The sequence below is a fragment of the Dasypus novemcinctus genome, chromosome 2, assembly GCF_030445035.2.
Source record: "Dasypus novemcinctus isolate mDasNov1 chromosome 2, mDasNov1.1.hap2, whole genome shotgun sequence".
Taxonomy (NCBI): domain Eukaryota; kingdom Metazoa; phylum Chordata; class Mammalia; order Cingulata; family Dasypodidae; genus Dasypus; species Dasypus novemcinctus.
In genome coordinates, this window is record NC_080674.1 from 57,549,002 (window position 1) to 57,693,180 (window position 144,179).

The following is a 144,179-nucleotide window of genomic DNA, read 5'->3' on the forward strand; positions in this document are numbered from 1 at the left end:
ACAAGCCACCCATCTGTTTCCTGGGTGAATTCCACGCTAGCTTTAAACTTTGGGTAAGGGCAATTAGTTCTGCTTTCTGGACTGAAGTTCCAGGGGGAAGAACTTTGGCCTTGATAGTTTCAAATTGAGAAATCATTGCATAGCCTGCCTTTTTAATTCCTCTTTTAATAAAACTGCTTTTATCTGTGAACCATTTAATGTTTGGGCTCACAAGAGTCTCATCCTTTAGATCTGGCCTGCTTGAGTAGTTTTGGTAAAGAATCTCAAGGCAGGAGTGGAGAAGGGGTTCTTTAGGATCTGACTTTGGGCCCTCTACTGGTAGTAAGATGCTGGGTTGAGAGTTTCACACACACTTATCTGCACCTCGGGGGTTTTTGTAATTGAGCCTGGTATTAATTAACAGACTACCTGTAAGTTATTGGTGGCCCTGGGCTCAAGCACGTCCTTCACATGGTATGGGGTGAAGATTGGAGAGGTTGCCTCCAAGTTAATTTGAAGGCTCTTTCAAATAAAAGGGCTGTTGACTCCACTGCTCTCAGGCAAGGTGGCCATTCCTTTATCTTACAGATATGTTCATTAACTACTCAGTAAATGAAGTTGATCGGGATTTTAACATGTTCAATGTCCTTTTGCTTATGATTTACTAGAAGTATTACCATAATCATCAGACATATATCTAGAATAGGATATGGGTACAGTATTTAATACAAATTAATGTACTGCCCAATGTATGTTTCTCCTTGAGCTGCAATCAATAGCTTTAAGTTTCAGGTTTGCAATACCATACAGGTTATTTCTCCATGGGAGCAAGCTATGGTGCCAATTGTGTTTAAGTTCTATTCACAGTACTCTGGTATTCATTGCTCTACTTCATATGTTTTTTACAGAAGCTGCAGCACCGTTGACTCCACAGAGAAACTAGGAAAGTAGATTCCAGTATTTTGCCAGTCTGGTACATAGCGCTCTTTGGCACTATGAAACAGTGCCAGTTTGGAGATGATATCCATTGTACATTTGGCTATACTGAGCCATTGTTTGCTGCTGCAGGAATTTGAAACTGCAGAGTAGTTCCCATCCACTTCAGGGGCACAATCAGAGATGTAGCAGATACTTTTATTGTTTTAGGGATCAGTGACCAACCTAGCTAATAACTCATATGGAGAAGTACCCTGCAGTGTATTGGATGCCTGGTTTGAATGCATAAGAGAGTTTGACAATGCTGAAGTCTATTTCTTGATTTTCAAATATCTGTTAAACATTTTTAATGCAATGTGTTATATATTAAATGAAATTTTAGTACTTTGCTTTTTACTTCTACACTTTTACCATGAAGACATAAATTACACAGGAATTTTACTTTAGCAGTAGAGGAAAAACTACTTTTTCTATTTTTAAAATGAAAACCGAAGATTTCCAATGGAATCAAGGTAACTTTTCATTACTGCTATTTGAATATGTGCATTGAGGTGACTTTCAGACAGGTTTTATTGCTATGAACTTACTTTTTGCCATTAATATTAATTTAAATTTTTAATTGATAATGGCTTTTTAAAACTAGCCATTCAAATGCTTTAATTTGGAAGATGCTCTTACAAATTTTTTATACTTAAACACAACTACATAGACTGGTTAATTTACCTTAGGTTACAATTACTTTATACATTTTTACTCTATGGATTTTACTTTATGCATTTAGGAGAGGGCAGATCTACATTTCTTTAACTTAATTTGATTAAACATGAACTTACAGCCTTTATCATTTTAAAGATTTAATACATATAATGTTGATTTAACTTGGTATTTTATAAACCAAAGAGATAACACCCAAGCTAACAAGCTGAAACTGTTATTGTTTATTCAAAGAATGTTATTTTTTTTTCCTCTTTTCTTTACAGGGGCCTAAAACCTCTTGTCTATGATAAAATTCTAAAACTGTGAATAACCTTAAAGCATACTGATATCTAGGCTCTGGAATATATCATAATTATTTAATTTGCTTTAATTATAATTTAGTAAGGATCTTTTCATAGCTTTCAAGGACTTTTCCTTTACTCACTGAAATTTGGTAATAGGATTAGTACTTGCCCTTTTAAAAGGCTGTTAAGGCAGCGGACTTGGCCCAGTGGTTAGGGCATCTGTCTACCACATGGGAGGTTCACGGTTCAAACCCCGGGCCTCCTTGACCCATGTGGAGCTGGCCCATATGCAGTGCTGATGCGCTCAAGAAGTGCCCTGCCATGCAGGGGCATCCCCCGCGTAGGGGAGCCCCACTCGCAAGGAGTGCGCCCCATAAGGAGAGCCGCCCAGTGCGAAAGAAAGTGTAGCCTGCCCAGGAATGGCACCACACACACAGAGAGCTGACACAACAAGATGACGCAACGAAAGGAAACACAGATTCCCATGCCGCTGACAGCAACAGAAGCAGACAAAGAAGAACATGCAGCAAATAGACACAGAGAACAGACAACAGGAGTGGGGGGGGGGGAGGGGAGAGAAATAAATAAATAAATCTTTAAAAAAAAAAAAAGGCTGTTAAAAGGTTTAAAATGGGGAACTACAGAGAAAACCAACTTTATTCCCCAGCCTAGAAGACAGTTTTAATCTGCCAAACCTGACCCTTCCCTCAGAGCTCTTGCAAAGAGAAGGCCCTGCGGGGGCTGGGCAGGTTAAAAAGCTCAGAAAAAAATTTTTTTTTGCCTTTTCCAATAGTTTCTATATTCAGATTTCTATATGACCTTTTCATACTGTTTAGCCTAATTTGGGTCCTATGAATATTTATTACATATATAATTGCATATTTAATTTTTTAACAATTTGAATAGAGTTTTTTAAAAGAACTATTTGTTTATTTGATATTATTATCCTGATATATGAAGATTTATGCTAAGCAAATAGGCAGACATGAATAGTTTGACACGGAAACACAATTACTTAAAACTTTTCCTGTTTTTTTTTTTCAAAACAAGTTCAACTGTAAAATAACACTTGAAAGATTTCCCTGAATGCTTTCCTTTGCTGGATTCTCCAGACTAGGGGTTCACAGTTTCCCCGCTTTGTGGCTTTCTTAATTAATGGTTTATAACCAAAATATTTTCAATGCTATGATACAATTTTCCTTTGCTTCAGAACCATAAGCAGAGGCAAGGGGTGGGGTAAGACTTGCAGTAACCATAAACAAAGGCAAACTCAGTTTATAATTATCATCACCATAGTTGAAGTCTAGGGGCTAGGTGAACTTAGTTATAAAATAACCATAATTAAAGGTAAGTTTAAGTTATAATTACCATTACTATAGTAAGCACTAGATAGACTTGAAGTAGCCATAAACAAAAGTAAATTAGTTTAAGATTACCATTACACTAGCTGAAATCTAGGCTACATCTACTCTGGCTGTAATAATTTCAGTTATTAATTTTTTTTACTGTTTTATATATAAAGGTACTTACACAATGATTTCAATTCTTAGTTTCTAGAAACTTAAAATCAATTTGGGCATCTTTATTTATTTAAAAATTTTTAAAGATTTATTTTTAAATTTATTTCTCTCCCCTTCCCCCCGCCCCCAGTTGTCTGCTTTCTGGGTCCATTCGCTGGGTGTTCTTCTGTGACCTCTTCTATCCTTATCAGCAGCACCGGGAATCTGTGTTTCTTTTTGTTGCATCATCTTGTTGTATCAGCTCTCCGTGTGTGCAACGCCATTCTTGGGCAGGCTGCACTTCGTTTTGCACTGGATGGCTCTCCTTACGGGGCGCACTCCTTGTGTGTGGGACTCTTGTACGCAGGGGACACCCCTGTGTGGCATTGCCCTCCTTGCACACACCAGCACTGCACATGGGCCAGCTCCACACGGGTCAAGGAGGCCCAGGGTTTGAACCGCGGACCTCCCATGTGGTAGGTGGATGCCCTTGCCATTGGGCCAAGTCCGCGTCCCTTTATTTATTAACTATGCAATTAAAACAATGTTATTAGTAACAACTTCGTGTAGTTTTTCTGCTTTTCTAGCAATTAAATAAATTGCACTTGTGATTTATGCATTAAATCCATTAGCAAGACAGTATTGGCATTTAAAGATAAATTTTTAGGTTACATTTCATCATTATCCAACTTGTAACAGGTGAATCCCAAATCTGATTTCCTAGGTACAAGCAAACTGACAAAGTTAAACACAGATTTCAAAGTTGAGCACAAGGTTAAGCACCGATTAAAACAGAAGAATTTTTATATCTTTAGCATTTCTAGAAGTTCTTTGACTTTAATTAATGGCACATGAGGTTTCTTTATTTTTTATCACCATTCACACCTTGAATAGGCACGAATGAGTTTAAACTGAGAAGTTTGAGGTTTATTTCCTTATTTCTTTAAGGAGACAGGAAATGAGGTTTCTAGGTTTCAGATCTATCTGTTCCTTTTTTTTCCCACCGGTTTAACTTGAGTTCAGGGTTACACAGAGGCTGCTCTGTGGCCATATGCACCAGCAGCAGGCAGAACTTCCCAATTCCTGAGAAGAGACTCCCATGGGGAGCCTGCTGGCATGCCAGAAGCTGTGCTTATCATTCTAGGAAGAATGAAGAGACACTATTTTAGTCAACTGGCCTGACATCCCAGAATTCCAGCCTAACCAAAGTTCACCATTTCACACAATTTAATACCACTATCTAGAGGTATGAAAACATACACTGGCATTGAATAAATGGACAAACACTAATGAGCCATCGCACACAGACAGAAACACAAAGCCCATCAATTTTACTCATAATTTTCATTTCTCTTGTATGGCCATTTTTGAGTTTTCTACTTTTTACTTTTATTTTTAGGAGTTTTCTTTGTTTAACTTTTGGTAAGTGCCCTCATCAGCTATGGGGGGAAGGGGGGCTTATCTTTCTTTAATCATACCAGGGGTAACTGAATTACAGCTTGTTAATTATTGCAACCTTAGGGAGGGGGACCTTCTAACAGGACACTTTGCCTACCCTTGCTGTTTACAAAATAAGCTCATTTGCAATCCAGCACCAAAACAAAGACCTACTTCTGGCCAAACCTTTCCACTGCTCAACTCATATTCAGAACAAGCTTCATTACAAAAACCAATCCATTTTCCTGTAACCAAGATCTTCCAAAACCAGACCAGTTTCTCAGGATGCATCCCAGTGGAAAGCTCTGGGATATTGATACCTCATTTCCTATGGTGGTGGAAAGAGAGAGAAAGAGAGATATCAGCCAAAATAAAGGCATAAGAGGCAGCAGGCCTTTTTTCTTAAAGGGAGGTAGGGAGCGGGACTTGAATCCATCAACACTCTCCCACTGTAACCAAACCTTCACTATCTTAGTGAAGGCAAACCAGATGCCAACCTGCAGTCAGTTAAAACCAAACATCAGGCTTTTTTTTCCTTTTCAGACCTGGGGAAGACGGCTTCCTCCAAAACTTTTGGGGGTACTAGGATCTTCCTGGGAGCTGATCAGGCCCCCCTTCTAACGTTCACAGTTAGACTTTTCTTGCACTATGCCCCCAGGGGGGTCTTAACTGTCTGGTGTGTGGAGCTTCTTTTTCATTCTCAGGATTTTCTTTTAGACACAACAGTGTGTCCAGTTTTTTCCTGAGAGGACTCTAGTGAAGCCCACAACCTCTTTCTGGACTAAAAGGGGTCCAGAGCCACCCTGAGCTGGGGATTCACCTGGGCCCTCCTGGCTTCCTTGGAGGAGTCTGAAAAGGACAATGAAATGCTGCCATCTCTGATCTTCATTGCAATCTCAGATGAGCCCCCAGGAAATGTAGTGGAAGCAGAGAGGATCCAATGATCACGTACTGAAGGCTAGGACTCAGGAATCTCTGAGAAGGAAGATTTATTATGACTGGCCAGGCCTGGTGGACTCCTGTCCAAAAAGTCAAGCCCTGCATCTGTCTTGTAGGTTGCTTTTATACAGAGTATGGGGGGTGGAGTTAGGAAGCATTTGGCACGGTGAAGGGTTAGGTTTCAGTTTCAGTTTTCCGAGCTTGGGGCTTTCTGGGAACTAGGCAGGCTGGAATGGTTGGTGTGGTTGTAAGAGGCAGGGCTGCAGTTCTTATTGTTTGCATGCACACATGGTTTATGCTGGAATCTTAAGTTTAGTGAGCTTACACACACAGCCCACCCACACAGCCCATATCAATAATATGCACTACTTCGGAAAGAGTCCCAATCTGAAATATGACCAAAGAGTGAAGTTCTATTGCAGATATCAATGAGAGGAAGGGGCTGGGATAAGGAAGGTCTTTTCCAGGACCACCTATTCCAAGGTGTGAAGCCCCTCTTCATCATGAAATGGTAATGAGATAGATTGTGAATGAGCCTCCAATAATATGTGAATGTTTGATAACTATTTTTTTTTCATTCCTAGAATCAAATGTTGGTTTTTATAAATATAGACAGGGTCTTGTGTATCTTGTTTCCTGTTGCATCCTCAGCCTTTAGCCCAGTGGCTAAAGGCTTCCTATTTGTTTAATGGATGAATGTCTATGCCTTTGTAAGTGTTCTGCCTGTAAGGTGAAGCAAAGAACAACACAGAAAGACCCAAGGTTATTTTCCTATTTTAGTTTTCTTTCCCTCTTATCCTCTGATTATATTTTCTCACTCCAGTCCTACTTTTCTCTCAGTCTTTGATTCACCAACTTTTCTCCTCAAAGTGACTGCTTTCCTTCACCTATTCATTTTACACTTCTAGAAGTTTGAAGTCATCCTTTGTAGTTCAAACGAATGCTGAAGTGAAAAGAGCTTCCGCCCTGGATGATAGAGGAAAATGGAATAGAATAAATTGTTTCTTTTTCCATTTATTTTCCACAAAAGGGATCCTGCTTTAAAGGGAAAACTTTTTTAGAGATAGGACAAGTAAATTTGATTCTCATTCTGGCCAGTTATGGTGTTGACATGAAAAGAGTAAAAACATCACAATTGTTACACTTATCCTATTGGTTGTTTTAAATAGCTCCTTTACCAGAAGCCAAAGGTTTTCCACAATTGCTTTTTTATTTTTGTTTTTTTAAAGATTTACTTATTTATTTTCCCCCCCTCCCTCCATTGTCTTCTCTCTGTGTCCATTCACTGAGTGTTCCTCTGAATCTGCTTGTATTATCATTAGGCAGCTCCGGGAACCAATCCTGGGACTTTCCAGACTGGAAGAGAGGTGACCATTTTCTTGTGCTACCCTCGGCTCCCTGGTTTGCTGAGTCTCTTATTGTCTCTCCTCTGTGTCTCTTTTTGTTGCGTCATCTTGCTATGTCAGCACTCTGCATTGGCTAGCACTCCTGCATTGGGCAGCACCCTGCATGGGCCAGCATACCATGTGGGCCAGCTCGGCATGCAGGCTAGCGGACCTTCACCAGGAGGCCCCGGGTATCAAACCCTGGACCTCCTATATGGTAGACAGGAGTCCAATTGCTTGAGCTACATCTGCTTCCCTGCTTTTTCTAAAAGATAGATTTATTTATTTATTTATTTATTTATTTATTTATTTATTTATTCCTCCTGCCCTTGTTGTTTGCACTTGCTGTCTGCTCTCAGCTCTCTGCTGCTCAGCTTGCCTTCACCAGGAAGCCCCAGGAATAGAACCTGGGGCTCCCCATATCGTAGATGGGAGCCCAACTGCTTGAGCCATATCCATTTCCCTCAACTAGACTCTTTAAACAGCCTCACGATTGGTTTTGTATGTCATGGGTGAAAGAGAACATCAGTCATCTTATACGACAAAGTTACTTCTCAGATTGAAAGTGACATAAACCTAATCCAAACTAGTAAACCAATAAAGGGAATATATTTGCTTGTATAGGTATTATTTAGAAGTCCAGAGATGGTCATTGTTTCAGGTAGGACTAAGTCCAAGTACTAAAAGAATATGTTAGTGCTCTGATTATGGTTGCTCCTAAGAGCTATGTAGTAGGCAATGTGGCAACTCAGTTTTAGTAACCTCAGTAGAAAGAGAATGTCTTAGTAGAAAGAGCATCTGTAGAAAGTTGCCAGAGAAGAATCTGATTGGTCAAGCTTGAGTCATGTGTCCCTAAATCAACACTGTGGCCACCAAGCTAGTATATTCCAATATACTGTCTGTTCTAGGATACCTGTACACATCAGGGCCTAAGGAAGGCATCTTGGGGAGGGGTCAGCCACACTCAAACTACTTTGAATGAGTTCCTTCAGAAAGCAGATTAATGGTTGCCAGGGGCTGGGGGAGAAGGGGTAAAAGGGGAATGGAAAGTGACTGCTTAACAGGTAAAGGGGTTCTTTTTGGGCTGGTGAAACCATCTGGAATTAGATAGTGATGATTGCTGCACAACATTGTGAATGTACACTGAATTGTTCACTGTAAAAATAAATAAAATGGTCAATTTTTTGTTGTACAAATTTTACCTCAGTAAAAATAATAAATAACTAACCAGTAGTCTTCAAATCTGTCCATGTCTTCAAAAACAAAGAAAAGTCTGAGAAACTGTAACAGCCAAAAGACACCTAAGAAGACATTGACAGTTAAATGTAATGTGGTATCCTGGATGGGATCCTAGGAGAAAAAAATGACATTAGTAAAATCTGAGGAAATCTGAATTAACTATATCCTTTGTTTAATAATAATGCATCAAAATTGGGTCATTAATTGTAATAAATATGCCATACTAATTAAGATGTAATAATATAGGAAACTGAGTATGGAACTTTGGTTAACATCTTTGTACCTGTTTTTTAATTCTAAATACATTCCAAAGGAAAAGTTTATTCTAAAAATGTTGTATAGTGAGTAAAAAGTTAGAATATAATTTTAACTTTGAAGATCTGTCATCCTTAATCATGATAAGTTTTAATAAGTTTGATCAATAAATTTGATGTTCACTGACAAATTTTTTAATTTAATTTAATTTAATTTTTTAAATTAAAGTTAATAGATCACAAGGAATGTTACATTAAAAAACATAAAAAAATAAAAAACATAAGAGGTTCCTATATAACCCACTCCCCACCCCCACCACATCATTTTTGTGAATTGTATTTTTTTGAAGATACATACATCTCACAAAAAAAGTTACATTAAAAAATATAAGGTTCCTGTATACCCTCCACCCCCCCACCACACTCCTCCCACACCGACAACCTCCCTCATCATTGTGGCACACTCATCACACTTTTTGGGGCACGGCTGCACTACACTGGACATAAATTTTTAAAACATAAAAGCAGCATATACTTACGGAAAGCTTATCAGATACGGAAGAGTATAAACAAATTAAATGTTAAATATTAATATATTCCTTTCAAGTATTTTTTATTTTTGTTTTTTTCATTGTCATTGGCCTTTATTTCTTGAGATAAAGTACAAGCACAAAAGGTTGATTGACATATTTCCCTTCCCATTGATCAGACCCTGTCTTTTCAAAGTTTAGTTTTAAATTTGAGAAATAGCCATAAAGCATTAAACATCCACAGAATTCCCATAATAAGGTCTGGCTCAGGAAACTGGAACTTAATGGGAAAAAAACAAAAACAAAAAACACACAGGTAAAAAAAATATATATATATATATATGTATATAAGTCTTCACATCTTTTTTGTTTTGTTTTAATGTATCTGTGTCTCCACCCTTTCAATTTTTTTTTTTCTTTCTAAGCTGTAGGAAAATCCTAAGGGATAGTTCAAAGATTTCCCAATCTGTAGAAAGTAGGAAAAGGATTCTGATTCCCTTTGGTGAAAGGAATATATTATTATCCCTTTTTACAGATAAAGCAATTGAAGGCAGACACAGGTAATTTTTCACTAGGGGTCAAAAAGCAAGAGGTTAAAAAAAAGGTCTCCTGCCTTCTATTACATTACCTTAAATATGTTACATCTTTTTATCATTGTGTATGGCTTAATATCCGTTTTTTATTTTATGCATTATAAAATTCCCCATATTTAAAAACATTTTTATAAACATAATTTTTTGTGCATGTTCCATTCCAATATTAACTCATTTAATTTCTTAACTTAAAACATTTTATATTAGCCTTTAGGATCTCTTTATTTGAACACAATAAGGATTGATACTATTTTTGAGCCCTTTTCCTGCCTTTCACTAGAAGGGTTTCTAATTCTATTAAGGTTAGCTCAGTTTAATTCATGATTATGGGCTTAAATTTACAAAGCATTTTTTTCCTTTTTGACAAGTTTTAAAATTGTGTGTAGAAATAAATGCTGGAGAATTGACCACTTATTAAACCAAATAGATATTAGGATTATAATCTAATAATTTTTAATACTTTTTTAAATTTAGCAATGTACCTTTACCATCTTTTTAGGCCAATGATTGGAAATCTGCATTATTTGTAATAGCTACATAGTATCTCTGTTAGTTAGGCTTCTCTAGGAAAACACAACCAACATTATATATATATATAGATAGATAGATGTAGATATAGATATAGATATATATGATGTAAATATTATGAGATTTTTTATGGGAGTTGACTCATGTGACTGTGTGGTTGAACAAATCCAAATTCACTGGGCAGGCCATAAGCTGGGAACTCTGTTAAAGGTTTTTGTTTTTGTTTTTGTTTTGTTTTGTTTTGTTTTGTTTTTGAAATCCACATGTCCAATAAGGTGTTGTGTTTTTTTTTGTCTTTATTTTTTTACTGTTACATTCAAAAAATATGAGGTCCCCATATACCTTCCACCCCCCATAATTAGAAGCTGGCTGGCTGAAGTAGAGATGAAAATTCTCCCTTCTGACTGCTGAAATCATCGCTTCTCATTTTAAGGCCTTCAACTGATAGTATGAAACTTCTCTCAAGGGTGAAGGCAATCTACTCAGTTGATTGTAGTAGTAATCAGTCATGACGCAATCGATTTACTGATGATTTAAATCTACAAAATATCCTCACAATCAGGTCATTGCTTGCTTGTCCAAACTATTGGACACCAAAACCTGCCCTAGTTGACAGATGAACTTAACTGTCACCGTATCCCATAGTAGAGTGTTGCCATGATTTATTTAAATCATGGGATTTATTTAATCCCATATCAATGGACATTTAGGGAAGCGAATCTGGCTCCTGCCTACCACATGGGAGGTCCATGGTTTGGTTCCAGTGCCTCCTAAAGAAGACACAGAAGAACACACAGTGAATGGACACAGAGAGTAGTGACAGGGTGGGGTGGGGTGGGGAAGGTATGTGGGGACAGAAATAAATAAATCTTAAAACCCCAAAAACAAAGCAGGGAGCAGAGGTTCCCAGTGCCTCCTAAAGAAAATGAGCAAGACAGCAAGCTGATGTGATGGCAGGCACAGTAAGCTGATACAACAACCTGATGCAACAATAGACACAAGAAGAAAGAACATAATGAGAGACCCAACAAAGCAGGAAACAGAGGTGGCTTAAGTGATTAGGTGCCTCCCTCCCACATTGGAGATCCTGGGTTCAGTTCCCAGTACCTCCTAAAGATAGCACACAGCAAGTACAAACAATGAGGGAGAAATAAATAAAATAAATCTTTAAAAAAAAATGGACCTTTAGATTTTCAAATTTTTGCCTAATTAGAGCTAACACTGCGATGAGCATTCTTATATGTAAATCTTGTACATAATTTTTTATTTTCTTAGGATATGTTCTAGAAATAGAACATTGAGACAATGGGTTTGAGGATTTTTAATGTATGAATGTGTATATGTGTGCATATTTGTTTTCACTTTGCTGTCTAGAAAGGTCATACCAAACATCCTTTCTCCCAGAAGTGTCTGAAAACACCTCTGACACTAATATCTTTAAAAAGAAAAATATATATAAATTATATATAAAAATTCTTATCCCATTTAAACTCATTTATTTTGTACCCCTTTGGATACTACTGAGGTTGAATATCTTTTCATGGGTTCATTTCCCATTTGTATTTGTGTAGTATGGGTGAATTTTTGGTTTAAGCCATTTGCATGTTTGGCAGGGATAGGGTATTGATCTTTTCCTTACTGATTTATAAGCTTTTGAGAAAGTCTTTCAAATCCTGACAAAATCCAAAGTATTGAAAAAATTGCATATCATCAAAATAGATCCATTGACTGACATGGACTTCAAAAAAGCAGAAAACATGAGACTCAATTACAAAATGAAAACATCTGCAATTCAATTCTGTCTTTGAGACATACTCAAATAATACTACCACTTAATTATATGTCAAAAAGCAAAAACAATTAAACCTTTTTCAAAGCCTTTTAGTCATCTCACCCTCCTCCATATGCACATCTTTTTATTTTTTTCAGCAATTAGCTGTTTGGTGAACAATAAAGGTTTCTGGCTTTTCCTTTATTTTACTTCATGCTAGTATCCTTTAGAAAAATTATTAAAGCAAAATTTGCCTCAGTTATTTATCTCTATAAAAAGTCCAACAAAAGGAAATATGCTTGTTAAATCATAGCATGAGTCGTTTTAATTAGACTAACGAGATGATTTCTGGTAGAAGGGAATTTATTAAATATTGGAATAGATAATAGTAATTTGAGGATTTAAAGTGGAAAGTTTTTTTGTGTGTATTTTTTTTTAATGTGGTGGTGGTGGGGTTTGTTGTCTAGCATGCCTTTTCTTCTTCTGATAATAGAATGCCACTTCCTGAGAGACATTATTTCAGTAATAATAATAATAATAATAATAATAAATAAAAAACTAACAAGAAAATTCTTCACCTCTCTTTGTAATAGTTATCTGTTTAGTGAATTTTCTGAACTAATTTTGTAAAGTTTAACGTTATCTTGTAGGAAAGTGGACTTGGCCCAGTGGATAGGCGTCCATCTACCACATGGGAGGTCCGCTGTTCAAACCCTGGGCCTCCTTGACCCATGTGGAGCTGGCCCACGCACAGTGCTGATGAGCGCAAGAGTGCCCTGCCACGCAGGGGTGTCCCCCACATAGGGGAGCCCCACGCTCAAGGAGTGGCCCCGTAAGGAGAGCCGCCCAGGGTGAAAGAAAGTTCAGCCTGCCCAGGAATGGTGCCACACACATGGAGAACTGACATAACAAGATGATGCAACAAAAAGTGACACAGATTCCCGTGCCCCTAACAACAACAGAAGCAGACAAAAGAACATGCAGTGAATGAACACAGAGAACAGACAACTGGGGTGGGGATGGGGGGAAGGGGAGAGAAATAAATAAAAATAAATCTAAAATAATAATAATAAAGTTATTTTGTAGAGATTCTTGTAGTAAGAGCCTCCTAAAGTCTGTTTTGTCAGCTCAGTTGTCAGCTAGTGATTCAACAGAACATTCTTTAAACAAACAAACCCCCAAAACCAAACAGCAAAATTCCCAGTCCTTGAAGGTGAGCTTTCCTTGTATGTTGGGGCACACATTTAACCTTCCTCCAGGCAGTTTATATCCTTAGTTTTCACCTCTTTCTTTCACAGACCTGAAGGTCAGCCAGAAGTGAAAGCTTAGGACCTTATCAGGTCGTATCTGAGCTTTCCGCCAGGCCTGGGCATATACGTGACCTGGTAGATTCCCTGGAATTTGGAGGAGCTCTTCAAAGCCCTTAATCTCCAAAGAATCTCATCTTCTAGTCTTTCCTCCCAACATTGTTTGGTTTGCCAGTTTATTTGCCCCAACATTTATCCCTGCCCCATGCAGCAGTGACTAACACAATTGCGTTTAACTGTTTTTGACAAATACTTTGCATCTAGTCCCTTAGTTCTGGGAGAGTTTTAAAGTAGACAAACTAAAGGCAGGCACCTTGAGTGGTTTCTCTAAGGAGCCAAAGACAGGTCAAAATAAATGAACACAATTCTTTGAGAATAAGGTCTGTTTTCTCCCTCCAGTACTAGAGATCTACATTGGAATGCTTGTCTTCAAGGCCATTGCTGAGCAGGGTGTGGGGCCTGTGCTATGACTAGTTAAAATACCAAAGAGCTATCTTACTGAGATTCAGCTGTTTTTGCTTGATTAAGCATTCTTTTGGTTGCTGTAAACATTTGATTAGTCCCCAGAGTTCTGATAAGGTTGATTCTGACAGTTTTTTCCCCCAAGCTGCTTCTTTTTCTTCTTGTCAGTTTTTCTCTTTTAGCTGTAGAACCTGTTTTCAAGTAAAATTGCATTTAATACCAGATTTATAATGTAAATAAAAATGGACTTGCCAAAGGTCTGTTTTTTTTTCCGATTGCTCTCTGAAACTAAGGCTCAAGAGAATTGATGAAATTTTCATTAAGAATATTAGGTATTCAATAAAAATATCGAGAATACAATGACTATAACTAAACTCCAGTTTAAGTATCCCAATTAAAATAGATTCTATGATTTGATATCAAAAGAGATCCTTTCGACACACAGGGAATTTATTTTAGAGGTTTCCTGTAGAAGGAGAAACCTATGGATAATGAGAGAATGCCAAAAGAGCACTGAGTCTAATTGGAAACAAAACAAAGCAAAACAAACTTGGATTCTAGTCTTGGCTTTACCATTTCTGAACTGTTGGACACTGATACTAGTGACTCTTCTGAAAATGGAGCTACTACTAAGCTTGTCTACTTCACAAGGATGATTGTATTAGTCAGTCAAAGGGGTGCTGATACAAAATACAGAAATCGGTTGGTTTTTATAAAGAGTATTTATTTGGTATAGAAGTTTACAGTTACCAGGCCATAAAGCATAAGTTACTTCATGCACCAATATCTATTGCTATGTGTTGGAGCAAGATAGCTGCCAATGTCTGAGAGGGTTCAGGCTTCCTCTCTTCCCAGCGCTTGCTTCTCTTTCCTTACAACCAAGCTCCCAGGGTTCTTGGTGCTTACTTCCCAGGGGTCCAGCTCAAGACTCCCACTTGCTTCTCTGTGGTTCAGTTTCTTTGTGAGTCCCTACCCACCAAAGGGGTGGGGGCTCAACATCCTACTGATGTTGTCCAATCAAAACCTTAATCATTATTTAATCAAGTAAAAGTAAAACCTCTGAATCATCAATGTCCAGAGGGACAGATCAGTTTACAAACATAACCAGTAATCTCTGTTTGGAATTCATCAATAATATCAAATTGCTACGATGATGTAAGAAGTAGTTGATTTAATACATGTAAAAGCCCATGTGAAGCATTCTATTACTTATAGTCCCTTATGGTAAAGTGTATATGTGGGTGGCAGGAATAGGGTGGGAAGTTGGGGGAGGAGGGAATGTCCTGGAAACATTTCTCTTCAAGATGTTTTCACCTTCACTAACCATTCCTTCACCCAGATAGTATTTATGGAGTGCTTACTCTGCTCAGCTCTGCCAGGTGTTGGGGGTACAGCAGTGAAAAAAACTGGTATGGGCTTTCCCCTTATGAAATCCATAGAATAGGATCCATTAAGTGGATAGCCATAAAATTGTGATACATGCCAGGAAGAAAGAGAGTGAAATAGTTCTGATTCTACTAAGAAGAAAGTCTCTGTAAGTGTGGTTTTCCCTAAGCAGATATTTTCACCTCAACTCAAATTGTCTGTGGACCCCCAGAGTGCCATAGCAGGACCTCAATGGGCAGTGAACAGAGAACAAGAGAGACCCTCTACACTCTGGCAGCAGCACCAGAGACTTCATGCTCTGCTGATGCTTGAGAACAGGAACTGAGTGGGTTTTGGACGCTTCAGTCATCCAGCCAGTTATTTATCGAGGACCTACAATAGGTTTGGCATCAGTTTAGGGGTAGGGGATGAACACAACAGCATCCCTGAGGGTCTTATCATCATTGAGAAGGGTACACAAAGGAGAACAAACAGATAAAACAATGATAAAATGGGGCATAAATCTACATAAAGTACAGAGAAGTAGGTTCTTAACTTTACCTGATTGAATGTTATTTGAACACTAGAGTTAAGAAATTAGAATTTGCAAATTAGAGAGTGAGGAGGGGTAAGGCAATCAAGTTAAAGGGAACAATATTTGCACAACAGGTTGAAAGCAAGAGAAGTTTAGAACACAGTGAATGACTAAAACAAAGCCTAAAGGAGGACATGTCATTCATTTAACAAATATTACTGAAAAATTTACTATGTGCCTGATACTGTAATAATTGCTATTAATAAATATGAACAGGACTTGGTCACAACTTTCAAGTATTTTGCGCCCAGTGTCAGACAGGTCAGGAAATTGGTGATTAGAGTCCAAAGTAATAAGTGTAGGAGAAATGATAAGGAAGGTTCTGGACATCTTTTCTGGATCAAGATAGAGGATGTGGGAAGTGGAAGTGGCTCAAGCAATTGGGCTCCTGTCTCCCATATGGGAGGGCCAGGGTTTGATTCCCAGGGCCTCTGGTTAAGGCAAGCTGACCCATGTGGAGAGCTAGCCCATGCAGAGTGCTGTTCCGTGCAGGAGTGCTGGCCCATGTGGCAAGCTGGCCTGAGTAGAGAGCTGGTGCAGCAAGATGACACAAGAAAAAAAAGAGACACTGAGGAGAGACAATAAGAGATGCAGCAGACCAGGGAGCTGAGAAAGTGCAAGAGATTGAGCACCTCTCTCTCACTCCGGAAGGTCCCAGGATAGGTTCCCTATGCCACTTAAAGAGAAGACAAGCAAACACAGAATGCACAGTGAATGGATACAGAGAGCAGACATCATCGATGATGGGGGGGGAGGGGAGGGATAAATAAGTCTTTAAAAAAAGATAGAAAAGATGAAATAAGTAGATAATCTTAGAGGTCAGCACAGGGTTGCAAAATGGGAAAACAGGAGAGGGACAATGGATTCAGTTTTGAAGGATTTAATAAGGCTTCCTGTATGAATATTTTCTTCTGCTTCTCAATTGTCATATTAGGCAAATTAAATTTAAACATAAGTTATTATAAAGTAGCATATTCTAATAGTACAGTAGTGTATAAAGTAAAGCCCGGGTTTGAGGAACATTAAATTTATTTTTTAGGCATTGTCTATTCCTACACACACATAACACTTTTTTTTTTTTTTTTAACTCAGTGGTGATCATGCTATACATATAGTTCTATTGCCTGCCTCCCCCCCCACCCCACCGCCGGTTGTTTGTAGTTGCTCTCTGCTCTGTGTGTCCATTTGCTGTGGGCTCTCTGTGTCTGTTCATCTTCTCTTTAGGAGGCAATGGGGAACCAAATCTGGGACCTCCCATGTAGAAGAGAGGTGCACTCCATCACCTGAGTCACCTCGGCTCCCTGGTTTATTTTGTCTCTCATTGTCTTTCCTCCTTGTGTCTCTTTTGTCATATCATCTTGTTGCATCAGCTCACAGCGCCTGTCCATTGCACCAGCCCATCTTCTCCAGGACTTACTAGGAACCGAACCCAGGACCTCCCATGTGGTAGGCAGAAGCCCAATTATTTGAGCCACATCTGCTTCCCCACAGTATTCCATTATATGGATGTAACTTAATTTTTTTAACCAGTCCTTAGTTGGTGGACATTAAGATTTTCCATTTTTCACTATTACAAATAAGGTGGAAAAGAACACTTTGTACATTCTCGGTTTACATAACTTTGGGGCAAGTTACTTAATCTCTTTGTGGCTAATATCTATAAAGTTGTTGAGAGAAGTAAACTAATTAATTTAAAATTTCTAGTGTAGAGGTTGGCTAAAAGATGTTCTCTTCCTTCAAACCACTGTTTTATAAAATGTTCATAAATTCAATTAAAATAATGAATTAAGTGATAAATCCTTTATTGTATTACAAATATTTAGATTTCGCTCAATAAATAAGATAAAATAATGGGAAATAATGTTACTGGTTGGAAGCAGGTCCTTCTATTTTTAAATGAGCTTTTTTTTAATTTTTAAAAAAAGTAACATATGCCCACAACAAAACAGTTCAGAAAATATGGGCAAGTGTAACGAATAAAAGAAAGATCCTTTATCACTTTGCATTGTTAACATTTTTGGGTCTATTCTATTAGATATTGTCCTTTGATATATACTTTTATCCGACAATAAAGGGTATATTATATAGTTGTGTTTTTTTTAGAGATACCTTTTTAACCTACCCTTTACTTTTCTTGATGGTATGCTGTGAATGTCTTTTCTTGTGACCAACTTTTCAGGAAGAGGTACATCATCATTTTTAATGGCTTTATATTCCATTCTATGACTATACTGTAATTTACGTACTCAATCTCTTTAATTATAGGCATTTAGTTTGTTTCCAACCTTTTTGCAGTTATAAACAATTTATAAATGAATATTTTTGTTAAAGTAAATTCCAAGATGTAGACTAGACAAAAGCTCTTATTTTAAATACTTAATTTTTAAAATGATAGTCAAATTGTCTTTCAGAAAGGTTATCTAAATTTTCACTCCTGATATGGTTAATGCAAATGCCTATTCCTTATACTTCCACCTAAGTTAGGTTTTATTCTTTTTAATCGTTGCTAGCTGAAAGGTGCTAATTGTTAGTTTTAATAATTCATTTTTTCTGGTTTCTGAGGCAGAGCATCTTTTCTAATAATTACTGAATACACACACCCACACATATACGGGAGAGAGACTAGCATGCTCATGCTCTTTAACTTTTTAAAAAAAGAGTTGGTATGATTATGTTTTCCTTAGCGGTCTATAAGAACTTTTGATATATTTATCATGTAAATCAAACTATTAGATAATAATGATAGTAGCTGAACAATCAAATATCAATCTTTGTCATATATATAACAATTGTTTCTTGATTTCCCTACTTTCTAACTTTTGCTACAAGGCTACAAGGTTTTGCTACAAGGGCATCACAAATAGAATTTGCGTTGTTACAAGTCTACAAAGATTTTCTCTTATTACGTCTTAAAAATAGAAGCAAAAGCAAAACCCCTTTGAACAAATAAATTACTTCTATGCACACAATGTGGTGTGGTGGAAATCACGCGAATTGTCTTGAGTATGGTACCGTGACTCCCAACTTCCACGTTGCGAAACCTTAAGCACGTTACTTAACCGGAACGAATTTCCTCATCTGCAAAATGAAAATAACACCAATCTCAAGAGGCTGACACTAGGATTAAAGTGCCTAGCACTGACAAGGCATCTAGCAATTGCTAATTCCCTTCTCTTTGCACCCCGGTGAAGACTGACATAAAAGGCTGGGAGGTGTAATTTTTGGTGAGTTTACATTAAAACATTCTTTCGGGGAGCTTTTAGAAGCAGTCCATTAAACTACACTCCATAATGCACAAAAAAGGACCATAAAATTTGTGTAGGGAGTCGTTGTGGCTTGGGGGGAAAGCGAAGAGCCAAATAAATTTTATTTTCTGGATTCTGCCTCGTTAAGACACCCGCTCCCTCTCGCCCTTCCGTCAGAACACTCGTGGTTACTTTCTTCTTTCTGGAATGCTAACTTCACAAGTTTCAAATTGAGCTTTTAGTTAAAAAGCGAAAAGGCTTTATAATTAGAGAAACAACAATGAATAACCATAAAGGTCGTTAAAAATATCATATGGGCTACTATGTGGGGTCCTGTTGCGATAATCCACCTGTTGTAGACTTAATAGAAAAACGCTCGTCAGCATCTGCCACCAGCCTCCCATAAATATAATTTTTGTCCGACACGGTCTCGTATCTGCAAATGATGGTATATCTACTGCTTCAAGGCGTCCAGTCTGCCCTACGCCAGCACTGCCGGCACTCGAGCCACACGGCCGCGCAGGGCTGCGTACGGGCGAGCATGTGATACCCAATTCCAGGCCCGGCGCGGGACCCGGCGAGTGGCGCGCGTCTCAGCCTCTTCCTCGGCTCGAAGATCGAAGGAGCCACGACGCGCGCCTTTCACGCGAACCTGCACAGCCGCAGCCAGGCGCAGGCGGCCGCATCTCGTCCTCCGCACCGCCCCACCATTCCAGGCGGCGGGGGGAGGGGCTCCTCAGGGAGCGGCGGGGAATTCCCCCTTCCACCGAACGTTCCCGATTGTTCACCGTCTTCACGTCAGCAGCAGGGGGTAATCCCCGTCTCCAGCTGCTCCTGACGTCACCTCGCGGAGCCACCGCCCCCCGCGCGCCCTTTGCCTATGGGACCAACTGGAGGCCCCGCCCCCAAGTAGCCACGCCTTCTTCCCCTCCCCCTAGCCGTCCGACGTAGAGGGCGGAGCTTCTTTGGCCCGGGCGTGAGCGGTTGCTTGGGCCAGAAGGTTCTCTTGTGAAGGCGCTCCTCCTGCTGCCCCGCCCAGTAGGTTCGTTCGCACCGCTTCTTCCCCACCCTTTCTCCCTCCTCCTACTCGTCCCGCCTTTCTCCCCTCCTCCCCAACCCCTCTAGTTCCTTCTCCGCCTCGCCACCTTCTACGATCTCGCGAGACTTGGCCCAGAACATTGCGGATCGGGTCGGCGCCATTTTGGGACTGAGGCTGGTTGTGGGGGAGGGAAAAGCGGCAAAAGGGGATTATTCAAAGTACCGAAACCCTTCTCCCGGGATCGAGAACAGCGGCACCCCCAGGCCAGGGGCACCTCTGGTGGGGCAGAAGGTAACACCGTCTTCAGTGCTCCGCGCCGGAGTCCGGGGGAGGAAGGGGGTACCCGTGTCGGCGTTGGGTTTTGAGGGGTCGGGAGCGGCGTTGGCGGCGCGAGGTGAGTCTGCCAGTGGACGCGGCGGGAGGGGGGGAGCGGGCCGGCAAGGAGAGAGAGAGAGGAGGGAGGCGCGGGGAGCCCCCTCCCCCCAAGCTATTGATTCGGCCTCAGTGGGGCGGAGGTGGCGGTTGTTGAGAGGGTGGTGGGTGGCTTATTCCTGGCGGCTGGGGGTGGGGGGGGGGTGTTGTTTGGCGGACGCCAAGGAACGGGTTCCGCACCCTCGGTTCTCGGTTTTCCTTCCGCCGGCCTCTTGCATACGCCTCCCTCTTGCAGTACTACCTCTCTCCGAGGGCTGAGAGCCGAGGCCGACTTGTGGCCTTCGCTTGTTTCCTCAGCAGCGCGCTTGCTCTCCCAGCCTCTCCCAGGTCCGTGGCACTTGCTGTGGATGGGGGCGAGTGTTACCTTGTCTGCCTGAGTCTGCTGGGAGGAGGACCTGTTCCTTTTGGGGAGCACTATTTCCGCGGTTTTCGAGAAGGGCTCTATTCCTTCCACCCCCTCAGTGTTGGGAAAGACCTGTTTTCTTAATTCAAGGAAATCAGAACCTGCACGTTTATCCCTTTGCTGCCCTCAGAAGCGGGGAAGTATCACCCAAACACGCGAATTTAAAAACGTTTCGCTCCACTTCTCTTGTAGCTTTCTACCTTAAGTGGGGAAAATATGCCCCTTTCGGACATTGCAATTCGGAGGGGGTGTCTTTCTCTTTATAATTCTCATTCCCTAAATTTACATTTACTAGTTAGTGGTTGGTGGTAGCACACCTCTCTATCCATTTTTCTTTGGTACATTGAATAGACACTAGAGAAAGTCTTTTATTAAAATGGGGTTCCAATTTCATAGTTTTGCTTATATAATCTGCAAATATATTCCACCCCTTTCCAGGTTCAAATCAATACTTGTCCTCCGTAACACCTTCACCCACCTTTTTTCGCCTCTAATCTGAAGTCCTTTTATTTCAGCAGACTTACTGGCTGCTAGCTGGGGCAAAACCTTTTTCAGGCCCCAGTGGTGAATTTCTCTCCAGAGATTGACTCTTTAGGGTGGGGATTGGTTTTTAACTCTGAATCAAAATCGGTGTGTAATTAAAATTTTGTTTATAACTTTTACAGGTGATCGAATTACTCACATAGGAGGATCATCTTCTAGGTTTTGTTAAAGGCCCTGGATAGTTGAAGTGGCCATTTTGGAATTACAATGGTTTTGGATAATTTTGCCCCAGAAGTTTGTTAAAATTGGCAAAGATCGTCTCTGAAGTGAATCGATAATAGTGAACAATTCAACAAGCTACTTAAAAAGAGACTCAGGCATTTCTTCTGTATTTTGGTTCAAACGGATTATATAACTGGTTAAAGTATTTCAGCTGGTGGAATTTTTCCTACCTCCCCTCCCACCCCCCCATTGGTGTTCTTCACCCAAAACTGTAAGATATGTTTGATCTGTGTATTGAGTAGTTTCAGATTACTGTTTAAATATTGCTGGTTTCATGGCAGTTTTTTTTACATATATTAAAAGTTTTAGGAATTTTTGACCTCAACCCTTTTCATATCACAATGGGACAGCTTTTCTAAATGAAGACATTGAAAGAGTACAGAGTTTTTTTCCTTTTATCTTTTATTTACGTGGAAATTTAAGATGTTGCAGTTCCCCAGCAGCATGGTAGTATTGAGATAGCTATGTGTCTCCCTGTATGTGCTGATGTTTAGGAATGCTTTTCAGATGTGAAATTTTCTTTTTGTTTTTGCTTTTTGACTCATAAATTGGATATTTCATCTGGAGTGGATAAGTACAACGGTGACAAGTACATGGAATAATAAAGAAGACAGGCTTCAGAAGACTTTAATCTTAAATTCAAGGAACTTGGCTGAGTCTGGAGATAGCCATATGAAAACTTTAAAACAGAAGTATGGGTAGCTGACTTGAAGTAACTCTATGTCAAATAGTCTTAGGTTAAGCATCTTCAGAGAACTTGGATATTATTTCAGAGGATACAAAATAAAAAAACAAACTGGAAAACATAAAGATTACAGGAAAAAAACTGACACCTTCCTGTGCAGTCCTGTTGGAATTTGTAAGTACTATTTGGTGAGCAAATCAAATGTTCATCTGTAAACTGTGATGAGAGTCAAGTTTTATCCTGTTGCTCTTGGAAGCCTTTCTGTTTCCTCGACTGTCTGAAAACAGCTGTTAACCATTATCTGAGTAAATTAAAATGAAGAAAATATAGTATTTCACATTCAAGCAGTTCTAAATTATACATTTTTGTGCTCTTAAAGTAAAAAATTAAATTTACATGATCAGTATGCATCTTAGCCTTTATGGATTAATAGATTGGTAGAAAGGTATTAAAATCAAATACTTTTCATGTGTCTTGATAGCCAGGTTTACGTTTTAATTGTGAGAGATTATTGTAGTTAATAGTTAAAATAGTTTACGATAACTTACAGTTCTTGATTTTTAATCTTTCATGAAGTAGCATGTTCTAATAGAAATCCTTTTTTGGCTAATGGGAAAATTTCTTTTAATGATATTTGTGTTTTTCAGCGTTTAATGGTGTTTTTAGTTACAGTTAACGCATTTAGTTTTTCATTGACTTAGAGGCATTCAGTGAATACTTTTGAGTTTTAAAAAAGTCATTAAAATGTATTTTTTAAGTAAAATAATAGCACATTAATGTAACCTAACTTAGTTTAATTCATTTAATTACCTTTCTGAGGTAAAAGAATAAAGTTTTTGGATACCACTATTGCCTAATAACTTGTCAGTTCTCATTTTGAAACAACTTTTTTTTTACTAAACTGTTGAATCCTGTTAGCTCACAGATGAAAAGAGGTAGTTGAGTCCAAAAGAATGTAGGTATTCTGTTCATATATATAATTCATTTTATAATCTAAAATTGAGATTGAGAGTTAAATAATTCTCTGTCTGAATAGATTATCTGTTTTCCCTGTAAAAGCTGTGTATAGTACTTCTGAGTTTCTTCTTTGATTTATGTAAAAATGTTACTAGGACATTCTCCTTCCCCATCACTTGGGAGAGCCTGTATTTTATGCATTTTTCAATTTAATGGCTTCTCAAGTTATTTGGTTAAAAAGATGCACCTTAAATGGGACTAAGAAATTGAACTGGAAATGAATGACTTTTATTGGTAGAAGAGAAACATGTAACATTATTTATGATTGTTCTTTAAATTGCTTCTGTTGGTTGTATCCCAGGCAGTTGTATGGATAAAGATTATTCTAGAGACCAAGGTGTATAATTAATTTTAATCCTTGAGTAGTTTAACGTTTGTGAACTTTGCTTACAGCAGTTGTTCAAGGACAGACTTCAACGGTTTGATAAATGTTTTCAATAATTTTACTTTCTGGGGACTGAAATATATAGCACCACTAGTGAGTAATTGGAGCATTGCTGGACTGCTTTTTTTTTTTCAATTAAATACCTTCTTTTCCTCCTCTTTAACTCTCCTGCCATTTTTTTTTCTTTTAATGTCCTGTACCCAAAATACAGGTTTAAAAAGTAATAATCATAATGGCTGACATTCATAGTGTGAGGATTGTGTCATGTGCTTTGTCGTGTACTTTACATGGTTTATTTTATTCAGTTCTTAAAATAACCCCATGAAGAAAGTACTGTTATGGTTACAATGGTATAGATAAGAAAATGACTTAAGGAGGCTGAACCTGGAAAAAGTTACTTGGTTAGGTTTGGATGCTTGATCAACTCTCTAAGCATCCTGACTCCAGAGTCCATGCTCTTAACCACTATTGTCATACTTACACCGCATTCTTTAAGATTTTACTTGACTAAACTCAAAAGTATTTTAGCATTATTCGTCCTGTTTTTGTTTTTCTTTTAATACACTGCTTTCCTTTGATTAATGTTGATTACCCAATACTAGTGTAGCTTGGAGGAAAGCTAAAAGATAAATTACTGTTTTACCATCTGTTTCTTTAAAGTGATAACTCTGGTTGGCTAAAAACTAAATGTGGCGTCGGATTATATTTGGATCTCATTCACCTGTAGCTTCTTTGAACTGTTATGGAGATAAATGCATATTAGTTTTGTTTAACTTTTTTTCTTGGTTTTAGAACTGAGAGTACCTCATGAATTTTTATACTTAGTACTGCTGACACTTTAAAATTGAAGAAAGGAGCAATAAGGGCAAAACACACATGAGCAGAAAAAATAAATAAAACTTGACAAGTACTAGAAAAGGAATAAGGATGGGAACCTATAATCTGATAGTAAAATAAGCAAGTGAAGACAGGACCTAAACCATGGTCATATTATTTAATTGTCTTTGACTCACCAACTTTTCTCTTTCACTTTTTATTAAAATATTGAGATAACTGCTTAGAACCAGGTAAGATAGTGATTTAGAAAAAGGGGTTTGGAAAAGAAACTTTTGGTTTAGGTTATGGACTATCTAAAACAGGACCTGTGTGACCTAGTATATTCACCTAAGCTATTTTGATCTTAGTTTTTTCATTAAACTGATTGTGAAAAATGTGTATGAAGGTTCCTTGTTAATTGTGAGGTGTAAAAGAAATGTAAAGTTTCTAATGCTAATATTTAAAGTTCTAATGCTAATATTTAAAAATTCCATTTAGCACATTTTTCATGTTAAATTAATATTTTTTATCATTTTCTCTCAAATTATTTCTTCTTTTTCGTTTCTGTTGATATTACCTCTAGCCCAGTCATGTTAACCTTGAAATTGTAGCTTTGATTTCTTATATTTATGAGACACAGCTCTGACTCACCCATTTTCAGTTATATTTACTGTCATGTTAACCTTGAAATTGTAGCTTTGATTTCTTATATTTAGGAGACACAGCTCTGACTCACCCATTTTCAGTTATATTTACTATCCTAGCTTGTTCTTCTAAGGCAATAAACTACTATGCTCCTCTCTGCCTACAGTCTTATTCTCCCCTCTGCATAGTTTTACCTGTGGCCAGAGAAATCTACCTAAAGATACAACTCTTGATTTTGTTACTTCAGCAGCTCTTAGGGCAGTGCATTTGGCGTATTTAGAGAACAACAGGTTGGAAACAGACATATTTTTCCCCTCCTTTAAAAAGACATGAACATGAATTCTTTTAGGGTACCAGATAGGGTGTGGGAGACAGTGGTTTCTACGAATTCGTTGAAATGGGTAGTTATATTCTGCAGAATAGGTTAATTGCTTTCAACAGGACCCTCATTAGAAATAAAAATGTTAATAATTGCTAAATCCTTTGTGATTGGGTTCCTTTTCTCTCTTCAATTTTACCTTTTTTATCCCTGCTATTGTCAACTTCCCCAACCAATTGAATAGCTACAGGCTTTTGCCCCAGATCCCTCAAATTGCTAGTTTTTAATTTCTTTTTATACAAGATATCCCACTCATTTTCTTGTTCTTGAATCTTTTTGTTCACGGCTTGGTGCAGTATTTCTAACTTAGATTTTCAGGTTATACTTTTTTAAACCATATTTTAAAAATTATTTTCCATGCTTTTTCCTTTTTTGCTTTTTTAAAAGCAAGAGTAAGAGTTTTAAAACCCTATTTAAATAGGTTGTTTCCTTTGACACTCAGAACTTGAATATACTATTAAAAAATTCTTAAACTGAAAAACTGTCAGGAATAATTATTTTTACTATATATGTATGCTAATTACAAAATAAATTGGTTTGCCTTTTTACTGAATATAATGTATATCCTTTCATTGAGTAAAAAAAATTTAAGGCAAATATTTATTATGCATAGTTTCTTTGGGTGAAGAATTTGAGAGCTGCCTAACTGAGTGGCTCTGGCTTCCTTGGGGTTGTTGAAAAAATTTTAATCAAAATGTTGGCCAGAGTGGCATTTATCTGAAGGCTTGATTGGGATTGGAAGATCTGCTTCCAAGATGGCACACTCATAGGGCTGGCAGGTTGATGTTGATCAGTGAGGACTCATTTCCTCACTAAATGGGCCTCTCCATAGGGCTGCTTGAGTATTTTTACCACATGGAGGCTGCAGTCTCCCAGAGCAAATTATCTGAGAAAGAGAGTAAGGTGGAAGTGCACCACCTTTTATGACTTAGTCTCAGAAGTAAATTCTGCTATATTCTATTCCTTAGAAGCAAATCACTAAGTCTAGTCCACAATTGGGGTGGAAGGTGGAGGTGGGAAATTGGGCTTTGCCCGTTATCATTTGTGGGCATTAAAAAGCCACAATAGGAGATGATCTTTCACAATCAGTAATTGTTCATGTAATTAGCCGAGTTCTTTCTGCTACAGATAAGAAGTAAAGTATAGTATAAATTTTAATTTTTTAAAAAATTTTTTGTCTTTTTTTAATATTCAAAAAATATGAGGTCCTCAGATACCCCCCCACCCCCCTCACCCCACTCCTCCCCTCATAGCAACCATCTCCCTCCATCAGCATGAGACATTCATTGCATTTGGTGAATACATCTCTCAGCACCGCTGCACATCATGGTCAATGGTCCACATAATAGCCCACACTCTCCCACGTTCCACCCAGGGTGTAAATTTTTAGAGACTTAGAAGATTTAAACCTAATTTTAGCACACTGAGACGTGGAAGTAAAGATATTTTTATTCTCATTTCCTCCCAACTAGTGTAATGAGTGAATTTTTTTTCTCTTCTATCTGCTTGTCTTCCTCAGGAGGCACACACAGGACCCTCCTGTGTGGAAAGCAAGTGCCCAACTGCTTGAGCCACTTCTGTTCCCGGCTTGCAGCCATTCCTTGTGGCTCCATGCCTTTAGAAGGTACCAGGAACTGAACCTGGGACTTCCTATGTGGTAGGCAGGTGCCCAATTGCTTGAGCCACATCTGCTCCCCTAATGAATGAATTTTAATAGTACTTACCAATCTTTACCATGTTCCAGTGTTATCATTTAATCCTCAGAGTCTGAGACTATCCTCTTGTCCATGTTTTACAGATGAAAAAATGAAGGTACAGAGTTTTAAGTGGGTTGCCAAGGTTACACAACCTGTAATTGGTGTTTCTTAACCCCCCATACAGTTTTATCTAGAGCCTACACTCTTAACCATTATGGCACATGGTTACAGTTTTTAATGTGATAATGTGTGTCTCCAATACCAAATGTGGATTGACCTAACAACGGAATTTATTGGCTTCACGTCTCAGAGGTAGAAAGCTTGCTTCCTCCTAGGGTTGGTATCTTCTTTCTGGCCTGCTTTCTTTGGGGTTCCTTGGCTTTTCTGTCACATGGCAGTGCACTTGGCAGTGTCTTTTCCTTTCTCTTTCTGTTTCTTCCATTGAATTTCAGCTGCTGCCTGCTCCTTGTGGCTTCTCCTTGTTCAATTTCTTTTGCGTATGAGGACTTCAGCCACATTGGGTTAAGGCTCATTAGTGTTCAGCTTGGGCACACCTGAATTAATAACATCGTCAAAGGTCCTATTTACAAATGGGACCAGGGATTTGGACCAGAACTTGCCTTTTGTGGGGGACATGATCCAGTGCCCAACAATGAGAAGAGTAAAATAACATTTTGATTCAGAAATTTAGAAGGTACTTATTTTCTTAGCCAACAACTAAATTTTAACTTTGTTAATGTATGTAATACCACTGTGACTTGATTATAATATACCCTTCACATGATTTGTTCTCATTCAGGAATATTTTCCTTTTGTATCACTTCATAACATTTTTTTCCCCACAACTAATACTTGTATAGTATTTTAATTTTCATAGTTTTCCCCAAATACCATATGAAATAAGTGCTATTTTCATTAGTTACTTTAAATAGCAGCATGGCACTACTGGCTGCCATGTTAGAAAGCAAAGCTCTAAGTGGTATAGAACCTAGTTAGATCTGTACACCTTTTATGGCAAATACTTTTAAAGTCTCTTACTGTTCTGAAGTAAATTATTTTCCAAGCATACAGTAAGATCAGTATATAATGCTCAGCTGTATTAAAAGGTAAATAAAAGGCAAGACATTGAGGATATGTAGTACAACATGTGTGACCACAGGTGTGACCATTCTAGAAGACAAACACTTGCCCCATAAATTTCCAAAACACCTTCTAGATCATTGGCCCCTCTTATAAGGAACAAAAAAAGCAAGCAAATGTTCTTGAATATTTTGGCTTTTAAGGAAGAAAAGTACCACAAGATAGTAATAATGCAGTGGTTAGAGTATGTTCTAATATTTATTGTCAGTTCAGTTGAATGGGTAATCAACCAACATAATTAAAGCTGTCCTGGGGTATAGTGACATAGCATTTATAGAAATGATGATTGATACCCTCTACCATAAATTAAAGGTAAAAACCAACTTGTGACATGGATTAGTTGACTTGGTCCTCGAGTACAGGAAAAACTGTAGGATTAATTTATAAATCCTCAGGCCAGAAAATTTAAGTGTAGGGTTAAATTAATATAGGGTAAGCACTATCAATTTTTACATTAAATTTTAACATTTTAAGAGTTGGGCTTTTTTTTTTTTTCTTTTTGTTACATCATCTTGTGTCAGCTCTCTGTGTGTGCAGCGCCGTTCTTGGGCAGGCTGCACTTTTTCTTTTGCACTGGGCAGCTCTCCTTATGGGGCACACTCCTTGTGTGTGGGGCTCCCGTACGCGGGGGACACCCCTGCGTGGCAGGGCACTCCTTGCGTGCATCAGCACTGTGCGTGGGCCAGCTCCACATGGGTCAAGGAGGCCCAGGGTTTGAACCACAGACCTCCCATGTGGTAGGTGGACGCCCTATCCATTGGGCCAAGTCTGCTTCCCAGGAGTTGGACTTTTTAAGCACATAACTGGCTGCTAATTTTAAAAAATTGTGTTATGAATTCATTTTTTAAAGTTAGTTTATTGGAATATAATTTATCTGCAATAGAATTCACCCTAAGTGCACAGTTAGAAGATTTTTGACAACTGTTATAAACCCATCGTAATCAAAATATGGAACATTTTCATCACCCCAGGAAGTTTCCTTCTTCCCTTTGTTCTTTTTTTCTTTACCCCTGGCAATCACTAATCTATTTCTTGTCTTTTAGAAGTAGTGTGTTTTTCAGAATGTCATATAAATACCTCTTTGTTTCTGGCTTTCATGAATGTTGTTGCATGTACTATAGTTCATCCTTTTTAATGGCTAAGTGGTATTCTGATAAGTGGATATACCACAATTTGATTACCCATTTTCTAGTTGATAAACATTTGCGTTTCCACTTTTTGACTGTTAAAAACTACAAACATGTGCATAAAGGACTTGATATGTATGTTTTCATTTTTCTTGGCAAATACCTAGGAGTGGAATTGCTTCATCATATGACTTGTGTGTAGTTATCTCTTGGTAAAAAGCTGCCAAAACCATATTCCAAAGTGGCTCTACCATTTAGAATGGTAGTAACTCACTAGTAATGTGAGTTCCAGTGCATTCTTATCAGCACTTGGTGTAGTCAGTCTTAAATTTTAACCTTTCTAGTTGGTGTGTAGTTTGAAGTTTAATTGTGGTTTCGATTTACATTTCCCTAGCACTGATGCTCAGTAACTTTACGTGTGCTTAATTTATAAGCCATCGGTATATCTTTGAAGTGTCTGTTCAAATCTTTTATCTACTTAAAAAGGTTGGTTTATCTTGTTGAGTTTTAAGAATTCCTTGTGTTTTTTGGCTATGAAATGTATAAGATACATGTTTTTTGAGGATTTTCTCCCAATCTGTGATTTGTTTTCGTTTACTAAAAAGTGTCTTTTGAAGAGTGGATATTTTTAGTTATGAAGTGAAATTTATGAATTTGTGTCCTGTCTAGGAAATTGTGGCTGACTCAAGGTAACAAGATTTTCTCCTCTTTTCTTTTAGAAGTCTTGTAGTTTCAGTTCTTTCATTTTAGAACTGTGATTCCTTCTTTCCTCCCTTCCTCCCTTCCTTGGGTTGAGGTTCAAAAAAATTTTTTTTGTATGTGAATGTCCAGTTCATGTACCATTTGTTGAAAAGTCTATTGAATCATTTTGATATCATATCTTGAATGTCAGTTGACCATGTATGTGTGTAACGATTTCTGGACTCTGTTTTATATGTACATATGTATATTTTTCTTATGCCAGTTCCATGCCAATTCTCTTTATGTCCTTAAATACAAACAACATTTAACTTTTTCTTCTTGCTTTATATTAAAACTTGATTATACTACTTATGTTTTCTAAAATCTTCTATAGGAAATTTGGAATAAAGGGGAAAGAAATTGTTTCTGCAGGCATGTGAAATATGGCCTGTTACAAAATAACGCAACTTGAATTCATACAGTAATTTTCTTTCAAATGGCTTGAGCTGTTGGAGATGATCTAATTTACAATTGAGCGAACATTTCTATATTGGACAACGTTTCTATATTGGAAATGAAAAAGTAGGACAGAATGTCAATTTACTGTAATATATTATCTCAGCATTGGATGTGAGATTCTTTTTTCTTGAGTACTGGTGATGAATGAATCTTTTAAGTGTTTACTATGTCCTACACTATCATGGGTGCTGGTATTTAGTAAATAGTAAGGCAGAAATTAATTTAAAATTTCTGTGCTTACACAGCTCATCTGTTCTGACAAAAAGAGACTGAATTTGAATCCCGGTTTCATCCCATATCAAAAGCTTGTTGATTGCGAAAACTTACAGTTTGCTCTGTCAAGCAGTGGTTCTTTTCCTGCCTCATGAGGTTACTTTTAGAATGTTAAATACTATATAATTATTTAAATAATTTAAGTAGTGCTAAGTGTTTTGAAATTGTAAAATTACACATTATTTTTAACTTTATTATGGCTGGGTCACGTAGATGGTAGTGGTTGAGGATCATGTGATTAGCTAGGAAAAGAGATTGCGGTTTGGGAACATAGTAGATGTAAATTGACGGGACAGAGTGAGCAGAAACCAGGGTTATTTAGATTACAGTTTGACACATTTAAAATTGTTGAAACGTGTGTTAGGCTTTTTTGAGATAATTACTACTTGTGCAGTAATCTAGGGTATCATGGCTTTATTTGCAAATTATTCAAACTTAATTTTCAGTCCAGATCTTATACCCAAATTCTGGACTTAAAATTTAACTGCTCCCTCCTCCATGCAGTTGTCAAATTTAACATGTTTAAAACTGAACTCTTTTCCCAGCCCTGTTGTATTTTTTCATTTCAGTAAATGGCTCCACCACCGCCGCTCCCCCACTTGTTTGAGCCAGGAATTCCTGGAGTCATCTTTGAGTGCTCCTTTCCCCCATATACTCCAATAGAAAATTTACTTGCTCTCCCTCCCAAGTCTCCCATATATGCCTATTACTATCCCACTGCCTTTAGACTTGTGCAAGCAACCATTTCCTTTCACCTGAACTACTTACTGACAGACCTCTTAACTTTCTATGCCTGTTCATTTTTTTTTTTTTAAAGATTTATTTAATTTATTTATACCCCCCCTTGCTGCTTGCTTGCTGTCTCCTCTCTGTGTCCATTTGCTGTGTGTTCTTCTGTGTTGGCTTTCCACGGATGTGGGCCAGCTTGCCTTCACAAGGAGGCCCTGGGAAATGGACCCAGGGCCTCCCATATGGTAGATGGGAGCCCAGTCGATTGACCCACATCCGATTGAGGCACATCTGCCTCCCTCCATTCATTTTATTTTAAACCTTAACCCCTCCTCTATATTTTCAAAAATTTTACTACCCCCCTCCCCATTGTTTGTGTTCACTGTCTTCTATGTCCATTTGCTGTGTGCTCTCTGTGTCTGCCCATCTTTTCTTTAGGAGGTACTGGGTACTGAACCTGGGACCTCCATGTTGGGAGAGAGGCAATCACTTGCTTGAGCCGCCTCTGCTCCCTGCTTGTTGTGTCTGTCGTTGTGTTTCCTCTTTGTGTCTCTCTGTTGTGTCATCTTGTTGCATCCACTCGCTGTGCCAGCCTGCTGTCTTGCTTGTCTTTTCTTGGAGGCACCAGAAGCCAAACCTGGGATCTCCCATGTAGTAGGAGATCCCTTGATCCACATCCACTTTCTTCTGTGCCCATTCTTGTACCACTGTAGTTCATTACACAGAACAGTCAGAGTGTCATTTTTGTGCTTAAAACTCTATTGACTTCCCACTGGACTTGAAAATAACATACAGACCATGGCCTACAATTACCAGAATTGTTTGCCCCCTTCTCTGCAGTCTTATTTATTATATACCTGACTGGTCTTTGGCCTCCTTTCTCTTCTTGAACATGCCAGACATTTTCATTCCGATATTATGGACTTTAGATTTGTTTCCTCTTCCTGGAATACATTTCCTTTGCTCTTCCCTCATTAGGTGTATTTCAACTCAGATATTATCTTCTCAGAGGGATTTTCTCTAACCATTCTCTGTAAAGTGAATACCCCCTTCATATATATATATCCTCTGATTTCCCTTATTAATCTATAATTTAGTACTTATTTCCTTCAAAGCACAGTTTATAACTATCTTGTTTTCCTCTCTGTCACCCATCTTTATCATATAAATTTGCTGAGTACAGGAACTGTCACATTTGTTGACTGTTGTATATTCATTGCACTTACTTGCAGAGCAAAAGTAAATAATTTAGCTTTGCTTCCCTGTCCCCCCCCCCCCCCGTCCCCCCAAATTGGGTATATCTGGTTGATTTTTTTTCATTTATTTTTTAAAAAGGTTTTTATTTTATTTTCCCTACCCCCACCCCCACCATTGTTTTGGCTGTGTCTCCATTCGCTATGTGGTCTTCTGTATCTATTTCTCTTTTTTGTCTTCTCATCTTTCTCCTCTGTGATTCAGAGGGATTCGATCCTGAGGACCTCTAATGTGGAGAGAGGTTCTCTGTCAGTTGCGCCACCTCAGTTCCTGGTCTCTGCTGTGCTTCACTTTGACTGCCCCCTTCGTCTCTCTCTTGTTGTGTCATCATCTTGCTTCGTGACTCATACTGGCTTACTGCACAGGCACGCTTTCTCTTCTTCTTTTTCACCAGAAGTCCCAGGGATTGAACCTGGGTCCTCCAATATGAAGGCGGAGGCCTTATCACTTGAGCCACATGCGCTTCCCATCCGGTTGATAGTTTTAATTACAGAGTTGCTATTTAACTGCTTGGAGGCTACGTACAATTTGTTATTGTGGGCTTATTTATGGCCAAGTTGATTTGTTATCAAATCATGACACTTATTTAGACATAAATAGTTTTGTTACATGAGCATCTGCATTTTGCTAGACTGAAGACTAGCTTTGGATTTGCTATTAACTTTCTGAAGGGACTGATAAGACTTCTTTTGCTATGACCCTTGCCTTAAAAATTTCCCCTGGTTTTGAACTGTTGAATCAGAGGGATGGAAATCTAAATTGTCCTCTCAAGAGTTAGTTAAAAAAAAAAACCAATATATATATATTTTTAAATTTCTTTTTTAAGGAAGTACTGGGAATTGAACTTTGGACATCATACATGGGACGCAGGCACTCAACCACCAAACTACATCCATTGCCCTATCTTAAGGATTTTTTTTAAACAGTGGAGATGCTGTTGTTTTTTTTTTTTTTTTCCAGATTTATTTTTCCCCATCCCCTTGTTGTCTTTCGCTTGCTGAGTGTGTTGTCTTTCTTGTTTCTTTAGGAGGCACTGGGAACCTAACCTGGGACCTCTGATATGGGAGAAAGGTGTGTAATTGCTTGAGCCACCTCTGCTCCCTGATTTTTTGTGTCTCATTCTGTTTTTCCTCCCCATATCTTTTGTTTGCATCATCTTATTGCATTAATTTGCTGTCTACTTTAGGAGGCACTTGGGAACCTCTGCTCCTGCTTTGTTGTGCCTCCCATTATATTCTTTTTTTTTTTTTTTAAGATTTATTTATTTAATCCCCCCCCTCCCCCGGTTGTCTGTTCTCTGTGTCTATTTGCTGCGTCTTGTTTCTTTGTCCGCTTCTGTTGTCGTCAGCGGCACGGGAAGTGTGGGCGGCACCATTCCTGGGCAGGCTGCACTTTCTTTCCCACTGGGCGGCTCTCCTTATGGGCGCACTTGTGCTGTGGGGCTCCCCTACGCAGGAGACACTCCTGCATGTCAGGGCACTCCTTGCGCGCATCAGCACTGCACATGGGCCAGCTCCACACGGGGCAAGGAGGCCTGGGGTTTGAACCGCGGACCTCCCATGTGGTAGATGGACGCCCTAACCACTGGGCCAAGTCTGTTTCCCTTCTTTTCTTCTTGTGTGTCTTGTGTCAGCTTGCTGTGCTCGGGCCAGCTCTCTGTCTTCCCTAGGAGGCACCAGGATCTGATCCAGTGACCTCCCGTGTGGTAGGCAGGAGCACAGTCGCCTGCGCCACACCCACTTCCGTACCTATCTTAAGGTTTTAAGGAGTGTTTTTGTTTTACCTTTTTTTTTTTTTTAATTATTTTTTTAGGAGTGTTTTTGAAATATGGGGATGAACAGAATTTCAGGGCTATTTATTTTCAAAAGCATGGAAGACAATGGCAATTTATTTATACTAAGTATTGTTGTGTTTTTTTTCCCACCCCTTCCATCCCTTTCCCCCTTCTCTGCTGTTTTTTTGCTGTCTTGTGTCCATTTGCTGTGTGATCTCTAGGATTTGTTCCTGGGGACCTCTTAATGTGGAGAGAGCTTCCCTGTCACTTGTGCCACCTCAGGTGCTGGTTTCTGTTGCACTTTGCCTTGACTCTCCCCTTTGTCTCTCTTTTTTGTTGCGCCATTATCTTGCTGCTGACTCAACTTATGCAGGCACTCCGCTTGCCATGTAGGCATGCTTTTCTTACCAGGAAGCCCCAGGGATTGAACCAGGGTACTCCCATATGGTAGGCGGAAGCCCAGTCACTTGAGCCACATCTGCTTCCCCTAAGTATTGTTTTTATTTGAGGTGGAAACATAGGAAACTGCAGATTTTTTATTTGTAGAGCTTTTTTATTGTTTTTAAGCAAATCAGTGTTATTGGTACATATTAATTAAAGCATAGTTTATCCAAAGTGTACAATCAGTGGTAATTGGTATAATCACATAGTTGTGCATTCATCACTTAGTCATTATTAAAGCATTTTCATTATTTCAATAATAATAAAAAACAGACAGGGAAATTCCTTTCCTCTCAGTTTGTTTCTCCTGCTGTACATAGCTGCTATTTCTGACAATGCTTGCACAATTATTTATTTGTTAAGCATTTTTATTGAGAAATATATTCACATACTGTATGATCTATCCAAAGTGTATAATCAGTGGCTTTTTTTTAAGCTGTTAAAAACACCTTTATTGTAAAGTAAATAGAAAAATAGAAAGAAATTACAAATTTTAAAAGAGAGTGCAAGGCCAGGTTAGATTTAATATAATTAGTTATAAGAAGTAGATAGCATAGCAGCAAATACTTAAAAATGTATATAATAATTCTAATATAATAGAAATTAAGTATAACAGCTCTAATCTTTATATTACAGCTTTAATTATTGAGTATAATCTAAGAATTAAATTATTGGATTTGTTATTTAATTTCCATTTAGGCCATAATTCTTTCTGGATAATTAAATTCCTATTTGGGAATTCTTCATATCTTATTGGAATGAGTTACAGCAGGTAACAATATGCGAACTCATAATTTTCTGAGGCCGAAAAACTGAGTCTTTTTCAACAGTAGTCATGCTAAATCATTACTGATCCAGATTGATTATTTTAATTGATATGTATAAGAAAGGGTTAAAGATAAAAGAAGTATTAAAAAAAAACCTCAGTCCCCCTCAATTAAAAGCAAGTGTTTATTTTTTATGAAGAAACAATACTGATTACAGGAAGAGTTTGCCAGTTGCACTGAGTAATTATTGTTCATATACTATAATACTGTTATTTTACATTTATCTGGTCTACTCCAGCTCTTTTTTGGTTACTGTTTGCATGGAATACCTTTTTCCAACCTTTCACTATTAACTTATTTGTGTCCCTACGTCAGAGTGGGTCTCTCGTAGACAGCATATAGATGGTTCATATTTTTTTATCCATTTTTTCAGTCTTTTGATTGGGGAGTTCAGTCCGTTAACATTCAGTGCTATTACTGTAAAGGCATTACTTCATCCATTTTGTCCTTCAGTTCTCTGTTGTCATACCATTCTGTTGTCTGTCGTCTTACCTTTAGTTTACCCTTTCTAATAATCTTCATTTCTAAACTCTTCTCCAAATCTCTTGCCCTTGTTTTTCCCTTTCAGGGGGTAGACTTGCAAGTCTCGTCTTTTGGTAACATATTCTATCAGTTTTTGTTTGTCTGTGAAGACTTGGAACTCCCTTTCATTTTTGAAGGACAGTGTTGCTGAATACAGAATTCTTGGCTGGCAGTTTTTCTCTTTGAGTCCCTTAAATACATCATACTAGTTTCTTCCCCTCTCCATTGTTTCTGATGAGAGGTTTGCACTTAATCTTATCAAGTTTCTCTTGTATGTGATGCTTTGCTTTTCTCATTCTGCTTTCAGAATCCTCTCTCTATCTTTTGGTATTTGACATTCTGAATAGTAGGTGTCTTGAAGTAGGTCTGTTTGGATATATTCTGTTTGGGGTGTGTTGTCCTTGGATATTAATGTCTTTCACAACCTTGAAACGTTTTTGGTCATTATTTCCTCAAATTTTCTTTCTGCTGCTTTTTCATTTTCTTCTGGGATACCAGTAATGTGAATGTTTGTGTGTTTTGCGTTGTCATTTGTTTTCCTGAAACTCTTGTTCAACTTTTTCTAATCTCTTCTCTTTCTGTTCTCCTCTCTTCCAGTTCTAGATGTCTGCCTTCAGAGTTACTAATTCTGTCTTCAAGCACTTCCAATCTGCTCCTTTGTGCCTCCAATGTATTTTTAATTTCATTCATTGTGTCTTTCATTCCCATAAGGTGTTACTTTTTTTGCAGGCTTTTGAATTGTTCTTTACGTCTCCCAGTGGTGTCTCCTATTTTTTGTAAATTCTTTGAAGTGATTTAGAGAGTTGTATGCTGATGTCTAGGCATCTGAATATGTTGGTGAATTTACTCTGATAGCCAGTTTCTCTGTCTTGCCTGTTTTTTTCCCCCACAACTTTTCTTTGATATTAGTTCAACTTAGTCTTTAAAACTGCCCGGCTTAAGTTTTCAAAATTGGGACAGGGACTCATTAGTGGGACACAGATATTCTCCCTGGCATTGGATACAGAAAGTGTGAAGTTTTTGTCCATATAATTTCCAGACTGGCCAGCAGATGGCGCTAGTTAGCACACTGGTCCACTGAGGTGCTTCAGTCTTGGTGTTCCTGTGTTGAATCTCCAGAATGTAGATTCAAAGCAGGCTCTGCTGGCTGAATTCAGTGAAGAAAACCACCGTAACGTCCCTCGTTTTCCTTTGAAACAGTTAACAGGAAGGAAGATGTCTGTTCCCCTCACTTGGCTGTAGCGAGCCAGCTTAATATCTTGGGGGTGTGGGAAGGGAGCCCTTTCTGGCTACCTTGCGGGCTTGGTAACTCAAGTTTCTTGTTTCAGTCTATGTCTGTCTGTGCCTCACCCTCCTGGGAGTTGTGTGGTACTTTCCTGGTCTGTTGACCCCAAAGCAAGTCCCCCAGACAGCTTTTGCCTCTTTCTCTGTTGGTTTTGTTAGAGCGTTCAGCTCTGCCGGTAGTCCATTACCATGTTCTTTTTTTTTTTTCCAAGAGTTATTTTCATTTATTTCTCACCCCCCCCTCCCCACTCTGCTCTCTCTGTCCATTCGCTGTATGGACTTCTGTATGTTCTTCTGTGACCTCTTCTATTCTTACCATTGGCACCTGGAATCTTTGTTTCATTTTGTTGCGCCATCTTGTTGTGTCAGTTCTCCATGTGTGCGGCGCCGTTCTTGGGCAGGCTGCACTTTCTTTCACATTGGGCGGTTCTCCTTATGGGGCACACTCCTTGCGCATGGGGCCCCCTACGCGGGTGGCACCCCTCTGGCAGGGCACTCCTTGCGCACATCAGCACTGTGCATGGGCCAGCTCTACACAGGTCAAGGAGGCCTGGGGTTTGAACTGTGGACCTCCCATGTGGTAGGCAGATGCCCTATCCATTAGGCCAAGTCCCAATGGACTCTTTATATCCTTTGCCACTCTATCTATTGAGTTCATTTTTCTATTGATTTGTTAGGAGCATTTTATGTATGAAGGAAAGTCAGCCCTTTAATCTGTGTTATAGTGATGAGTATTTTCCTCCCAGTTGTTTCTACTGACCTTGATTGTGGTGATTTTTGTCATAATATGCTTTTTTGTTTTATTGCATATATTTGAAAAAAAAATTTCAATCAGTGGGTTCTGTGTCGTACTGAGAACATAAAAAAATTTTCCTACTTTTTCCCTCATCACTTTGCTTTTAGCTTTCTTCCTTTAAATCTTTATCCAGTTAATTATTTTGAGTGAGCTTTGGGGTAGGAATGTTTTCCCAATTTTTCTCACATAGTAAATTTTAGTATGTATTTGGGAGTATAGACATGGGTTTTCTATTCTCTTTCACTGATGTGTGTTTTTTTTTTTTTTAATGGTTCTTTTTTGATGTGTGTTTCTATTCTGTATCAATTCCATGGTGTTTTAATCATTGCAGCTTTTAAAACTAAGTCATATAAGCTAAAGAGGTGTTAAGTCTGTAATGTGTGGAATTCAGGAAATTGTATTTTAATTATTTGTGATTCCATAATTCAAGAAAGTTAACCTTGGGCATGCAAGTTATCAAGTGTATTATTTTGTTGTAAGTACTTAGGAAACTCATTTTTAAAAGTTTGTGTATGAGAATATAGATGAAAAGAGTAGAGTTTAGAGGGAAGCGGGTGTGGCCCAAGTGATAGGGCTTTTGCCTACCGAATGGGAGGACCCAGGTTCAATTCCTGGGGCCTCCTGGTATAAAAGAAGACAAGAAAGTATGCCTGTACAGTGAGCCAGTGCCCATGTGGTGAGTCAGTGTGGTGAGTCAGTGCCGGTGCAGCAAGATGATGACGCAACCAAAAAGAGAGGAAGGGGAGAGTCAAGGTGAAACTCAGCAAAAACCAGGAACTGAGGTAGCGCATCTAACAGGGAACCTCATTCCACGTCAGAGGTCTCCAGGATCAAATCCCGGTGAATACTAAAGGAGAAAAAAATGAAAAGAGAAGACCAAAAGAGAAGATCACACAGCAAATGGATAGACAGCAAAACCAGCAGGGTGAGGGGAGGGGGACGGGAAGGTGTAAATAAATAAATCTTTTAAAAAAATAGACATTTTTGTATTTGAAACTCATTAGGAGACTAACTGTAACAACTTAGGCACACTATCTTTATGCCAGAAGTTTTTTTGTTTTTTTAATAAAATGGGGATTAAAATACCTTTTTCTTGTTATGAGGATTGAGATACGTAAAGTATCAGTATATTTATGATATCTGTATATAGGTGCTCAGTAAGTATTCCCTTTTTTATGATGTTTACTTTTGTCACTAATTTCCAACTCTACCTGTTTTGGACTTCAAAGAATATGTCTATTGATGTGGGTTTCAGCACAAAGTAACAAATTATGGAATAAATTTGACATAAAATTCATAGGAGTTTAGTTGTGTGGATTTCACATTTTGGTAGTTTGAGGGTAAGCTTTATCATTAGTGCACCTTTGTTTTCTACCTGTAACCACCATTCCTGGTGTTAGGAAGAATGAGCTGTAATTTTTCTTTCCATCGTTTTCCCCTTCCCCCACAAGAATTTAGGAGTTGCTAGTGTAAGCCTTCTTGTGGAGAATATTGTTTAAAGTATTTGTTGATGAGTTATGTCATTTGAAAAACATCAGAAATATTTATGGGATGCTGAATTGCTTTTAATGGAATAGGATACACTGAATCTTTTGATAGGTCATTTGTGGTGAAAGTGGTTGAGATTTTTAAAAGGGTGATAGTTATTTTATCACATTGAATTAAACTCTAAATGTGCGACAGTAGAAGGGGAAATTAAGTCCACTTAAATCAATGTAAATTTTATCCTGTAGTAAGTTCATCCTGATGCTTCCAATTCAAATTCAGGACTACAGGATTTTTATTATTTTTTTTATACACTTGTATATACTTTGTTAATTGCCTAAAATCTTGGTTTTCAAGGACACTAGGGGCTGTGCCTTCTTGTAGGGGAATTCATATACTTTTTCCTTTATGGTAATTTGTCTAGTTTCTCTACTCGGACACTTTTATGTGTGTGGTACCAGTATTGGGTACTGAGCCTGGGATCGCGTATGTGGGAAGCTGGTGCCACATTGGCTTCACTGTGTTGGTGGTTTTTTTCATTTGTTTTGCTTATTGTTTGTTTTTATATAATAGAGCTGAAAGTATCTTAAGGGAAGCTGGTGCCACATTGGCTTCACTGTGTTGGTGGTTTTTTTCATTTGTTTTGCTTATTGTTTGTTTTTATATAATAGAGCTGAAAGTATCTTAACATTTTTAATGTTTCTGTCATTTATAATTTTGAATATTTGTGCTTGTAGTTTGTGTATTGATCTGCCCCCCTGATGCCCCCCAGAATAGGTTTTGGATTTAAGTTCTACTGTTTTTACAACTTGTTAGTTTTCCTCTTTGTTAATTGATTTTTTTTGCTTTCTTTTAGATTTTTACACTTTTTTTGATTTAGGTATTTATTTTCATTTTTATTGATATGTATGTTTAATAGTCTATTTAATGTAGTCTATTTAATGGTCTAATTTTTTTAATAGTCTCGTTTAATGGTCTTATTTATTTAATGGTCTAATTTTTGCATGGGTTGTTTTAGTAGTACACCATATTATCCTGGCTTGTCATATTTTCATTTGTTAAGTTCAAGAGGCTCTGAAATATGGTTATTTACTCTTTGACCAAAAATCTGCTTAGTAACATGTTTTAAATTTACAAGTGGAAGACCCTTTTCATTACTGATTTTTAGTCTTATTGACTTGTAATAAAAAATGCTATTTATATATTTCTGTTAGAAAGTTTTATAGATTTTCTTTGTGGCCCAAGATGGGTGCTTGAACAGGAGGTATATTTTCTGTATTTGGGTGTTCAGAGATTGCTATATTAAAATGTCTTAATACCTGGTTGTGTATGTGGTTTAGTTCTGTATTATTTTTTTAACTTACTCTGTCTTGGATTGGATATGTTCACGTCTACCATTAGTATTTTCTGTCTCTTTTTTTCTTTTACATTTTTTAAAATTTATTTTTTTAAACTTAAAAAAAATTTTTTTTATTTCCCCCCTCCCCCAAGTTTGTCTGTTCTCTGTGTTTTGCTGCGTGTGCTTCTTTGTCCGCTTCTGTTGTCAGCAGCACGGGAAGCTTTATGTTTCTTTTTGTTGTGTCATCTTGTTGTGTCAGCTCTCTGTGTGTGCGGCGCCATTCCTGGGCAGGCTGTACTTTCTTTCTTGCAGGGCGGCTCTCCTTTGGGATGCACTCCTTGCGCGTGGGGCTCCCCTATGCAGGGGACACCCCTGTGTGGCACAGCACTCCTTGCGCACATCGGCACTACGCGTGGGCCAGCTCCACACAGGTCAGGAAGGCCCAGGGTTTGAACCGAGGACCTCCCATGTGATAGGCGGACACCCTATCCATTGGGCCAAGTCTGCTTCCCCTCTTTTTTTCTTGCATCACCTCTATTTTCTCCTTTACGAAAGTTGTATCAATGTTGTTGGGTGCATATATTAGAAGCTATTTTGTGAGTGTACACTGTGCGTGTTAGTCTTTGTTTCCTTTGGTGCTTACTTTGACTGCTACCCTGTCATATCAAAGTTACAAACCTTGTTTAATTTCAATTTGCATTTTCCTTTACTCTGATCTTTGTTTTTTTAAACTTTTAAAAAATTTCTTCATGTCTTATATTTATCAATAGTATTAGATTGTTTGATTAGCCAACCTGAAAATCCTATTTTAGAAATATAGGTTACACCCATTTATGCTCACTGATTTGTCACAGTCTTCTGCCTTAGATCTGTCATTTTATGTTCTATTAGGTTTTTCAGAGTTTTTTCTAGATAAAGTGTTTCTCATTGTGGTCTGTTTTATTTACTCTCTTCCCTCTTTTTTTGTTTCTTAAATATTAATTTTATTAACACCCCCCCCCCCCCCCCCCGTTTGCTCTCCCTCTCTGCTCTGTGTCTCTGTCTGCTGTGTGCTCTGTGTCTGCTTGTCCTTTTAGGCACCAGGAACCAAACCTGGACCTTCCTTGTGGGAGGGAGGTGCCCAGTCACTTGAGCCACCTTTGCTTTCTGCTTCTCTTTTTAGATTTATTTTATTTAATCCACCCCCTGTACCCCTTATTGTCTGCGCTCTGTGGCCATTCACTGTGTGTTCTTCAAAGTCTGCATGTGTTCTCATTAGGCAGTTCCAGGAACCGATCCTGGGATCCTCCAGAGTGGGAGAGAGGCGGTTGCTCTCTTGTGCCACCTCAGCTCCCTTGTTCTGCTATATCATCTTTATTTTCTCTCCTCTGTCTCGTTGCATCATCTTGCTACACCAGCTCTCTGCTCTGACAAGGCACTCTTGCGCGGGGAAGCTTTTCCTGCATGAGGCTGCATTCCCACGTAGGGTGGCTCTCCTGCGCGGGGTTGCATTTCTGCATGGGCCGGCACTCCGCGTGCTCCTGCTTCTTGTGCGTCTAATTGTGTCTCCTTGTTGCCTCATCTTGTTGGGTCATCTTGTTTCAGCTTGCTGTCTTGCTTGTCTTCTTTATGAGGCACTGGAGATTGAACCTGGGATCTTCCATGTGGTAGGTGGGCATGTAACTGCTTGAGCCACATTCAGTTACCCCTTCCCTGTTTTTAAAAGTATTTTCCTTTTTGTATTAAAGAAGTTTTGTATTTTTGTTTTGGTGGCTACTTTTATATTACTACTTTTTTATAGTACTCTTTGTCCTGTCTTTCCTTTTTTTTAAAAAAAACTTATTGAAATATATCATTTATACATAAACACACATAAACAATAAGTGTATAATAGTTGTGAACTTACAAAACAAACATATATAATCAAATGAACATCTCACCCTACCGCTGATAACTTGCATTGTTTTAAACCTTCTTAACTAATAAAGAGCACTGTCAAAATATTACTACTAAACAAAATATTTTCCCCCTAACCAATCCTATTATCTTTATATCATTTATATATGAACATACATGAACAATTAAGTGTATAGTAAAAGTTGTGAGCTTAAAAAGCAAACATGCATAACATCATACAGGAGTCCCATACATCAACCCTTCACCAAGACAACACCTTAAATTGTCATGAGATGTTTGTTACAAATTATGAAATAATATTGTCAAAATCTTACTACTAATCAAAGTTCTTAGCTTATATTTGGTGTGTTTTCCCCCAACCAATCCTATTATTTTTTCAATGTATTTTTTATGACAGAAGTTGTAAACTTATAAAACAATCATGCACATGTGCAGAATTCCCAGACAACACCCCTCCACCAACACACCACAATGTGGTGTGTCATTTACTACAGATAAAATATCATCTGATTGTTACCATGTCCATAGTGTACATTTGGCTCACATTTACTTTACTGCTTCAGTATCAACACAGTACATTTTTTGCATAGATGCAAGAATATTATATTATTGCTACTAAACACAGTCCTTAGGTCATTCCAGCTGTATTTTTCCCATGCTTCTCCACATTCCCAACACCCTGTAGTAGTAATATACATTTGTTCTAGCTAACAGAGGGCACTCTTGGCATCTGTACCATCATCCACAATTCTCATCTTCTCTTGGTTTACTGTGCTATCCAGTTCCTAGATTATTCTCTAGCATTCTGTCAATTGGTATTACATAACTAGACTGCCATTTTCAGTTACATCCCCATTTATAAACTAGTTGTTACCCACTGTGTGTTAATATCCACTCTATACATTTCCATACCTTTACAGTAAAGCTAATTAAGACTTCTCCATACATTAAGCATCAGTAGTCCCACTCAGTCCTCCTCTTATCTCCTTTAAGAATCCACCATCTACCACCAGGTCTTGAAGATATTCTCCTACAGTTTCTTCTAGAAGTTTTATGGTTCTTATATTTTTAGTTTTTTGATCCATTTTGAGTTAATTTTTGGATAAGGTGTGAGATAGGGGTCCTCTTTCCTCCTTTCAGCTATGGATGTCCAATTCTTTCAGCACCTTTTGTTGAATGGATTGTTATGCCCGAGCTGTGTGACTTTGACAGGTTAGTCAAAAATCACTTACCATACCTGTGAGGGTCTGTTTCTGAACCATAAACTTGGTTCCATTGGTCTATTGTGTCTGTCTTTATGCCAGTACCATGCTGTTTTTACCACTATAGGTAGGTATTATGATTTAAAGTCTGGAGATGAGGGTTCACTTTTCCTTTTTATGATGTTTCTGGCTATACAGGAATCCTTACCTTTCCAAATAAATTTAATTATTGTGTTTTCACTTTTTTCTTTAATGCTGGTGGAATTATCGGGATTGCATTAAATCCGTATATCAACTTGAGTAGAATTGACATTAGTCTTCCAGTCCATGAGCATGGAATGTTCTTCCAATTATTAAGGACTTTTTTGATTTAACATTGAGCTGCAGTTTTCTGAATACAAGTGCTTTACATCATTGGTTAAGTTTATTCCTGACTATGTGAGTTTTATCTGTCACATTTTTACCATTCTTTTGATATTTTTAAGTTACTTTTATTGATAAAATCTTCATTTCTAAACTCTCTTCCAGGCCTCTCTCTCCTGTCTTTTCTTTTCAGACTTTAGCACACTGTTCAGTATTTCCTGAAAATCTGTTCTCTTGCTTAGAAATTCTCTCAGGTTCTGTTTATCTGTGAATATTCTAATCCCGCCCTCATCTTTGAAAGACAGTCTTGCTGTAGTATCTTAAATATATCAGGCCATTGTCTTCTTTCCTCCATGATTTCTCATGAGACATCAGCACTTAATCTTATTGGGTATCCCTTATTTTTTATGCATTGCTTTTCTCTTGCTGTTTTCAGAATTCTGTCTTTGGCATTTGACATTCAGTGTTGATCTGTTCAGATTTTTTTTGCTAGGGGTAGGGACAGAATCACAGCTGTTTGGAACAATCCAAGTGTAGGCCTAGACTGTAGTTGCCCAGAGAGACTGATGAAGCTTCATATCCCTTTCTCCCTTGCCTGGGGCGGGGATGGAGCTATAGGCCTGGGCAGCAGTCTCTGCAGTGCAGGTTCAAGATTACTGCATTTGCCCTGGTAGACTTGTGATTTTCAGTCTATTCCAGCCAGAGTTACATGCAGTTACCTGTATAGGCTGGTGCAGGGCTCCTCAGGCCCCTCAGGCTCCTCCCTGCCAGAGGCGAGGCTGAAGCCTAGGCTAGGGCTGCAGGCTGATTGGGTGAAAGAAACTGGTTTCTAAGCACCCTGAGAGTTGCAGTCAGCCGGACTTCCCCTCAGGCTGGAGTTGGAATCAGAATGGTGGCTACTGGCCTCTTTCTTACTTGGGCTGGTTCACACCCCAGCTGTTCCCAGGGTTATATCTTAGGCAGCCGAGTCTACCAATCAGTAGCCAAAATCGGCAGCCAACTGTCTCCTCCTCCCCTGTTTCTGTGAAATGGAGCTTCCAATTCCAGCCACAGAATAATCCCTGTGGCAGCTTGTGCCGACAGAATAGGAGAGTCACCAGGTGTGGAACAGCTCCTGAGGCGGCTTGTGCCTCCAGTGGAGGATGGGCACCAGCCTCCGCATCGTGGAGCGCTCTGCTTAGAAGTCTTATGTGCAAATGCGCAGTCTTCTTCCACTCCTTCAAAGATGTGCATGATGCTCTTCTGGTCTCCTGGAGTCCCCAAACAGGTGCTTCAGCAAGCTCTAGAGAGCTCTGGGTATTTGCTAACTGCCCTGTAGCAGGATCTTACTCTAGGAGCTCCTTACTCCGCCGCCATCTTGCTGGTCCCCCCCTGCCCCCCGGCTTTCCTTTTCAAAATTAGCTTGTAAACCCTCTGCCTTACCTGTGTTTTCCTCTCCCTTTTTCCTCAGCATCTGAGTGCAAGAAATTCCTGTTTTTTCCCAGTCAGTAAGTGTAAATAAAGCAGTAAGCAGGTTTATTCTCTTTTCCTATGTTCTCTCCATTTCGTCCACCTTTTTATTTTTAAATAATTTCAAAATCAGAGCAGACTTGTAAGAATATATGACCAAGAATTCTATATTCTTCCCAAAGACTGACTTAAATTTAGCCATGTTTTCTTGTTAACTGTCTAACACACACCCCCAAACATACATACTCATACGAAAACATAATTTTTAAAAAACTGAACTACCTACAAGTTAGTTGGAAACATCATGATATTTCACCATTAAATGTCTTTTTTTTTTATGATTTATTTTATTTCTCCACACCCTGTCATTGTTTGCACCTACTGTGCCTGTTTGTCTTCCTTGTTTCTTTAGGAGGCACTGGGAACTCAGGACCTTTGATATGGAAAGGAGGCACCTAATTGCTTGATCCACCTTTGCTCACAGCTTTATTGTGTTTCTCATTGTTTTTGTTCATGTCTCTGGTTGCTTCTGTTCGCCATGCCTGCGGGTTGTGTCAGCTCGCTGTCTTGCTCATCATTGTCTTTAGGAGGCACTGGAAATCTCTGCTCCCTGCTTCGTTGTGTGTCTCATTAGGTTTTTTCTTCTTGAGTTTCTTGTGTCAGTTTGCTGTGCTTGCCTGTTGTGCCAGCTAGCTGTCTTCGTTTTTTTTTTTTTTTTAAGATTGATTAATTTATACCCCACCCCCTGTTGTTTTATGCTCGATATCTGCTTTCTGTGTACATTTGCTGTGTGTTCTTCTTGTCTTCTCTTTAAGTGGCATTGGGAACCGATTCTGGGACCTTCTAGAGTGGAAGAGAGGTGCTCAGTCTCATATGCCACCTCAACTGCCTGGTCTGCTGTGTCTCTTACTGTCATTCCTCTGTGTCTCTTTTTGTTGTGTCATCTTGATGAGCCAGCTCGCCACGCAGGTCAGCACTATGGATGGACTAGTTTGCTGTGTAGGCCAGCTTGCATTCACCAGGAGGCCCCAGGAATCGAACCCTGGACTTCCTATATGGACTTCCTATATGGTAGAAGCCACATCTGCTTCCCTTGCTGTCCTCTTTAGGAGGCATCAGAAACGAAACGAGGGACCTCTCACATGGTAGGCTGGAGCGCAAACGTTTGAGCCACACCTGCTTCCCACCATGCTTTTCCAGAGAAAAGGAATGTTCAACATAACACCAAGAAATTTGATTTATGAGTATTATAATATATAGCCAATATTCTGATTTCCCCAGTTCATGTAATAATATGTTTAAGCCTTTTTTTAAGAAAAGATCATCTTTGAGCTATATTCTACATATACCAAAATTTCTAAAATTTTGGTATCAATTTTGATGGGGTTTGATACATGTGTACAGTTGTATAACCATTACTAACCACTACTATAATCATCATATAGAACATTTCTAGCACTGTATAAAGGTCCTCAGTGCCTTTTTCTTTTTGGTAAGTAGTCAGTCCTGTCCTTTTCCTTCATCTCTGGGTCCTGGCTGTCATTGTTTTTATTTCTATCACTGTAATGTTTTGTTTTGTGTAATTTCATATGAATGGAATCATGTGGTACATATTGTCTTTTTTTAAAGATTTATTATTTATCCCCCCCCCCTTCTCCTCCCACCCTGCTATTTTTGCTGTCTTTGTTTTCTCATTTTCTTCTTTAGGATTCACTGGCATTCAGTTCTCGAGACCCCTCATGTGGAGAGAGGTTCCTTGTCGATTGTTCCACCTTGACTCTCCCCTAGTCTCTCTTTTGATGTGTCATCATCTTGCTGTGTGACTCACTTGCATGGGCACTGGCTCACCATGCGGGCACTCGCACAGGCACTGACTTGCCACACAGGCACGCTTTCTCCTCTTCTTTTTCACCAGGAGGCTCCAAGGATGGAAGCCAGGTCCTCCCATGTGGTAGGCAGAAGCCCTATCAGATGAGCCACATCCGCTTCCCCATATTGCCTTTTGAGTGTATCATGTAGTGTATAGTTGTTTGTGTTTTTAGGTTCATCTGTGTTACTGCCTTACCCCAGTGTTCATTCTTTTTTATTGCTTTAGTAGTCATACATTGCATGTTTTCCTGATTATGGCTATTATGAATATAGCTGCTGTGAATATTCAAGTAATGAAGGTTGTTTTGTAAACATGTTTTTATTTATTTTGGTAAGTAATGAAGAGTGGGATTGCTGGGTTATATATGTATTTTTAATTGTAAGAACTTGCCAAACTGTATTCCAGAGGTGTACCATATTACCTACCATCAGGAGTTTGAGATTTCCAGTTATCTGTATCTTTAGCAACTCTTGATACTGTCAGTCTTTTAAAATTTAGCCTTTCTGTGGGTAATCAACAGTATCTTATGATTTTTAATTTGCAACTATCTTTTGACTTAATGTTGAGCAGTTTTTCATGTGCTTGCTTACTAGACATTTGTATATCTTTTAGAAAAATCTCTTCATATCTCATGCAAATTTTTATTTTTTTTAAAGATTTATTTTTATTTATTTCTCTCCCCCTCTCCCATTGTCTGCTCTGTGTCCATTCATTGTGTGTTCTTTGTCTGCTTGCATTCTTGGCAGCACCGGGAATCGGTGTCTTGTGTTGCGTCATTTTGCTGTGTCAGCTCTCCGTGTGTGTGTGGCGCCACTCCTGGGGCTTGCACTTTTTTCGCATGGGGTGGCTCTCCTTGGGGGCACACTCCTTGTGTGTAGGACTCCCCTATGCAGGGGACACCCCTGCGTAGCATGGCACTCCTTGCGTGTGGCAGCACTGTGCATGGGCCAGCTCACCAGAGGGGCCAGGAGGCCCTGGGCATTGAACCCTGGACCTATTATATGGCAGGCGGACGCTCTTATCAGTTGAGCCACATCTGCTTCTCACATACTTTTATTTGGTTCGTTATTCATAAGAGTTCTTTATAGATATTAGATATAGGTCCTTTTCAGGTATATAGTTTGCAAATATTCCTTTCCAGTCTGTGTGGTTTGTCTTTTCATTTTTTTTTTTTTGTGGTGTCTTTGGAAGAGCAAATGTTTTTAACAGTGTCCAATCTATTATTGTTTTTCTTTTATGGTTTGTGTGTTTTACAGGTTTTCTAAGAAATAATTGCCTAACCAAAACCACAAAGGTTTTTTTCCTTTGTTTTCTTTTAGAATTTATATGGTTGTAACTTTAGCAGGTGGGTCTGTTATACGCTTAACTTTTTGTATATGGTGTGATATAAGGATTGAGTTTTTTTTTTTGGGGGGGGGATGTATGTGGCTATCTAATTGTTCTATCACCATTGGTTGTAAAGACTACTTTTTCCATGAATTACCTTAGCATCTTTGTAAAAAAATTAGTTGACTGTACATATATGGGTCTTTTTCGCAGCTATTTTCTGTTCCTTTGAGTTATATGTCAGTCCTTATAACATGCTGTTTTACTGTAGATTTTATAGGAACTCTTGAAATCCTTTGGAGTTTAATTTATTCTCTCCTAGTTTCTTAAGGCGAAAGCTAAGAGCATTGAGGCATTTTTTCCCTTAAGTTAGTGTTTGATCCTTTACATTTCCTTTTTTTAAAGAAAGATTTAATTTATTTATCCTGCCCCCCATTGTTTGCACTTGCAGTCTGCTCTCTGTCAGCTCTTTCTCTTTAGGAGGTTCGAGGAACCAAACCTGGGACCTCCCACGTGGGTGAGAGGTGCTTAGTCATTTAAACCGCCTACACTCCCTGCTTTATTGTCTCTCCCTTTGTAATTCCTCTTTGTGTCTCCTTTGTTGTGTCAGCTTGCCATGCCAGCTCTCTGTCTTGCTTGTCTTCTCCAGGAGACACCGGGTACCAAACCCAGGACCTCCCATGTGTTAGGCAGGAGCTCAATCTCTTGGACCACATCCACTTCCCTACATTTCCTTGTAAGCTCTGCTCTAGCTGCATTCCACAGATTTTGACATGAGTCATAGTATTTTCTAACTTCCCTTTCAGTTTCTTTGACTCCATAGTTTATTTAGTAGTGTGTTGCTTAATTTTCAAAAATTTGTAGAGTTTATTCCCATCTTTTGGTAATTTTTACTTTAGTTCCATTATGGTCACAGAACAAACAAATGATTTAACTTTATACTTTTAGATTAAAAAAAACCCTTATTTTATGGTTCAGAATATGTTCTAAGTAAATGTTCCATATGCACTTGAAAATAATCTATTCTCTTGTTTTTGGTGGGGGGAGAGTTCCATAAATGTCAGTCAGGTCAAGTTGGTTGTATAATTTGTATTTTCTATACCCTTATTTTCTGTCTGCTTGTCTTATCAGTTATAGAGAGGGTGTTTTTTATTTTTTCTTTCTCCTTTAGTGTCATGGAATTAGGAGTTTTACACCTTTTGGGTTATTTCTTTTTGATGGATTGACCTCTTTATCATTATGAAATGACTCATTATTTTTGGTAATAATCTTCTCTGAAGTGTGCCTTGTCAAATGTTAATAAGCTACTCCACCTTTCTTTTGATTAGTATTTACATGACATTTTTTTTTCCATCTTATGTGTTTTTGTTTGTGTGCTTTTTTTCACAACGTACTGTGAAACTTTAGTACAATGTGGTCAAACACAGTGTTCAAATATTAAGCTTTTCAAGCACGTGAAGGTCATCTTCTGAAAGATGAATTGGGCTTTTTTAATAGCTACTTTAGTGTAACTTTATAAAATTCTACATTGATCTTGACACTAGTTAGAAAGTCTGATATTAAGAGGATTACCTCAATAGTGAGAGATTGAAGAGAATATTCCAATGCCCATCTTCAGAATTCACCGGAGTTCTAGTTTTAACCATTAAGTACTTTACTGTTTAAGATAGGTTTTTTGTAGACAGTATATACGTGGCTTTTGCTTTTTTTCCAAATTCTTATGTGATTTTCTTTTCCTTATAATTGGAGTGCTTTGACCATTTAGGTTCAATATAAATTGAGTATGATTGGAGTTTAAAATCTGCCAACTTAATTTGTCTCATGTTCTTCCTTTTTCTTTTTTCTTTTAAAATGAATAGTTGTATAAGTAATTCCATTTATTTCCATTATTGGCCTATTCAGTACTATGTTTTTTATAAGTTCCTCTAGGGACAAATGAAGGGGAAGATGGGCAATATACATCTTTAACTTGATTACAGTATATCTTCAAATAATACTTGAAATAATAATTTACTGCTTCGCATATAGTAAGAACTTAGCAACAGTGTACTTTCATTTCCCTGTTCTGGTCTTTCGTTCTATTGTTGTCATATACTTTACATCTGCATATTTTAGATACCTCATGATCTTTTTTAGTGGTTGTCTTTTAAAGATATTCAAAATATGAGTAAAAATAGTTTCTATGTTTACCCACATGTTGCTCTTCATGTAGATTAAAACGAACATCTACTATTATTTTCTTGTTAGCTGAGGGACTTCCTTTAACCTTATTGTTCTGCTGGTGATGAATTCTTTTCAGCCTTTGTACATCTAAAGAAGTGTTTATTATGATTTAACTTTTGAATCATTTTTGCCAGATACGAACTTTTAGGTTAAAAACTTTTTTTCTTTTGGTACTTTAAAAAGATGTCATTTCATTTTCTTCTGGCTTGCAATGTTTCTGACAAGAAACATGTGGCCATAAATATATTTTTTCCCTCTGAAGGTTATATGCCTTTGTTCCTGGCTCCTTTGAAGATTCTTTATCACTGGTTTTTAACAATTTCATTATGATGTTCTTCATATGATTATGATGTTCTTCATATTTTTCTTATTGAGCTTTTGGTTTGGTGGATTTATACTTTTCATCAAATTTGAAAGTATTTTAGGCATTAGTTCATGTATTTTCTTCTGCCTCCTTCTCCCCTACATATCTTTTTCTGGTACTCCAGTTAAACCTGTTAGGCCACTTGATATTTTCCACAGCTCATGGATGTTCTGTTTATTTTTTAGTCTTTGTTTCCTTTTTCCTTTTCTATCCCTTGTATTACCATGTCTTCCAAATTTACTTACTAATCTTTTTATTCTTCACTATGTAGTTTGCAATTATTCTCTCCAGTCTATTTTTCATTTCAGATATTATATGCTTTATCTCTTTAGGTTACACTTGGGTCTTTTATAGCTTCCATTTTTCTCCTTATGTTCATGTTTTTCCTTACTTCCTTGAAAATGTATAACATTTATAATAGATACTTTCATGTTTACACCTGCTAAGTCTACCAAATTATTTTTCTATAAATTGATCTTTCTTCTTGTCATGGGTTGTGTTTTCCTGACTTTTTATTCCCCCCTGCTACTTGATAATATTTGACTGGGTGCTGAAAATTAAACATTTCATTTTGTTGAGTGTTAGTTGTTTTTTTTTTGTGGGGGGGCAGGTACTGGGAGTTGAACCTGGGCCCCTTATGCTTGGGAAGCAGGTGCTCAACCGCTGAGTTACACCTCCTCCCCAATTTTCCCCTGTTTTTAACATCTAGAAGTAGTGTGATATATTTGTTTTAATTGATTAACTGATAATGACATTATTATCAAAGCCCATAGGTTGGTTAGGGCTAGCTCTTTGTATTTTCCAGTTCTATATGGGTTGTGACAAATGCATAATGCCATCTATCATACAGCACCATAAAGAATAGTTTCATGGCCGTACAAATCCCTTTGCTCCACCTGTTCATTCTCCCTCCCCCTGAATCTTGGAAATCACTAATCTTTTTACTTTCTCTACAGTTTTGCTTTTCCAGAATGTCATTTAGTTGTAATCATACAGAATGGTAGCTTTTTTTCATACTGCTTTCTTCCATTTAGCAATATGAATTTAAGGTTCTCCATATCTTTTTGTGGCTTGATAGTTTATTTCTTAATATTTATTGCTGAATAATATTCCATCCTGTGGGTGTACTAGTTTGTTTATCCATTTCACCTATTGAAGGACATCTTTTTGTTCCTTTCAAGTTTTGGCAATTATGAATAAATTTATAAAGGTTCTTGCAGGTTTTTGTGTAGATATAAATTCTCAACTCATTTAGGTAAACACTTAGGAATTTGATTGCTGGCTTATATTTAGCTTTGTAAGAAACTTCCAGATTGTCTTTCAAAGTGGTTGTCCTATTTTCTATTTTCACTAGCAGTGAATGAGAGCTCCTGTTGCTCTACATCCTCATCAGCATTTGCTGTTGTCATTGTTTTTGGATCCTTAACCATTTTAACAGATGTGTAGTGGTGTTTTATTTTGTTAATTTGCAATTCCCTAATGATGTGTGCTGTTGAGCGTCTTTTCATATGCTTATTTGCCATCTCTATATCTTTGGTGAGGTGTCTTTTCACATCTTTTGGCCGGCTTTTAAATTGGGTTGCTTATCTTATTATTCAATTCTAAGAGTTCTTTGTATAATCGGGTAATGTGTTTTGCATATATTTTCTCCCGGGGTCTTTGGCTTGCCGTTTTATTCTCTTAACGGGGTCTTTTTGGGAAGTGGATGTGGTTCAAGTGATAGGGTTTGGGCCCACCATATGGGAGGGGAGGTTCAATCCCTTGGGCCTCCTGGTTAAAAAAAAAAAAAGAGAAGGTGTGCCTTCAGTGACCCCATGGTGAGCTTAGTGCCCACGCGAGTGCCCGTGTGGCGAGCCAGTGCCTGTGTGGTGAGCCGAGTGCCCATGCAGTGCACCAGTGTCCACGCAAGTGAGTTATGCAGCAAGGTGATGATGCAACGAAAGAGAGACATGAAGGGGAGAGACAAGGTGAAGTGCAGCAGAAACCAGGAACTTAGGTGGCACAGGTGACAGAGAATCCCTCTTCACATTAGAGGTGCCCAGGATTGAATCCCAGTGAATCCTAGACGAGAAAAAACGAGAAGACAAAAAGAGAAATAGATACAGAAGATCACACAGCAAATAGACACAGACAGTAGAAACAGCGGGTGGGGGGGAGAGAAAAAATAAATAAAATAAAATAAAACTGTCTTTTGCAGAACAGAAGTTTTTAATTTCAATGAAGTCCAGTTTGACATTTTTTTCTTTCATGGATCATGCTTTTGTTGTATCTGAAAAGTCATCACCAAATCCAAGGTCACCTAGATTTTCTCCTGTGTTATATCTTAATAGAAATTTTATAGTTCTGCATTTTATATTTAGATCTATTGCCTATTTTGAGTTATTTTTAAAATTTAAATTTTTAAATTAGGAAACATACAGGAGTGTTAAAAAATACAAGCCCTGGGGAGCAGATGTAGTTCCCCTGGTTGAGCACCTGCTTCCCATATACAGTGTCCTAGGTTTGATCCCCATACCTCTAAAGAAAACCAAACAAAACCAACTTATTAGGGAGTGGGTGAATCTCAGTGATTGAGCGCCTGCTGCCCACATACAAGGTCCTGGGTTCAATTCTTGGTATGTCCATTAAAAAAATAAAAGAACAACAACCACAAAAAAAAACAAGCCCTGTACAGAGAAATTCAACATACTCTTATCTTCCAGGTACCCATATCAACCAATTTTAATATTTTCCCATATATGCTGTATCATTCTGTTAGTCCATTTTCTAAATAGTTGAATGTAGGTTGTATACATCATGCTTCTTAAACACTTAAAACACTGCTATGTAAATTTCCTAAGAATGAGGATATTCACTTTAGTAACCATCTAAAGAACATTTATTAAGTTCAAGAAATTTTTTTTAAGCAACTCAGTTTTGTTAATAAATGTTAATAAAGCATGCAATCCATTCAAAGTATGCAATCATTGGTATTTGGTATAATCACATATTTGTGCATTTATCACTTCATTAGAGCATTTTCATTCCAATAATAATAAAACAATAAAACCTCTTTGCTTCTCTTTCTCTGCTTTCCCTGCCAATTATACCTGCTATTCTGTTTCTGTCTCTAGTTTGTTTGTATTTATATTTTGTATAGAGTCAAGCAATAGCTAATACTTGTATCTAGTTGCTTTCCCTTAGTATATTTCCTTTTTTTTTTTTGTTACTCTTAATGGAAAATTATTACTGTATTACTATATACTTATTGCCCAGTACATAGTAATATATGTGGTTGTATTTTTGCCTGATACTAACATCTTATAATATTAAGATATATTTGTTCAGTTTCATAGAAAAAGTCTTACATATGCAATATTTTATTACCATTCATATTTCACAAGGTTTCACTGTGCTATACATTTTTTAGCTTTCCTTATAGTAATACATATGGCTTTAGACTTTTCCTTTCAACCACTGTCATACCCACGTGATAGCACTGCTATTACAAATGCTATGATGTCCTTTCACCTTTTCTATTCATTTCTAAAGATTAACAAAACATCCTTTTTCCAGTTCTGCACAGAGTAATCCTTAGCTTTCCATTCTCTAACCTCATTCTATTTTCTGATGACCTGTATTCTAATTATTAACTCCATGTGTTTATATGATTTATTTAGTTCATAATAGTGCAATCGTACAGTTTTTGTCCTTTTGTTTCTGGCTTGCGTCATGCAACATATAATGTCCTCCAAGTTCATCCGTGTTGTCATATGCATCACAGCTTCTTTCTTCTTACAGCTGAAAAATATTCTATCATAGTTACACACCACAATTTGCTTTTCCATTCATTGGTTGATGAACACCTGGGTTGTTTAGATCTATTTGGCAATTGTGAATAACGCTGGCATGAACATTGGTGTGCAGATCTTTGTGTGTCACTGCTCTTAGTTTGTCTGAGTATATACCTAGTAGTGATATTGCCGGGTCACATGGCTTAATATGCTTAGTATAGTAACTTAATTCATGCTGATACTACAGTGTTAATGGGTTTCATTATAGTTTTCTCCCTTTTTGTTATTAGCAACTCTCTTCTTTTGACAGTGTGAAACCTGACTTTCATTATTCTAAGTAAATTTACTTATTTGATGAATTTTCTTGTGTTTAACTAGTCTCCTGTTGCTGCCACTGCCCCCAAAGGGACATTCCCTTCTCTCTGCTTAGGTGATTATTCACCCATTCTCACCCTTTCCCCCTATGTGGATGCCCTCTTCACTCCTCTTGAGCTCAGTGCTCCATGCAGGCTACCCCTATGTTTGGAAGCCTTCCTCACTCTGCTTTGACTCTAACATCCTGTGCAAGACCAGCCACCTCTGTAAACTCCCTCTCATCTTTACTCTGGCTCTTAACACCTAGTCAGGGCTCTGTGGCTCGTACTGTGTCTCACTTAAGGGCTTTAGGCCTGAATTGGGAGGAGAAAGAGGAATACACAGTATTTTACTGAAACCCATTAATCTATTTAAACTAGGCTTAAATTGAGTAGAGTATTATTCCACAACTTTACTTACCAATAAAGGGAACCAAGAATGCATTTGAATAGTCTTCTCTGGTTCTTGCTGTCTTAATGTAGGAATGTTAACTGTTTTACTTAGTGTTTGAAAAGTTTAACCCAATTCAGTAGAGTTGTATGTAGATAGTCTGTCAGTAAAGATTAGTTGTCTTTGTGTGACTTAAGATTTCAAGCTGAATTTTGCAAATTAAGACATAGTATACCAATTTGAGGAGAATAAACCGAGACTGGTGTTAAGCCAAGGTCATCCACTTTAGTAGCTGGCTCAACAAAGGTTTGAATTCAGAACTGTTTAAAAATTCATATTCTTTCTTTAACTCTGCTCTGTCTCCATAGTTAGAATGCATTAGCTATTGGTTGGTTTGTTTTGGTTTTCTTTTTGATTTTTAAAGTTATCTAAATGATAAATCACTATAAAGACAATGTTTGATGTTCATCTTGATAAAATAATCATGAGTAAATTTTCTTTGAAAATGTGACACAAATTTGGTGGGTTCGTAGTTAAACCACTACAAGAAATAGGCAATGTGCCATCAATTTATAGAATTGTTAAGGAATTTTTTGAGTCAGTGGTCTGCTTTTTTTTTTTAAGTCAAACATTGTACACTTACAAATATACAGAATTCAAATGTGGGCCTTTTTCAGAACCAGTTTTCCTGAGGGGAAATTTTTATTTTTTTATTTTTTTGAAGGAGAAACAGCTTTTTAAAAAATTTTATTTTACTTATTTATTTCTCTCTCCCCCCCCCCCCAGTTGTCTGTTCTCTGTGTCCATTTTGTTGCGTGTTCTTTGTCAGCTTCTGTTGTTGTCAGCAGCACTGGAGTCTGTGTCTCTTTTGTTGCATCATCTTGCTGCGTCAGTTCTCCGTGTGTGCGGCGCCATTCCTGGGCAGGCTGAACTTTCTTTTGTGCTGGGCAGCTCTCCTTACGGGGCGCACTCCTTGCGCATGGGGCTCCCCTATGCGGGGATGCCCCTGCGTGGCACGGCACTCCTTGTGCACATCAGCACTGCGCATGGGCCAGCTCCACACGGGTCAAGGAGGCCCGTGGTTTGAACTGCGGACCTCCCATGTGATAGACGGACGCCCTAACCATTGGGCCAAGTCCGCTTCCCGAAATTTTTATTTTTGATGGTTCAGACTTTAGACTTAGATCTACGAGCAAGTTGCAAATTGGGTGAGGGGAGAAGTTAAGGTTATTTTTATACAAAAATCTTTGTATTTTATGTCTACAGGTGCCTTTCAGAGCTGGAATCTTGGCCCCTGAAGTGTTAAAAAGACCTGCTCATTTGCTGTTTTTTTTTTTTTTTTTTTAACTAGTCTCCAGTATTCAGCAGTTGATATATGTGTACAGGAAATATATAAACATTTTTAGTTAGTGCCATTCAAATGAGAAAGGAAGATGGAATGAAAATCAGATAGTACCAAACAGTGGGTTAAAACAAAGTAAACAGGGTAGAGTTTTTGAAACTTTGGCTTATGTGCTTGCTTTGTAAATGCCATGATACTTACTAGTGTTGCTCAGTATCTTTTTTTTCTTCAGATCTGAATATATGCCATTTTGTTTTATTCTTAGAACTAGATTTAAATTAAAATTCATAAAGACATTGCCTAAATGAATAGTGATTTTAGTGGTTTGCTTTCAAGGGATAGCTTTTTGTAGTTGTTTTCATTTAACCATTGAACTTGTATAGATAATTTTTCTTTTGCTTTGAATGAGACCTCAGACGCTAAGATTTAAAAGTTCTTAAGTGTTTCTAACAAAAAGTTGTTGAAAAAGTACAAATACAAAACACTGCTTAATGTTTAGCTTCATGTCAAAAGAAATAATGTTAAAAAAAAAACCCCTTTGTGTGTGTGTGTGTTTTGATGGTAGACATAGAATTCTGGACAATAGCAAGGAAGTTAGGAGTATGGAAATTCAGTTGATAAAGTGAGCTCAAGATTTTATCATTCTAGAGGAGAAAAGACTCAACTTTAAACTTAAGAAAAAAATGCAACTAAGTATTCTTGAAGCGTCAAGATACAAATAAAGTTAATATAAAAGCCCTTTATAAACTAAGATATTTTAATTTTCATTTATTTCCCAAGACTTTGAAATATAACGCAAATTGGTAATAGATTCAGAGCTAAGAAATTTTATGTAGATTATTTTGATTAGATACACTCTTAAAACTTTGTTACGTAAGTGCTTTATTGGAATTTGTCCTTCAAATCATACCAGGAGTTTTCTGCCTGTAGTTTGTAAGAGCATTTAAGAGTATTTCTTTATTATCCTGAGAGTCATTTTTAGTATTTTAGGATATTGGTATGATTTTTAAAAATTTAGTACTTAAATTTGAAAGAATTGTGAAAGAATTGTGAAAGTGTGTAAGATTAAAATAATAATGTTTCATCACTTTAAAAAAATTTTACCGAAAATATTATGCAGTTATAAATATAGGACATTTGTTGTTATTAAACTTAGATATTGTGATGTGTAGCAGATTTGATTTAGGAGTATTGACTAATCGTGTATGCCCTGTATAAACATGAGTGCAGATGCCTGTTTGACCCCTGCCTGACTTAAAGAAATTATGAATTTGACTGTGTTCAGATTGTGCTGTCAGCTTCAAACATTGATGCAATTGAGACCAGCTTCTCAAAAGTTTAAATTTATTTAGAATGCATAGTTATATAAACTATTTAAGGTACCCATTGTGATTATTTTAATTAAACATTTTTTATTACGGGATTTTTCAAACATATCTATAAATATAGAAAATAGTATTATAAACCTTCAAGTACTGACATTAGAGTGTTCAAATTTTTAAACATGAGCAACCTTGTTCATTCTAGCATTCTCTGGTTTATTTTATACTAAATCCCAGATTTATCAATTCGGTTGTAAAGACTTATATGTGTCTGTTAAAATATGACCCACTATTATGATATTTCCATAATTGTCTTTATAGTTAAAGTAAGGATTCATATAAGGGCCACATTTGGACCTTATTTGACTTAGTTGTCTGTTATGCCATTTATTTGTTGAAGAAACCAGATCATTTGCCCTGCAGATTACCCCGTGATCTGGACTTGGCACATTACCTCCCCAGATGTCCTTTAGCTTGTTCCTCCATGTCGTATTTCTTATAAATTGATTAAGTCAGATTACAGATTTGATGACTGGGAGGCAGGGTGTACATCGTAGATTGTGCTCTGTACTTCCTATTTCATCATGTCAGGAGATACTTTATGTTTGGCCTACTTGTGATAAGGCCATTGTACGGTTTGAAAAAAAGTTCTATTGCAGTATAGTAAATTTATTCACAGTAAAATTCATCGGTTGTAAAGTGTAGAGTTGTAAAGCCTTCATCACAATCAAAATAATAGAACATTTCCATTATCCCCAGAGTTCCTCCTGCTTCCTTGTGATCATTCCCTTTCCCCACACCCTCGCAACCTCTGATGTGCTTTCTTTCATTTTAGTTTCCCTTTTCTGGAATTTCATTGTAAAAGGAATCTTACAGTAGTAAGCTCTGTAATTTCAGGGAGAAGCATAAGAAGATAATTTTGGCCAGAGCTACAGGTCTAATTCCTTCCATTTTTACATGACAGGGACTTGCCATGAGGTGTTGAAGCCTTGTTTCACTGAGTTGGAGAGACTGGACCTAAATGGCGCAGCATGACTTTGCTCCAGCCTGGCTTAATTTTCCTACTCCACCATCATCAACAAAGGTACTCTTTCTTGGGTCTCTCTTTTTGTTTTTCTTTCTGTCTGCCTCTTGCCTCTTTTCTCATGTTCCTTGTAAATGTAGCTAAAACACAGAGGCTTAATATCTTTGCAGAGAAGTACTTTTTGTATTACCTCTAACTTATCTCATATTTAATTTGTTTCTATTAGTCACAAAGTCTCTTTTCAGTATACTATCAAAATACTAAACCATTTTCTTTCAAAATTTTATTTTGTTGTAATCAGAGTTCCACAAATTTTAGGTAAGCCAGTCAGATATTTTTTGAAGATTGCTTTTGCATCTTATCTTTTTTCTGATAGGTCAGTTTACTTTTTTTCCCTCTACAGATGATTTTTTTTTTTTAAGTGGTGGAGGTGTTTGAAGTCTTTACAAGTAATCAGAAGACTTTTACATCACATAAATAAGATTTTCAATGGCACGTTATTAAAATTTGGGGAACGATGCAAACTTTAAAACATTGTTATCAGGGCTCACTAACATAGCAAATGTTCATTTTCCTGAAAAACCAAAATAGAACGGTGTGTTCAGATGTATTTAAAAATATTCACAACTGTTGCAAGGCACTGAAAAATTGTTTTCTTTTAAGATATGTTAAGAAGGAAGTTTTCCAAGGAGAGTACTAAGAATCGGGTTTTGAGATTAGAATATATGCCACTAAACAAATTGTCCAGTTGCACAATGGGGAAATACCAGTAGTAGTATTTTGTTAAATGAAAGTCACAACATCATAGTATTTTTGGTTAGATACCTTGTTAGTGTGGGGAGATGTGGGGAGATGTGGATGGGTGTTTTCAGCATTTCCCATCATAGTATATAGCAAATGTATAAAGTCACAAATACATAGAAGTTACTGTTAAAATATTTTCTGTAAGCATCGAGATTAGAGTAGAAATTAGAAAAAGCCCATATAATTAAGAATTGAACTCTTTATTTCTAAAATAAAGTTAATTTTCAGTTCTCAATTATCTTTATCATAAATAACAGTTAATTTTGTTATCTTTTGTCATCACTTTTGAGATTCTCATAATTTATACTCCAGGTTCAATCAGACTGTGTGTGTTGTAGGTAGAAAGTAATTTTGCCAGGTTTATTAGTCAGCCAAAGGAGTGCTGATGTGGAATACCAGAAATCAGTTGGTTTTTATAAAGGATATTTATTTGGGATAGAAGCTTACAGTTACCAGGTCATAAAGCATAAGTGACTTCCTCACCAAAGTCTATTGTCATGTGTTAGAGCAAGATGGCTGCCAATGCCTGCTGGGGTTCAGGCTTTCTGGGTTCCTCTCTTCCTGGGGCTCACTTCTCTTTGGGCTCAGCTGTTGTGCTTTCTCCACAAGGCCAGCTGTAAACTTTAAGGCACATGGCTTGTCTCTCTTCCTGGGGCCTCTGCCATGTCTAATCAAGCCTTCTCTCTGCTCCTTTGTGTTCTTAACTTTCTGGGCTCCAGCATTAAAACTCCAACTCTGTTCTCTGCCACGTCTTTTCTCTTTGAGTACCTGCCCCCTTGGGCTACTGATGTGGCCCAGTCAAAGCCTTAATCATTATTTAATCAAGTGAAAGTGAAACCTGAATCCAGTATAATCTAATATGCCTGGAGGGACAGATCAGTTTATAAACATAATCTAATAACTGTTTTTGAAATTCATAAACAATATCAAACTGCCACAGTAGGTGTTTTTATTTTTCTAGACTATAAGCCCTGTCAAAGCAGTGATCAGTTCTACTGATTATTTTGTTTTCCACACTACTCTGTCAATGTTTGTTGAATAGAAAATACCATCCAGAGTTCTTCAGGGCATCTCTATACTTAAAATTACACTAAAGGAAGTCGCTTTCTGTAAGTGACCCTCTTCTTAGGTACCACTATGGAATAAAGAAAAACATTGCCAGTTAAGTTAATGTGTATCAATTTTAGAAGCAATACTGATTTTAGAGATGATAAAATGTAGAAAACACTCCATTTTTTTTTCATAATGGGAAAGGAATCGAGAGGACTTGATTATTTTATTAATCAAGCTCTACCATGCTGAGGCATTCCTCCAGGACCTTTTTGGAGTACAGCCAGTTAATTTAATACAGTTAACTGTATTAAAATGCTGTTTATTAAATGGTGCTTATGGGAACAATTCCATAATTTGGAAATTTGCTCACCAACAAGCACTTGTTGTCAGACCATAATAAATTTGCCCCATGATATGTTGGAAAATCTGCTGGAAGTGACAGACTTTTCCTAGACAACAGAATTTAGATTTGAGGTGTTCTTTAGTGATCATCTAAACTTTACAGATGGAGTATCTGGAAGGTTAACTGATGAGATTTTTGCATAGCGAATTAATGTGAGTCTAGACTTTCTAAAATTTAGTATGTATCTCCTGTTTGTACCCTTTGTACTCTTTACATACAACTCTTTTTTTTGAAAACTGTAAAATGACTGAGCATTCCATTTAATGAACAGTAATAAGGGATTCCAAGTCGTTAGGGTATGGGGTCTTGTAATGATAACTTTTGAGATCACTTCTTATTCTGTTTGCCTCTTTTCTCCCCATATGTAGGTGTCTGGAATTTGCTCCCTTGCATCTTTTCCAGCTTCTCTCATCTATCCTTTTATTAGTGGGTTCATTTTTTTCTGGGTCTGTATCAGAGTCTCAGTGGAGGTGGGTTTCCTTTCATTCCCTTTATTTTTTCTTTTCGTTAATTTTCTCTGAAATATGTACAAGGCTTGTTTTCATTTTTAGGGAGTTTCACCGCTAACTTAATGTAGATCAGTAAAAATTACCAGCATCTGCAAAGTTAGTTACAGAACATTAAGAAATGTAGATGATTCTTGTCTTCCTTCAAATACTAACTTGAGGCTAATAAAATTGACATTTATTTGTTATATGTGATGAAATCCTTATTACTTTGTAGAACCTGAGTCTTCATTGATCTTATGATGGTGAGGATTTTGATTGTCTCTGAGAATTGCATTTGCTTTAGAATAATCTAAATTTTTTCAAAAAATAATCAGATTGGGCTCTTACTTGGCAGTATTTGAAAATTATTTTCTCAAAACTACCCAAATTCTCTCTCACACAACACACACACCCCTTTGTACCTTTCAGTGATGGCTTCTTTTTTATGTCTTCTTACTTATCCTTTTACCTTTCAAAATCACTATTCACAAATTGTAATTTGTAATCATGTTCTCTGCCCAGTCTTTTGTTTGTTCTTATCATTCCCCCCCCCCCCCCGCCCCCGCCCCTTAATCTTGTTCTAAATGAATGGAACAGACATTAATTACTATTGCGTTTGCTGTTTCAACTTATTGGAAGTTCAGTTTGTTTTAAAGGACGATGTGAGGACCAGGATGAAGGAAAAAATATTTTCAGAACTGCACTTCAGTAGTTTTCTGAGTTGTGTAGAGTATTAGCTCCATCATGTGGTGAAATTTTGAACTGCACGTGGTTGATTATGTATAGTTAGTGGCTTAGGGCAGTCATTGACTTTTGAATTATTTTGATGGAGACCTGTAGTAAGAAGTAAATTGTACATAATGTTTTTGTGTGTACATAGATATAACTAAAACAAAAATTTCACATACTTGTAGTGCACTAACTTTTCTTACGTGGTTTTTTTTATTCACTAAAATTGCCAGTTTGACCAATTAAATTGATCATGACCCATTAATAGGTCCTGACCTGCAGTTTGAAAAGTAACACTTTTATTATTGAAGAAATATTGAACTGAAATTGTTGCAGATACCGAAAAATTTAGATAACTAGAACATCACCTTTGTATAGATGCTTCTCCTTCCCATAATTTTATCCATGATAAAACAGTCCTTATAAACATGCTGAGGTTCACCTCTTTTTCTTTTCATTGTATTCTTTGTTTAAAGAAAGAAGATAAAAAGTGAGGAATTAATAGGGTAAATGCTTCATAGGAAATAGAAACAGGAAGTAGGAGAACTTTGATTCTTCATAAACAAAACAATGTATCATGTTATGATGAAATATAGTGAATACGTTTTCATATTCATATTCTTTATAGTTTTATGGCTGGGTAAATACATTGTAGTAATAGTGCTTTAATGTTGATTCTTTTAAGGTAATTTTTTTAAAAAAGATTGATATTGTGCCAGAAGTTTCCTTTGGCAATGTAAGTATGTCAGCTTGCATTGAAAATGTAATCTGTTTCTACATTAGACTAAGAGAATCAGAAAATTTATTCGGATTAGTAGTTGAGTTCATTGAAACTTTTTGTTTACTCATGGGTTTTCTGTTAATTAACTGATTCAGGTGTTCTGGGTATTGGAGAAAGAAAATTGGTCTAATTTCTTAAAGGGTCTTTCAAAACAATCCAGAAAGGGGTTTAAAATGTTCAAGAGGGAGAGAAATGGGTGGAGATAGTCTATCACTTCTTATTGTAATTTCTAGTGTTTCTTGAGTAATTGCTACATATTTGTCACAGTCTAAGGCACTTTATATGAAGCCTAACTAAGTTTTGTGGTAGATATTCTTGTTTTTTTCCTCCATTTTAAAGATTGAGGAAATTGAGGTTGAGAGAGATTAAGTAACTTGCCCCACAGTGCAAGCTGGGATAGGAACATGTGTGTGCCTGACTTTAAAACTCATCAGTTTAAAACCTTTCTTTTCTTGATTCTTAGGGGGCAAACTAATTTCCTGAAGTGAAATGCCGAAATGTGCTTAATTATTTTTAAAATTGTGGTAGCAAATGTATGACACAAAATTTCCCATTTTAACCACTTAAACTTACACAATTAATTTGATGTCATGTACATTCACAGTATTGTGCCACCATCACTGCTATTCATTTCCAATACCTTTCCATCACTCTAAACAGAAACTTTGTATCCATTTGTCAGTCAGAAGGAGAGACACCTAAACAGATTTTAACCCCCTCCAATACAGTTGCTGGGGTCACCAGCAAAACACTGCTCACATAGGCTCTGATAGTAAGACATTTTACTCACATAGAGAAGAGACACCAAGGTCAGCTTCACTAGTGGGCATTGGATCCCCCTAGCCAGCTGGTCTCAATCTCTGCCAACTCTGAGGCATTTGATGCACAGCAGCCCACTCTCCGTGTTCGTATGCTGTCTCAGTGGAGGAACCTCACTTCTTCCCTGCCAGGTACAGATACACCACCAGGGTGTGAGCTGGGTGTTATAAAACATGTCCAGCAGAGTCAGGCTGTCTCTAGTGAATGTTTACATATACTTGGAACAGTAGGGGAAGGAATGTACCTGCAGTCCCTTTATCTACCAGGAGATTGTGCTTTATCTTGCCAGGTTGACATACCTGGTCCTGAGCATAGCAATTTTTTTTTTTTGGTGGGTTCAAGGGAAGGGCAGTAGGCCTCGCTAGGACTATCCCCACCACATCATTAAACATTAAGTCCACATTTATTACCCTCTATCCCCTGTGCCTGGTAATCTGTAGTCTACTTTCTGTCTCTGAATTTGCTTATTCTAGTTATTTCATGTAAGTGAAATCACCCAATGGTGGTGTTTTTGTGTCTGGCTTTTCCACTCAGTATGGTTTTCAGGATTCACCTGTGTTTTAGCATCCATCAGAACGCATTCCTTTTTATAGGATAAATAATACTCTATCTTATGTATATGCCACATTTTGTTTATCCATTCATCTTTGGACAAACACTTGGACTCCTTCTACCTTTTGGCTATTATGACTGTGAACATTGCTGTACAGCCAGGATTATTATTATTTTTTAACACCAGAATGTTTTTTATCCTTGTTTAACAAACAAATGAAATAGCTATTTTTTTTCCTTTATTTAATGGTGACATCTCCAATACCTTTGTGTGTCAGTACCCAGGGAACTCTTTTTGGTGGCTGCATAATCTTTCAGTGAGTAGTTCCACATGGATTATTCAATTAGTTTACCTATTAGACTAAGCTGCAGATTATTGGGCATCTCTTGAATATGTTTAGGGTAAAATTCCTAGCAGTAGAATTATTGGATCTGATGGTTTATACATTTTGGTAGGTAGTCTTTGGTTACTGTCCAGAATGGTTGTTTCAGTTACATTCCCATCACAATTTTATGAGGCCAGCTTTTTTCAGGTTTTGCTACACTTGATGATTTTGCTTATTTTTTAAAAGATGGAAAAATGATACTTCATTGTTTTGATTTTCATTACTTAATTTAAAGCTTAGCATATATTTATGTTATGAACTGCTCTTTTTAGGAACTACTTGTCTATGTAATTATTTGTTTCTTAATGAGTTGTAATAGTTCTTTTTATATTGAAAGTATTGTTTGCCATAATGTATTGCCAGTGTTTTCCTCCAGCTTGCTTTGTGTTCTTTAAAAAAAAAACAGTGGTGTGCACAAGGTTTTAAAGAAATGTTGAAATATACAAAAGTATAGGGAATAATAAATACTCAGTATCCAACATGGTCCATATCTTACTATTTTGCAGTATATGCTTTCTATCTTTTGGAAATAATACATTGCATGTATATTTGAAGCTCACTATTTACTTCACATCCCTTTTCTCATCTTTATTTTTTCCCCAAAGATATTCCCAATGCATTTCCTTTTTTAAAAAAAAAGATTTATTTTTATTTATCTCCCCTTCCCTACCCGCGCCCCACCCCCACTGTTGTCTACTCTGTGTGCCATTCACTGTGTGTTCTTCTGTGTCCGCTTGTATTCTTGTCAGTGACACCGGGAATCTGTGTCTCTTTTTGTTGGCGTCATCTTACTGCATCAGCTCTCTGTGTGTGCGGTGCCACTCTTGGGCAGGCTGCACTTTTTTTGTGCTGGGCGGCCATCCTTAGAGGGCGCACTCCTTTTGTGTGGGGCTCCCCTATGCTGGGGACGCCCCTGTGTGGCACAGCACTCCTTGCGCACGTTAGCACTGCATGTGGGCCACCTCGTCACACAGGTCAGAAGGCCTTGGGTTTGAACCCTGAACCTCCATGTGGTAGGCGGATGCTCTATCTGTTGAGCCAAATCTGCTTCCCTGCATATTCTTATATTATGTAATGTTCCCTTGTACACATGTTCAAGAATTTTCTAGGCCATTGTGTCTCAAACTTGAACAGACATTGGAGTTACATTTCTGTGAATTGCCTGTTCATATCCTTTATTAGATTTTCTAATGGTTTGTAAGATGATACACACACACACACATTCTTACATCTATGTGTATATTTTTGTCATTTTTTTTGTTTATACATAAAATTTTTCAGCATCTTGCAAGTGTCTCATTTGGTATATTCAAGTACCTTAATATTTGTTGCAATCTTATTTAAAATTTTTAATAACTTTTTTTTAAGGTTTTAAATTTATTTTTCTCCCTCTCCCACTCGTTTGTGCTGTTAGTTGTGTGCTCATTGTCCTTCTAGGAGACACTGGGAACTGAATCCGGATCTCTTGTGGGAGGGAGGTACTCAATCGCTTGAGCCACCTCTACTCCCTGCTTGTTGTGTCTCTCATTGTGTTTCCTTGTTGTGTCTCTTTTTTGCATCATCTCGTTATGTCAGCTTGCTGTCCCAGCCCTTCCCATCACTCACTGTCTTGCTTGTTGTCTTCAGGGGAGACATGGGGACCTCCCGTGTGGTAGGCTGACGCCCAACGGCTTGAGCTGCTTCCTCTTCCCTCATTGCTATTTTAAATACTGTTTTAATAAACTGTCTTACTAGTTTTTTGTTGCAAGTATGTTGTATCTTGATTTAGTTTTATATCTAGCAACTTTGATGAATTCTTATTCTGTTTGTAGTGTCTCTTGAATTTTTTATAAGGACAGTCATATTGTTCACAAATCAGTTTTCTCTCTTCCTTTCATACCCATATTCACTGTGCTTGCTACGTTTGAGAGTTTGTGAATGATCTGGAATTTTTCCCTATTTGCAGGCTAACAAGCTAGTCTATTACGGTTTCATAGATAACTGGCAGAAGACATGAGATTCCTGGATCAAAGTCAAAACACTTTAGTACTCATGGCACAGTAAAGAAGCATGAATATGTCAATTACATGGGCATCCCCAGACTTTTGGGGGACTGAAGTGATAGATACATTAGTGTGTGGAGGGAATTACAACACAAGCCAAGGAAGTGACTTGGACAGAGAATGGCCAGAACCTTATGTTGTTGGCGTACCCAGCAAGAATGCACAACTGTGGGATTATACCAAATACCATTGATTGTATACTTTGGATGAATTGTATGCTTTATTAATGAGGGCGCACGGCGGACAGCAGGCGGTGTCAAGGGCGGACGCACAGCGGCGCGAAGAATGCTGCGGAGATGGAGAGTGGTGGCAACGCGTCTGCTTTATTGAGGAAGACAAGCGTTTATATAGGCTAGGGCGCTGGCGGTAGCAAGGCTAAGCCAAATAAGGCAGTGTATGTGAGGGGAGGCCGCTAATTGGCTGGGGGACGGTTGGGGGTGAGGTACGAGGGTAAGGGGCAACGAGTGGGGTGCGGATTGGCTTAAGCTGAAGGCGACCTCCGATTGGTTGTTGGAGGCTGTTGCTAGGTAAAGGGGCAGAGGTGAAGTTATCATTCTGGCAGGGGGTATATGGGGGCTGGGGCAGAAGATAAGGGGAAGTTGTGGGTTGGGTTCTAGTGAGGCGCGGGAGAGGCAGGCCGATTACCCTAGGGTGGCCCCTATGGAGACCGGATGCTGGGTGGAGATAGAGGAGGCAGCCATTATGGGCAAGAGTAGCAGGGGGGCGACAATCTACCCTCACCAAGCACTCACCCAGCAGGAGACGAGGCCTCATCTCAATGTGCTGGGCCTGCCCAACGATGGTAGCATGCTTGTTACCTCATATTAATATGTATCAAAATTGATTTGTTTAAAAAAAAAAGTGTGCAGAGACTCTTGGACCTATTGCATACTGTCTTTCCCAACAGCTAGGAGTCCCTAGAACTCCTTAGTATGTTGTTAATATGGTTGTGAACATCCCTGCCTTTAAAGTGAATGCCCTTAATACTTTGCCATTATTTCTTAGAGGATTTTGGTAGACTTCCTGTGAGATTAGAGTCCCTACTTATCTTAATTTGCTAAGTTTAGGGAAACGGACTTTGGCCCAGTGGTTAGGGCGTCCGTCTACCACATGGGAGGTCCGCGGTTCAAACCCCGGGCCTCCTTGACCCGTGTGGAGCTGGCCATGCGCAGCACTGATGCGCGCAAGGAGTGCCGTGCCACGCAAGGGTGTCCCCCGCGTGGGGGAGCCCCCACGCGCAAGGAGTGCGCCCGTGAGGAAAGCCGCCCAGCGTGAAAAGAAAGTGCAGCCTGCCCAGGAATGGCGCCGCCCACACTTCCCATGCCGCTGACAACAACGGAAGCGGACAAAGAAACAAGACGCAGCAAATAGACACCAAGAAGAGACAACCAGGGGAGGGGGGGAAATTAAATAAATAAATAAATCTTAAAAAAAAAAAATTTGCTAAGTTTAAAAAAAATTTTAAATCATGAGTGGGTATGGAATTTTATCAAATGCTTTTTTCTACAATATTTGCTGAGAGCATGTTTTTTTCTTTAATCAGAAAATATTTGTTGATGGCAGGGACTGATCAAGATGTTGAATACAGAACAGATAAAAGTGTGTTCACTTCTGCAGCCATACTACTCTCATTTCAAATGCTTAATAGTCACACTTGCCTCAGTGACTGTGTTGGATAGAGCCGATATGGAACCGTCATGACAGAATTTTCTGTAGAAGGCCTTGATGTATTTTCTTAAATATTTGTGGGCTGAATTAGATTTCCTGTTTCTTGACTCATTTAGGTTTTTTTTTTTTAAGAAAATTGAATAGCTTTTTGTAGGTTTTAACAGTACACAACTGTATGTGCAAAATATTTTGATTTAAAATTTCCACTGCTATATCTTTTGTTGTGTTTCTTTTTTTATTCCTAATATATATTTTTGTGAGGTCTTGGTTTGGCTGATCTTGCCAAAATTTTGATCATTTTTATGAGCCTTTTCAAGGACCAGGCTTTGTTTTTCTTACCCTCAGTTTTATTTATTTTTAAAAAATTAATTATTTATTCCATCCACCTTCCCCCGCCCCCCTGCCGCCTCACCTGTTGTCTGCTTTCTGTGTCCATTTGCTGTGCTGTGTGTTCTTCTGCGTCTGCTTGTCTTTTCTTTAGGCAGCACTCAACTGATCCTGGGACCTTTTGGAGTGGGAGAGAGGTGCTCAGTCTCTTGTGTTCCCTCAGTGCCCTGGTCTGTTGTGTCTCTTATTGTCTCTCCTCTGTGTTTCATTTTTGTTGGATCATCGTGCTATGCCAGCTCTCAGGCCAGCTTGCCACGTGCGCCAGCACTCCTTTGTGTAGGCCAACTCCCCAGTTGGGCCAACTTGCCTTCACCAGGAGGCCTCAGGAATTGAGCCCAGGATCTCCCATATGGTAGATGGGAGCCCAGTCACTTGAACCACATTTGCTTCCAACCCCCTCAGTTTTTTTAACTTGCCTTTTTTTATTCATTTCTGTTCTTACTTTCTTCCCTTTGCTCTTTTTTTTTTTTTTTTGGTGTACTGTTTTTAATCAGGGCTTCTAAGCTTTTTAGTTATGTGGCCTTCGTAATATAAAAATTTTAGTTTATAAAGTTCATTATCCAAGTTTTATGTTTTCATGTAAATATATTAGGTATATCATAGTTGTTTCTTAGATGAGTTTTGAGATCTTGCTCATTTCAGGGTTATATAAAGAGATTTTACCACCCGTTTTCTTCTAGCACTTTGATGATTTCACTTCTCAGTTGAAACTTCTGTTTTGTTAGGAATTTGTTGTAAGTAATTTTGCTTTGAATGGGAGTCAGCTAATAATGGTAATAATGAATACTAATATATAGGGAGGTGTTCACTACAATGTACCAAGCACTGTGCTGAGTTTGTTACATGGTTATATTTAATCCTCCAGTAGTTCTCAAGAGGAATCAAGGTCCATTGATTTAGAGAAAAAAAGAAACTGAATGTTTGGAAGATTTAGTTACTTTTTTGAGTATAGGGAGGAGCTGTATAAAATGACAGCTTTCTGCTGAACTACAAGGGATACATCAGACCAAAGAATGACTTGGACAAATCCAGCTTGTTGAGTAAATGGATGTTTATTAAGGGGCTTACATTGGTCCTCATTCTCGGGTGGGATGGAGAGGTGACAGTTTTGAACTTAATCACCTGTGCCACCCACAAATGAGAGAGGTCTTCTATGATGCATGGTTACATGCAGATGGGGAAGGCACATGAGGAGGAGTGTAACTTTTACAGAATGTAGTGATACAAGATTTACTTATCTGTCATGAGTTCACAGCCAGTTTCCAAGGTTTGCCTTTTAACTATATAGGAATGGAATGTTGCTGTGACTGGAAGGGGAAAAAACTGGAAGGGTTGGGGAAGAAAATGCAAAGTCATGTATGTCTCACTTGTGAAAGATATTCAGTTAGCTCATTGTGATACCAGGATTTTGAACCTTGTTAATCTGATTCCAGAGCCTTTTCTCTTTAACCACAATTTTACAGCCCCAGCATTTAGTGATCATTTCCCTCCTCCCCCTTACTTGCACTGCCAAAATCCAGAAAGTACTTTTTCATAATTCATTTTGTGTTGAATTGACATGAACTTATGTGAGACTGTGCACTCTGATCCTTCTTTTCTTTCTCTTTTTAAATATCCTGCTTAGTGTTGAATATTAATGTTTCATTGTAAACAGGTGCACATCTAATTGTGAGATGTGCCACCATCTTATATTTATAGAATCTATAAAATTCTGAAATTTTGCAGATAACTGATCCGAGGGGTTTTAGGTAAGGAATCCTGGGCCTCCATACGCAATTCCTAGCTATATTTGGGTCCAATATTTTGAGCTCATATTCATTATTGATTTTTCTATTTCTTTGTCTGAACCAAACTTTTAATTGTCATTTTTATATTGTTTGACTTGAACCCTCACTTTCCTCTCAGTTCTTCACATTTAAAAAAAATTGTGTGCGTATTTGTATTTCTAGATTAGCTTTGGTTCACATTGTCAAATTCAGAGTGTCATAACTTGTATTTTGTTTAGGACCACGTTGAATTTGTTAAGTATGGGGATGGATTGGCATCTTTATGCCGTGACATCAAGCTTTCATGTAGTAGCAGGACTCATTTTCAAAACTTGCCTTTTACTAGAGTTGTAAAGTTGAAAAAAAATCTTGGTTCTTCACATTCCTTGATACATCAGTTTTATCTTGACGTTATGAAAAGCAGCTTTCTTTCCATAATATTCTTGAACTGTTCCTTTTTAGTATATGGGAGAGCTTCTGAGGAAACCCTTTTTTCTTTTTCCAAACAATTCTGTTAAGGTATAATTTACCTGTACTGTAGTTTAACAGTTATCATAATCCTGTTTAAAAACACTTGATGTCACCACAAAATGTTCCTCATGGCTATTTGCAATTAATCCCTACTCCTTTACCTCTACCTACCTGTAATCTGCAGTCTGCTTTCTGTTTCTATTGATTTGTCTTTTTTTAGAAATTAGATAGAAATGGAATTATACAAACTGGTGTTTTGGATCTGGCTTCTTCAACTTTAACATTTTTATTTTTTTTGAGATTCATCTACATTATAGCAATGTGTCAGAACTACTGTCTTTTTTCATTGTAGGGTGTACTACATTTTTTTAATCCATTCACCAATTAACGAATATGTAGGTTTTTTTCCCTATTTTGAATAATGCTACTAAGTACATCAGTGTATGAATTTGTGTAGAGGTGTTTTTACTTCTCTTGGATAGATATTTGGAAGTGGAATGGCTTATTGGTATGGTTAGTATATGTTTAACTTTTTAAGAAACTGCTTGCTTTCCATAGTGGCCATAATATTTAGCATTCCCACTAGCAATGTATAGATATGTAGAAGTTTCTCCACATCTTTTTTAACAGTGGATAGTTATTAAAGAAATTGAGATGGAATATTTGTCTATACTATACACACATAGTCTTATAAGTATCCATGTATTTACCAATTCTGGTGTATTGCATTTCTTCCTCTGTGTCTAAGTTTATCATCTGGCATTATTTCCTTTCAGCCTAAAGATCTTTCTTTGATATTTCTTACAGGGCAAGTCTAATCTTTCGGCTTACGTTCATCTGAGAATGCCTTTATTTTGCCTTCACTTTTGAAGAATTGTTTTTCTGAATATAGAAGTCTTGGTTAAAGAGTATTTTCTTTCAGCATTTTAAATTTATTTCCATTGCCTTTTGGCCTATATTATTTCTGATGAAGAAGTTAGTTTAGTCATTAATCATATTGTTGTTCTCCATTTCGTGATGAGTCCTTTTTCTCTTGCTGCTTTCAAGATTTTTCTGTCTTTGTCTTTTAGCAGTCTGACTATTATGTGTTTATCTATGTCTTTGTGCATATCTTTCTTGGGGTTCATTTAACTTATCACTGTAGATGGATGTTTTTCAGCAAATTTGGGGAGTTTTGGGCCATTGTTTCTTTTATTTTTTTCCTTCTACTTTGACAACTCCCATGTTGTACGTGATCTTGGAGTTATAGGCAGAAATTTGAGTGAGTTTTCATATTGGGCAGGAAGATGTATGAGTGAGTGTTCAGAAGATTGGAGAATTATTATGTTCTTAAAAATCATGGCTATCACATGTATTTACATGAACTCTAGCTGTTTGGTAGCTGGAATTCACTGGTTATACTTTTGTCAGTGGGACCTTAGAGTGAGAAATAGTAATGATGAATTTTGTAGATTAATGCCTAAAGACCTAGAATTCTTATTATTTTCCCTCTTAAAAATGAGCAACGTCATTACCCCAACCTCTTTTTATTTTCTCCAGAGATGTGTGGTCATGGAAAAATAGGCCTGCTATAGTTATTTGATTTTTAATAAGTCTTAGTGGATGTCAAAGAATATTAAAAAGTGGGATATTGAGGTTTCCTGAGATCCAGACAATAAAAAAAGTTCACTTTTTTTTTTCTTTACTCCTGTCCCTTAATTTCTTCTAACAATGTGGAAGGAGGCAGAAGGATATTTTTATTGTAATTCCTCATAATCATTAAGCTTTCATATCCTACTCTGTAATCTTTATATAGAAATTAATGGGTTCTCCATTTTAAAGGAATATTAATTCAACAATGATACATCACATTGAAGATGGGTGATATGAATATTGGGAGACTGAGCATAATTGGGAGAATGTAGTCATGTAGTCTTTGAAAAGTAGTTTGCCAAGGAGTTAAATTACAGAGATTATTTGCTTAGGTAGCATGAAACCTATACATTATCCATTAACTGCTTCACTTTTGCAAGTATAAAAGTTCTCCTGTTTGTGTGATTCATTGGCTAGATATGAGAAAAGTTAATTGCCAGTTCATATTTTTACTGGCATAGAACTTTTATAACTAGGTCAATTATACATTGTCAAAACCATTTCTCTTGTGAGAGTGAAAGGGGGCACTATAATTATAAAAATATAATGTAATTAAGCTGAAGCTGGAATTAGGATGTATGGAATTATGTTCTAACTTAAGATTTGTTCCATTTTGGGTGTTATGTAAACAGCAAAAAATCTGGTTGACAGCCATGAAAGTTTTAAATATAAATACCATTTTAATTACAGTTGTTTCTTACGAAATAAATTTATACTCATAGAATACCTTTCATAATTTTTAGTTATTTTATGTAAATAATGAATATTTATTTAACTAGCTTAAGTATCTGGGAACTCTACTACTATGGAGATTTGATTCAGGGAAAAAGATTCTATGTAGTCCCTGCCTTCTAAGAAATAAAAAATTAGTGCAGGAGTCAGGAAAGTAGGCTCACGTTTGTGGGTATGTGTGGGAAGGACAGCTAAGAGTTTTGGAGCTTGACATCCAATTTTGGAAGCTGGTGATTTGGAAAACAAGGGAAATAGATGTGCTAAGGATGATTTCACCGTTTCATCCTATAAATGAATTTACATCAGACTTAACAAAGCACTAGATAAAATCCATTGCTATCATTGGTATGAGCCCCCATTTGAACATCTCCTGCAACCTAATGTGAGTTAAGTTTTGTGGTCACATGGACTGTGGTGCCCTAATGTGTTGTGGGCGCTGTTAAGGACTATTAGAGCTTGTTGTGGTAAAATTAACAATTGTCTTAGCAGCAATTATCAAATAAGTATTAGCAGATCTCTATTTACATGGAAGAAAGGAAAAAAATAGGAAGCAAGCTGAACTTGCAGTAAGGTACAGTAGAAACAAGCAGGGCAGTATTCATTGGGAAAGTATAGATGAATGTGTAACACTCTGGAGATGAGAATAAAGCTACTTATTGTGGCTGCAGTAAAATTCTCTTATCATGCAGAAAAATGGACTAGATATATTTCTTAAATATTACAGTATGGGGAAGCGGACTTGGCTCAGTGGATAGGGCATCTATCTACCACATGGGAGGTCCGCGGTTCAAACCCAGGGCCTCCTCAACCCAGGTGGAGTTGGCCCACGCGCGGTGCTGATGCGTGCAAGGAGTGCTGTGCCATGCAGGGGTGCCCCCCACGTTAGGGGAGCCCTATGTGCAAGGAGCGCACCCCGTAAGGAGAGCCGACCAGTGTGAAAGAAAGTGCAGCCTGCCCAGGAATGGCGCCGCACACACGGAGAGCTGACGCAGCAAGATAATGCAACAACAACAACAAAAAGAAACACAGATTGCCGTGCCACGACAACAGAAGCAGACGAAAAGAGAACACGCAGCAAATGGACACAGAGAACAGACAACTGGGGTGGGGGATGGGGGGGGATGGGGAGAGAAATTAAAATAATATATATTACAGTATGACCTATTGCCTTGTTGGAAAAATGAAAACATTATAGAAGTTCACAGACCAAAAGGTAATATTCTCCTTCACCCCTGCATCTAATTCCACTTCCCTTCTCATTGGTCACTGCCATAGTTTGGTGTAAATGTTTCTACATTTTTCTGAGCCTTTTCAGTCACATATCCATAAGTGCACATGCACACACATGTACCATAATAGATATGGAGAGTTTATAAAAATATATGAATATATTGTACTTTATGGCCTTAACCTCCTGAGGCCTTTGTTGCTGGCACACTTAACCTAAAGTGAACCTCTTTGTTTTTGTGGAACTCTGGATTGCTGCTCTGGAGAGAAGGGCTTAATGTAATACTCAGATATTTTCACTGAATTACCGGGAAGAGTGTTCTAAGGAGGTTGGAAATGTTGAAGGGACAGATTTTATACCAGTTTAGCTCTGCCAGAATGAGGCATGAGTTTTATTTTTCTTTTTTGATCCTTTATTTTGGAAGTCACTTAGCAGAACAATTATTCATAAAAGATTCCCATATACCACCCTATTATTAATGTCTTGCATTGGTTTGGAACTTTTGTTGCAATTGAGGATAGCATCTTTTATAATTGTACTTTTTGTTATAGTCCATGGTTTCACTTGAGGTTTACGGTGTAGTGCAGTTCTATGAAAATTGAAAAAAATTTTTTACTCTTATTTTATATACAGTGTAAAATTTCCCCTTTTAATCACATGCAGACATGTATTACAGCACTGTTAATTAAATTCACAACATTATGCTACCATTAGTACCATCCATTACCAAAACATTGCCGTCGTTCCAAATAAGAACCCTGTACATTTTAAGCCTTAACTTCCCATTTCCTTTTCCTACCCAATACCCATGTATCAGCCAGCCAAAGGCGTGCTGATGCAAAATACCAGAAATGGGTTGGGGGTATTTATTTGTGGTAGGAGCTTACAGATACCAGGTCTCAAGGTATAAGTTACTTCCCTCACCAAACTCTGTTTTCACATGTTGGAGCAAGATGGCTGTGATGGCTGCGAGCGTTCAGGTTTCCTGGGTTCCTCCCTTCCAGGGTCTTCTCTCTGGGTTCAAGGTTCCTTCTTTCCCAGGGTTTCCTTCTTCCTGGGCTCAGAGTTCCTCTTTCTGGGGCTGGCGTCTCTTTCCTCTGTGAATTTACTTCCCAGACCTCCAGCTTAAGGCTTCAGCATGAAACTCTAGCATCAAAACTCCAACATCAAAAGCCCTTAATTCTGCCCTTTGCCATGCCTTTTATTTGTGAGTCCCCACCCACCAAAGGGTAGGGACTCAACACCCTATGGCACAAGAGATTTACATAATTAATCAAGTAAACCTATAAATCCAATATAATCTAATATGCCCAGAGGAAAAGATCAGTTTACAAACATAATCCAATGTTTCCTTTTGGAATTCATCAATAATATCAAACTGCTATGCCTTGGTAACCTATATTCTAGATTCTGACTTTGAGTTTGCTTTTTCTAATTATTACATACGTGAAATCATACAAATTTGTCCTTTTATGTCTTGCTTATTTCACTTAACATGATGTCTTCAAGGTTCCTTCATGTTGTTGCATGTTATCAGGACCTCATTCCTTTTTACAGCTGAATAATATTGCATTGTATGTCTGTACCACATTTTATTTATCCATTCATCAGTTGATGGAGAGTTGGGTGAATAATGAACATCAGTTGCAAGTATCTGTTACAATCTCTGCTGTCAGTTCCTTTGAGTGTATACCTAGTAGTGGGATTACCTAGTTATATGGTAGTTCTATATTTAGCTTTCTGAGGAACTGCCAAACTGTTACCACAGTGGCTGTACCATTTAACATTGCAACCAGCATTGAATAAGTGTCCTTATTTCTCCCTCCTGTCTCCAATTTTCTGTGATTTACTTGAAAAAAAAAGTCATTCTTCTGATGAGTGTGAAATGGTATTTTGTGATTTTAACTTGCATTTAATTTGTTGAGCATCTTTTCATGTGCATTTTGGCTGTTTGTATATCTTCTTTGGAGCGATGTCTTAAAATATCTTCTCTGGAGAGATGTTAAAAATTGTGTTGTTTGTCTTTTTTTGTTAGGCTGAAAGATTTCTTTATATATTACGGATATTAAACCCTTATCGGGGGAAGCAGGTGTGGCCTAAGTACTAGGGCCTCTGCCAACCACATGGGAGGACCCAGGTTCAATCCCTGGGGCCTCCTGGTGAGAAGAACAAAAAGACGAGAAAGTGTGCCTATATGGTGACGAGAAGACAAAAAAAATTGAGAAATAGATACAGAAGATCACACAGCGAATGGACAACAGATAGCAAAAACAGCAGGGCGGGGAAGGGGGAAAAACAAAAACAAAAAACTCTTATTGGACTTGTGGTTTCCAAATATTTTCTTCTATCGTGTAGGTTGTTCTACTTTCATGATGAAGTCCTTTGAGGAATAAAAGTTTTAAATTTTGATAATGTGCCATTTTATCAATTTTTTTTTTCTTTTGGTGCCTGTGCTGTGTGTGTAAAGTCATTCATTGCCTAATACAAGGTCCTGAAGATAGTCGCATACATTATCTTCTAGGAGTTTGATAGTTCTGGCTCTTATATTTAGGTCTTTGATCCATTTTGAGTTGATTTTTGTATAAGGTGTGAAGCAGGAGTCCTCTTTTTTTCTTGCAAATGGAGCTCCATTTTTCCCAGCACCATTTGTTGAAGAGACTCTTCTTTCTAAATTGAGTGGTCTTTTTCCCCTTGTCAGAAATCAGTTGGCCATGGATGGATTGTATGCTTTATTAATATTAATAAAATCGATTTACAAAATCAGTTGACCATAAATGTGAGGGTTGATTCCTGAGCTTTCAGTTTGATTCTGTTGGTATAAATCTGTGTTTCTGTATGTACCATGTTTTTTTGTTTTTTTGTTTTTTGAGGTACTGGGGATTGAACCCAGGACCTTGTGCATGGGAAGCAGGCATGCAGCCACTGAGCTATATTCACTCCTCAGCATGGTGTTTTGTTTACTGTGGCTTTGTAATAAGTTTTAAGATTAAAAAAAATGTGAGTCTTACAACTTAATTCTTCTTCCTGATGGCTTTAGCTATTTGGGGCCTGTTATAGTTTGCCAAACAGCTGCCAATGGAAAGTATCAGAAATGGGTTCGCTTATATGAAGGGGATTTATTTGGGGGTAAAAGCTTGCAGTTCCAAGATAATGAAAAGTCCACACGAGGCACCATAAGAGGTACTTTCTCACCAAAGTCACCTTACTGTTCATCTTGACATCTTGCCATGTGGTGAAGCAAGATGGCCACTGATCTCTACTGAGGTTTCTACCTTTCTGCAGTTGTAGGCAAGCCTGGTGTAGGGCTTTTCTCTTACTGGGCCTCCTCTCAGTATTGGTGGCTGGGCTCCTTGAGCCTCTCAGGGCCTTCTGTTTTCTTGCATTCCTCTCTCTCACATTGCAGAATCAAATATGGTGGCTCCATTGCCTCTCTGAGTCTGTTTCTCTGTGTCTCCGTTTTTATCAGATCCAGCAAGGGGGCAGAGAATCACACCCCATTAAAGGACACTCAACCTAATTTGAATGCAGTCAAAGGGTATCACACGCACAGGAATAGATTAATTAAAAAATATTATCTTTCTTTTTGTGATTCATAAAATATCACAGGACCCTTACCTTTGAGAAAATTGATGGTTGGTTTTTCAATTTCTTGAAAGGTTTTTGGAATTTTGATAGGTATTTTTTTTTTAAATCAGCTTTTTAAAAACAAATCAATTTTATTGACACATTAATAAAGCATACAATCCATCCAAAGGGTACCATCAGTAGTATTTGATATAATCATAGTTGTGCATTTATCACTTCAGTCCTTTTTAGAGCATTTTTGTTATTCCAATAATAACAAAAACAACCAGTAATAAAAATTAAAAAATAGACAGAAAGATTCATTACCTCTCAATATCTCTATGCTTCCTTTCCCTGCTGCACAAAGCTACTGTTTCTGGGCTGCTTGCTGGCTTACTTTGTGTGTGTGTGTGTATGTATTTATTTAAAAGCAGTTTTATTGAGATATACTCACATACCCATAGAGTCTATTGAAAGTGCACAAAATATTTAGAACTCTTGTTTTTACTTCAAAGAGAAAACTCTACACCCCTTAGCAGTCACCTCTCAATTCCTCTGCCCTTCCCCAGCCCCTATATAACCACTAATCTAATTCCATCTTAATAATTTCGTTTATATTTACATTTTATATAAATGGAATCATACAAAATATGTAGTATGTTGTGTCTGGTTTCTTTCACTTAGCATTTTTTTTTTTTTTACTCATATTAACATCTTGTAACATTTGTTCAAGGATAAGAACAGGCTAATATATGCAGTATTATCCATATTTTACTATGGAAGTTTTGCTATGCTGTATAGTTCCATTGTGTAGCTTTCCTTTTAGTAATATACATGACCTTAGACTTTCCCTTTCAACCACTGTCATACCCGCGTGATAGCACTGCTACTTTATAAACGCTATGATATGCTTTCACCTTTTCATTTCCAAAGGTTAACATACATCCTTTTTACCAGTTCTGCACAAGTTAACCCTCAGCTTTCATTCTCTACCCTTATTCTATTTTCTGATGACCCATGTTGTAGTTATTAACTCCATGACTTTACAAATATATTTAGTACATAGTAGTGCAGTCATATAGTATTTGTCCTTTTGTGTATGGCTTGCTTCAGTCAACATAATGTCCTCCAGGTTCATCCATGTCATAAGCTTCACTTTGTCATTTCTTCTTACAACTGCATAATCCATTGTGTGTATCCACCACAGTTTATCCATTCATTAATTGTTGGACACCTAGGTTGTTTCCTCTTTTGGCAGTCGAGAATAATACTGCTATGAATGTTGGTGTGCAGGTGTCTGTCTGTGCCACTGCTCACAGTTCTACTGGGTTATATACCCATTAGTTGTATTCCTGGATCATGGCAAATTTATATTTAACTTCTTTAAAAACTGCCAAACAGGTCCTTCACAATGGCTTTTTTTTACCCTTCTGTAATCTCACCAATAGTGAATAATCCTTCCTGTCTCTCCACATCCTCTCCAACGTTTGTAGTTCTGTCTTTTAACAGAGTCCAATCTCTTAAGTGTGAAATGGTATCTCATTGTAGCTTTGATTTGCATTCCTTATTGCTAGTGATGTTGAACACTTTTTCATGTGTTTTTTTGCCATTTGTATTTCTTCTTTGGACAAATGTCTGTTCAAGTCAGTGTCTACCCATTTTTTTAATCAGGTTGTCTTTTTATTTTTGAGTTGTAGCATCCCTTTATAGAGCATTTATATTAAACCCTTATGTTATTTCCAAATACTTTCTCCCATTGAGTTGGCTGCTTTTTTCACCTTTTTGACAAAGTCTTTTGAGTTGCAAAAGTGTTTAATTTTGAGGAGTTCCCATTTATCTTTTTTCTTTTGTTCTAAGATTTATGTTTCTCCCCACCCCCTTGTTCTTTGCACTTGCTGTTTCTGTTCATCTTCCTTGTTTCTTTAAGAGGTACTGGGAACTGAACCCTGGACCTCAGATGTGGGAGGGAGGTGCCTAATTGCTTGAGCTACCTCTGTTCCCTGCTTTGCTATGTCTTTCATTTTGCTTTTCTTCTTGTGTCTCTTATTGTGTCATATTGTTGTGTCGGCTTGCCACATCTGCCTGTAGCGGCAGCTCGCTGTCTTCTTTAGGAGGCACTGGGAACCAAACCACAGACCCTTCCATGTGGTAGGCAGTAATTCAGTTGCTTGAGCTACAGCCACATCCCCTAGACCAAGATCTTGAAGATGTTCGCCTACATTTTCTAGTAGTTTTATGGTCCTGGCTTTTATTATTTAGGTCTTTGATCCATTTTGAGTTCATTATTATTTAGGGATTCTTTAGTTTGTTCATGAATATCCAGTTCTCCCAGTACCATTTGTTGAAGAGACTATTGTGTCCCAGGAACATGGACTTGGTTGTTTTGTCAAAAACCAATTGGGGGAAGTGGATGTGGCTCAACTGATAGAGCATCCATCTGCCATATGGAGGGTTCAGGATTCGATCCCCAGGGCTTCCTGACCCATGTAGTAAGCTGGCCCACGCACAGTGCTGCCGCACGCAAGGAGTGTCATGCCACGCAGGGACAGCCCTGCGTACGGGTGCACCATGTGCAAGGAGAGCGCTTCGCAAGGGGAACCTCCCCACGTGGGAAAAAAAAAAGCACAGCCTGCCCAGGAGTGGTGCCACACACACAGGGTGTTGATGCAGCAAGATGACGCAACTAAAAAGAGACGCAGTTTCCCAGTGCCGCAGGATAATGGAAGTGGATGCAGAAGAACACACAGCGAATGGACACAGACAGCAGACAATGGGGGCGGGGGGAAGGGGAGAGAAATAAATAAAATCTTTAAGAAAGAAGGCTCTTAGCATCCAGGCAAGAAGCGCTAAAAAAAAGAAAGAAAGAAAGAAATATAACAAAAAAAAAAAGACACAAAAAAATCCATTTGGCCATAGAGGAGAGGGTTTATTTCTGGACTCTTATTTTTATTCCCCTGATTAATGTGTCTGTCTTTATGCCAATACCATGCTGTTTTGACCACTGTAGCTTTGTAGTATGTTTCAAGGTCAGATAGGAAACCCTACCACATAGCTCTTCTTTTTAAGAATGCTTTCAGTTATTCGTTTGCACTTTCCCTTCCAAATAAATTTGGTAATTGCCTATTCTATTTCTGTAAAGTAGGCTGTTGGAATTTTGACTGGTATTGCGTTGAATCAATAAACAGTTTGGGTAGGATTGAAATCCTCACAGTATTTAGTCTTGCAGTCCATGAAGATGGAATGCCTTTCCATTTCTTTAGGTCTTCTTTGATTTATTTTAGCAGTGTTTTATAGTTTTCTGTGTGCAAGTTGTTTACACAATTGGTTAAATTTATTCTTCAGTATGTGATTCTTTTAGTTGCTGTTACAAATGGAATTTTTTTCTTGTTCTCATCTTTTGATTGTTTATTGCTTGTATATAGAAACACTATTGAATTTTGGTTGTTGATCTTGTACCTGCCACTTTGTTGAATTCATTTATTAGCTCCAGGAGCTTTGTTGTGGATTTTTCTAGGATTTTTTGTGTATAGAATCATGTCATCTGCAAAGAAGTAGTTTTACTTCTTTTCCAATTTGGATGCCTTTTATTCCTTTTTCTTGCCTAATTGTTCTTGCAAGAACTTTCAGTAGAATGCTGATTAACAGTGGTGAAAGTGGACATCTTTATCTTGTTCCTGATCTTAGAGTGAAAGCTTTGTCATCCACCATTAGGTAGGATGTTAGCAGTGGGCTTTTAAAATATGCACTTTACCATGTTGAGGAAGTTTCCTTCTCTTCCTAGTCTTCTAAGTGTTTTTTTCAAGAAGGTATACTGGGTTTTATCCAATGCCTTTTCAGCGTCAGTTGTGATGAGATGATCATGTTTTTTTCCTTCATTGCAGTCATGAGCATTACATGAATCGATTTTCTTGCATAGAACCTGTCTTGCATAACAGGGATAAATCCCACTTGATCATGGTCCGTAATGCACTGTTGGATTTAGTTTACTGGTATTTTGATGAGGATTTTTGTGTATATTCATAAGAGATACTGCTCTGTAGTTTTCTTGTGGTATCATTGTCTTTGGAATAAGGGCGATGCTGGCCTTGTAGAATGTGGGTGGCGAGTCTTTCCTCCTCTTTACTTAGTTAAAATTTCTTTTTTAAAAGTGCTGGGCCAGGGATTGAACCTGGGACCGAACCTGGGACCTTCCTTGTATTTGGGAAGCTGGCACTCAACCACTGAGCCACATTGGCTCTCCTGAGTTGATTTTCTTGCTTGTTTGTCTTTAGGAGGCACCAGGGATTGAACCCGGGACCTCCCGTGTGGGAAGCAGGCACTCAACTGCTTGAGCCACATATGCGCCCTCAAATTTTTTGGAAGAGTTTGCGCAGAATTGGGATTTTTTCTTCTTGGAATGTTGGATAGAATTTCCCTGTGAAGCCATTTGGTTCTGGGTTTTTCTTTGTTGGGATGTTTTTGATTACTGTTTCAGTCTCTTTACTAGTAATTTTTTGTTGAGATTGTTTATTATTGAGTCAGTGTAGGTAATTTGTGTGTTTCTAAGAATTTGTCCATTTCATGTAGGCTATTTTATTTATTGGCAGAAAGTTCATAGTATCCTCTTCAGTAGGGTTGTTAAAGTCTTCCTTTTCATTTCTGATTTTTGTTATTTATATCCTCTTTTTTCTCTTGTCGGTCTAGCTAAAAGATGGTCCATTTTTTCCAAAGAACCAACTTTTGGTTTTGTTAACTTTTTTTTTTTTATATTTCATTTATCTCCACTTTAATTTTTGTTATTTCCTTTCTTTCTCTTGCTTTGGGTTTGAAGATTTTATTTATTTCTGCCCCATAATTGTTTGCACTTACTATGTCTGTTCGTCTTCCTTGTTCCTTTAGGAGGCACTGGAAACTGAACCTGGGACCTCTGATGTGGGAGGGGGTACCTAATTGCTTGAGCCACTGCCACCTTTTTTTTTTTTTTTTTAATTTATAAAAGAGACCCCAAAATAATAATAAAACTATCCAGGAGCAGGGAAGTAGGGTCAGGCCCTCCCCGGCCCAGCTATGCCCCATCAGGAAGAGAAGGGGCCTCCCAGGGGACTGTCCTTTCCTCTTACAACAAGGTGGTGAGAGCTGGTATGGATGCCTTGCTGGGCATTCTGGGAGCTCTGCCCCTCTAGACCCATCTGTCCACCCACTGCAGGCTTCTCTATGCCTGGAAGAACCAGCTTGCTGGGCAGCTGGGTGGGAATACCTACAAGGACCAGGTGAGGGACAGGGCTGCCAGAGCCAGCAGACCAGGGAGGTGGGGTCCAGCCCAGGCCACGCTGGCACCCTCAGCTGCCCGCCTACGGTCCCACTGGCAATGCTACCCACCCCAGCCCAAGTAGCACTGGCAGTGAAAGTACGTCTGCAGATGGTCTCAGTTGGCCCAGCTGAGCTCCCCTTGGCCACAGGTGGGGTTCACCAGGTGCGTGGCCCGGCACTAGGTAGAGGCTGCTGGCTCTGAGGTGCAGGAAGGCATTGGCACTTGGGTCTTGGCGCACACAGTGCCTATGGCTGTGGAACTGGGCCCAGCTGCAATACTGGGCGGCCCAGGACACATTGACCACGTAGGGGACCAAGCAGCCATGTCAGGTAATCCTTGAGGTACTGGCAGGTCTCTGCTCGTGGTATGTCCCACGTCGCCCCAGAGGATGACGCCAGCTGCACCTAGGGCCATGATCTCACCAGTAGTGGAGATGAAGTACCTCTTGTTCACGGTGCCGCCAGGACCTGCCCCATGGCCCCCGCCGTCCCTGGTCCAGCCTGGCCTGCTCTAGCTGCTTGCTGCAGCTCGGCCTGACTCAGTGCCTCCACTGGCTTTGTTGTGTCTCTCATTGTGTTGTGTCTCTCATTGTGCTTTTTCTTCTTATGTATCGTATCACTTGCCTTGCCTGCCTATTGAACCATCTTCTTTAGAAAGAAACTGAACCAGGGACTGCTTGTGTGATAGGCAGGAGCTCAGTCACTTGAGCCACATCTGCTTCCCAGCCACATCTGCCTCCCTCGCTATGGGTTTAGTTTCTTCTTTTTCTCGTTCTTTCAGTTTTGAGGTTAGGCCTCTGATTTGAAATCTTTCTTTTTTAAATGTAAATGTTTAGAGCTATAAATTTCCCTCTCAGCAAATGCCTTTCCTGCATCCTGTAAGTTTTGGTATGTTTTGTTTCATTTTCATTTACCTCAAGATATTTCCTAATATTGCTACTGATTTTCTCTTTAACCCATTGGTTGTTTAAGAGGGTATTGTTTAATATCCACATGTATTGTCTATGTAGCTTATTGTTCAAGTCTTTATTTCCTTATGTATTTTCTGACTATTTCCATTATTGAGAGTTGTTTATTAAAATCTATTAATGTAGAACCATCAGTTTCTCTCTTCATATTTGTCTGTATTTGCTGTATATATTTTGGGACTCTGCTGTTAGGTGCATATATATTTATAATTCTTAAATCTTGTTGAATTGTCGCCTTCATCAGTATGTGTGTGACCATTTTGTCTCTCATGACTCTTTTTTTTTACTTAAATAAAGGGTATTTTATCTTATATTGGTATAGCCATCCCAACTCTTTTGGTTACTTCTTGCATGATCTAATTTTTCCATCCTTTCACTTTCAACGTGCTTGTGTTTTTGAATTTAAATAATAAATGTCTTTCAGACAACAGATAGGTGGGTCATGCTTCCATCCATTTTGCCAGTCTCTGCCTTTTGACTGGAAGTCATTATTGATAACTTTCTTCTGCCATTTTGCTCTTTGGTTTGTCTTATACCTTTTTTTTGTTCATTTCTTCCATTAATGCCTACTTACATATTTATTTGATTTTTTTGCTATTTATCATATTGAGTACATCTGTTTTCCTTGTGGTTATCATGGAGTAAAAATTTAACATTAAATATATAACCATGTTTGGTTTTATACCCACTTAACTTCAGTAGCATGCACATATACTATTAAAAAAATACATATTTTTAATTTATTTTTAAAAGAGACTTAGGTTACATAAAATGTTACATAAAAAAATGTAGGGGATTCCCATATACTCCACTCCCCAGACTTACCACTTTCTCCCACATTAATAACTTCTTTCATTAGTGTGTACATTAATTGCAGGTATGAACACATTTTGGAGAATTGCTACTAAGCATGGATTATAGTTTACATTATAGTTTACTCTCTCTCCCACTCCACTCTTTAGGTTGTGGCAGGATATATAATGGCCTGTATCTGTCATTGCAGTATCACTCAGGTCAATTCCAAGCCCCGAAAATGCCCAGATATTATACCTCTTTTTCCTTCTCCTTGACTTTACCTTCAGTTGCCACTGTCTCCACATCAGTGCTATAATTTCTTCCATTGCTAGAATCATAATAAGTTTATAGTAGAATACCAGTAAGTCCACTCCAGTCCATATTTTATTCCCTAGTCTTGAGGATTCTAGTATGATAATGCCCACTTCACCTCTAATTGAGAGGGTATATACTTTTCCTATATCTCTCCTAGTCTAATGCATTTGATAGTTTCATCACTATGTGATGGGGGTGTATTTTTCTTCATTTCTGTCCTGTTTGGTGTTATTTGTGCTTCTTAGGTGTACATATTTATGTCTTCTGCTTATGTTTGGTAAATTCTGTTATTATTTCTTTGACTATTCCTTCTGCCCCTTTTTCTCTTTTCTTCTGGAACTTCCATAATGTATATATTGATATGCTTTATTTTTTTTTCTACATGTATCTTATGCAATTTTCACATTTTTATAATTCTTTTTTCTTCTCAAAAATGCTGACTTATTTCAAGTCTTTACTTTTCAAGTTCACTGATTCTTCTGCCACTCCAGTATTTTCTTCAAACCCTCCTAGGAATTTTTCATTTCAGTTATTCTGGTATTCAACTCCAGTAGTTCTATTTGGTTCCATTTTTAAATTTTTGTCTCTTTGCTAAGATTCTTATATTGCTCATTCATTGTTTTCCTTAGTTGTTTCTGTTTTCCTTCATCTCCTTGAGCATTTTTTAAATCATTTCTTAAAAGACTTTATTTGATATATCCACATTCTTGTCTTTGTTGGTGTTTTCTGGGTTTTTTATCATCTTCTTTGGGTCATCATTTCCTATGTCTTTGTTTTTCTTATTTTCTTTTATTACATACTATCCATTTTAGCATTTTAAAATATTAACTCTGGGATTTATTCCCTGATGTGTATGTCTCTTGATTTTGCAATCAGCTGGCAATGAGACAGATTTTCTTGAGCTTCAGCCCTTCTATCAGGAAGGTTTGCCCAAGGTGAATGTGGCATGCGGGGTTTTACTTGTCTTTCTGCACTTGTGTCTTGTCCTGTGGTTTGATTGCTTGATTTAAAGTTCCCCTATTTAAAGGAATTTGGTTGTCTATTTCATTTGTGACAGATCTTGTTCTTGTTGTTTGACACCAGCAAATCTTTGCCCCAGTCTGTTCACCTTTATATATATTTTCTTATACTCTTTTTTTTTTTTTTTGTCTTAAGCTACTTTTGCCTGGTGGGGAAATTCTGGGAGTATGGGCACTCTGGAGAGGCCCTTGCCAAGTCAGTCTTTACCAACTGAAACAGGGTCAGGAAACATGAAGGGGCATACACTGGCTCCAAAGTGCTCCAGGGAGGGAATCAGGAAGGGAAGCCAAGAGCTCCGTCCATGGCTCCCCAAAGCTGAACTTTCTTGGTCTGCCCAGCAAATGCAGCCCTTTAACTGTTTGTGACAGCCCTGAGGAATCATAACATCTTTTAAGGCTTGCTGCCACTCCTTTGTCCAGGGAGGGTTGAAACAATAGCTTCCCTCAGATCCAGGCCCCTAGTGATCTAAAGTCAGTAATCAAAAGCCATGATCCATGATTGCCCCCACCCTCCCAGTCTTGGGAAAGAGGTTTTTGGTTTGTTTGTTCTTTTTCTTTTTCTTTTTCATGTCCCTTTCTGTCATCAGTGAACTCTCCAGGGTCCAGGGGCTGGATCCAAGGTGGACTGCCCTGAGACAGTGGGTTGGATGCCAGTAACTGCTACCCCTCAGAGAGAGCAATTTACTATTCTTTGCCATAATTTATGAGCCTCTCACTCTGCCCTGGATTCTGTACAGTGCCCTTTTGGCCTCTGGAGTTTCAAATCATTGTTTCAGACAGTTTCTGCCTGTTTAATATTCTGGTGGAAAGACTGAGTCCTGGAGCTCCCTATTCTTCCGTCGTTCCTCAGTCCTCCTTGCTAGCATTCCTTTTGTTACCAGTTGTGAAGATTTTTTTTTTTTATTTATTTTATTTCTCTCCCCTTCACCCCCCCCACCCCCACCCCAGTTGTCTGTTCTCTGTGTCTATTTGCTACGTGTTCTTCTTTGTCCACTTTTGTTGTCCGCGGCACGGGAATCTGTGTTTCTTTTTGTTGTGTCATCTTGTTGTGTCAGCTCTCCTTGTGTGTGGCACCATTCCTGGGCAGGCTGCACTTTCTTTGGCGCTGGGCGGCTCTCCTTATGGGGCGCACTCCTTGCGCGTGGGGCTCCCCTACATGGGAACACCCCTGCGTGGCAGGGCACTCCTTGCATGCATCAGCACTGCACGCGGGCCAGCTGCACACAGGTCAAGGAGGCCTGGGGTTTGAACCATGGACCTCCCATGTGGTAGACGGACACCCTAACCACTGGGCCAAGTCCGCTTCCCTAGTTGTGAAGAATTGGAGGATGTAATATTAAAGTAGCAAAATTGAAATACCCTTTATTATACTCCAGTTAGCTAAAGTCATTGGGAATTTTATCTAAGTTTCATTTTTTTAAAAGCATTGTAGGAAATATTTTGTTTCCTTTGATTTTCAAAAGTGCCTCACTCTTTCCCCATTGAAATAAAAATCTCCCTTTTAACAGGATTACTTGATTCTAGTTAAACATAAGGAGGACCACATTTCAAGCATTGTCTGTGTCAAGTATAATATATCATTCTTTTAAAAATTTGGATACTTATCTCAGGTTCTTTAATGGAAGTAATTTAAAAGAAGTGAAAAGAAAGAGAATGGAGAGAAGCCCAACTTGAAAACTCTATTATAATTCCCTAATGCCCTTGCCACTACCTGATTGACTTTTAAGTAATTTTAGTTCATGAAGTTAGCTCCTCTGTCCCCTAACTTAATGGTAACCTCAAAATTAGATTTATAGGTAACCTGTTGTTTTGCATGAGTTGAAGATAGACTTGTCTAGCTCATTTAAAGAATTTAGCTGCCTGGTGGTTTCTCATAGCTTTACAAAAAGGCTTTTTACACATTTCCTACCAACAGTTTATAAGAATGTCTTTTTTTTAAAACCAACTCTCTTAGTATCATTAATTTTATTTTTTAAATTTTTGCTTATCTGTTGAGCAAGAAATACCTCAGCCTTGTTTTAATTTACATTTTCTTGATTATTAGGGAAATTGGGTATGCAAAGGTTTTAACTCTTGTAATTCTGAGAATTGCCTAGTCTTGTTCTTTGTTCCTTTTTATCTATTGAGTTATTCTTTTTTGTATTGAATTATATAGTATGATCTCTATATATTTTGAGTTTGTTTTGTATTTTTTTGCATTGAAAATAATTACCTCACAATCTGTTGTTTGACTTTCAGTTTCATTTGTGCCTTTTAACAAAGGTTTTCAAGTCACATTTGTCATTTTTAATCAGTTTTTGCATTTTAGGTCTTAAGAAGACCTTCCTCAGAAATTATAAAAATTTCTCTAATTTTTTCTTAGTTTTGTTTCTGGTATTTATTTCTTTAATCTATGTAGAATTTACCTTTATGTATGATATAAAAGAGCATTCTAATTTTACTTCTTTGCTGTAGATGATTTTATTTTTCTTATTGGTTTAAAATGACTCCATTATCACATCTAAATTTCCATTTATATATTTGTACCAGTAGTATGTTTTAGAATTTGGCATAGCCCATGCCCCCCATTCTTTCTACCCTACCTGTGTCCCCACCCTCCCACTGCTTGCATTCTTTTTTTTTTTTTTTTTTTAAAGATACCCCCTCCCCCCCATTGTCTGCACTCTGTGTGTTCTTCTGTGTCTGCTTGCATTCTTGGCAGGCAGCACTGGGAATCTGTGTCTCTCTTTGTTGCGTCATCTTGCTGCATCAGCTCTCCATGGCTGCGGTGCCACTCCTGGGCTGGCTTCACTTTTTTCATGCGGGGTGGCTCTCCTTGCGGGGGGAATTTCTTGCGCGTAGGGTTCCCAGATGCGGGGGACACCCCTGTGTGGCACACCCCTGAGTGACACAGCACTCTTTGCATGTGGCAGCACTGTGTATGGGCCGGCTTACCACATAGGCCAGGAAGCCCTGGGTACTGAACCCTGGACCTCCTGTGTGGTAGGCGAATGCTCTATCAGTTGAGCCACATCTGCTTCTCTGCTTGCATTCTTAAGAAAAAAGGTTTTTTTGGCGGTTTTTATGCATTTTTACTTTCAGATGACCTCCTGAATCCATTTATTAAAATCACATTTTTAAAAAAGAAGTTGAGATTTAATTGAGATATTAATAGATGAATAGATTGTTGGGAAAATAAATGGTTGGGTCTTTTATGTTTTCTAAATGTTTCTGAATTTTTTTTAAAGTATATTTTGCATGATCATTTCTTTTATAAAGTTTTGTTCACATTTTCTTTGGGGAAGGGTTTGGAAATCTTAAACTAAAAACTGAAGCTTCATTTGACATTTTCTGATATGGAAGAAAATTTTTGTGTTGTAGTGAAATGTTTAAATTAAGAAGGGCATGATAAAGAATATTACCTTTTATTTTAAGAGAAGTGCACCATGTTTTATCTTGTTTCTTTTAGAATGGAATTTTACCTTAAAGTTTTTTTAAAAATTATGTAGTTGTTTAACTGTTTCAGAAAGGCAGTCTTGTTTCCAAACACCTTGAAAATATGTTTCTCTTAACCATTTAAAATTCTCGGAAATAAACTAAGCTGTAATGCTATTAGTTTTTAAATATATATTGTTTATATATATATATATACATATATGTTTTAAAATATATATTTACCTATATGTAATTTGTTTCAGTCGTCACTGAATTTTGAAAAACATTCTGAAAACTTTTCGTGGACCGAAAATCGTTACGATGTGAATCGTCGACGACACAACTCTTCAGATGGCTTTGATTCTGGTATTGGGCGTCCTAATGGAGGTAATTTGCTAAAGGATGCTTGAAGTTAAGGATAATTTTTTTCATATTCTTTTTAAGAATGTTTTTGTGATGATGCAGTCTTTAAGATATAATTCATGTTCTTTCAACTTATACTTCATACCATTATCATATAAAGGTAATTTTGGAAGAAAAGAAAAAAATGGATGGCGTACACATGGAAGAAATGGTACTGAAAACATAAATCATCGAGGGGGATACCATGGTGGAAGTTCCCGTTCTCGTAGCAGTATTTTCCATTCTGGCAAAAGCCAAGGACTGCATGAAAACAGCATACCTGACAATGAAACAGGGAGGAAAGAAGACAAGAGAGAACGCAAACAGTTTGAGGCTGAGGATTTTGTAAGTTTCTCGTAATTTTAATAGAAATTAATTTCTGCAAGGGCTATTTTAGCATCAAAGCTCTCTGGTGAGATTTTATCAATACAGCTCATTTTCTATAGAGATCCAACTTTTCACAGGTAATTGTCCAATTATTTTTAATTCTTACATTATTTGAAGGCTTTTTGATCATAATCCCCCCTCCCTTTCCCCCTCACCCTTTGGTTTCCTCCTCTTCCCCCCCCAAGCTTTGTGGAGCTGCTTATTCTAGGTCTCACTGTGTGACCTTTTAAAAATTTCAGTGTATTTATGTCAACTTTCATTCTTCATGGAAATTTGAACAATTTCTCTTAGAACTACCGGCTGAGCTGAGTGGCTTATTTGCAAATACATTATAATATCTTAAAAAGCTGTCAGGGGAATGGGTGTAGCTCAGTGATTTGAGCACCAGCTTCCCATGTGTTGGGGTCCTGGGTTCAATTCCTGATACCTCCTTAAAAAAAACAAAAGGCTATCAATCTTTTGGAAGGGGGGAATATTTCATTAACATATTTTACTTAGATTGTCTCTTTTAAATCTCTTTTAAATAACACTTGATTATTCATATATGATTCTTAGGCTAATCCTAGGATAGCTTTCTTGATCGTTCAGCTATATTCTATACTCAAAAGTTTCTTTGGGTTAGAGAAGGCAAACTAATTGTTAGCCTAGGTGTAATGAGGGATGTTAATTCAACCACTAAAGTAAGTATGAACTTTTTTTTTTTTAATATTTTTTTTTATTTCTCCCCCTGCCCCTTACTGCCCATTGTCTGCTCTCTGTGTCCATTCCCTGTGTGTTCTTCTGTGTCTGCTTGTATTTTCATTAGGCAGCTCCGAGAACCGATCCTGGGACCTTCTGGAGTGGGGGAGAGGTGGTTACTCTCTTGTGCCACCTCAGTTCCCTAGTATGAACTATTAAAAACAAAATGTTCTCAGTTTTTTTCCCTTTTCCAAATCACACCATGTGGCATCTCTAAACACTGCTTCTCATGTTAGAAGGAAAATTCAGTGTACAATCCTATTTATCTGTTTAGGATTCATTCTTGGTAATTTAAAATCTTTTAAGTAGAGAGGCTTGTACTTTTATCTTTTTATGTAGTCATCTTTCAGTCTTCAACATATTTTAGTAACTCTATGAGTCAGTCACTGTTAAGCACTCAAAATAATTGGAGCAACAAGACAGGCAAGGTTCTCCATCGAATTTTATTCTTCCTGATGGCAGTGAAAACATAAAAATAAAGAGTAATATTTTGTGGAGAATTTAGACAGGAAATGACTAGGTGCCTACTTTAAGAGGTCAGGAGAGGCTTCTCTAGAGAAGTGACATTTAATCTGAGACCTCCTGTATAAGTAGCTTTTTTAAATTTTTTATTATTTTTATTTATTTCTCTCCCCTCCCCCCCTCCCCCCCCAGCCCCAGTTGTCTTTTCTCTTTGTCTATTTGCTGCATGTTCTTTCTTTGTCCGCTTCTGTTGTTGTCAGCGGCACAGGAATCTGTGTTTCTTTTTGTTGCGTCTTATGTATGCGACGCCATTCCTGGGCAGGCTGCACTTTCTTTCGCGCTGGGCAGCTCTCCTTACGAGGCGCACTCCTTGCGCGTGGGGCTCCCCTACGTGGGGGACACCCCTGCGTGGCAGGGCACTCCTTGCGTGCATCAGCACTGCACTGCGCGTGGGCCAGCTCCACACGGGTCAAGGAGGCCTGGGGTTTGAACCGCGGACCTCCCATATGGTAGATGGACGCCCTAACCACTGGGCCAAGTCCGCTTCCCAGTAGCTAACTTTTTAACTCTGGGAGAAAGGGGGGAAGTCTTAGTGTAAATGCCCTAAAATGGGATCAAGCTTATTATGTTTAAAGAATTTTAAAAGACCACTATGGGTGAAGAATAGTTACAGACCAGGTTAGGGTTGTAGAAAAGGGTTTAAATCGAATAGACTTTTTTGCGTGTCAAGGTAAAGAATTTTAACTTCATAAGTCATTTCTGGAGGGAATTCGTGTGATTGTATTTTTAGTTTTTAAAAGATTATTTCTTCGAATTAAAGAAAAGATTATTTCAGTTATTGGATCTTGGAAAGATTATAGTCAGGGCAAGGAGACATTTTAGACAGGAGAAAATGATACCATGGACTGGGTAGCTGAATGCAGAGAAAGAAAAATGGTTTTTGGATATGATTTGGAGTAGTTTGAATGGAGGGTAGGAGTAAGGAAAACAGGAATTTTTAAGGCAAGGAAGTAAAGAGTTTCTTAAGAAACGAGAATAGAAAAACAGTACACTGCCCCAAACATGGGTACAGGCATGCTACAGGGTGGGACGCTCATGTGGGACTCTGGATTAGGCATTTTAAGACTTTTCCTCCTCCTCCCCTTTCCTGATGTTGGGGAGGCATCCCAGCTCTTTGCTGTTCTGCTTGGTTGCCTTATTACCCCCACCTATTAGTTCTCTGGGAACCAATGAGGAGGCCTTTTGTTTGGAGTTGGAAAACAGGATTTTATAGATTGGATTTGGGTCAGTGGAGTGGTAAGGGGAGAGAGAAGAATAAAAGAATAACCTTTATATCTCTATGCCTTTGCATTTTCAGTGCTTTTTTTTTTTCCGCTTCCTAGTTATCATAGAATGGAATAATTTCTGTAACATGAACAAACCAGGAATGATAGTGGTACTCTCCCAGTGTTGTGATAGTTAAAAAAGCAATTCAAGTTGATCACTTAAAACAGTGTTTGGCATAAAAAGCACCCAATAAAAGCCAGGTGCTGCAATAACTATAATTATTATAATTCCACCCCAGCTTCCAAGATGGTAGGCATCAGTCATTATCATCCCGGACCTGAAGTATAGACCCAGAATGTAATATCTCATATATATTTTTTTAATGTACATTTGAACCCCACCAAAATCTTGTTAACCAGTTTAATTTATATTTATCAGGGGATCATACTTTTGGGGGGCTTTACAGTAATGCCAGTATAGTTTTCATAATTCACTTTTGGGTGATGAAAATATTTATATTAGGATTCATTTTATTCAGCATTTATTAAGTTGGGCTGTCTGTGTTGCTAAATAAGGAGACTACCTGAAAGAACATAGGAAATCTTTGGATTCTGGAGTATCATTTGTTGAAATGAAATTTTGTACTTTCGTTTGGGAATCTGTATGTTAATTGAAGCAGTAATGAAAACCTAACAGAAGAGTTGGGGAAAAGTCTGATTTTCCTTTTCTCTGCTGTTGATAGTATGCTAAGAAGGAGATTATTTCTCAGGCTGATGCAAAGACCACATTCTCTTGTATTTCCTCTTGTTTTTTCCCTCACGTAGTTAGGGTTGAGAATATTAGACATTCTTTATCTGTTTTCACTAGTGAGCAGTGAGTATAAACAAGTAACTATTTTAACGGTTAACAGAGTGTTTTGATTTCCTAGACTGCTTTTAAAGCAGATACTATGAAATGGTTTCAACTTTAAAACAATGGGAATTTATTAGTTTTCAAGCTTACAGTTTTGAGGCCGTGAAAATGTCCAAATCCAGGCATTATCAAGGTGATCCTTGACTCCTCTGCTACAGGCCAGGCACGTACATGGCAGTGTCTGCTGGACTCTCCCTTCTGTCCTGTTTTTCTTTGCCTTCACCATCTTGTTTCCATGTGCTTCTCTGTCTCTGTCTCTTTCTCAGTGTACTTAGTCTGTTTATAAAGGATTCCATTAAGAGGATTGAGATTTATAACCTGATCAAAAGAACCTATTTATAGTGGGTTCACACCCACAGGAATGGATTAGCTTTAAGAATTCATTTTTTATTTATTTATAAAACCTACTTAGATTACATAAAATGTTACATAAAAATGTAGGGGATTCCTATATGCCTCACTCCCTGTTCCTTCTACTTTCCCCCATATTAATAACTTCTTTCAGTAATGCTGTACATGAATTGCAATTGATTAACATTTTGGAACATTGCCACACAGCATGGATTATAGTTTACATTGTATTTTACCCTCTCCCACTCCATTCTGCAGGTTATGGCAGGATATATAATGTCCTTATGTCTTTAGCATGTCATTAAGGACAACTCCAAGTCCCGAAAATGCCCCCATATAACACCTCTTTTTCCCTCTCCCTGACTTCAACTCCAGTGGCCACTGTCTCCACATCAGTGATATAATTTTTTCCATTGCTAAAATCACAAGTCTGTAGTAGAATACCAGTAAGTCCACTCGAGTCCATATTTTATTCCCCAATCCTGAGGATTTTAGGATGGTGATGCCCACTCCACCTCTAATTGAGCGGGGTCTTCGATCCTATATGGCTGATGGATGTGACTCTCTTGCTTGCAGTTGTAGACTCACTCAGTTCCTTGGTTTGGTGGTGGTTCGTCCTCCTTGTTAGTTGTCCTGGGTGAGTCCAGTGAAGAACTCATTTTTATGGGGCACATACAGCTTCATACCACCACACAGAATAAGCTGACAGTTTATGAGTAATTGGTATTTAATATTCAGTAATTGATTGTATCACTTCCCTCAGCTACTACAGTATCTGTAGTTTAGAAATTGCTTTTTAATGGCTTATTCTTAAAATGTGGCTATTTACACATTTGCTTTAATTTCTTTATTCCACCTTTCTTCCAGCCATCTTTAAATCCTGAATATGAGAGAGAACCAAATCAGAATAAATCTTTAGGTGCAGGTGTATGGGGTAAGTAATATTTTATTTATTTTTGAGGGATATAAAATGTTGATATTTGTAGATTTGACTTTTTTGTGGTTTTTGAAATAAGTCTAGAATAAAGATTTTTAAATATCTATTTGGGGTGTGCTAAGCTTCAAAAGTAACGTTTATCTTATAAACAAAATATTTGGGGTAGAAGAGTTCAACTTTGAATAGTTGCTTTGTACATGCTTGTACTGTTATTTATGCTCAACTATAAATAAGGTTTATTTAAAAATGATAGTAAGCTAATGTAATTGATGTCATTTTGAGAGCAGCCTGATAATCTAAAGAAATAAAAAACTTAGTTTAAATTTTTTAATTTTTCAAAGTCAAAAAGTTAGCTAACTGGGAAGATAAGTATTTCTGATAATAGTGTGATGTGAAATTAGTCTCCTAACATGTGAAAATGCTTATACATAGACTCTTAAATAATTGTATACATTTGCTATGGAGATAGTCTATGTGAGATTATTTGACTTTTTTCGTGGTCAAAGCATAATAACAGTTTTTCTGGTAATAACTCCCTTTTCTTTAGAACTACTGAGTTTTATTTGATAGCGTCTTAAACTGCACTCATAGTACAAATTAGAAAGCTTTTTAAAGATTCAAGTGAAGTTTAAAATAATGGAAAATCTTATATGAAGACGTCATCTGAAAAATAAAATTAATTATTTGATGCAAATTTCAAAGGTGCTACATCCACTTTGGAAACTTAAACACATGTTCATTTCTTTTTTCCTATCAAAAATCAAATAACTCTTTCCAAAACAAAAGGATTGTGGCTTACGATAGCTTACCAGTACTGACAATAAAGGCATTATTTTAAACTTTGCCACTTCCTGTGCTTTTCTCTATTGTGTTTATGGGGTGATAATGCTGGAGAATTATTTTCTTTTCTTTTAATCTCCCTCTTTATTTAAGGGCTTTTTGAGGGTGGGGGATGGGGGATGGTCAGGCACTTGTTAGAACCATGTGAATGGCATTGTTTTTTCTGTATTGCAAATTAGTATTTCTGCCACTCTCCCCAGGCCTACACGCCCAGACACACACATACCCAACCAAAAAAATCTCCCAAGCTCCTCTCTTAGGTATGTTTCCTTATTATTCAGTTTTTCTGGGAACAGCTGATTGCATAAGAATATAGAACCACCTGGAAGTTGTTAAATAGAATCTCTAAGAAATTAGGGATAACTTGGATTTTATTAGAATGCAAGTAAATTTTTTAAAAAATCAAGAATATCAGTGAGTGGTTTTCATATAAAACTATCTATAGGTAACTATTGATACTGATCCTTGGTGGTTTAATAATAGAAATGATTTAAAGGCAAAGATATCTTTGAAAGCAATGAGACTAAAATGTATTAATATAAAGATTTTGATTGTACTGTTTCAGGGTTGGTCTAAGGATTTTGAGCACTAGTTGAAAAGATGTTTAAAAGGAAGATACACTCTTTACTGTGTCTTAGGTAAACTAAGAAGTGTTTTCTGCATAGAAAAAGGAAATGGTTCATTGCCTCTTGGTTAATTGTTAAATTCCCAGTACTTCCCGTAGTAATACAATGAAACTTTCATTGTATCACACTTCACTATTCCTTTCTCACTTTACCCCCTGGGTTTCCAAATAGTATTTTCCCATTGCAACATTTAAAGTAGCATGTTCCTGAGGAAGACATGACAGAATTTTAGGAAAGACTTCAGTAGAACTTTTCTAGTGCTACTTCCTTCCAGGTAAGTCAAAATTTAATAATGGAAATGTGATGTGTATACAAAAAGAAAAAAGTTTGTCCCTGAATTTTGTGTATAAAAAATTGTAAGAGTCTAAACATAATATCCCACTTAAAAAAATACCTTGAGAGAGCAATCAAGCCATTAAAGTATAGCTACTTGAGTTCTACTTAGAACTTCTTTAGCTTTATTAGAAATCCCTTCATGCATCTTGCTTATTTCTGTGACTTTGATAGTGTTTTTATATTAACCAGGAATTGTGATTGTTTGGTGCATAAGATTAATCCTTATTAAATAATCTAACTTTCTTCATGCTCTTAATGTTTTAAAACAGGAATTCAAAGTACTTTTGTGTGCCTAGAATAATTTTAAAATAATTCAGTTGTGTGGATTGCTTTATTGGGGGAGAGTGGGAGAAGAGAATATGTGTTGAGACCCTAATTAGTGTTTGTTGACTTGCATGTTTTCAGAAGTCCTTGGTTTGTTTTCCTGTCAGTGACCCAGTATGCCAACAACATATTATAGACATGTAATCTTAAGATATTAAAAAATTCAGTCACGAGTATTTTATTTAAGCTAGACTGGGCGCAACTCAGCATTTGTTTTTTGTCTACTCCTTGATAACTATGAACTTTCCTGATTTTTGCTCATATTAGATGTACTACTTGAGAGCATCAAGGCTCATTTTTAAGATTTTTAAAAAATTTTCTCTTTTAAATCAAAGGAAAATGATCTGTTCTTAAAGAGTTGGTTTTCTGTAGAATTTCAGTGATGTGTGCTACAAGCATATGGATTAAGTGACATAATTCCGTGAATTGAGTTAGGCTATGATAAAAACCAATGCGTTTGCTTTTTGGAATTTTCCTAAGCAGAATTAAAGGAAGTAAATAATCTTCCCTGAATTTCTTTGTAAAAACATTGTCAGTGAATTGCTTTATGTTGTGTGTGTGTATATATATAGAGAGACAGAAATGAATCCACTTTCCTTTAAAGTCTTAAAACAATTGTTAAAATTATGTTGAAGAAAAAAGTAATATTCGTGGTTGAGAAAAGAAAGTAACGGTTGACAAGACACCTTGTGAGATTTAAGTTTTATTTGGTCAGAGTTACAATTATTATTTGTTTATCATGCAGGTTGCTTTTATTTGTGAAGTATACCCTCTCTTTAAGCCTGTTATTTACATGAGTCATGTAGAGAATGTTAAAGGAGAACATTACGTCCTGCTATTTATGTCAGTTTATGTTGCTTGTAACAGTAATACTCGTGTTTATACTGCTATGAAACCAAAACAGACTTAAAAAATAAAAATCAAAGTTCAAAAAGCATCAGTCTCTTCAAAATGTTAAACACATTGTTTTTCTGAAAAAAATTCAGGCTCACAGTAAGAATTTGTTAATAGCTATGGTACAGATTCTTTAAGTTTGGTATGTGTACATTATTGTGTTTTATGTGACTTAAGTTTCCTCTTCAAACTGATGTGAAAACTTGGTTAATTCAAATCCAGTGCATCCTTCATTTGGCTGTATACTTTTGTTTACACATTAAATTTGCCCCTTGTTTTGTGTCAAGATAATGAAGAATCTAAATTGGTATGTATACTTTTGTTTACACATTAAATTTGCCCCTTGTTTTGTGTCAAGATAATGAAGAATCTAAATTGGTAATCTGCATCTGTGTGATGTGAAGGAAAGGATAGACCTGACCTGTCTTGGTAGTGTACACTTAACGAGGCTCTTAACTTGTTTAGTATAGGCTTATGTATTAGTATTTTTAGCTGGGAATGGAAAACTTTAAAAAATATCTGGTCTAACTGCTTTAATTTATGTTTTTTTGGTAGTTGTATAATTTAGTGTTTAATAGCATTGGTCTTGGAATCCGGTCTGGTTTATTTTACTTACGGTTATTTGTACTTTGGGTAAATCACTTTCTTAATCTCTCTGAATAAATTTCCTGATCTTTGAAGATTCATGTTTGTAGAGGGGAGAGCTATATGGAGATTATAGTGAATGACTGAAAAGAGGATAAGGAGTTGATGTCTGCTCTGAATTATATGTATTTTTATATGTGGCAGGATTTTAATTCTGATCTGTCTTCTGAAGTATTCAGCTACTTCCCTTCCATCTTGACTTTGTATTTTAAAAATAAAACTAATTCTTAGATTCATAGATAACAGGAAGAATAACAAGTTACTAAGAAAGTAGTATTTAAATTCAGTTATTGTCAGATTACAGTTGTTTGCTTTGATAGAGAAAAACAATGAGAAAACCTGAAACTCCTATTTGCCTTCAATTGTGTTTTGAACTTATCATTTGAATATGATAATAATACCTTATTATAAGCACTTGTAACTTAAGCACATATAACTTAGAAAAAGAGGTCACCGAGGTGGTGTCTTTTCCATTTATTTTATGTAAGTTTACTGTTTTTCATCATAATTTGATAAATATATTCTCATAAATTTTCTCTTTAAAAGAGATGAAATAGTTTAGGTCTTTTTCATTTACTGTACCAGATGACAGAAAGTAAATGGAGAAAGTTTAGATTTCAGCGAAGTAGACATTAGGGAAATTAGATCCTGTTTGAATCTAGTAGTTTAAGTACATAATTTGAAGAGAAATTGGAGAGATGATCTATGAACAGATTATTAGCCAGTTCATTAGTAATATGAAGTGGGAATAAACCATGCAAGTTAAGTTTTGACTCTTGGTGCCCTTTCTTCTGCCCTTTCTATTATTTAATAGTAATTATTACATTATGAATATATTTTTTTTAATACTTTCTTAATGAAATTGATTTGTTTAAAAAATACTTTCTTTTTCATAAGTGGTCAGATTTCTCTGTTATATTCAGCATAGTTTTACAGGACATATGTTGGTCTATATTGTGTTATTTCTTTTATAGTTCTTCTCATCTTCTTTACCCTTGTGGAACAACCTAAATTCTTGTAAGAGGACATCTTTAATTTGAATTGTAATTGGAACCTTATAATAGGAAAGAATACTATATGAGTTTTCTTTGCGTTTTTTTCCAGTAATTATCTTTTAAAAATTTCACAGTAACTTTATAACAAATCAATTCATAATAACTCTTTTTTAAAAAATTTTTGGTCTTTATTTTTTTAATGTTACATTAAAAAAATATGAGGTCCCCATATACCCCCCACCCCCCTCACCCCACTCCTCCACCCATAACAACCACCTCCTCCATCATCATGAGACATTCATTGCATTTGGTGAATACATCTCTGAGCACCACAATAACTCCTGAGACAGTAAATTATTATTTTCCATTTATAGATGAGAGATTACTTAACTTGTACAATGTTATGTAACTAGTAAGATTGGAGCTGGTATTCAAATTCTTTTAAGTCTGGTACTAAAGCACATATTCTTAACCTGTGCTAAAATATTTGAATATGAATGCTTAGTAAGTACAGTGACACTATTTGTGTGCTTCTCTTCCCTCCCAGTCCCTATTATCTTCCTTCAGGTACCTTTGATCACCTCTTATTTTGCTATCTCCTTTTTCGTGAGTGATTTCTTAGGCTTCACCTTTCTTTATAGGGCATTCCATCATTTCTTACACTGAAGGCGTTGAGGAAACAGCCAGATTATTTCTTGCTGCCTAGGTACCTAGGAATCCATTTTTAGAAAAATATTGTGGCTTAAAGATAATTTATCTGCTTGCTTATCTACTCTCTCTCCTGCCTTCTAATTTTTAAAAAAGATTTATTTATTTTTAATTTATTCCTCCCACCCTTTCCCTCCTCATGCCCTGCTGTTTTTGCTCTCTGTGTCCATTCACTGTGTGATCTTCTGTATCTCTTTCTCTTTTTGTCTTCTCTTCTTATTTTTTCTCCTCTAGGAATCCCCGGGATTCAATCCTGGAGACCCCTGATACGGAGAAAGGTTCCCTGCCAATTGCGCCACCTCCTCAGTTCCTGGTTTCTGCTGCGCTTCACCTTGACTCTCCCTTTGTCTCTCTTTTGGTGCATCATCTTACTGCGTGACTCACTTGTGTGGCCACTTGCTTGCCGCACGGGCACACTTTCTCCTCCTCTTTTTCACCAGGAGACCCCAGGGATCAAACCTGGTTACTCCCATATGGTAGGCAGAAGCTCTATCACTTGAACCACGTCCGCTTCCCTCTGCCTTCTCATTTTGATCAAAGATTTAAATATATACCACCACTGTTATTTCTTTCCTTCTTGTACCTCCAAACTTCCACTTCTTTCTGCCTGAAGTATAGTCTTTAGAATTCACTTTAGTAAGGATCTTTTCTTAGTCAATTATTTTATTTGTCTGATTTCATTTCTGTCCTCTGCCATATCTGACATTTCAAAATCCCAATTTCTCCCAAGTTTCTAGAGGTTAGATTAGCTCCTTCCTCAGCTATTATATTTTATTTGTGCATACTGTAGGCTGAATCTTTTTCCTTTTCCTCTGGATATTTGTGTTATGATCACTCTATTGTTGATAACCCATTTCCTGTTTCTACTATTTATTGTATTTGGTTTCTTCCCTCATTATGGAAATGTTAATAAAAAAATCTAGAAGGGACAGTAGATAAACTTGTGTACTTAGTTGGCCATATTGAACTGAAATTCTTTATCAATTATATTTAGGCGTTATTTAATTGTATTGTACTGATACATCTGCCCCCTGCTCTAACACCTGAATTCCTCTGAGAGGAGACTTTGTGAACTCTTACTACCTTTTGCATTTCCCAGTGTCATTCATAGCTCAGATTCTTGGGTTTTGTTCAGTTTAGACTTTCAGTTTCAGTCTAAGATTTTCTCATATTTTATTATTAAATAATTTCAAGAATTTTTTAAAATTTTTATTTAACTGGGGCTGGGGATTGAGCCCAGGGCCTAATAAATGGGAAGCCAGCACTCAACTACTGAGTCACATTGGCTCCCCTGAGTTGTTTTTTGTTGGTGTTGGGATATTTTTGCTTGTTGTTTTGTTTTGTTTTTAAGAGGCACCAGGAACTGAACCTGGGGGAACCTCTCATGGGGGAAGCAGGTGCTTAACTGCTTGAGTCACATCTTTTCCCCTCAAGAATCTTTTAATACCTTATTCATCTATTTACCAAAAGTAAGAGTTGCAAAATTATATTGTTTTAGTACTATTTCTAGTAGTTTTCATTGATCTCTGTTCGAGATCTTCTTATTTTTCATTTTGTTGATTTCATTATGTAATTTTTTCAGAAAAGTTATATATTGGTGATATACTTCCTGTGTCCTTCTGTTGCTGGAGAGGTCTTTCTTAGTCCCATATCTTGATGGCCTTTTTAAGCTGCCAAGAAGTTGGATTCTTTGTCCCAACTTGTGTTTAATTTTTGGAAAGATGAGCCTTTTCTTAGTTTGCTCCAGATCCTTTTTCTTTCATCTTTTAGGATTGCAATAAAGTTCTATCACCTGGCGAGTTTACAGCCTTAGACAACCTCAGAGCCCCTCCAGGCTTCCCTAGGAATCCCTGTTTAGTTCTGTTTTTTTTGAGATGATCCAGTAGGATGTCTGGTTTGGTTTGTTTGGGTTGGGCATCATCACAAAGTTCTACTCAACTTACCATTTCACAGGATCATATCTTATTTAATATGCAGAGCTAAGTTTAATATAGATTTTCTAGGATTTCTTCAATTATTCTACACTTTCCCAACTATCAAACTCAGAATTTTTGCAATGGAAGGAAGACATACCTCACAGCAGAATTGTGAATGTGTTCATGCATAACACCTGTTTGATTACACATGCACCGTGATTGAGCTATCGGAACAGTAGTTTTTCATATTTTTAACAACTGTGGTAATCTTGAAAAGCTTGCAGGTAATAATAATAAAAATAGAGTGATAATAGGAACTGTTATTCCTACTATTTTCAGAAGCCAGGATTGAATTGGTTGCCCAACATCTTGTACTATTCCTTGAATGTAGTTAGAGGGTCAGTAAATACTTGAATGAATTGTTATTGTGAAAATAAAACTTTTTTATTAATCATAACTTAATTAGAAATTTAGAAATGAAGAGGCTGTAATTCCTTGCTTTTATTGGTGATAACTTTCTGTAAGTGAGGTAAAAAGAATGAAAAGGACCTTGGAAAATGAAAGCATCTTTTCATGGTGTGGAAGTGGAAATAGGTTTCATATTCTGAATGTTAAGAGCTGTTAGAATGAAGTGTGTACGTTTTTTGACTTAATAAAAAATACTCAAAAAAGAGTTAGAATATAGTTAATCTTAGTTTTGTCATAATTCTGGGCCACTGTGTCTAGCAGAATTCATCAGTATTACTTCGCATTGCCCAATTCTTGCTGTATATTGTTGAATTATTCTTTATTTCTTAAGCAGGAATATAGTTAGTACATAATTAGCTTAATTATTTTACCAAAGAAGCAACTACCTTTTTTTCTTAAATGTAATCAATGTTTGGCCTGTACTGTTGTTTTTGTGGTTCAAATGCTAAAATAGGAAACTGTATGTAACTCTTCCTTGTGTTTTATTTATGCAGAATATCCTCCAAATCCTAAATCTAGAACTCCAAGAATGCTGGTCATTAAGAAAGGTAATACGAAAGACTTACAGCTATCTGGATTCCCAGTAGTAGGAAATCTTCAGTCACAGCCAGTTAAGAATGGGACTGGTCCAAGTGTTTATAAAGGCTTAGTCCCTAAACCTGCTGCTCCACCCACAAAAGTAAGTGCTAAATTGTTTTGTGTTCTCTTTTTGTTTGTTTTAAAGCATCTTTTGAGTTACTGTCAATTCACTTTGGAAAAGAATGCTAAAAATTTGGTACCAAAATGTGGAGATTTTGGTAAGGTTCTGGCCTCTTAAGTGGAAAGAGTTGACTGTGTGCCATTAATTTTAACTAGCTTTTAAATGTTTTGTGTTTTTCCTTGTTCTAGTAATAGTAAATGAAATGTATACATTTTTTTGTCTTGCTGGATGCATTTATGATATACACACACACACACATACACACACACACATATATATATATGCTTAATGAAGGTACATAGTGCTGTTTACTTGGAGTTCAGTCAGTTGCAGGTTTTCTAAACCCCGACCTGTGTTTTCTTAGTATCAGAGGAAAGAAACCTAACTTCCTATCAGATGTTTTTTTCTTAACACTAAACTTGATTTTAATTGTAGTTTTTGAAAGAGGGGAAGGGAACAATATAGGAAGTATTAAAAAGTATTACAGTATTTTTATCACCCAAGTATTGGTCATCTTTATTTTATAATACTAACTTTTTTCCTTTCTTTAATTGTTTTTTGGTAGCCATTAATGTTTGCGTGTTTTTCTGTAGCCTACACAATGGAAAAGCCAAACTAAAGAGAATAAAGTTGGGACTTCTTTCCCTCATGAGTCTACATATGGTGTTGGCAACTTTAATGCTTTCAAATCAACTGCCAAGAATTTTAGTTCATCAACAAATTCAGTGAAAGAGGTATGGCATTAAAAATTATTTCTGAGGAATGTAACATATTTTAATCATGATAATTCTCCCTCCCCCCCCCACTCTGAGAAGGCTCCCTCCTCTGTCTGAGTGTTGGCCTGCTGTCAAACATGAGATCCTCCCATGTGGGAGGTAGGTGTTCAGCTGCTTGAGCCACATCCATTCCCCGCTCATTTGCTTTTTCTGCTTTTTGTTTGCTTATTGTCTTGCTTGTTTCTGTTCTTTTTTTCCCTTGTTGTCTGCTTGTTGTTTTGGTTAATGTCTATTTGTTGTCTGCTTGTTTGTCTATCTTCTTTAGGAGGCACCAGGAACCAAACCTGGGACCTCCATGTGGGAGGCAGGCACTCAGCCGCTCAAGTCACACCCACTCCCCTAATCATGGTAATTTAACAGTGAATAAAAAGCTTATATTCATTAAATGAGTATATTAAAATAAGATATTGTAGTTCTTTCAGAAAACATCTCAAATACTACCCCCTATTTGCTAACCATTTTTGTACTTTGAGAAAAAGGAATATTTCCAAACATCCTAAGAAGTAGAGAAATTAATATAGTAAAACCCCCATTTTACCCACGAATCAGAAAAGTATAATTTTTAAGGAAATAATAATGAAATTTACAGTTTTTACATTGGTGAAAGTTAGGCATATAGAATTGAACCTTAATAATGAGGATTTGTGTTGTATGATCCACAATGGGTGATACAAATTTTATTATTGTTAATATTGAGGTGGGGAAAGAGGAAGAAGAGGAGGAACAGGTGTGTATTGTTATTGTCCTGACTGTGAACACCTTGTGACTCGATTTTTTTCCTTTCTTATCTGACCAGGGTTTTGAAACTCCCTAACCAGTCACACATAAAAGGACAAAACTTAAGTATTGTTATATGTGAAATTGCTTTGGATACCACATTGGAAATTCATAATCCCATTTCTTATTTATACTTTCAACCATAGAATTTCAGAACTGTGAACGAAGTACCTTAGATAGCCAAGCATTTCCAAGTTGGTTATTTGTGGTTTAGATTAATTATAGTATATGCACATTAATGCCAACAATTAAGGTATTATAGTCTACATCCGTGGCTAAAAATCTATGTGACATTCTGTTTTCTCTTGTATTCCATTGTCAAAACAAAACAAAACACTGAATAATAAAAAATTAAAAGTAAAGAGCTCTGGAAAGTTTTCTCCTTCCCCACCATCAACACTCCCCTACTTCCAAATTTTCCCTGGTGAAATCCTACCTCATAAGCCCTATGCATGTAAATAATTCTAAAATATATATTACCTGAACTATTCTTTGAACCCTAGAACTCTGTGGTACATAATTTGAAAAGCTTTTCTTCTCTGTATTATAGAAATATTTAAATAATTTCTGGATCCATTTTATAAAGTAGTATTCAAACTCCTAATATAGATCATAGTTCTAGGTATTATTAGACCTTCGTAGCTTCTAGACTCTTGCTATGAAAGTGGGAAAAAGGTGGTTAAAAAAATTCTTTCATTTATTCAGTTGAAAGAAAAAAAACATATGGGAATAGAGAAAAATGGACTTTGAAATAGACCTTAAAATCACTTTTGTGTTGTGAGTAAAGGTAAAATAGGAACTTGTGGTCATTTTGAGCTTAATAATGGCATTGTTTCTTAGGTACATATTTATCAATATTTCTAAATTTCGTCTTAGTGTAACCGCTCAAATTCCTCTTCACCTGTTGACAAACTTAATCAGCAGCCTCGTCTAACCAAACTTACACGAATGCGCACTGATAAGAAGAGTGAATTTTTGAAAGCGTTGAAAAGGGACAGAGTAGAAGAGGAACATGAAGATGAAAGCCATGCTGGCTCAGAGAAGGTAATTAAGCATTCATTAACTCTTGGTTTTGCATTAACATGTCATTGAACTATTTTGGCAAATATCATTAGGAGTGTTGAATCAAAATTTCATCTCCCTGAAAAGAAGGCTAGCTAAATAGCTATTTGTATAAATAAAACTTCCTTTCTCAAGTAGATTTTTCTCATTCTGTAGTAGCTGTGCAAAAATAAATTCCTAAATTCCTGCTCTTAAACCTGTTTTGTTTTTTGTTTCCTCCATCTTGTCTGGTAAATCTGATACTTAAACAGTCATTTAATTTAGGAGGTATTTTCATGAGAATGTAAAACTAAACAGACAAGATACCCACAACTTTGTTTTCTGACCCATAAACCAGAAAGAATAATATAAGGAAACAACCATTATGCAAATTACAGTTTTGCGTTCATGAAAGTTACGCTATAATATTGAACCTTAACTACTATTGAGAATTTGCGTTATATAATCCAAAGTGGATGATGGGACATTTTATTATTGTTAATGCTAAGGTGGGGAGAGAGGAGGAAGAATACAACGGAAAGGTGTGTATAGTTGTATTGATTGTGAATACCAGGTAGCTCAATTATTTTACCTTTGTTTCATAGATGTTAGTACACAGGCTCAGGCAAAACTAAGCTGTGGGTTTCCTTGCCAGCTTAGTTTTGCATTCTTATGAAAATATCTAAATTTAATGATTATAAGTACTAGATTTATATATTATCGGGAAATCCAGTGAGACTCTATAAAAGTTTTTTTGTTGTCATTGCTGTTTTTATTTCTGAGTTGCAAAGATTATTCCCCCATCCCCATGTATTTAGAATTTCCTGTATTCCCCCATTCAGTTTTGGCTGCCGCAACCTGTCTGTCAGAGATGCATTATAAAGTGTTTAATAACTGTACTTAGAACTTTTTTCTTTTTACTTCCTAAAAAATAGGATGACGACTCATTTAATTTACATAACAGCAATAGCACTCATCAAGAGAGGGATATAAACCGAAACTTTGATGAAAGTGAAATTCCACAAGAGAATGGCAATGATTCGGTGATTTCCCAACAGATCATTCGGTCTTCAACCTTTCCACAAACTGATGTTCTTTCAAGTTCACTTGAGGCAGAACACAGGTTATAGTATTTATTTTTACTTTTTTCTCTATTGTTTTCTATAGTGATATTTTGATATTAAAAAGGATTTATTTAACAGCTTGAGATATAATTTATATACCCTAAATTTCATCCATTTAAAAAAGTGTAAAATTCAGGTTAGTGGATGTAGCTCAAGTTTTTGGGCACCTGTCATCCACATGGGAGGTCCTGGGTTTGGCTTCTGGTGCCTCGTAAAGAGATGAGCAAGATGGTGAGCTGATGTGATGAGCTGGCCTGGCAAGCTGACGCAACAAGGAGCCACAACAAGAGACCCCACAAGCAGGGAGCAAATGTGACTCAAGCAATTGGGCACCTCCCTCCTACATAGGAGGTCCTGGGTTTGGTTCCCAGTACCTCCTAAAAGAAGTGAGCAAACAGAGCACACAATGAACAGACACAGCGTAGATGGCGAGGGCAAATGTGAGGGGGGGTGGTGATAAATAAATCTTTTAAAATAGCATAAAGTGTAAAATTCAGTAATTTCTCGTGTATTCACTCTCGTGTAATTTTAGAACATTGCCATCACTCCAAAAGGAAATACCAGGCCCATTTTCAGTTACTTCTCCTTTCCACGTTCTGTCCTAGGCAACCACTAATCTGCTTTTTCTGTCTTTATAGCTTTGCCTTTTCTGGACATTTCATATAAATGGAACCATGCAATATATGGTCTTTTGTGTCTAGTTCCTTCACTTAGCATGGTGCTTTTTTTTTTTAAAAAGATTTATTTATTTATTTAATTTCCCCCCCCTCCCCTGGTTGTCTGTTCTTGGTGTCTATTTGTTGCGTCTTGTTTCTTTGTCTGCTCTTGTTTCTTTTGTCCGCTTCTGTTGTCGTCAGCGCTTCTGTTGTCGTCAGCGGCACAGGAAGTGTGGGCGGCGCCATTCCTGGGCAGGCTGCACTTTCTTTTCACGCTGGGCGGCTTTCCTCACGGGCGCACTCCTTGCGCGTGGGGGCTCCCCCACGCGGGGGACACCCTTGCGTGGCACGGCACTCCTTGCGCGCATCAGCACTGCGCCTGGCCAGCTCCACACGGGTCGAGGAGGCCCGGGGTTTGAACCGTGGACCTCCCATATGGTAGACGGACGCCCTAACCACTGGGCCAAAGTCCGTTTCCCAGCATGGTGCTTTTGAGGTTCATCTATGTTGTAACATGTATCAGTACCTTTTACCTTAGTTTTTCTTTTTTCTTTTTTGGCTCCCTCATTTGCTTTTGTTTTGCTCTTTATCTGCTTGTTTTTTCTTTAGGAGGCACCACGACCTCCCGTATGGAAGGCAGGCACTGAACTGCTTGAACCCCAGGCCTTCCCTCCCATGTTGTTTTTGCTCTCTGCCCTGGGACTTCTTGTTTTGTTTTGTTTTTGTTTTTTGCTTGTTGTCTACTCATTGTTTTTACTCATTGCTTGTTTGTTTTTCTTTAGGAGGTACCAGGAACGGAACCGGCCTCCCGTGTGGGAGGCAGGCTCTCCCTTTGTTCCTTTTTAATGCCAAATATATTTCATTGTATGGTAATACATTTTCATCAACTTATGGGTATTGTGTTTCAGTTTTTTAACTCTTAGAATAATGCTGTTGTACATACTTGTGTCCAAGGTTTTGTATGGATATGTTTTCATTTCTCTTGGGGTAAGTACCTAGGATTGGAATTGTTGAGATATATGGTAACTCCCTGTTGGAAATTGTGAGAAACGGTCAAACAGCTTTCCAAAGTGATCTCACTATTTTACATTCTGATCAGCAATGTATGAAGTTTCTAGTTTCTCCCTGTCTTTTGCTTATAGCTATTTAAGTGGTATGGAGTGATATCTTTTGTGAATTTTAATATTCTTCATTTTAATGACCATCAGTATTGAGCATCTTTTTGTGTGCTCATTGGCAATCATTGTATGTCTTTCTTGGAGAAATGTCTATTCAAGTACTTTGCCAGTTTTTGATTGAGTTGTCTTACTGAGTTGTGTAAGTTTTTAATGTATTCTTAGTACAAGTCCCTTATTATGTAATTTGCAAATATCTGTGGGTTGTATTGTTCATTTCTAAATAGTGCCTTTTGAAGTATAAAACTCTTAATTTTGATGAAGTCTTAGTGTATCAATTTTTTCTTTTATTGCTTATACTCTTGTGTCATATGTCGGAAATCTTGCCTAACTTAAGGTCACAAATACTTTTGTTTTCTTCCGAAGAGTTTATAATTTTAAAGCTTACATTTCAGCCATTTTATATTATATTTACTTCTGTGTTTTCTTCTAAAGAGTTTATTATTTTAGCTCTTATATTCAAGCCACTTTCCATTAAATTTTGTGTATGGTAGGAGGAGGGTCTAAATTCACCCTTTTCTGAGTAAATATCCAGTTGTCCCAATATGTGATTTATTTGTCATTCTAAACTCAAGTACTTTCTGCTTCCATTGCTGCAGTCTTAAACATTTTTAAAAGTAGTAAACTTTTAAATGATTTAGTATTTAAATCTTGAATGGACTTTAATTTTCTTTCTTTATGATTTTATAGTTAAAAACAGGCATTAAACAGAAATGACATCTTATTATGTTAGTCTTGGAATAATAAATGCCACATGATTTCAGCATCAGTACATAAAGAATTTTTGGAACTCTGCTCAATTTCTTTTTAATAATGAAAGGTTTTAACTAGAGCAAAGTAAAATACTTATTTGCAAAGCAAAAAGCTAATTTATATGCTTATGGTGTCTTGTATGGCTCTATAATTGTTTTTTGTCTACTGCATTGTTTGTCCAACTAAAATTTTTACATCCTTTAAGACCAGGCTCAGTGCTCAGTGACACTCGGATAATAGTTGATTGACTTTACTGCTTTTTTGGCAGTGGGGGTAGGGGTGTGAGATATATGCTAGTTCCCCAAGCTAGAAGTTCATTTCATTCTAGAACAATGGGGAACTGGGTTAGACCTATTGTGGCATAAAACTTATTAAATTTATTTATGGTTTCAGCTTCTAATTTCCTTAGAATGAGAGATTTTGCCACTGTCTTTGGCACCTTGGGTGATGGCAGGCACGTTACTCTATGCTTAGATTTGTTTGAAGAATAAGTGAAGTAAGAATTCCATATTTTTCTGTATACGCTAAAAAACTGTACTCATTTTGACTATTTTGCCACAATGTTTATAATACTCCATTTTCCACTTCTTTTTCCCATGAGGTTTTATGACCTTTATTAATGATCCTTTAATAGGCTTTGGTCTTTCTGGCTGGATTTGTACCTTGTTCTTTTATCTGTAGGATCTGTTTTTGTTCCCCTTCTCCTAAATGTCCTGTGCTGCTTTTTAGGTGTAGATGTAATAATTACATTTGAAAGTATAGGCATTTGTTGTAATTCTATCTTCCTTTTCTAACTTGGACTTGACTTTTGCCTACCATAGTGTATTGGACTAATGATAAATGTGACTGTTCATTTGATGAGAATTAATTTAGCTAGATTAATTTAGACCTAACTTAACTAGATAATATTTATAAAATGACTTGTTTGAGCAAGCATAAACTATGACATATCCCTGTAAATTTCATATGAATGGGTAATTGCACTATTTTTATTCCTTCCCAAGTTTTGAAACTACCTCTTATTATAATTTATGACTTGTGCCTCAGATGTTTGGACTCAGTAATGGCTGCAATTTTGAACCATTAGAAAATAATAGTAAAAGTTAATTCTCTTTTTGAACTAAACATAAATATAAATTCCAGTGTTTTCTTCCATCATTCTGATAGATCATCTATCTTGTATCCTCCCTTTGAGGCCCCTGTTTTGTAGTATGGATATAATTTATGAAACCTTTTCTCTATTAATGAAGGTTAAGTTTTTCTATTTTTTTTTATTTTTTGCTATTACAAAACATGCTGGTGTGAGCATTTGAAATTAATTACAGGCATTAGGCATAAGTGTGTCCCATCCATCCTTTTTTTAAAATAGGTTTTTAATTTATTTTTTAAAGATTCTTAGATTAGATAAAATGTTACACTAAAAAAAAAAAAAAAAAGCCATCCATCCTTGACAGTGGTTCTCTAAATAGGGACCAGGGATTCTTGTGTCTGATACCCTTTCAGGTTGGTTGAGGTCAAAACTATTTTTGTCAAAATACTTATATGTTGTTCGCTTTTTTTTAACTTACTTTCATGTGGAATTTTCCAGACTTGATGACATGTGACACAGTGTCACGACTCTGCTGACTAATGTGTTTGTATATTTTGGAGTTTGTTTTTTGTTTATTTTCTTAAGAGGTCTAAGGTAATAGGTTTAGAGTATAAATTTGTCCATCTTCAGAGATTAACTTAGTTTGTTCTTAGTATTTCTGTTGGACTCTTGGCTATCTTAGGTTATACCTGTTTATGATCTCTGCAATCTCACTATCCAGTAAATCATTTTGAAGTTCTATTTATATAAGATGGAAATAATTCTTTCAGATTGAAGTAGGTGTTGAGCCTGTTGATTGGTATCTACATAAGAGGTGATACTAACAGAGTATTACAAAATACAAGATAGGGTACCTTGTCTTTTCAAACTAGAAAACATAATGGGTAACCAAGAATACAGTGTATTGTGCTGGTATTGAAGGGGAAAGTATTGTTGTTATTTTTGATAAGACTTTGACAAATTTTTTTCAGTTTTCTTTTTGTGAGTTTCTAGCCTGGAGAGCCATTCACATTAAGGCAATTAAGCAATTCATTCTTATTTTATTAAAGACAGTTTATTGGGCTTCATTTTTTGCATTTATTAATTTTGAGAGAGATATTCGAAACAAACTAAAAAATCTTTTCGGGCACTTTGTATAATGGATCATATTTTCTGATACACAGCATAAATGAAATTATCCTACTCAGGTTGAATTTTTAAATTAATATTTTCATTCCTTCTTTTCAGGTTGTTAAAGGAGATGGGCTGGCAGGAAGACAGTGAAAATGATGAAACATGTGCTCCCTTAACTGAGGATGAAATGAGAGAATTCCAAGTTATTAGTGAACAGGTAAGAAAACCTGAATCTTAAAGTTCACTTTTAAATTGCCTTTCTTTAATCAGAGCAACATAAGTAACAGGGAAGCTTTTATTTTTTATTTTTGCACATTTTTATTTAGGAATTTATTAGATACCACATATCACACTGCAGCTCAGAATTGCCTTTGTTTTAAAACAAGTCTGCAATGATGACTTCTTTAAACTTAATGAGTGTGCAATGGTTAGAAATTAGTAGTGTAAATAATGTGTATGGCTTGTCATAGGCCAAAACGGTTTTTAATTTTTTTTGTTTTCATCAGAATGCTTTTTTAAAAAACTATATTGGTAAGTAGAGAGCATTAGTAGCTTCCCAAATAGCTTAACCTGTTTTTCTTTTTCTTGCATATTCTAGAACATCATGTTTTATGTCCCCATAGTTTCCTTTTTGTGTTAGTAAATTTTTGATATAACACCAGAAAGAATAAATGTTTTTCCAAATCATTATAGTTTTTTTAATAGTTCTATTCATACAGAGCTTATTTTCTCCACAGAGACATTATAATTGATACTGTGATCTTCAGAACACTGTATTCTGAATAAAATCTTTGAGGAAATAAGTTATGCAACTTAATAATACAGTGAACTTGATAATCCTAATTTTAATTTTTTTCCAGAAGTTCTTTTATTTTTCACAACGTGGTTGTAAACCTTACTGTAGAGAATAGTTTTGTAGGATTTTTTGGTGTGTTTATGTGTTGTGTAATTTATATAAAATTATGTTCAGTAAAATTTTTAAAGTGCACAATTTGAATGAGTTTAATGTTCATATTTTTAAATTATCACCATAAATCAAGATGTAAGACATTTCCATCTCAGAATGTGTTGGCATTACCTTTTGAATGTAGACCTTTTACCCTCCTGCTTTTAAATCCCCTTGTATCTACTGATCTGTTTTTTATCCCTATAGCAAGGGTTCTTAACAAGGAGTCCATGAGCTTGAATCGGAATTCAAAAAAACATCATTCTTGTGGGGATGTGTTGGTGCGAGTATGATATAGTTATTAAATAATGCACAGTAATAGCATGGACTTATTAGTAAGGGGTCCGTGGAACAAAAAGGTTAAGACCCCCTGCCCTGTAGGCTTCCTTTCTGTCCCTATAGGTTTGCCTTTGTTTTATAAATGGAACCACAGTGTGTAGTTTTTTGGGTCTTCTTTCATGTTTTTGAGACCTGTCCTTATTGCTGAGTATCATTCTATTGTATAGATTTACCACTTTGTATCGTGTTTGAAGGAATTTTTTGAATCTGAAAAAAAGACATGAAGAGAAATCTACTAGGTGGTACCATAGGATGGTCATTCCAAGAAAGCAAAATATTGCTTGACCAAGATAATTGATAAGAAAACCTTGTGATGACTGGGGCAGGTAGATAAAACATGATTGATATAAAACAGTTAACTGATACAAAGGTCATTTTGCATATACTGTGGGTTGGAGATCAGTGGTAAAATGTCCATATTTTCTGAACTATTTATAAAAGTCATGAATATATCTGAGTGATGACAGATTGACATTTAAGCATCTGAGAAATCTTTAACAGCTCATAACTGTTTATGAAAGGATTTTTCTAGGGGTGGGAAAGGTAAACTTTTAAAAGAGGAAGGGAAAATGTTTTCAGTTGAATTGGCTGAGGATTGTCTGAGGTTATTTGTATTTTTCTCAGTAAAGATGGTAAAGTCATTTGTTCAAAGGGAAAGGAAGTAGCATTGGTGAATTTGGGGATTTAAGCAGGATACAAAAAGAAAAGGAGGTGCTAGGGAGAAAGAAAAAAGTAAAGAGAAAAGGAGAGCTAAGATCCTGCTTATTTCTGGTTATCACAACTACCAGGGTACATAGCAGTCAGTATTAACCATGACGAAATTGGCTTTTCCATTTTGGACCTTATCCAAATTATTTGTAGTCTTCAGTGATTGAAGGGCCCCCTCTGGAATATGAGACCTATAGGCAGTTTCAAATACTATTATATAGCTGAATTTTTCGTGAAAGAATCTCAGAAGGTTAATAGAGTATATATAATCATTATTTATCTGACTTTATTTTGTATCTTTAAATTGTTTATTAGTGTCAACCATTTTTTCCTAATATATGATCTTTTAACTCAACTGTTATTTATTACCACTACTAACTCTTTAGTTCTGACCGCCTGTTTTCAGAAATAGTATACTGTTTTTTCTAGTATCTTATTTCTGTGGTAAATCAAAAGGCTTTCTTTGATTTTTTAACTTTTATACCTCATTCTACTTAATTTACAAAGTATGAATAAAGCAGATTGTGGGGTGGCTACCTCAGGTCAATATAATAAAATAATAACCGTAGCCTATTGGTTACTGATTTATATGCTGGGCAGTATCTAAAGGTATGTATTTCCAGTTTTCATATAAGGAAATTAAAATTTGGAAGGTTCATTATCTTAATAATAGTGAATGAGACATGATTCACACATAGGCCTGCCTGGATCCAAAATTTCCTTCCAACTCTATTAATATTTCACACTAAGTTTTCCATAGTGATTTAATAGATTGTAAATACTGTTCTCCCAAAGGAAGTGATTTATTCCTAGGGAATATTTTACTAGATCAGTTGGATTACTTCTGTCTATCTAAATAGTTGGCTTTTGAGAAATATCATTACCTGCAGAATTTTAGGGGAAAGGTTACAATTTTATTAAATTTATTATATTCATGGTTATCGTTAATTATAGTAGTCTTACTTTGTAAATAACTGGGGGGTATAGTTTATTTACCTCTTTAATTATTTATTTTTGACATTGCAGTTACAGAAGAATGGTCTGAGAAAAAATGGTATTTTGAAAAATGGCCTAATCTGTGACTTCAAGTTTGGACCCTGGAAAAACAGCACTTTCAAACCCACTATTGAGAATGATGATACAGAGACCAGTAGCAGTGACACATCAGATGATGACGATGTGTGAAGGATTTCCTAACAGCTTTAGAAATTTTAGTGTGATACATCTCTCATACAGTTTGGGGGTGAATTGTAAAAATGAAGAACTATAATTTATGTAGTAAAATGCCCCATTAGAAGATGATTTTTTTGGGGGGACTTCAATATGAAGAAAACCAAGAATGTTGTTTTGGGCTGTGTTGAACATTATTTCTTTGTAAATGAATGTTGTAGAAATGAGGACTTTGGTTGATCCAACGTTGACTTTCTTCATCACTGCAGCATTTCTCTGACTAGCAATGTGACGATGTAACAAATGAGATTTTCTCATTTAATAATAAAAAATTGTGTAATGTTTTGCAGAGCTTCGTCTTAAACTGTCCAGGTCTTAAGAAAAAAGGCAGCTTACACTGTTTTGCTTGCAGAGTCATATCTTTTTCGTACAATGGAATCCTCAAATCCACTTTGTGCGCGCCCTCCCTTTCCCCCCGAAAAGGACAATGTAGCATGTTGGCTAAAACTGGAGCACAGTGCACTAAAACATTAATTTCCCGATCTCAACTGTTGTACTAGTCACCCTTTAAAACATAAATTGCTCTTTAGCCATTTGTAGTGCCGTAATGTTACAGGAAAGACTTGCCACACTTTCTTCCAAATTTAAGAGTTGATTTTCAAGAGCTTTATTTGGATATGTTGTCAGACCAGGATTTTCAGAGTTGATGGAAAAGAGTCTTGTGGGAAAACTTATTTTGATAAATTACACATGCAGAAAAACTGATCACATTGACTGGATCTGTCCACAACATGGAAATAAACTGGATTTTCAGAATATTGTCTTTCTTTGTAATGTTCAAGGTATTGGTCTTTAAACGAAACGTACTTTACTCATTAAAACAGAATATACTTTCTTCATTAAAGATGGTGGTTACTTTGTGTTTTGAATAGACTCTTCGAGGAAATTAGTTATGCTAACTTAATACCGTGAAAAAGAAAGCTATGGAAAACAGTCTTCATTATTAATGGCTTCACAAGCATATTTATTGAATGGATGTTAAACAGCCACTTTTTTATTTACTTTTAGAGTCATTTGTTTTATTCTAACGACATATTTTTGGCCCTGTGTATTTGTTTTTAGTTTTTTTTTAGCTTTTTTTCCCTCCCATTTACTTTTAGCGTCCCTCTTCCCATCCCCATATTTAAATTCATATTTTAATTGTAAGTTACAGAATATAAGAGCAGAAATGTTACAGGTTTTTAATCTCAGGTTCTCATCATAAATGTGTGTATGTGTGCATAAATAGGCTTTTCTTTTTTTTTAATTTTTTTTTATTTTTTATTGACTTTGTAATAATATTACATTAAAAATATATATGTGAGGTCCCATTCAACCCCACCCCCCCACCCCCCTATAGGCTTTTCTTTATATGCCAGTCTAATCATCTAAAAATTAAATGTAGAAGTAGCCACAAGAGAACTTAAAGCATTCCTTGATTAAGCTTTGTCAGTAATACTTACTTGAATGTCTTTAGAATTCTTAGATTGCACTTTTGCTCAGTAGGTAATGAAATCTACCACATGCAAACTATTTGCTAAAGCAAAGTAGAAGGGACCTGAGAAATGTGGTTTATTCCCACAGGTTTATATTTGAAGTTTTATTAATTGCTTTCAGAAAAGATTTTCTGTCATATTCCATGTTCAGATGATTCTGCTTTTGTTCCCATTTACCAACATTTAACTAATGTTTATTGTATTTTCATGCATTGTGATGTGGAATGTGTTTAACAGTCTGAGAACGTTTAAAGCTAAGCAAGCATAATTTTAACTTGCTGTCTCAATTACGGGCCTCTAGTGTAGAGTTTGGACTGTATTGTTTGAAAGGGGGTCCACAGTACAGAAACTAGTTTGGAATTTCTGAACTCAGAATAGGCCCCTGGGCTTGGAGGTCTGAAAAAATATTTTGGGCTGCTGTTCTCTGCAACAAGTTTTTTTTTTTTTAAACCACTTTATTGAGATATAAATTGATTTATGATATACTATGCATTTAAACTACATAGAGTATATAATTTGATAAGTTTTGACTTAACGTTTATACTCATGAAACCATAATCACAAGGTAGTGAATGTTACCTTCCACAAAGTCTCCTGGTGTCCCTTCTCAATACTCTCCCTTTATAGCATTTTTTTGGTGTGTGTATAAAATGTAACTAGTGAGCAAAATTCTAACAGTATATACATTTCAAATAGTATTGGAAAATTGTCTTGTTTGATCTTAAGATAAAGGTTAGAATAATTTTAATTTCCATAAATATATTTCTATTAAAGTTGAAATGTAAAATTGTTAAAAAAATAACCAGATTGATTTATAGACATCAGATTTATAGTAAAAACTAAAGTTCAATATATCGGAGGACCTGGTACCTACAAAAATATCTTTAGAACTTTTATGCTGGTCTTGTTTACATGTACTGTTAAGATTATAATAGGGTTAGATAAACATTGATATTTTAGGTGTATTTAGGAATATCATAAATGAATTGTTTTAAAGGAAAACAATTATCCATTGTCCCTAACCTAATCACAAATTTTATTAAAAAGTTATGTTTTTTTTTGTTGTTTTTTTGTTTTTTTAAAGGAGGTACCAGGCAGTGACCAGGACCTCGGAAGCAGGTGCTTAACCACCACTGAGGTGTTACATCCACTCCTCAATGAGAGCTGGTGTTTTCGTTTGTTTTGTCTTTAGGAGTTTCCAGGAGTCAGTTGAACCTGGGACCGACATGATGAGTTTTTATTAGTAGTAGTGTGGCCTAGCAAATAATTTACATATACTTAAAAAAGGCACACGCTGTTCAAAATTTTCTGTAGAGATTTTTATTTTGGCTTATACAGCAAATTTAGGAATGTATTGTTAATGTGCTTAATAGAATATCACTAATTGAGAGTGATGAATTGTGCCTTTTTCTTTTGGGCAGTTGTATATCCTTTATATGTCTTTTATGCCCTGAGATCATAATAGTTACTTGGTTGAGGAGGGATAGGGCATTTCAAACTAACAAAATCTTGACCTCTACTGGTGCTGCAAAGAAGCCTCAGTTATTCTAGTTTGCTATTTAGTATTACTGGCCTTAGAATGCTTGGGCTTATAAAATGTGGGGCTCCAAGGAGAGCTGTTACTGTTTTTTTAAAAAATTTCTCCCCACCCCATTGTTGTTTGCACTTGTTGTATTTGTTCATTGTGTACTTGTCTTCTCTTTTTTTTTTTTTTTTTTTGATGAGGCATTAGAACAAAATCCTGGACCTTCCAGTGTGGGAGGGAGGTGCCTAATTGCTTGAGCCACATCCACTCTGCTTTGTTGTCTCATGTTTTCCTCATGTCTCTTGTTGCATCTGCTTGCAATCTTGCTCTTCTTTAGAAGCACTGGGAACCAAACCTGAGGCTTCCCATGTGGTAGGAGGTAACTCGGTCACCTGAGTCACATCCCCTTTCTTGTAATTATTATTAATACATAATTATGGGTATCATGGGACTCTTGGACCTGAAGAGTTTGTAGTTAAGGGATTGGGAATGGGTACTTCAGTAATCACCAAGATTTGGAGATTTTGTAAGTGTGACTTTCCTTATTTGAGAGACTTGTGCTTTTAGTTATTTGCTGACAGTTTATACCATAAGTTCACTCTGCTTGTTCTTATGTAGTAGTTATTTTGTAGAAACCTAAGCTGACACAGTGAAGTTTAGAACATCTAATCATTAGGTCTGTAAGTACAACAGTGCTGTGGCATGTTCAGTGCAGAAGTGTCCTAACACTTGGTATTTACAGAACTAGTAATCAAAGTAGTCTGCAAGTATTGGAATTACTTGTGAGCTACAGAAAATACTGATGTCTATGTCCCACCCTTGAGAGATTATTTTAATTGGACTGGGTTGTAGCCTGGGCTTTAGAATATATAAAAATCTCCTAGTGTTCCTAATGTTTACGGTATAGTGGAAATAGTCTCACCTGGACTTGAAACCTAGCTCTGTCCCTTACTGGCTATGACCTTCTTCCAGATGTTTAACCTCTCCAGTCATTATTATCTACTTTATAGAGTTTTTGTGAGCATGAAAAGAACTATGAAAAGCATCTGGTATAAAAATCCTGGGCGAATGGTAGGTGTTCCATAAATTAACTTACTTTGCTACTGTTGGTATACTATTCAATCCCCAGGTAGTATATAGGCACATTTTTTTTAAAAACACATGCATTAGATCCTTTATCCACAAACATACGTTACATTTTTTTAATTTAAAAAAATTCATGAACATACGTAAACAATGTATAGTAAAAGTTGTGAACTTAAAAACCTTGCATTGATGTAAAACATTTGTAACATGAAAGCATTGTCAAAAAATATTACTATAGTCTGTATCTTAGATTTAATGTATTTTTTCTTCCTAAACCATATAATTTAAAATAATAGACACATTTTTAAAACTACCTGTTAAAAGATAAGAGAGGCTGGTGCTATTCTAAATAGTTGTAAATGTGTGAAACATGAGTCCTCAGTGACCTGAAACAGCAATTTCTTCTCTGCTTCATTTTACTGAGTATCACTCAGTTATGAATTGAGAGCTTGATAATTTGATAATATTAATCTTTAAAATGAGGTTTAGCAGTTTTCTGAACTTTAGCCATTGAACTTTAATGGGTTGTCATTCTTGTTAACTAAGAAAGATGGGCTTCAGTGCTTTCAAATCTTTAAAAATAGGAGGGCCTCCAATAGTAATATCACTTCATGCTGTTTGTGGAAACAAGGTAAGTGCCACAATTCTAAGCTGGAGTTCATTTGCTACCTTCACTCCATATCTTGAGGTTTTCCCCCATTTTCTGGGATGCCACAGATTAACAAAGTTAATGGATTGGAGAGTTGTAAAGAGAGGGAAGTAACTCTTTGCCTTGCTTCAGCTGCTTTTCCTTTCTTAATGGACACTATGTCGTAGAACAGATCACTAGACTTAAGTGATAGCTAACTTGAGAAAGTTAGCAGCATAACTAGGTGTTAGAGGTTTGTTTTTGTAATGCCAGAGTGCATTTTCTCAACAGGGAATACTCTTGTTTTCATATGTTAATACTGTTTTAATTTGGTTTTCCTTAAAAGGACAAGAAGAGAAAAATTGCAAATAATTGATTAACCCACTGATAACCTAATAAATTTCCCCTCAATTTGAATATGTAGGTATAATGAGCTTACTTGGTGAGGTGAAAAAGTTAAATTTTTTGGAGTTAATTTTTTTTTTAATCTGGATTTAATGTCATGACAGTTTTTTAGCATTTTTAAAATTTCGGTGAATTGAGTGAGCTATTTGGCAGAATAGATTAAACCTGGTCCCTGAGAAGTAAGCTATACAGGAAGGGGGTTTATGCCCACTATCTCTTATGCAATCTATTAAAATGCAATTTCCTTTTTGGAAATTGTTTTCTAAATCAGTGTTTGGCAAAGCTTTTCTCTAAATGGCCAGACAGGAAATTTTAGGCCCCATTGTCTGTGCCCCACCGCTTTGCTCTTCTAGCACAAAGCAGACAATATGTAAATAAATGTATGTGTCTGTTCAATAAAACTGGCTGGCTGGGGCCTTAGTTTATTGATTACTGTTCTAAATAGGCTTTGGGAAGTTTAGTAAGTAAAGGGAAAGTTGGGTTGTGGTATTTGGTCTTTACACCATTATCCATTATTTTTCAGTCTTGGGAAACACTTAAGGAAAATTTTTTTCCCCTTGTTTCTAAAATATGGTATTAGTTATGTACCCATACTAGGATAAAATTTATTGTATTCTAAATTATAATGAAATGCAGTTTTATCAATGCAAGACAAGTAGAGACAAAATGGAAAAACTTCAGTATGACATGGCAGTTTTAAAAGGAAAGACCTCAAAAAAAAAAGTGTGTGTATTGGGGGGGGAGGGAGGTGGGGGATCCAAGTTTTGGTTTTGGAAATTGCTAATAAAAGACTTTAGGTTCCCAGATTTTTGGTGCCTGCGTTTTCAGGTGGCTGCTAGTAGTCAAGGCCCAGATACTGGCTCAGATGGCAGTAGGCGATGGTAGGGTATTGTTAATCTATTAGTGGTGCTTGCTTCAGGCTAACAGAACAAGGTGGAGAGAAAGGCATTACTGTAATTCTTACTGGGGTAGAGTTGGGGGAAAGATTTCTGATGGTAGAATGAAGTGAAATCAGAATAAATGGGCTAGAGATAGGGAACACTTTTCTCAGGGTTCAGTAAAGGCTTTTCAGAGGACGTCGTAGTTGGATTTTAATGCATGAGTAGCAATAGCAATGTTCTCTGAAGGGAGCAGTAGTCATTTAGAGGATCAGAGTCAGTGTGCTTTTAAAATGTAAAGATCATATATTTTTGTTTTTCAGGATGTGACTTTAAGGGAAAAGAATTTTCAATAGTGGTTGTCTGCCTTGGGTATTGATTTTTTTTTTCTCCTGCAGAAATTGCAGTTACTAACCTTGATGATTTTTCAAGCTGTTCTTTTTCACATGGGGGTAATTTTAAAGAGAGGCTAGATTCCCTAGCATATCGCTGCTTGGGTCTCAGAAGGTCCAGGGATCAATTGCTTTGGCTTCAGGATTCTGGACCAGCTTTCTGTCCAAGCTATAGATGCTTATATGCATGGTTCCCCCAAAGATAAGGTAAGTAGAGGGCAGGTAGGAAAGCTGTTTTCAAGTATTTGAAGGGCTGTTAGGAAAAGGGATTAACTAGGTAGTTTCATTTGACTTTAGGAAAGTTACCTAGTTTGTATATACCTTGATTTCCTTATGTGTAAAATGGGATACTACTTAAGGTTATCTCATAAAATTGTTGGAAAGACTAAAACCAACGTGAACTTGGCACATATTAAATGGTCATCAGTATTAGCTTTTGTTATTTCTATTTTGTGTAACTCCATGGGGAGTTACCAAATGTCTAACAAATGTCTGTTGCATGGATGAATTTTATGTTTATCAAGAACTTTTACACACGTTTTCCACTGATCATTGCACCAATTGCTGGGGTATGGTTGAAAGAAGTATTACAATTTCTATTTTTACAAGTTGAAGCTCAAAAGTGGTTAATAATTTGTCCAAAGTCACTCTGCTAGTTTGTGGGTACACTGGAACTTGATTGAAGTCTCTTAATTTCCTAATTCAGTGTTCTTTCCACTATAACGGACCACCTTAAATGAATCAACAAGGGTCAATCTGAGGATGTTGGCAGGATGCAGATATCCTTTGAATGAAAAATCTTTCTGCCAGAGTATTTAAAAATTGGTTTGCCTTAAGAGGGAGGGAGCAGTAGTGAAATTCAAGCAGGAGCTTAGTGACCAGTTTTCATGGATATTGTGAAGGACTTCATGTCTTTGGGGAAAAAACTTGACTTAGACCCTAAGGGCCCTTTTGAAGTAGGTTTTATGACCTTAAGTATATGACATTTTAAAAATTGTCATTTTTCATTATGGCTCATCAAGAAGTCATAAGTAACAAGCTGTTTCTTCCTTGGGTATTCTGTGTAGTTTATTTACCTTGTGCTAACTAGCAAAATATGAGTAATATGAACTGGACTATTTAGCCTTATGGGTATGTCCTGTTTCATTACACAGAATTGAAAAGACATGTTCTCAAGGGGTCAAAATTTAATTGTTAATTTTTTTTTTTTAACCGTTTTGTATAGGACATTGTTAAATGAAACTGGCATTTCCCCCTTTGTTACAAGTAACTGGAGATGAAGAATACACTGGTTACTAAAACTTATTACTGAATTCATGCTAAGACACCAGCAGTTTTACCCACCATTTTATAAACTGATTCAAAAAAGTTATTCGACACTTTGACTATTTCAATACCACTTGTGTTTATTGGCAAACATTCACATAAAAAGAGAGATTCTTCAATAGTGCTGATACTGGATGAATTAGAGCAAAACAGCTACACAAGACATCTGCAGATTCGTTCATCTGTAAGGTAAAGTACAATTTTGCGGATGTGCTGTTAATTTCATATCTGCAATGAAGTATTTAGTACAACAGGATTGTACAAGGACTTTTTTTTTTGGCCTCAGTTAATGTTGGGTTTCTGCAGTTGATTCAATATGATAACTATAATTTGCTTTTGTGACTTTTCATCCTTAATTTGGAAAATCTAACAATTTTTGGCTTTTAAAGAGCCTATTGCATCTTGCTTATAATATTCGATTTCCTTTTGTTAAATAAAAATAAGATGACCACTTGTGTTGGGCATTGCCTGGAGTGGTCCTCTGTTGAAGACATGGCAGACACTTCCCAAGATAAAAAGTGTCCACAAACAGGACTTTTAAGAGAGCAGGAGCAGTCCCAAAAACGTTATAATTTTGGTAACAGTGATTAGCTGATAACCCGTCTGGTAGTGATAATCTATTAAAATTGGGCAAGCATGCCATAGTAACCAATGTATATCTATCCCTTTGTAAGATCCTTCTATGTCATGAAGAACTTAATTGTCAAGCAATTAATGTAACTTCTCACTTGGAAATTCCCTGGTCTTTATAAGCCACTATAACCTGCTTGCCATTTTGAAATTCTCACTCCATGTTCCCCTCCTTGAGATCTTGCTAGAGCAGTCTTTCAATAAACTGCGGCCTTGATTGTGCTGGTTACTTTTTTTGACACTTTAAATTCTTTAAACAGTGGTTGCAAAGTGCTGCTGCAACTTAACTAGCACTGTAAAACTATTTGTAAAACTGCTCTGCTGCTTAAGACACAATGTTAGCTATTAACATCTATATTATATAAAGCCAAGGAAAAGACAGCATTCATCGCACTTGTATTTATTTATAGTTTTACCTGGTTTCTTTGGAGTAGATTCCTCCCTTCCAGGAGTCAGAAAGCACTGTCAGTTTCATCTTTTTATTTTTTTTTTAAGATTTATTTATTTCCCCCCACCCCCCCATTGTTTGTGCTTGCTGTGTCTGTTTATTGTGTGCTGGTCTTCCTCTTGGAGGTATAGTAACTGAAACTGGGACCTCCCATACGGCGGGGAGGTGCCTAATTGCTTGACCTGAGTGTCAGCTTGCTGTCTGCTCATCGTCTTTAGGAGGCACGGGTTATCAAACCCAGGACCTCCCATGTGGTAGGTGGGAGTTGAATTGCATGAGCCATATCCAATTTCTAGTTTCATTTTTTTCAGCATCTTTAGGTGTAAACGGAGAAGCTGTGGAATGAGAAAACAAATCTTCTAATACCCTTATTTTAAGCCAAATATCTACCCTTAAAAATAAGAAAAATATAAATCTATTTTAATTTTAATATTAAATTATAAAGTATTTTGGAGAAAAATTTTTTAAAGTTTACAGGAATTTTTAAAATTATAAAACAAGACACCAAGTATATTTAGTAGTTGTGATGATTTGAACTGTATGTACTCCAGAAAATGTTTAAGATCTAATCCATTACTGTGGGTATGAATCCATAGTAAGTAGGAACTTTTTTTCAAAGATATTTTTATTTCTCCCCTTCCCCTCATTTGTGCTCACTGACTGCTCTCTGTCAGCTCATTTTCTTTTTAGGAGGCACCAGGAACAGAACCTGGGATCTCCCATGTGGGAGGGAGGTGCCCAATTGCTTGAGCCACCTCTGTCACTGCTTGTTGTGTATCTCATTTTGTTTCCTTGTTGGGTTTCCTCATTGCATCATCTCATTGTGTCATCTTGTTGCATCAGCTTGCTGTCTTGCTCGTTATCTTTAGGAGGCACTAGGGACCAAACGTGGGACCTTCCATCTGGGAGGCAGGTGCCTAACTGCTTGAGCCACTACCACGTCCCAGTAGGACCTTTTGATGACTTAACTTCAGTTAAGGAGTGACCCAGTTTAATCAGGATGGGGCTTAATCCTGTTACTGAGTCCTATATAAGTGGAATGAAATTCAGAGTGTGAGAGAAAGCCAAAGGAAGCAAGAACCTGAACATCAAAGGAAAGCAGAAAAGGGACAGACCAGGAGATGCTGCCATGTGCCTGGCCATGTTACAGAAAAACCAAGTACCAAGGACTGCTCGCTGCCAGCCCAAGAGCACCACAATCTTTGGGAAGAAAGCATCACATTGATGATGCCTTGATTTGGACTTTTTCCCAGCCTCAAACAGTGAGCAAATAAATTCCCATTGTTTAACCCAATCCATTTCATGGTATTTGCTTGAGCTGTCTAGGACACTAAAACAGTAATATTTCCACAGAGGTTCAAAGAAGACTTCTGGGCTTCAAAAGTGAAGTTGCAGAGATCATAACAGGTATAACTGAAGATAGCCAGTAAGAGTCCAGTGGAAGTACTAGAAAAAACTGAGTTAATCTCTGAAAATGTACAAAGTTATACCCTATACTTACCTTAGACATCTAAAAAACAAAAACACCCCACAATATACAAATATAGTCAGCAGAGCAGTGATATTATCACATGTCATAGAGTCTTTGGAAAACACTGTACACATATGAGAAAGTGGAAGTGAAAAAAACATAACAATAGCATTATAATGAAAATAGTTTTGACCTCAACCAACCTTGAAATGCTCTCAGAGACTCATAGGAGACCTTGGTACCTACTTAAAAGAACCACTGTCAAGGATGGATTGGATACACTTAAGCCTAATGCCAGTAATCAATTTAAAACATGTCATTCTCTTCTGCACTAAGGCCAGTCTTACTAGACCTTGAGTTCACATATCAAGGCCTGGGTTCACAGTTTGTTCATCTTTGTAACCTCATTACAGCTCCTCATCCATAAAACATATAACAATGTGCAATAAATCTTCATTGAAATAATTCAAAGAACTTTTTAAAACTTTTATTGACTACTAATGGTGATTCTTGATGCTAAACATAATTTAAAGGTCTCTATACTTAGTATATTAAAATAACCATAGCCAATATAAGACTGAAATATTGGGGATGGATGGTGGTTAACATTCCCGTGTACATGCATTTTCTTTTTTCCCCTTTCAATACTTTTTACATTTTTTCTTTTATTTTTAAAGGAGATTTAGATTACATAAATGTTAAATAAAAAATATAGGGGGGAAGTGGACTTGGCCCGGTGGTTAGGGCATCCATCTACCACATGAGAGGTCTGCAGTTCAAACCCCGGGCCTCCTTGACCCATGTGCAGCTGGCCCATGTGCAGTGCTGATGGCGTGCAAGGAGTGCCCTGCCAGGCAGGGGTGTCCCCCACATAGGGGAGCCCCACACGCAAGGAGTGCGCCCCATAAGGAGAGCTGCCCAGCATAGAGAAAGTGCAGCCTGCCCAAGAATGGCGCCGCACACACAGAGAGCTGACACAATAAGATGACTCAACAAAAAAGAAACAGATTCCCGTGCCACTGACAACAACAGAAGTGGACAAAGAAGAACACGCAGCAAATAGACACAGAGAACAGACAACGGGGGGAATAAATCTTAAAAAAAATAAAAAATATGGGGAATTCCCATATTCCTCATTCCCTCCCCCTCCCACTTTCCCACATTAACAACATCCTTCGTTAGTATGGTACATTTGTTACAGTTGATGAACGCATATTGAAGCATTGCTACTAAACATGGACTATGGTTTATATTATAGTTTACACTCTGTCCTGCACAAATTTGTAGATTATGAGGAAATATACATCCACTGTCTCTATCACTACAGTGTCCTGCAGGACAACTCCAATGTCCTGAAAATGCCCCCATAATACACCTATTCTTCCCTCTTCCATCCCTTAGAACCTCTGGTAGCCACTGCTTTTATATCAATGGTAAGAGTTCTTCCATTGCTAGAATAATAAGTCCATAGTAGAATAAGAAGTCTACTTTAGGCCATTATTGATTCCCCAATCTTGAGGATTTGGGATGGTGATGCCCATTCTGCTTCTAATTGAGAGGGAGCTTAGATCCCATGGGGCAGATGAAACTATCTTGCTTGCAGTTTTAGACACTCTTTGTTCCTTGGGATGGGCATTGGCCATCAATATTTCCTTGTCCTGGGCTAGTCCACTGAAATGGAGGGTAGGTGTTTAAATTCTATTGAAATTAAGGGCTCAACTGGCACATGGGTAAACCAAAGATTTAAGTCTCTGGACATATATTATCAAGTATAGTGCTAATTATAGGTTCAAATAAAAGGGGCAGAAGAGCCATGTGTAGAGAACCTATAAATGAATCTAACTCTGTACACTGGGGAGCATAAATTCCAAAGTAAGGCCCACTGACAGGGTTCTGAATTCCTGAGCTGTTTGTCCTACTTATAGTTTCGGGATGTCTCTAGAGCTCTCAGGAGCCCCCCACTATTTGAGGCATTGTTTACTGTGGCAGTCAATGAGATCCTGCTGAGATTTGCATAACCATAACCTCTGGAATGATTTTCTGACTCACTTTGAAATCTCTTAGCCATAAAAACTCATTTGCCACAGAAGGGTCACAACAGTGGCAGGGGAGGATCACTGTCGTGGGGTGTCAGTGATGGGGGGATGCATGGGAAGCGGGTCACCTGGAGCATATCTCTAAGGCATATAAATATGTTCAAGTGGTCATGGGGCATTGTCTCTGTGGGTGGAGATCCACCCAATAACCAAAAGAATATTGAATTCCTATCCTGGGGAGTTCTGCTACATTCTCTTTTAGGACAGCAACAGTCCCCGAGTGCAAGGGCAGTGCCTAGTGAAAGAAGACAGACCGTTATGCCAGCCCCTTGATAATGATTGTACTTATGAACATTTTCTTGTGAAATTGAAACTAGCCTAGTATTATATACTGCCTAAGAGTTGCCTCCTAAAAGCCTCCTTCTTGCTCAAATGTGGCCTCTCTGTAAGCCAAACTCAGCATGTAAGTGCACTACCTTCATCTGGCAGGGAACGTGACTTCCAGGGATAAGCTTCCCTGGCACTGAGGGATTATTACCAATCACCAACTAGCAATGCATTTGGAAAAAGACCTTGGCCAGAGAAATTTTTATTTTACCAAAACCAATGGTGAAAAGATTTTTAATGCTTTGGTGCCCTCAGGTGGCATAATAATTGCAAGGCAACTTAGAAAAAAATACTGCTCTTTTTTTTTTTTTTAATTAAATTTTGAGCCCCATTTGGCTTTAGGTTGCCACTTCTACTCAATAACAAGCCTTTTCCTTTACCTCAAATTATGTTGCACATGTCTAACAAATTGTTTGGATGAATTCCTTTCCCACGTCCCAGTTCATTCTGATACAGTTTGATTGCCTTAATTCACTCATGAACAGTTTCTCACTAAGTCTACTGAGCTGATCAACTATCATATCCCAACATTTCTTACTTTCCTGTTGCCAATAAAAGTTGAGTGGTTCTGATTGTTGAAGTTAGTTTTTTGATGAGCGATAAACTGTGTGCTTGATGGGACTCTGGCCTTGAGCTCAAGACTCTACTGCTTCATGTCATTATGGGTATGCTCTTCTTTTGAGAGCAAACATTTGTTTCATATTGGGAACATCCAGAGTATTTTTGTATTTTCCTCTATTTTAACTTTTTTATTATGCCTGTTTCAAAATTATCTTTTTAGTTTGTAAATTTATGAGTTCATAATTCTTTTTAAAAATTTTAATTAGGGTAGACAAGGAAGTTAAGAGATTATTTAAAAACAAGAAAATGATGGTATACTGCAGAATGAGACATGCACATGGGGCCCCAGGTCAGGTCTTTTTAAAGTCTATTCTCCTCCCCTTTCATAATTTTGGGGTGGGACCCCAGCTGTTTGCTGCTCTGATTGGTTGCCCCACCTTTCATTTCTCATGGGGTCAATGGTGAGGACTTTTGAGGTTATCTGGAACTTTCCCTTGATCCGATGGGATCTCGTGAGTTGAACAGGATCTCATTTTTCCAAATGGAATCTTGTGGCCAGCGTCTCTCAGGGTCTTTCCAGCACCCTTCTTCTCAGGAGTTTTCCGGGTGAGGCAGCCCAGTGCTGGGCCAGCCACTTCCTTCTTTCACTATACTAACTTACCTCCCTCAATTTCTGCTTCAGAGAGTTTACACCCTTATTCTTTTTAACTTATATTTTATTGGTACTTTTAAATTTTTAGTATTTTTTTTTTAAAGATTAATTTTTTATTTCTTTCTTTCCCCTTCCCCCCTCCCCCAGTAGTCTGATCTCTGTGTCCATTCGCTGTGTGTTCTTCTGTGACCACTTCTATCTTTATCAGTGGCACTGGGAATCTGTGTTTCTTTTTGTTACATCATCTTGTTGTGTCAGCTCTCCACGTGTGCGGTGCCATTCCTGGGCAAGCTGCACTTTCTTTTGTGCTGGGCAGCTCTCCTTTGGGATGCACTCCTTGCACATGGGGCTCCCCTATGCGGGGGACACCCCTGCGTGGCAGGGCACCCCTTGTGCTCATCAGCACTGCAAATGGGCCAGCTCCACACAGGTCAAGGAGGTCCTGGGTTTAAACCGCAGACCTCCCATGTGGTAGGTGGATGCCCTATCCATTGGACCAAATCCGCTTCCCTAGTATATTTTTTAAAGATTTATTTTATTTCTCTCTCTCCCTCATTGTTTGCACTCATTGTCTGCTCTCTGTGTCCGTTCATTATGTGCACTCTGTGTCTGCTCATCTTCTTTATAGGAGGCACTGGGAACTGAACCTGGGACCTCCATGTGGGAAGGAGGTGCCCAATCCCTTGAGCCACCTCTGCTCCCTGCTCGTTGTGTCTCTCATTGTGTTTCCTCATCATTGCATCATCTTGCCATGTTGGCTCTTTGTGTCAGCTTGCTGTCTTGTCTTCTTTAGGAGACACCAGGAACCAAACCTGGGACCTCCCATGTGGTAGGAGGGCACCTACCTGCTTCAGCCACATCTACTTCCCATATACTCTTACTCTTAAGGGGGCATTGAAGGGTGCTGGTTGTTCTTTTGTAGCTACTTCCTGCTGGATAGGGGGAGTAGGCCCTACCTGAAAAGGTGAAAACATTCTGGCTATTCTATTGCAGGGGAGGGAAGATGGGCCTGGCACCCTGGTTGGACTGGATGAAATCCCACATAACTAATAAAGCATTCATTCTGTAAGAAATAAGCTTAATTGGAATTTTGAAGATACATGGTCCTACTTAAAGGATAAAGAAGATGGTGGTAGATGGGCCTAAAAAGGGGGCCAGCCATGACCAACTGGATCATTAGGGTGAGAAAGGCCAGGTGCCTTCAGAAGTTTCATCCTCCTAAAGTTGATGGGAAACAGAATTCTTCCATGAGGTTCATATACTGATAACTGAAAGAGTAAATGTGACCATATTCACATGGAACTCCTAGATATATGAAGAATGTGGATGCCCTTCCCAGTTATTATTAAGGAATTTGGCAAATCTGATAATACAGCTTCCTTTTACCCCCCAAATTGTTAAGAGGACTTTCAGATCATTAAGTTATCTTGATGTCCAATATAGAGGAAAGGACCAGAAGTGAAATACTTGCTTTAGGGATGTCCAATTCAAAACCCCTGAACTGGTTCAGAGCAGTCTGAAGAATTTGAAGAGATATTTTGTAGAGATTTACCCAAGTGATTTAAAGGGTAAGTTTGGAAGAACTAAAATTCTATAACTGGAGAAAAGTCTAGGCTAAAGGTATCCACAAAACACACTTATATATGCCTTCTAGTTTTCCCTTATTTAGGTAGCTGTATAAATTGGGATAAATACTCTCTTCAGGTCTTCACTTCCCCACCTGTAAAACAAGAAGAATGTATTGAGTGATCTTGCTTAGATGCCCTTCCAAATCATGTATTTGGTAATAGATTGATAGCATCCAACTGATGAGAATGTAGGGAAATGGATATCCTCATGCATTGTTGATAGGAGTGTGAAACATTTGGGATTGTAGGCATTCCCCCATGCATCTGAGAAAACTGGGGTGGTAACATTCTTCCTGAACAACAGGGAGGAAGGTGTGCCCTCTTCAAACAATGAGTCATATTCACCCTTTCCATATACATGGGTGGGTCTGCTCTCTTCGCCCAAGACGATATCCTCTGTCCAGACCTCAACTTCCATGGTTCTGCCTTTGAAGTCATTTTTCCTTCAATCTGTCCCTTTTCTGTCTCTTTTAGTCCCCACTGGCAGTGGTTACATTCATATAGATCTTGCAAAAAACTTAGTTTCTCAAGTAGTACACAGGGGTCCAAGCCATAAGACAAAAGAACTTTCCACAGATCCTTTCTGTGTAACTGCCTTTCCAATCCTGACTTGCACTGAAATGAGTGGCTGGTTCCATGTCCAGTTATACTCTGATGTGGAGCATTATTCTCTGGGCACTTGCTTTTGAAAGCTAAGAATTTTCCAAACCATCAATTTCTGGTTTCTTTGTGCCCAGAAGTTCAGTTCTCAGCTTATCCCTTTCCTTTGCATTTTACTTTAAGCTGCACGGAGAAGCCAGACTGCACTTTGCCCATTTAGTTAGGAAATCTCCTCAGCTAAATATCCAAGCTTATCACTTTCAATCTCTGTCTTCCATTTGACATCTGTACTCAACTTTGCTAAGTTCTCTGCCACTTTAAAGCAGAACCCAGGATGTTGTGCATGGGAAGCTAGCGCTCAACCACTGAGCCACATCAACTCTCTTGAGTTGGTTGGTTTTATCATTTGTTTGCTTGTTGTTTGTTCTTGTTTTCAGGAAGCACCAGGAACTGAGCCTAGGACCTCCCACGTGGGAGTAGGTGCTCAACTGCCTAAGTCAAATCCACTCCCTAAGCTTGCAGTTTTGAAGCTGTGAAAATGTCCAAATCAAGCCACTGTCGAGAAGATGCTTCTTCCTGAAGACCAGCTGATCGTGATCCTGGACTCCTCTGTCACATGGCAAGGCACATGGTGACATCTGCTGGCTTCTCCCTTCTCTTCCAGATTTTGTCGCTTTCGGATTCTTGTTTCTGTGGCTTTCTATCTCCTTCTGAATTTCATTCTTTTATAAAGGACTTCATTAAGAGGATTAAGACACACCCTGAATGAGGTGCGTCACAACTGAAGATCCTGCTCACCAAAAGATCCTACTTACAGTGGGTCCACACCATTAGGAATGGATTAACTTTAAGAACATACTCTTCTGGGGTACGTACAGCTTCAAACCATCACAGCATCTGTATATTTTGCCACCAAATTTAAATGATGCATGTATATTTATATTTTACATATATATGATATGTAGCAAAACCCTAGAAAAAATTTAAATGCTCATAAGCAAAGGAATTTTGAAAAAAATGATACATCCATACTATGTATTTCTGTGAAAGTATTAAAAAGAATGAAATGTACATATATATTATCTGAAGTTCTAAATAGCTTTTGTAGAATTACCTTTAAAAGAAGCTGTACCAATTTACATTCCATAATTTTAAGGGATTCATTCTTATTACTGCCTAACTTTCAGAGAAAGCATGTATTACTTAGGAATCAAAAACAAAGAAAATCCATCAAAGTTTTCTCTTTCTATGTCCTTCAGAAATGTGTACAAGATTAGGTAGATGTTCACCAGTCCGGGTTCTCCCCCATGGGCACTTCCTGGCGGAGGCAGGAGATAAAGAAAGTAGGCTCAGATAGTATCTTCTGATAGGCTAATAAGTCTTCAGAGAACTTGTTTCTGATTCATGCTGCACTGGGAACTACCTGAGAAGGAAGAAAAATTAAATCACTATTGGTGTTCTATTTACAGTTCTGGCATGAGAGGTTTATCACTGAGCACCAGTAAACAAGATTTTATTCATGAGTATGTGAAAGTACTGTCTGAGGAGAAAAGGATTTTGGAATTCACAGGAATGTGTGAAATGGAATTATTTTCTTCTCTGACACTGTCAGTGAGTGTAGAACAGGCATTCTGCAGAACCTCAGAGAGGTTAATGTGATTTTTAAAAGAAAGGAAAACTACTCAATTAATGCATTTGTTAGCTTAAACAAAGTTCTTAGTCAAGACATCAGAGTATTTTAATACTCTTTCACAAGTGTATTGCCCACCAATAGAGGGGGCCCACGAGCTCTCCATAATTTAGAAACAATCAATAGGAATAATAAGTAATCTTTGCCTGCCTAATGGTGCAGCAAAGACAATAGTGCTTAAACATAGCATCCAAGAAGCAATCCCAAAGCTTTTTTTTAAAATTAAGTTTATATCTAGAATAACATATGCACATTGTTAAAAATCAAATAATACCAAAAAGCTTATAATACAAAATAGCTTTTTATAAATATTACAAAATAAGAAGAAAATCCCTACCCTCTCACCCCTTCATCCTCTACAATCCTCTCCCAGAGGCAACCATTTCCAACTATTGTTTCTTTTTGCTTTGGAAAAATATCACATATCTTTCGAATCATACAACAACAAAATACAGACTTACAAAGAATTATTAAGGAAAAATGTTTTTCTTTTCTTCCTGGTTATCTAGCTTCCCATTTATTTTCATTAGTGGCAACCACTGTACATAGTTTCTTGAATATCCTGCCAGAGAGAGTCTATGTGCTGAGTCTTTAATTTTAATATAATTTTACTGAATTATATCATTCATACATGAATGTACATAAACAATTAGTGTTTAGTAAAATTTGTGAATTTAAAAAACAAACATGCATATATCCCATATATTTTCCCCACCACCACCTTGCATTGATGTGAAACAATCGCAACAAACTATTAAAGAGATCATCAAAATATTACTACTAACCATAGCCCATATCTTACATTTGTTATATTTTCCCCCAACCCACCCAATTATTAACACCCTATATTACTATTATATATTTGTATATATTTGTTTCTGTTCAGAAGAAAACATTCTCATATTTGTCCTGGTAACCACAGTCCATCGCCCACCACGGGTTCCCTGTGTTATACAGTCCAATGCTTTGTACAATCCATTCATACACTCAGTGGTTCTCGTTTTCATCACAGAGTTGTGCTGTAATTACATCAATCAATTTTAGAACATTTTCATGACTCTAAAAGGAAAAATCTCATAACCCTTTATATCCCCTCCCCATTATTGTCCCTCAGTATTGAAAAAGTATCTTCTTGTCATTGCTGCAAAATATTATATTACTGTTAACTACTGTCCATAAGTTACATTACTTATAATTTTCCCATGTACCACCATATTCTTAGCACTTTGTGAAAGAAGCGCATTCTTATAGTTATACTATTAACACAATCTTCATCCACCGTCGAAATCACTGTTATACAATCCCTAGAATATTCTGTTTTCCTTTTAATTGATATTTACTTACACAAACTAGCCCTTTCAGCCACAATCATATTTATAAATCAGCAGTTAGTTATACTCACTATAATGTGTGACTCTAATCTCTATTCATTTCCACACTTTTGCAATTAACCTTATTAATAATGCTACGTACATTAAGCATCATCTCCCATTCACAACTCACCTTGTATTTTCTACTAACGTACACTCTAGAGCAGGGGGCTTCTAAACAAGTGGTCTGTGAGCTTGAATTGAAATTGAGAAAAAACATTATTCTTGTGGAGACATGTTGGTGTGTGTGATATATTTTTAAATAATACACAGTATAGTGTGGACTTAGTAAGGGGTCCATGGTTTTCACCTGACTGGCAAAGGGGTCCATGGAAAAAAAGTTAAGAACTCCTGTTCTAGAGTTTACATCTGTGCATTTACTCATCATATTTAGTTCATATTAGTGAGATCATACAATATTTGTCCTTTTGTGTCGGCTTATTTCATTCAACATAATATTCTCTAGGTTCATTTGTGTTGTCATGTGCATCCCAATTTCATTTCTTCTTACACCTGAATAGTATTTCATTGTGTGTATATACCACACCTTGTTTATCCATTCATTGGTTGATGGACACCTGAATTTGTTCCATATATATATATATATATGAGGAACTGGGGATTGAACCCAGGTCCTCGTACATGGGAAGCAGGCTCTCAACCACTGAGCTACATCCACTCCCCAGTGAGAGTTGGTTTTCTCATTTGTTTGTTTTTAGGAGGTACTGAGGATCAAACCTGGGACCTCGTACATGGGAAACCGGTGCTCAACCACTTGAGTTACATCAGCTCCCTGAATATTTTAGCAATTGTGAATAATGCTGCTATGAACATTGGTGGGCAAATGAGCCCTGTGGAGAGAGCAAAGCCATTCACCTGATAGTTTGCAACTGAAGAGATCAGAGCCTTGAACAGCTGAGAAAGCCTGGAAAGAAATGAGCCCCAGGGAAAGAGATGAGACTTATGCTAGCCTACAGCTGAGAATGGAAGGATCTGGAACGATGGAACCTTAAGAGGAAGAGGAAGGCAGAACCCTCACAGAGACTGGCAGTCATCTTGTTCCGACATGTGGCAACAGACTTTGGTGAGGGAAATAACTTATCATTGAGTTATATGATCTCTTTATATAACCCTTATTTGATATGTGGGTTCCAAATATTTTCTCCCATTTACTAGGCTGCCATTTTATTTTCTTGAGAAAGTCTTTTGAAGAACAAGAGTGTTTAAATTTGAGGAGGTCTCATTTACCTATTTTTTTCTTTTGTTGCTCATGCTGTGGGTGTAAGGTTTAAGAAACTACCATCTACCACAAGATCTTGGAGATGTTGTCCTACATTTTCTTCCAGGAGATTTATGGCTGTACCTTTATTTTAGGTCCTTGACCCCTTTTGAGTTAAAAAATTTTAATTATTTTATTTTATAAGATTTATTTATTTTATTTAATTCTGCCCCCCCCCCCCCCCCGCCCCACTTGTCTGTTCTCTGTGTCTATTTGCTGCGTCTTGTTTCTTTGTCCGCTTCTGTTGTCATTAGCGGCACGGGAAGTGTGGGCGGCGCCATTCCTGGGCAGGCTGCACTTTCTCTCGTGCTGGGCGGCTCTCCTTATGGGGCACACTCCTTGCATGTGGGGCTCCCCTACGCGGGGGACACCCCTGCGTGGCAGGGCACTCCTTGCCTGCATCAGCACTGAGCATGGGCCAGCTCCACACAGGTCAAGGAGGCCTGGGGTTTGAACTGCGGACCTCCCATGTTGTAGACAGACGCCCTAACCACTGGGCCAAGTCCGTTTCCCAATTTTATTTTATTTTTAAATGAGCTTTAGTCTATATACATGTTACATTGAAAATATAGGGAATTCCATATACCCCGCCCATTTTTCCCCATTAAGAACATCTTTCATTAGTGTGGTACATTTGTTACAATTGACGAACACATATTGAAGCATTGTTACTAACCATGGTCTATAGTTTACATTATGGCTTACACTTTACACCACACAATTCTATAGGTTTTGACAAAATGTATAATGGCCTGTATTTTGCAGAACAATTCCAATGCCCCATGTTACAACTCTTCTTCCCTTCCTTCCCCTCAGAATCCCTGGTGACCACTTCCTTTATATCAATGTTAATTTTTGTATAAATTGTGAGATAAGGATTCTCTTTCTTTCTTTGGATATGGATATCTAGTTCTCTCAGTACCATTTGTTGAATAGACTCTTCTGGTCCAGCTGGGAGGGCTTAAAAGCCTTATCAAAAATCACGCGACTGTAGACGTGAGGGTCTATTTCTGAGTTCTCAATTCAGTTCCGTTGGTCAATCTGTCTGTCTTTATGCCAGTACCGTGCTGTTTTTACCACTGCAGTTAAGTAAAATGCTTTAAAGTCAGAAAGTGAAAGTCTTCCAACTTCGTTCTTCTTCTTCTTTTTCTTTTTCAGCCTTATTTTTTATTTATCCACTCCCCTTGTTTTTTGTGCTCACTGTATCTGTTTGTTGTGTGCTTGCCTTCCTTTTAAGAGGCACCAGGAACCAAACCTGGGACCTTGCATGTGGTAGGTGGGAGCTCAATTGCTTGAGCCACATCTTTTTCTCTGTTCTTCTTTTAAAGACATTTTTGGCTATGTGGGGTTCCTTACCCTTCCAAATAAATGTGATAATTGGCTTTTTCATTTCTGCAAATAAAGCTGTGGGATGTTATCTTTATCTGGCTTTGGTATTACAGTGATGTTGGCTTTGTAGAATGAGTTTGGCAGTGTTCTTTCCTGTTCATTATTTTGGAAGATCTTGAGAAAGATTGGTATTAGATTGTCATTGAATGATTGGTAGAATTCACCTGTGAAGCCATTTTGTTGACCTTATTAAAGAACCAACTTTTGGTTCTGTTGATTCTCTCTCTATTGCTTTTTTCCTCAGATTCATTTATTTCTGCTCTGATCTTTATTATTTTTTCCTTTAACTCGGTTTGATATTAGTTTGCTGTTCTTTTTCTAGTTCCTTTGGGTATGCAGTTGGGTCATTGATTTTAGCTCTTTCTTCTGTTTTAATGTAAACATTGTGAACTATAACTTTCCTTCTCAGCACTGCCTTTGCAGTGTCCCATAGTTGTTGTTTTGTTTTTTGAGATACCAAAACTGGGGATTGAACCTAGGACTTCATATGTGGGAGGCTGGCATGCAACCACTGAGCCACTTCGACTCCCCTGTGTTAGCTCCCTTGTCTGTTTGTTCTTTGCTTTGTTTGCTCATTGTTTGCTTGTTGTTTGCTAGTTTTCATTAGGAGACACGGGGAACCAAACCCAGGACCTCCCATGTGGGAGGTGGATGCTCAACTACTTGAGTCACGTCTGCTCCCTCCCATAGGTTTTGATATGTTGCATTCTCATTTTCATTCATCTCAAGATATTTATTGAATTCTCCTGCAATTTCTACTTTTACCCACTGATAGTGTTGTTTAATTTCCATATATTTATGAATTTTCCCTTTTTTTGTCTGTTATTGATTTCCAGTTTCATTCTGTTATGATCAGAGAAGGTATTTTGTATAATTTCAGTCTTTTAAAGTTTATTGAGACCTGTCTTGTGACCCAACATATGGTCTATCTTGGAAAAGGATCCATGAGCACTTGAAAATAATGTATATATTGCTGTTTTGGGATTTAATGCTCTGTAAATATTGTTAGGTCCAATTCATTAACCATATTATTCAAGCTCTCTTTCTTTATTTATCTTCTGTCCAGATGTTCTATCCAATAGGAGAGTGGTGTATGGAAGTCTCCAACTATTATTGTAGAGATGTCTATTTTTCCCTTCACTTTTGCCAGTATGTGCCTCATTTAACTTGGGGCACTCTGGTTAGGTGCATAAATATATATTATAGTTATTTCTTCTTAGTGAATTGCTCCTTTTATTAATATATAAAATGAACTACTTCATCCTTTATAACAGTTTTGCTTTTAAAATCTATTTTGTCCAATATTAGTATTGCTACTCCAGGTCTTTTTTGGTTATTAATTGCATGTAATATCATATTCCAACCTTTCATGTTCAACCTGCTTATGTCCTTAAATTAGAGGTAAGTCTCTTGTAGGTAGCATATAGATGGCTCATACACATTTTTAAAAATTCATTTTATCATTCTGTGTCTTTTGACTGGGGGGGATCAAACCATTAACATTCAATATTATTACTGTAAAGACATTACTTACTTTGTCCGTTTTAACCTTTGACTTTCCCTTGTCATATCTTACTACTGTCTGTCTTTACCTTTTAATTGACCCTTCCTAATAATCTTCATTTATACGCTCTTCTTGAAGTCTGTTACCCTTATTTTTTCCTTTCAGGCTGTAGCACTCCATTTAGTATCTCTTGTAATTCTTGTCTTTTGGTAATATACTCTCTCAATTTTTGTTTGTCTGTGAAGATTTTGAATTTGCCTTCATTTTTGAAGGTCAGTTTTGCTGGATACATAATTCTTGGCTAGTTGTTTTTCTCTTTCAGTACCTTAAATACATCATACCACTGTCTTCTCACTTCCATAGTTTCTGATGAGAGATTTTCACTTAATCTTATTGAGTTTCTCTTGTATGTGGAGCTTTGCTTTTCTCTTGTGGCTGTTGGTATCCTCTCTTTATCTCTGATATTTGTCATTCTGAATAGTAGGTATCTTGGAGTAGGTCTGTTCATATTTATTCTGTTTGGGGTGCATTGTCCTTCTTGGATATAGATATTTATGTCTTTCATAAGGGTTAGGAAGTTTCAGTCATTATTTCCTCAAATATTCTTTCTGCCACTTTTCCATTCTCTTCTCCTTCTTCAACTCCAATCATACCTATGTTTGAACATTTCCCATTTTCATTCAATTCCCTGAGATCCTCTTACATTTTTTCCATTATTTTTTCTTTCTGTTCTCCTATCTTTTTAAGTTCAGATGTTCTATCCTTGATATCACTAATATTGTCTTTGATCAATTCAAATCTGCTCTTATGTGCCTCTAATGTAGTTTTTAACTCTTTTAGGAGGTACCAAGGGTTGAACTTAAAACCTTGTGTATGTGAAGTAGGTGTTCAAGCATTAAACTATATTGCTCTTCTAATGTATTTTTAATCTCATTCATTGTGTCATTCCCATAAGCTCTATTACTTTTCTTTGCAGTTTTTCAAATTGTTCTTTATGTTTATTCATTATCTTCTTAACATCCTTTATCCCTTTCAGTCATATTTTCCTTCAAGTTTTTAAATTGATTTGGGAGACTTGTATGATTATCATTGATTAGTTGTCTTAGATCCTGTATCTTGTCAGGGTATTTGGTTTGTTTCTTTGGCTGGGCTATCTCTTCCTGTTTCTTAGTATGGTTAGTGATTTTTTTTTGCTAATGTCTAGGCATCTGAATATATCGGTGAATTTACTCTGGTGGTCAATTTCTTTCTCTTGCCTGTTTTTTTTTTTTCCCTTCATGGCCCTTTTTTGATTTTTGGTTCAACTTATTCTGAGTCTTTAAAATTTCCCAGCGTAAGTTATCAAATTTGGGCCAGGGACTCACCAATGGGGCATAGATCGTCTCCCAGCAGTTCAGGATAAGAGAGACCTAAACGAAGTTTTTACTCCTTGCAGTTTCCTGGGCAGGCCAGCTGATGGTGCTTGTCTGCAGACCTTTCCATGGAGGTGTTTCTTTCAACCTCCACTTGCCTGTACTTCTGGTCTGGACAGAGCCAAGACTGAACGATGACTCTGATGGCCAAATATACTGAAGAGAAACAACTCTCCTTCCTCTGCTGCACCCTCCCTTTTCCCATGGAGGAAGATGTCTGTTCCCCTCTCCGTCAGCTGCAGTGGGCCATGGGTTTTATCCAGGTTGCTTGCCTTGGAGTGGGGGATGGGTGCCCTTCCTGGCCACCTTGGGAGTTTAGTAACTCACAGTTGTCATTTCAGATTCTTCTTTTCTCTGTCTCTCACCCTCCTGGGGGTTATACAGCACTATTCCAGTTTGCTGACCCTCAAAGCAGGTCCCTTGAATAGCTTTTGGCCCTTTCTTTGTTGTTTTTGTGAGATAACTGAGCCCTGTCTTCTCCAACGCCATCATCCTGGAGCTCCTATGTGCTGAGTCTTTTAACAAATACAATAATTATAAAAATGCAATACATTCATATGCTCCAAATTAAAAAACTTCTATTAACAATTCAGAGAAACCTCTCCTTCCTACCTCTCTTCTTCAGAAGTGACATCTTTTTACTTTTTTTTCTCTTTTCATTTTTCAGAGGTGACATATCATAGTTGTATTTCTTAATTTATCAACCTGAGGCATTACCTACTGGCATTTCATGATGGTAGATGAAAGTTTGATTCTTACACTCCCCATCCCCAGCTCCCTTCTCTAACCTTCTGATATAAACATTTTTGTTAATTCACTAAATGGACTCTAATTATTTTGGTAGATAATATTCTTTAAGTTAGCTAAGCTAATTTTCTTTTTTTCTTTCACTGCTGGAGTAAATTTTTCTCTTCTTATATGAAATTTGGTTTTCCAGATTTAATTCCCTCAGTTTTTCCATTTCTTTAGCTTTTTTTATGCCCAAATTTTCTACATACATCATTAGACCTGTTAAATGCCCATTATACTTTCCAATTAACTGAATGTATTGCTCATTTGTTTCCACTGACAGTTTTCTGGTTCCCAGTTGAACTGGTTGTGTTCTAAGCCTTTGTAGAACTTTCTGCCTTCCACCTCCTTGTGACAATTTCCTCTGTCATTTCCCTTTCCATTAGCCCCAGGCAACGCCTGATATCTGTCTCTATGGATTTTCCTTTTCTGAATATTTCATATATATATGTATGATTTTGTTTCTGGCTTATTTCATTTTGCATGATGTTTCTGAGGTTCATTCATGCTGTGGAATGTATCAGTACTTGATCTTTTTTTATAGCTGAATAATATTCCAAACAAAGCCACAATTTGTTTATCCGTTCATCAGTTGATGGACATTTGGTTTGTTTCTGTCTTTTTTTCTCTCTCTCTCTTTTTAATATATCTTTATATTTTTTAAAAAAGAAATTGAGATTACACATATGTTACATAAAAAATATATAAGGATTCCCATATGTCTTATTTCCTACCCTTCCCACATTTTCCCACATTAACAACATCCTTCATTCGTGAGGCACATTTGTTACAATTGATGAACACATTTTGGAACATTGCCATTGAGTGTGGATTATAGTTTACATTGTAGTTTATACTCTAACACATTTTTGAAAGTTATTACAAGATACATAATGGCCTGTATCTGTAATTGCAGTGTCATTCAGAACAATTCCCAAGTCCCCAAAATGCCCCCAAATTACAACTAGTTTTCCTTCTCCCTCCCCTCCAGGGGCCACTGCCCCCACATCAATGATAAAAGTTCTTCCATTGCTAGAATCACAATAAGACTATAGTAGAATAACAGTAAGTCTACTCTAGTCCATTGTTTATTCCTGAATCCTGAGGATTCTGGGATGGTGATGCCCACCCTGCCTCTAATTGAGAGGGAGCTTAGATTCCATGGGGCAGATGGATGGGACTATCTTGCTTACAGTTGCAGACTCTGCTTCTTGGGATGGGCATTTTCCATCATCATCTTCTTGTTAGTTGTCCTGGGTGA

At 37.3% G+C, this 144,179-nt stretch overlaps 1 protein-coding gene across 11 annotated transcripts; it reads left to right on the forward strand.

The window, feature by feature from the left end:
* The first annotated feature begins 20,005 nt into the window (after positions 1 to 20,005).
* GPBP1 (GC-rich promoter binding protein 1) lies at positions 20,006 to 118,113 on the forward strand. 11 transcript variants are annotated; one of them, XM_058309130.2, is made up of 13 exons: positions 20,010 to 20,107; positions 21,605 to 22,563; positions 60,358 to 60,477; positions 91,986 to 92,109; positions 92,246 to 92,469; positions 97,108 to 97,174; positions 98,218 to 98,277; positions 105,424 to 105,608; positions 106,223 to 106,363; positions 108,059 to 108,226; positions 109,159 to 109,346; positions 114,249 to 114,351; positions 117,154 to 118,113. In XM_058309130.2, the coding sequence occupies exons 3-13, from the start codon at positions 60,415 to 60,417 to the stop codon at positions 117,310 to 117,312; spliced, it is 1,482 nt and encodes a 493-aa protein (XP_058165113.1). In that variant the 5' UTR covers positions 20,010 to 20,107; positions 21,605 to 22,563; positions 60,358 to 60,414; the 3' UTR covers positions 117,313 to 118,113. The 11 variants fall into 11 exon arrangements, with proteins under 11 accessions (XP_058165140.1, XP_058165113.1, XP_058165132.1 ...); XM_058309129.2 differs by having other exon boundaries at positions 20,013 to 20,395; XM_058309127.2 differs by having other exon boundaries at positions 20,038 to 20,498.
* The last annotated feature ends 26,066 nt before the right edge of the window (positions 118,114 to 144,179 follow it).

What these genes read in the sequence shown, in the direction of transcription:
- GPBP1 (XM_058309130.2), top strand. Translation starts at nt 60,415, where the DNA reads ATGGCGCAGCATGACTTTGCTCCAGCCTGGCTTAATTTTCCTACTCCA. An exon ending in CTCCACCATCATCAACAAAG is followed by an intron (nt 60,478 to 91,985) that starts GTACTCTTTCTT and finishes AATTTGTTTCAG; the next exon opens with TCGTCACTGAATTTTGAAAA. An exon ending in TTTAGGTGCAGGTGTATGGG is followed by an intron (nt 97,175 to 98,217) that starts GTAAGTAATATT and finishes CACTCTCCCCAG; the next exon opens with GCCTACACGCCCAGACACAC.